The following is a 139,955-nucleotide window of genomic DNA, read 5'->3' on the forward strand; positions in this document are numbered from 1 at the left end:
AAGAAGAACCTGGAACTGGAACTGGAAGCAATTTTTATAACAGAAGCACATCTCTTAGCTGGAAAGGGAGTAGTTATTAACTGATTTGGAAAGCCAGATCGGCATGATTATTATCTGTTAGTAGCAGTTATCGCAGTAGATAGAGAGTAAAAACATGTGTATGCATCATTGTAAATCATCTTAGTTAAATGTGAAGAAAAAACCTCTCCGGTGAGACTCAGTTTCTCCAGCTAGAGCTTGGTTATCTCTGAATTCTGTGTTCTCTTTTGTGTTCATAGCGGTGTGCATAACATGAGCCTTCATAGAGATTCTTTGATCTCTATCATCATAATTCATAATGCAAAGCCTTTGTCTCCTCAAGTTTGCTTAGCAGTGATCCCACCAATCTTGGGCCTCTCTGTACGATAATTTTAACGGCCAATGTTGGAAGCTGTACATGAGACTGCCACTTGCATTCACCGATTTCGCAACCTTGACTTGTTTGAGTAAGGTTAAGAGTATGGTATCTCTGGAGTTTTTGTTCAATTTGTTAGTGTGTTTCAAGTTTTTGTTGGCTACACCCTTTTTAATGTCCATGTGTTCCTTTTTCTATTCTCTCATTCAATTAGATGGTATGAGATCAAGGTCACAATGATGAAGATTGTGGTTCTGTGGTTACTCCAGCAAGAGTTATTCAATATGAAGGTCAAACTGCAAGAAACTTATTCAGTTAGCCGAGTGATTTTGTCTCTGCCAACTTATCTTTTGCTGCAATGCATCGAACTTCCCTCCATCTCTTGTGCCTTTTTTGTTTCTCCTCTGTCATTATTCGTGTACACTGAATGAGAAACTTGTCTGTCCATAGTTTGGATGGAAATCAACATGCCATATATTTGGAGTTGAACTTCAATTTTGCAACTTTCCAAAGCTGAGTTACTGTGCAACTTCTCACTTTTTTTTGATAGAGTTGTTTTGAGATCGGTATCTTAAAACTTCTTCTCATTGGGGAAGTAGAATATTCAAAATGCAAGAGAAAGGAAAGGCTGAAGGATATTCATTGATATGCCATTTCATTGTTCTTGATCTCATGTTTCATGTTGGATAGTCTTTCACGAGCGTTGAGTGTTCATGCGCTGCGACATCACCTTCGACCTTCCAGCGCTGTGACACAACAATAGGCCATGCTGCTCATATCGAGTTCCTGGATTCGGACATCTTTGCCAAGTTTATAACGTGGTTCTTCCCAGACTGTTTGTTTGTTGTTGTTCATCTTTATCCTTATATGTCTACTTTTCCATCCAATTTTTGAATGGAAGAGTAGTTAAATACCAAAATTTTGTACTTGGTTGTAATAATTTACTAGTCTATTGTACATGTATCAAATAATTATGAATGTATTTGTTGCTCATTCATTGTGATATTCAACAAATCTTTACAGAAGTTCATCCCTATCAAACGGAACGTCTCTATTTCCAGTAAATTCGCACAAATTTGCTTACTCCGCCCATAATTGTTCGTGTTGGTTTAGCAGTAGAATTTGTCCCATCATTTAGATAATTACCATATACTATTACTCATCATTTCATTATTGGGGATAATATGGCATACATCAAATTTTATGACAATCGAAATATTGACATGAATTATCCAAAATTATGCATTAATGGACATGTAATTTTGGTTATCACATCACTATTTCGGTTGTCATTTTTTTTGCACAACATTTTATTCTGAAAGATAAAACGATAGAGTGGAATAAAAGTTACTCCATCTGTCCCACAAAAACACTCTTTCCTTTTTAGTTTGTCTCCAAGAGGATAAGAATATATATTTTCTAATTTTAAAATTTTTTTTCTCTTTATTTAGTGAGACTCATCTTCCATTAACAATATTTCAATTATTTTTTTTTTCATATCTTTCTTATTTACTAATTGTATATTAAAAATTATGTTAATTAAAAGTGTATACTCTCGTGGGTAGTAGGTAACAATGAAACATTTTCTAATATAATACAATGACACATTTTCGAATAAAAGTCCAAATGACTTTGCAAAATAATTTTAATTTAAATCTAATAGTAAGATTTGTGAAAGGTGAAGTTTTAAAATGTATTGCTAGTATAAATCTAAAATAAAAATAAAAATTTGAAATAGTCGTAGGTAACTATAGTTTAGAAAGTTAGTTAATAGAGTTAGAGACACAATTAGCAGATTTAGGCATTTGTATATATAATTAATAAGTTGTTTATCTTGAATGTAAAAGCAAGCTACGTGTCCTTCATCTTCTTTCTCTACCCAAACCCAAACCGAAACCGCTAAAACCCCCCCAAAAATCCACACACCCCTTCTCCGACCTCGCTCCAAATGACGAAATTAGCCCTCTCCTTCCACCAAATCCTCCCCCCTATCCTCACCCCCTCCTCCCCCTCCCCCTCCCACCTCCACTTCCCCGTCAAATTCCGCCGCCGCCACATCCCTTCCCCCCGCCGCGCCCTCGCCGTCGTCGCCAAAGCCAAGACCCGAGAGCTCATCCTCGGCAACCCCAGCGTCACCGTCGAGAAAGGCAAGTACAGCTACGACGTCGAAACCCTAATCAACAAGCTCTCCAGCCTCCCGCCGCGCGGCAGCATCGCCCGCTGCCTCGACACCTTCAAAAACAAGCTCTCCCTCTCCGACTTCTCCCTCGTCTTCAAGGAATTCGCCCAGCGCGGCGATTGGCAGCGCTCTCTCCGTCTATTCAAGTATATGCAGCGCCAGATTTGGTGCAAGCCGAATGAGCACATTTACTCTATAATGATCGGAATTCTAGGTCGCGAGGGGCTTTTGGATAAATCCGCCGATGTTTTCGATGAAATGGTGGCGCATTCGGTTCCTAGAACTGTCCTCTCCTACACCGCAATTATCAACGCTTATGGTCGAAATGGACAGTATGAGGTTGCTCTGGAATTGCTGGATAGGATGAAGAAGGATAGGATTGTGCCGAATATTCTGACCTATAATACCGTGATAAATTCGTGTGCACGAGGAGGGTACTCGTGGGAGGGTTTGTTGAGCTTGTTTGGGGAAATGCGGCATGAGGGGATTCAGCCGGATTTGGTTACTTACAACACGTTGTTGAGTGCGTGTTCGAGTAGGGGATTAGGGGATGAGGCGGAGATGGTGTTTAGGACTATGAACGAGAGTGGGGTTTTACCTGACATCACGACGTATAGTTATCTAGTTGAGACGTTTGGCAAGCTGGGGAAGTTGGAGAAGGTCTCTGAGCTGCTGCAAGAGATGGAGGCTGGGGGGAATTTGCCAGAGATAATGAGTTATAACGTGTTGTTGGAAGCTTATGCCGAAGCAGGGAAGATAAAGGAGGCTATGGGTGTTTTTAGGCAAATGCAGGCTGCAGGGAGCATGCCCAATGCTGGAACCTATAGCATCTTGTTGAATTTGTTTGGGAAGCATGGGATGTACGATGAGGTGAGGGAGCTCTTTCTTGAAATGAAGATAAGTAATACTGAGCCGGATGCAGACACGTATAATATACTTATAGACGTCTTTGGTGAAGGGGGATATTTCAAGGAGGTGGTGACACTATCTCATGATATGATTGAAGAGAATGTTGAGCCGAATATGGAGACTTATGAAGGGTTGATTTACGCTTGTGGTAAGGGCGGGCTTCATGAAGATGCAAAGAGAATTTTACATCATATGAGTGAGAAAGGATTGGTACCAAGTGCCAAAGCATATACTGGGGTGATTGAAGCATATGGTCAGGCAGCTCTATATGAAGAGGCTCTTGTAGCCTTTAATACGATGAATGAGGTAGGGAGCACACCGACTATTGACACCTATAATGCTCTGATTCATAGCTTCGCAAAGGGGGGACTCTACAAGGAAACTGAAGCTATTTTGTCAAGAATGGGTGAGTTGGGTATTCCCCGAAACAGAGATTCATTGAATGGTGTGATTGAAGCATATAGGCAGGGAGGCCAATTTGAAGATGCCATAAAGGCTTATGTTGACATGGAAAAGGTTAGATGTGATCCTGATGAATACACTCTTGAAGCAGTCTTGAGTGTCTATTGCTTTGCGGGCCTTGTCGATGAAAGTGAGGAACAGTTTCAGCAAATTAAGGAGTTGGGTATACAGCCAAGCGTGATGTGCTACTGTATGATGCTGGCAGTTTATGCCAAAACTGAGAGGTAACTTCAACCCTGGCGTTTATCTGATTCAAGAATGCATTTTTTGCTGGTACAGATGCCTTTAAGACCGTAGGAATACTATGGAAAAAAAATTGCGAGTTCCAAGTTAACTACAGAAATTTTGTTTGTGGAAGAAAACAAGTACTTAGATTTTTTCGGTATGAGTACTATATCGTTGTTTCAAATCAAGTTCATGGCTTATAGTTGATAAGATAATTGTGCAAACCCACCCTTTAGTTGTGTGCTTCTCTGTGTTATGGTTTGTTTTATTGATGCCTGTTAAGTCACTGAGAAAACTCTGTCTTGCATGTTAACTATAGAAAAACGTGACAAGGTGGCAATTAATTATGACGGGACTTCAGGGTTTAGGCAAACTCCCTAGGACATTGGTTGGTAATCTGGAAATTTAGGATGTAAGCTGTTAGAAAATGCACAATAAGCAACGCTCACTCTTGGTGACAAGGTCCCTGCAACACAAAATAAAGTACTAGGCTAACTATATAATGGTCAATGGATATTGAGTTCACATCACCCTGTTTTGTATCATTCTATAAGACCTCTATGTGTACGTTTTTTACGATAATGAGTTAATGACTACTACTATTCCTTTTGTGTATATTTCACACAGGGTTCTATATTTTTCTCAGATTAATTTAGAGAAAACACTAACATTCCCGGATTCGATGCCATAAATCAGCGCTTTGAAATGACTCTTTTTATACTGTATGTGTGAAACTTCACACTTCTCATTCAGGAACTCTGGAATTGTAATGTCTGGGTAGAGTTTCATTTTTATTTTTTTGGATTGAGCAGATGATTACAGGATTCTGAGTATTGTACAGCCTTAATGCGTAGGCTGTTCCATGAACTACTCTTATATAACATCACGAAGTTGTTATTTTCAGGTGGGAAAAGGCTGATGAATTGCTAAATGAGATGCACACAAATAGGTTCTCTAATATTCACCAGGTCATTGGACAAATGATCAAAGGAGATTTGGATGACTCAAGTAATTGGCAAATGGTAGAATATGCATTCGACAAACTGAATTCTGAGGGGTGTGGTTTTGGGATCAGGTTTTATAACACAATTCTAGAAGCACTTTGGTGTTTGGGGCAAAAGGAAAGGGCTGCAAGAGTGCTTGGTGAAGCAACAAATAGGGGCCTATATCCAGAACTATTCCGTAAAAACAAACTTATTTGGTCTGTGGATGTTCACAGGTATCACTAGCTTCTCTCTTTTGCTTTCCTTTATCCATGTTATGAGATTTAATTACATCATTGTACTGTTTCTCGTATCTTACTTTGGATCATTCAGAATGTGGCCTGGTGGCGCGTGCACTGCAATATCAGTCTGGTTGAACAATATGCAAGAGCTGCTATCTAATGGGGAGGAACTTCCTCAACTGGCAACCACAGTTGTTGTGTAAGTGTCAGCATTGGTTATTTTGAAATCTCTCCTTATTTTTTCACCGTTGCTTTATAGATGTTCAAATGATGCTCAACTCTACTTCCACTCATTGAACATGGACTCAACTATTTAGATGTCATGTTACTTAGCGACACCTCACTTTACCTGCTTAGTTTTACAGAATATAGATATTCCTAATTCTACGTTCTAGATTATAAGAACAAGTAATGAGGGTTTTTTCTTTTTGGGATCGTTATCTATAACTAGTTCCCTGTTTATGCAGGCGAGGGCAAATGGAAAGGAGCTCAATAACACGGGATTTCCCTGTCGCAAAGGCTGCTTATTCTTTGCTGAAAGATGTATCATCATCCTTCTGTTTCCCCGGGTGGAACAAGGGACGAATAGTCTGCCAAAAGACTCAGCTCAAGCGCGTCTTTTCTCAAGACTCTGATAGTGAGAGCATAGTTAACTTATCAAACTCTCCTTTCCCTCTCTCTGGAAACCTAAAGCAACAGAAGAGCTCTGATGCCAATGGTGTCAGTTTCAGGACAGACACAAAACTCATGGCAAGTGGCGTATGAGCGTAGAGTAACAGGTTAATCGCTGTCCTTGGATCCCTTCTTTGCCCCAAGAGGGGCCAAGAAACACACGAACCAGCAGCAGCGACAGTGACAGTTTACATGGTGCCTCAAGCAACGAGTAAGAGTGCAATGCTGCCTAACAGAGGCGATTTGACACGAGATTAGTGCTTTTCAATGTGAAGGACTCAATGGGTCCAGTCCACTTATGTTGTGTCGGGAAACCTTAAAAAAGACATGAAAATTCTGTTGGTCCATGCGGCCACATGGAGGCGAATATATATATTTATCATGTGTATTTCAACTCATGTTTCGCATAAGTTGATCGACCACACAATCGAGTGAAAGATCATTATTGGATCCATTGTCTGTCTCTCTCTCTCTGCACTGTGGTGTGTTTTAGGTACATGATCTGATGCAATTGTGCCAAAAGAGATATGGTACAATATTGGTTAGGAAATTGACAGATTGATTCATCTCATTGGGTGGATTGTGGAATTGCAATAGCAATGGATGGAGGGACAATAATTGGGCACACATAATGTCAAATAATGAAGGAATAATTTTTTTTATCAAGATTGATGAATGATGATAACCTAACAACCATGTGATTTTGACAGCTAATGTATATTTTGATTTGAAAATCCATTCACCTCTTTCTAGTAAAACAACCATCTTCTCATCTCCCCATCTACTTTATTTTTGTATTATATGAAGTAAAACAAAGATACACCCGATCGCCATTATTTTCCCTTAGGGTCGGCCGAAAACACCCCCTCCAACTACAGTTTTTTTTATGAGGAACATTTGTTTTTTATATTATTCCTTAGGGTCGGCCGAAAATAGAAGACCCTTCTCCCTTCTAATTCATTCACTTGAGGTTGTAAAACTATTTCTACCCAATGAATCCGACCCCAAAACTATGTTCTGGATCCATCACTCATCACTGTTCAATGCAACTATTGACGTGACAACATCTGCAATCCAAAAACTGCATCAAGAAAGTGCAAACCATTTACTATTGTAATACTAATATACTAGTAGTTCATAGCAAAATGTAGCATGTTATGGAGGAGATATGATTCATTTTAGGTCACTTTTATAGTTTAGTGCAAGTTGAATATCTGAAAAGCATGTAGATGTGTAATGGTTTTTCCAGTGGTTGAGATTGGATTTGAAAGGGAATATATAGATGATGGTCAAAAAGATATGAAGCAAATGCATGGTTGCACCAATACTATGGTGGCAGACAAAATGGTTTGTGGTAGAATCTGGGGATTCCATCTTTCTATATAAAACTTACACTTATCTTTTTATCTTCTACACATAACTTTATAATATTACTCAACCCAATCTCTACTTTTTTTTTAATCAAAACTTACTGATTTCTGAATCAAAGAGTCAAAAAGGGTTCAAAGTTGTGAAGATAGGCATTTGGTGGGCCTTTTTTTGATCTTATGATTTATCAATTGTATGGTTTTACCAAGTGTTTTTTGAGAAAGTAAGTTTTTCGACAATTATATCCCATGTTAATAATGTAATAGAGACTAAAAATCTCAAGTTTGAATTTCACTGACGAGGAAGCGTGTATTTTATCAGTTACTTGAGAGTTTAATTCATTTAATTTGAGTAAGTGTGAATGCGTTGTTTTAAAAAAGGTTCGGATTCGACTAACACTTTACAGGCCGAATGTGTCACTTCTTGTTTCTGGGTGCAATTTACCTCTTTTAAACAGATAGTGGTTGTGGGATACTTTCATTTACAAAAATCTCAAGTTTGAATTTCACTGATGAGGAGGCTTATTTTTTCAGTTACTCAAGACTTTAATTCATTTAATGTGTGTTAGTATGGGTGTGTCGCATTATAAACGGTTTGGATTCGACTCACACTTTACAGGTCGAATTTGTCACTTCTCGTTTTCTAGGTGACATTTACGTCTTTTAAACAGATAGTGGTTGGAGGATTCCTTTATTCACAAAAATCTCGAGTTTGAATTTCATTGATGAGGAGGCTTATCTTTTCAGTTACTCAAGATTTTAATTTAATTAATGTGTATAAGTATGGGTGTGTCGCTTTATAGGTAGAATTTGTCGCTTCTCATTTTCTATGTGCCATTACCTCTTTTAAACAAATAGTGGTTGTGGGATTCCTTTATTTACAAAAATCTCGAGGAATTTCACTAATGAGTAGACATATCTTATCAGTTACTCGAGAGTTTAATTCATTTAATTACTTGAGTTTAATTCATTTAATTTTGTTTGAGAGTTTAATTCATTTAATTACTTGAGTTTAATTCATTTAATTTTGTGTGAGTATGATGTATCTTAAAAAAGGTTCAAATCCAACTCACACTGAATATGTCGAATTTGTAGATTCTCGTTTTCTATGTGCTATTTACTTTATTTAAACTGATAGTGGTTATGGATTCTCTTTATTTACAAAAAATAATGTGTATGAATTATGATTAGTATGGGTGCGCCTCTATTAAAAAGAGTTCAAATTCAATTAACTCTTTACAGGTCGAATTTGTCCCTTCTAAATTTCTTAGTGCTATTTACCTCTTTTGGACGGATAGTATTTATTCTAAGGTTGGATTATTAATGAACTTTTATTTAATCTACGAGTTTTATTAATTAAAATTTAAGTTGTATTTCATTGTCGTATTACACATTTTAATTAAAATTTAAGTTGGGTTTCAATGTCGCATTTGTTCTAAAGTTGACAATTTACTAAATTACAAGACACATTCTAAATTTGAGTCATATCCCAAACTAATCACAGCTATCACAAATAAATTAGTCAAACTCCATTTATATATGCCACACCAAATTACTCAAGTTTTTAAATATTATTATACGTAATAAACAAAATCTTACTTCAAACATAATGCTTGAGTTAAAAACATTCATGTTTAATTATGTTTAAATTACTCATAAAATTAGGAGCACACAAATTGAAAGCTTCTAGGGAGACTTTTAAAGTTTACTTTCACCATTTGAATAAAGGGTTTGGGACAATTATTCTAAGATATCTAATGCAGTAATTTATTACTGTAATTGTTGTGACAATAGTTATAACATCAAGAAGAGATCAATATGATCGAATAATACACTAATATAACACAGGGCTACATACACTTAATATCATTTTTAGTGATGAAATAGAAAATTCGAAAAAAAAAAGAAAATAGTTCAAATAAAAAAAATCTTATTTTAATTGACAGTTTTCAAAATAAATTTGTCATTTGTTGAAATCAGAAATAAATGATAAATTTAATGTTTAGTAAACGTAATTCACATCTCAAGTCACCAACTTGTGAATCATTAATTAATAGTGCACTTTAATTGAAACCAATAAAATCACCCCATGTCAAAGTCAAGTAAAAAATTATTGAAGCCTTAAATTACTTTTTTCACCCTTATGGTTCCTGAATTATTAGTACTATTTCATTTTATTTTATATACTGACACACCTAACAATGAAAATTATTCATTTACCACCTTTTCCCTAGTATTTTAAATGCCGTGTGTTAATTTCGGTTGGGTGGTAACTATTGATTTTAGTTGATGCTGATTAAACATCAATCAAATAATTGTTGTACATATATATTATATACCCTAGCTACCATAGCATAAATCAAGATTCATTCTTTTATAGTAGTAGTATTTTCTAAATTTAGTTCTTAACATCCTTACCTATCAGATCTAACTCCAATACTAATAATAAAATAATCAAGATTAATTGGAGGCGTATTATAGTATTTGAGTAATTAATAAAGTACTTACTAAAAAACATCTAAATCTCAAAACAAACTAAATTTGATATGTAGTACTCCAATACGAGATGGGATCCCTGCTGTGCAAAATGCCACAACATCTGCTGTGTAGATCAAAACCATCCAATGGTGAAATAAAAAAAAATAATAGTACTAAGTATTGAAAATTAATATTCCCTCCGTCCCACATTTGTAGTAACATTTAGTTATGGCACGAGTTTTAAGGAATTTGTGGAGTGTGTAATTAATGAAGTGAGAGGTAGAGTGTGTTATAAAGGAAGTGAGTTGGTGGAGTGAGATGATGGAGTGTGTAATAAATGAAAGGGAAATTGATCTCTAAAACCATGAACTTTGCCTAAAATTTGGTATTTTCCATGAACTTTGAAATTGGTATATAATATCACAAACTTTGCATTTTGTTTGGTATTTCCCACGGCATGTTTATTACTATATTTGACTAACTTACGAGGCTTTTATCATACTTGACACAATTAAATCAACGTGGTTTTCAACGTGGCTTTTTATGCTATATGTTATGAACTTAAAAAGTGGTTTCAAATATTATAAAACATATCACGGTTGCATATGTTAAATAAGATTTTGATGAAAATATCTTATTTGAGTGAGTTCGGGAAATACCAAACAAAATGCAAAGTTCGTGATATTATATACCAATTTCAAAGTTCATGGGAAATACCAAATTTTAGGCAAAGTTCATGGTTTTAGACACCAATTTCCCTAAATGAAATGAGATGATGGAGTGTGTAATAAATTAAGTGAGTTGGTGGGTCCCTTTTGGACTTTTTGGTTTGTTATTTTTGTTTTGATTTATTTTAATGTAGATAATGGCATTTAGGTGTAATTTTAGTGAATAATGAGGTAAAATTTTATGTCCAAATATGATAAATTCTAAATGTTACTCCAAATGTGGGACGGACTTTTATGGCAAAATATTACTACAAATCTGGGACGGAGGGAGTATATGGTGTGCTGTGGCATTTTGCACAGCATGGGATCCCAATCCCTCCAATACTAATAATAAAATAATGTGTCACTATTTGTCGATATTACTAAAATTTTACACGTGTACCAGCATCGGATTTGTTTGGAAAAATCATCTTGAGATAATTAAGAATTTTTTAAACTCCATGATTTAGTATATAAATTTTGAAATGTGTAAGACACAAAAAATTGATAAACCTTTGTGATTTTATAGGTAATTATATTTATATAATCCTCTTAAAATCGACTGTTTTCAATTATAGTAGTAATTTATTTTCGAAACATTTTCTTCAACACTAAGCAAGGCCTTGTATAATTTATGTGACCATCTCATTTTCATTATTCCTAACAAAGAAGTAAAGTAGCCAACATAGCTGGCATGCTAAACTTGTGCAAATTAAATAATGTTAAAGTCAACTTAGCTGCATGAGTCCCACTTTCATTGGTACCAATAGGTTAGAGATTTAAATTAGAAATATTATAGAATCTAGATAAAATATTATAGATTCAAAAGAAGCAGCTGTTTAATTTAGGAATGAAATTTAATTACATTATGGTCTGTCAAATTAGATTAGAAAATGAAATATTAGATCACGAAATTACAATTTCTTGTCAATTGTATGATGAAATTTCAACGAAATAGTAGACGGTGTGACAGTGTGACCAACTAGTGGAATATGCGTGTATTAAGCAATGTCATTTTAAGAATTACTCATAAAAAAATGGTTTTATATAGTTATATAGCAAGCTTGCTTTTATGTCAGTGGTTTTTCATTTTTGATTATAAACAAAATATTACTACTATTGGGACCAATAAATATTAGTAGTATAGTATGGAAAATGATTTTATACCTTATCTTAATCTTATCTGATTATCTGATTGTACCACAGGGACCCCATTCCCCCACTGACCACTCAGCACTCACCATCATTCAATCCAAATGTCACCATAAAATTAAATAAAATAAAGTTTCAATTTGGGTAGAGTAAAAACAAGCTATACACTCTTTAATGTAAAAATAATAGAAAGAGGGAAAAATGTTTTTACTAGCATAGTAGCATTAGTTAAAGATAGATAAATGGGAATCAGAGATTCAGAAAAATAGAAAAAAGAGTAGAAGTTAGAGTGGAAAGAAGATTTATATTAGTATCAAAATAATTTAATTTTTGTGGACAAATTAAAATGAAGAAATATCGATTTTAAATTAATAAATTAATTTAAAAAGTAAGTGAGATGGATATGGAAAGACTGAGAGTATCTGATGAAATTAATCATTCACATCAAAATATACCCTTCTTTTTTCCTTTTTAGCCTCAGATATTTTCCACCTTTTTCACAATTAATAGAAAATTCATTAAAAAGCAAAGTTCACAAATTTCACGATCAAAATTTCGACGTACATTTGATAAAAGAAATTTCCGAAAAAAGAAAAGCATCTTAGCAAACTTCATTGGTCAAAATTGTCTAGGTATGGTCAGAACATAACAAAATTTTCATAATTTTCTCATTTCCACATTTATAAATAATAAAAATGGTATGGATGCATTCTTTTGAAAAACCCAAGTAGCATTTATAGTTATATTAAAGCCTCATTTTATTTTCCTCAAATAGAAAAATTATTAGATGCATGTAATTAATTTGTGTTTTATCCAACTCACACCTGATTTGATTGCTAACTAAACTATCATTCATTATTGCTTAATTTAATTAATTCTTCTCTCTTACGCAGAAGCCTATTTAAAAAATAAAATTCTTCGTAGAAGTTTTGTTTCTCCCAACATTTAATTATTTATTTTTCAAACATACAAATCATGCTTAGTTTCTTTAATATTTTTTCACATCCCAATTTTTGTTACGCAAACCGAAGCGTTGCTTAGTCAAAATCGTTAGGTGAAAAAATAAATATCAATCTCTTAATAAAATTAAAAAGGTTTTCATTTACTAATAAACTAATTAAGGACTAGTTATTACTAATATTTTTATTAATGTGCAGTCATTTCATACTTTCCGGTCCCAAAAATAAATACTACTCCTTCCGTCCCACAAAAGATGTCACACTTTTCTTTTTAGTTTGCTCCACAAAAAAGTCACATTTCCCTTTTTAGAAAAAATTCTCTCTCACATAAATATAATATAAAAAATTATATTTTCTCTCTCCATTTAACACACAAAACAAAATCTCCTAAAATCTCGTGCCGTCCCACAAGTGTGACATCTTTTCTGGGACGGAGGGAGTAATATGATGCGAATTTCAATAAAATATATGAGAATTATGAGTAATAACGAAAGCCATCATAAAAATATTTTAAATTAGTATACTATGAGGGTGTTCGGTTTACAAGATTTTATTCCGGTATTAAATTTATAGTGTGTTTGGTTCATGAGATTCAATCTCACGACTTAATCCTAGATGAATATTTACGGCATGTTTAGTCATAGCTAACCTGTTATGACTAAAATAATCTCACAACTCAATCCTAGATTATATCTTCGTATTATTTTATCTTGGAAATCGAACATCACCTATGAGTAAATAAAGTGACGAGAGAATGAACGTCATTGTAAATCTAGCTACTAGTAAATAGTTTTGGACATGCCAAAATAACAAAAAAATTAACTATTTTTATGAATGAATAAAATATATACTAGCATTTCATCATATTATTTATAGTTTTAAAGATAAAATTGAATAAGCAATAATAGAATATTAGTAGTATAATTTTTCGAAATAAAATGATTTCATCCCCCATAAGTGATGGAGAAAGTGACCAACCCTAATCATGTTCTAAAGTATGAAGATATATTAGTAGTACTACTTAATTAAATTATCTTTGGACGAATCATAACGACTATACGCTGTCTTAAACAGACAAGATTGTCAGTTAATTATTCATTAATCCATTTGCTTTACAAGTGATAATCTTAATTTTCTAAAATCAAATCCCAACTTGCGCTTAATTAATCAAAGTAGAAGTGTTATAATAGGATATCATCGTACCGTATTGGCGGCAGTGCCGTGGAATCAAAATATATAGTCATGTTATTAAGCTCCCACTAATCTTATTTTAACCATTGATTAACTATTTAATTATGATTATATGTACGCTAATCTTGTTCGAATAATCTCATTACGTAACTTCCCTCCGACCTATCGGAAAATACCAAAATACCCTCCAAGTGAAAGAGGATTTATATTGATGCCCTTGAATAATAATAATCCCTTCGTCGTGTATAAAGCGAATCATTTCATTTTTACCATGATGGTTGATGTAGTGTTCTTTTATAAGATGAGTATAGAGAGAATAAATTATGATGAGAAATGATTCGGGTAAATATTGGTCTTAACTCTTATCTGTTCGATAGAGAAGATAAGTCCAGATTAGAATAAATGTTCGGTAACTTGAAAGTCAAAAAGAAGTTCGTGATAAATTACCATGGCTCATCTTGGTTTGTCCGCAATTAATGTACAATCATGTTTCAGCCATCTTATGTACCGTTGTAAAAATAAATGTAAAATATTACTCCATCCGTTAGAAGCATTTTTTTTTCAAGCACGGAGTTTAAGAATAATGTGTTAAGTGGAGGGTGAATAAAGTAAGATAGATGATTAATTTTTGTCAAAAATAGAAATAACTTAATTATGTGGATATTTCCTAAAATAAAAAAAAATAACTCTATTAATATGGAACGAGGGAATATAACTTTTAGCAACGATTTTTAAATTATGGAACAAACTTGTCTAGCCATTTGCCTGTTGATATTCAAGTGAAAAAAGTTGAAATTCACCAAAATTATATTCAGAAATTTTCTAGCCATTTGCCTGCTGATATTCAAGTGAAAATGATATAGGATATTCTCAAATGTAATTTTCCATTCATGGCTCAACACGTTTCCAATATCACGTCCATACAAATTAACATAAATATCCAATTCTAATTAGTACTATAAAATAATTTTATAGCAGAAAATGACATAATACTAATAAAATTTCTCCACATCATCATTAAATCTTCGGTGCATCACCATATATTGGTACTAGCTTAAGTCTCTATTTATTTGTATTGTAATCCTTTTTTTTTCAATTTTGATAATGAAAGCTTATTTAAATATGTTACTTACATTTTCTCATTTGACAAGAAAATCAAGCAATTAATCTTGCTAAAGCCATTTTAAGTATAATTTGGCCAACCAAATGACTGCCCAAATATATAATTATGGAGTATTATCTTAAGAAAATTAATTTGACCAATTTTATTGGCTAATCAAATATAATGAACATTTCCCTATAATATTGTTTGTGATCTTAAATTATTTTTATCCGTAAATTTTAAGAGTGAGAAAATTTTAATAATACCATTAACAATAAATGCGGCACATCAATTTTCCATCCTATCATATGTCAATTTTGTATAGATTTTTCTATTTTCTAAAATCTTTAACTCTATCAAATGATATTTCAATTCACCTAACAAAAATAAACATTTAGTTAGAATAAGTGGTTGAGATACTATGATTTGAAATGGATCACAAATGGTCAAATTGATATAAATAAAAATGAATATGCATCAACACTATTTTATAACAAGATTAAATTACACTACAAAAAATAATTTTTAAGCAATCACAAGAGATCTGAAATTATTGTCCACATTTTTAGTGAATTTAGTTGTTTGTAAGATTTGGCAAGCCTACCAACAAGGACAAAAAGATAAATATAACTTAAATAAAATTACAAAAGTATATAGAGTTTGAATTATTTCACAGAAAACTTTTTAAAATGGAAACACGTGGACCTATTTGAGTGTAGTAAAACATGTCCTATTTCCTTCATTATAACATGCTATATAAGAAGTACTGTAATGAGTAAGACCGCCACCAAATAAACCATCCTAATATAATATCCTATGAAATCCAAGAATTAAATTTGCTTATCACGAAACTAATTAGAACTAATCCGCCTACCCAAACAGCTCCTTATCCTCAAATTTAATTTACTAATTAAATAAAATTCCAGCGCTACATTGTACGGCCATCACGTTTCACAAAGCCTTTTTTCCTCGTTGCATATAAAAAGCGCTAATTCTACCACCATTTCACACAATCCAAATCCATTTCCATTTCCATTTTAGAGAGAGAGAGAGAGAGAGAGAGAGAGAGAAATGTCGCAGAGCAGCTTGTCGCCGTCGTCCGCCGCCGAGATCATGCTGTTTGGAGTTAGAGTGAGAGTTGATCCGATGAGGAAGAGCGTCAGTATGAATAATCTGTCTGAGTACGAGCCGGTTGTGAGCGAGGCGCCCAAGGATGTGGCGGATGCCGCCTCCGGCTACGCCTCCGCCGATGACGCCGTGCCGCAGCGTGCCGGCAGGAATCGCGATCGTAAGCGAGGTTAGATCTCTGATCATCGCGTGATTTTGAATTTATTGAGTGTTTTTGTTGACTCTGAGATTGATTGCTTCTGATCATTGAAAATGATTATGGATTCAATTGATGTTGTTAATCGAGGTAAATGAGAATCGATAGGAAATGGAGATGGTAGAACATGATTTTTGTGCTACGGAGAGAGAAATGTGTTTTTGCTTGTATAATTGTGAGGTTTTCATTGGTTTTGCTCGATTTGGACTTGTTTTCAGGAATTCCGTGGACGGAGGATGAACACAAGCTATTCCTCCTTGGATTGGCCAAGGTTGGAAGGGGAGACTGGAGAGGAATCTCGCGAAACTACGTCAAGAGCCGCACTCCAACTCAAGTTGCGAGTCACGCTCAGAAATACTTCCTCCGCCGGAGCAACAGCAATCGCCGCCGCCGCCGCTCTAGCCTCTTCGACATCACCACCGACTCGGTAATTACTTTTATCTGTGCATTTACTGATAGTAATTATTAGAGGATTGGTTGGTGCGATGCGGCTTCTTGTTGGTGTGTGAATGAATTCAATTTGTGTGCTCAAGTAAAATTTCCTCTGCTTTGATTTAATAAATCGGTTGCCAGCTCGCATCTCTTTGTTATCAAGTAGAAACAGTCACTCTTTTTGCGGTAAAAAGCAAAAGCTAACTTTATGAGTGCTATTGCAATTCCTTCATTTGAAATATTCAATCAACTTAGTTAATTGAGTAGCTAAGAAATTAACACTAGTGTTTCTTGTTTGTTTTATTAGGTTTCTCAAATGCCAATTCAAGAGGCCAAGAACCACCACCACGGCCTAGCGAGCCAGTTTCCTGCCAAGGGCGGCAATGGATTCCCAGTCATGCCGTTCCCTGTGACAGTTGCTGCCCCCGTCGTGTACCCGGGGAGCGCAGCCATTGCTCAAACTGCGCGGGCCAGAATCTCATCACCTGCAATGCTGGCGCCTTGGTCCTCGGCGATGCTGGATCTCAGTTTGAGGCAGCGTGCCTCGTTCGAGCCACAGCCTCTGTCTCTGCGGTTGTCTCTCTCCTCGGGCCAGGATCAGCGATCTGCCTCCGCCTTCCAGATGAGGCAGAGCATCAAGATGGAGATAGCAGCATAAGTAAGGTTGCTTGGGTTTTTTTCTCATACATTGGGAAAAATAAAACATGCTGAAAAACAGCATCAGTAAATGGGAGTAGGGAAAAAAGGTTAAATCAAGAAAGTATTAGAGAGGAATAGGCAAAATTAGATGGCTTAGAAATTGTTCTTGTTTGCATTTGTACGGACCAGTTAACATTATGCCATGCTTTGTTGTACTCTTAATGTTTTTTTGATGCTTTTGCTTCTTGTTTTTATCACCTTTTGAAAATAAATAGCTTACATTGTTAAGTGCTTGTGGTGTTTTAATGCTGTGTTATAGTAGTAGTACCTTCAAATATTTTTTCCAAGTAAATTAATCATTTTCTTAATGTTTGAGGAGAAACGAGATTATGATATTCTTGAATGGTGGGGTAGGACAAATCTTGAGGAAATCTTGTGTTGTATAATTGTGATGAAAAATTAGGTATCAATGTGATTGATGGGATTGGTAGGACCTTAATCTCTTTGAGCGGTATTCAATTATTCATTAATATCTTGCGTTATCCAAGGATGAAGTATGTGGTTAGATATTAAAAGGCATGGGGCATTTCTTTACTATGCTGTGTTGCATTACTTAGGAAAGCCAATCGGGCCAATCCCCTCAAGTTCCGTCTGTTAATTTTTCGGGTTATAAGTTTTCAATCCATATTGAGCTTTAGAGTCTTGGAATTATACTTTGAAAGGCCAATTGGGCCAACCCACTTAAGATAAAGAAAATTATACTTAGAGATGCCAATTGGGCATAGGGTTAGGCTACTTGAATTATTAGTATAATTTTTTAAGGTTATAAGTTTTGAACCCAACATTGAACTTTTAAGTTTCAGACTAATAATTAAGGAGATTTACATGTGTTAATGATTTCCAATCAGTATAATTTAGAGATCTTTAACATTCAATAGATTTATCAAATTCACCTTTATGGATCATGAATTTGATCAATCTGGAGATCTCGTGTTAATGATTTCCAACGTAAAATTGAAGACTGACTTACCCTCATTCTCAAATGTCTATAAGGGTGACTCCTAGATGATTGAGATACATAAATATTAAAAAGAAGAAAACTACTTCAAAGTCTAACACAAGATAAATTAGCTAGCTTGGCTATGGAGAAACAAGAATCAGTTACAAAGTTTGAGGCAACCTATCGAAGCCTCCATCAGCTTGAGTTGTTTCCTCATTCAGACGATAACCAAGGGTTAGGGGCTACGTAAGTGTACCCATGGAAATGCTCTCCGTCAGTTGGAGTAGGCGCGGGGGAGTCATCCAGAGGCATTGCTGTCCAACATTTGTCGAAGTTTTCTGTGCAGTCTTGGCCGCTCACGTCTGGCTTGAACTTCGGCTTGATTTCTCTCTCCTCGATCTTCTTCCAGTTGATGGTACTGAACCACTTGTTAGATTTGATCTCTTCCGCGCCTCTAGTCCCGCTGCCTAACCGATTCAGTGGATCTTTTTGGAGCAGCTACAGATACAAAATAGATTAGCATTTCAAGAAAGATTCGTAGAAATTTAAGGATAAGAACGAAAAGGAGCATGTTTCTTACTCCTCTGAGCAAAGAATGGGCTTCGCTTGTCAAACGTGGTGGAAGCTTCAATTTTTCGTTGATGATCTTCTCCTGGAGCTTCTTTCTGTTGGCATGCACGAATGGCGGCTGAAATATACAACACTAACACTTCAATCATCGAAGAAAATAAAAATCTTCTATCCAAGCACGAATACCACAAGTTCAACAATCAACATTATTGGTCGGTTTTTTCAACTTCGCGCGACCAAGTGAGAAAAATAAGTACGGAAAGCCTTCTAATTTTCGAATAGTGGCATAAATTGAGTTATTTTTTCAAGATGTTACCTTGCCAGTTAGCATTTCATACAAAAGGATTCCAACGCTCCACCAATCAGCATTCTTGTTATGACCTTTAGATTGCAAGATCTCGGGAGCCATATATTCAGTTGTCCCACATAGCGAGTTTGATCGGCTCGATTCATCAATCTCCTTCGCCAGTCCAAAATCAGTGAGCATGACCTGCAACAGTAAGTAACACAGATTTCTCAAAATATGAAGCATATGCATTCGTGCTTATAAAATTTATCAGGTTAAATCCTAGCCATACATGCCCATCAGAATCCATGAGAATGTTTTCGGGTTTTAGATCTCGATGCACAATCCCGTTCTTGTGAAGATGTGAAACAGCAGATACAATCTCAGCAGTATATACCCTTGCCTGGTCCTCACTGCCCAAAACATAGCCAAAAACAGGAATTAAGAAGATGAAACGAAGATTTTTTTTTCCCTTGTTAACACAAAGTGTGAAAATAGTACCTGAAAATCCCTTGCCTGTAGAGATGATAAAATAGATGGCCTCCATTTATAAAGTCGAGGATCAAATACAACTTTGACTTGGTCTGTGAATCACAAAAAGTTAAAATGTAACGCGGCACGAAATAATAAGACGTCTCCATAATGTGGTCTCAAAAGCAATTTCGCCACTTTTCAACCCCATATACATTTTACGCAACTCTGCCCTTTTCTTTTCTCCAAAAAAAGGGCTTCTTTTTTTTATACAGACAAGTAGCATGCTAACTAAGATAAATGGATGCAAAATCACTGCCCTCGTTTATCAAGTGAAACAATTCAAGACTCACGGCATATTGAAACATAAAAAGACATATCTCTATTAAAACTGTAAGCTCTTTCACAATGCAAAACATTCCTCTCCACAGCATGATATTTGATCTTCGTGGACAATAATAGTTTGTAAAACTCCACAAAGATAAATACTCTCTCCGTCTAACTTCACATGGCTTAAAATACAGCCATTTGAAGCGGGACAAACCGACAAAGGGAGTAGTAATCAATTATCCATACAGTTTCTTATAATATGAGGAACTACCACAATCCTCCTAGAGGATTAATTAGGATCATCATCTATACTCAACCAACCATCCTTCGTTGATTCCTTCTTACATAGACATTATTCAGGGTGAAACATACAAGTTTGTTCTCAACCCGACTACATACGAGGTAAAGATCATAAGTTCCCTCATATCCACCAGTTGTAAACTGCTTTCTGCAACCTAGATACCGATAAGGATGCTAATTCGACAGAGATAGAGAAGATTTGCATCTCCATATTTTCCCAGACATACTAAAACAAAAGTGCAAACTTCCTGGTTTCTTCTCACCACATTAGCAACTATCTCAATCTTTCCTCAACCAGAAACAATTCACTAAACATCATATACTATATGCATCTAAGTATGTGACCCTAAAAAGGTAACAGAATATTACAAATCAATGCTCATCAGATCTCATTCAAACAAAGCAGATGACAAAAAAGGAGAAGAAGATAACCTGAAACGAATACTGCAGCTGCACAATAAAAGGGTGCACAACTTTGGTGAGAATATCCCTCTCAGCCCTCATATAATCAACATGGTTGTTCTTGATAATCGTATCCTTCCTCATCACTTTCATAGCGAAAATCCCATCTCCACCGCCGCTTTTCCCCTTCATCCTCACCTGAAAAACCTTCCCAAACGCGCCCTTCCCAATTACCCTCATAATTTCAAAATCCCCCGGCCCTAATTTCTGCGCCGCCACGCCGCCGTTGCAGACGGCAACTTCCTCCAGCTCATCGGAGGAGGAGGAATCGTCTCGATCGAAGGCGGGGAGCGATTTGGAGAGGGTGAAGCGGGGGGAGGGGCCCACGAACGAGTGGGAGCGGTGGTGTATGATTTGCGGGAGCGCGGAGGCGGAGGAAGGAGAGGGAGGCGCGGCGCTGGGGCCGAAGAAGTCGGAGAATTCGAAATCTAGTGAGGGGTCTTCCGCGGCGGGGGAGGGGATGTGGAGCTGCGTCAGCCGCGAAGCTAGCAGCGTGTGCATAGCCTTTTTGTTGCTGGCGCTCATGGTGAGTTGGAAATTGCACTCGGTCTGTTTGTGTATATGTGTGAAAGAATTCTTGAGTTTGATTGATTGATCCGAAGAAGCCAGCCAACAAGATGGGCGGGCTTAGATCTCACAAAGATTACATCTTTTCAGAGAGAGAGAGAGAGAGAGAGATTTGCAGAAGCACGCTTCAGAGATTGTTTAGATATGAAGAAGTGGTTGAGGAAATTTAGGAGAATTAGTTATTGAGTAAATTTGGCATCGATCATTTATGAATTATAATTTGAATGCCATTATTATTATTATTACCATAAAAGAGATTGGTAATGGTGTCACCATTTTAATATAGAAAAAAAAGAGGTATCTTTATCGGCAGACCGTTAATTCAGGTAAATGCTGCCAATCCAAACATCCTTATTTTTGGCAAACCATTTAGTTAACCATCCTCACGCAGTTGACAGGCAGAGAGAACAAAGAGAGACAAGAGAGAGAAGAAAAAGGGAGGGAGGGATCAAGATTTGGGGTGTTCTTACATCCAAAAAACGTTTCTTGATTCTCTCCTCTTCGAAACCTTTCCATCTTCATTCAATTTGACCCTTTTTAATTTGTTCTTGAAAAGATCTTTCCTTTGTCAATCAACATGCTTCCCGCAGGGGCAGCATTGAGGATCTCCATCGAGGAAAAGTTCGGAACTCTCTCCTATTTATTCATCTACGCCATCCTCGAATGGCTGGTGATCGTCTTGCTCTTTTTCGACGGCCTCCTCGCCTTCCTCTGCAACGAAATCACCCAATGGTTCGAGCTCAAAACTCCATGCTTGCTCTGCACCAGGCTTGATCATCTCCTTGTGCAGAGGAGCTCCAGTTTCTACTACAATGAATCCTTTTGTGAGGATCACAAGATGAATATCTCCGCCCTCGCCTACTGCCACGTGCACAAGCGCCTTTCTGACATCCGCAGCATGTGCCAGGGATGCCTTCTCTCATCCGAGAAGGAATCTGGCTGCGATAGGCGCAGGCCCCTTGTTGTGGATGAGGGGAATGTGCAGCTGAGACAGTTGAGGAAATATGAGAAGGATATTGTGGCTAATGAGAGGATTGCGATTTTGAGGTGCTCTTGCTGTGGGGACCCTATAAAGTTGAAGTCCTCATTGAGATACAAGTCGTGTTTGTCCGTGGCTGCCCCTTCGTCCCCTCGTGCAGCTTGGTTCTCAGGCGGGAATGGTGATGGTGGCAGCGTTGATGCGTACACAGAGCTTAAATTGATAGCAGATTCAAGATCAGAGCTCCATGGAAATGAATATGGTGAATTTGTTATGAGAGATTATATCTGTGTGTGTTCATTCTTCAATAGGCTAATTCTATTCTTGTGTATGGATGCAGGTAGAGAGGGCATAAATACTATGTTTGGTGATGAACCAAAAACTCCACATTTCGCAGATAGAAACAGATTCTTTGGAGTCGCATTATCAGATGGTGCAGCCCCAGCGACTCCTAGGACTCCTAGGACTCCTAGGAGAATAGAGTTTGCCATGGAACCGATCAAAGAGGGCGAGACCGAGGCCGAGCTTTTGGCCCGTCTCAAGAGACAGGTGACTCTCGACCGGAGGTCCATGATGGCCCTGTACATGGAGTTGGACGAGGAGAGAAGTGCCTCCGCTGTGGCAGCCAACAACGCGATGGCAATGATCACACGCCTGCAGGAGGAGAAGGCAGCGGTGCAGATGGAGGCGTTGCAGTACAAGAGGATGATGGAGGGGCAGGCGGAGTACGACCAGGAGGCGATGCAGAGGATGAAGGACATGTTGATGAAGAGGGAGGAGGAGATTAAGGTCATGGTGGGGTACGAGCTCGAGGAGCAAGTGGAGAGGTACAGTGTGGTTGAGGCCGAAGGGAGTGGCGATCTGTCTGAGGTGCTTCTTGATGAGGATCGTCAAGACATTGTGAACTCGTGTGGCAAAATGAGCAATGATCCGCGTATGGTGTGTCTTGATGAGGATCATCAAGACGACATTGTGAACTCGCGCGACGAAGGGAAAGATGATGCGCCTGAGGTGGGTCATCAAGACGACATTGTGAACTCGCGGGACGAACATGAGGATCATCATGACGACATTGTGAACTCGGTGAGCGAAGACAATGGTGAGGCAAGTCATGTTGAGAGTCATCAAGACATCGTGGAGCCGCAGGGCAAAAGGAGTGATGTTCCATGTAAGGTGGATCGTATGAACTCGCAAGTCATGTCACCGCGGGCCGAGGATGAACGTAAGATCCAAGACGAGCTAGCTGCATTGAACTACGAGGGGGAGATGTGTCGTATCCTTTGTCAGCTGGCGGAGTTGGAGGAGAAGATGTACTCCGCGGATGATTCCGAGCTGGACGTCCTTGCGAGAGAAGTAAGATTGGTGAAGGGAAGGCTAAGAGCAGTGGAAGCAGAGAGTATATTGTTGAAGAATGTTGCCATGAGTGTGCAGAAAAGGGGAGTTTTGAGTGAGATAGCTCAACATCTAAGACAACTTAGGCAATAAACATGCATGATGCGTGTTAGGTTTATGTAGATTCTTTCAAGTGAGATGAAGAATCACATGAAGTAGAAATTGGGTTAGAAAGTTTTAGAGTGTGTGATGGATACTATAATGTTGTATGATTTTGTATTTCATCTTTGAACTCATGAGACAATGTGAAGTTTGTCTCTTTCTTGGTTTTTCAATCCAAGGAATGGTTTGTTGCCTTTTTACAATCTCTCACTCTCTCTATTTAATTTACAATAATGATAATTAGCAACTATTGTCTCAATATCAGATTTTGATCATTTTGGTAGCCGTTTGTCACTTTGTCTAAAACAAAAGAATGATAGTAATTGATTTTGTACGACATTTTTAGCATAGATTTTGCAATATCAGATTTTGATCAATATGAGTGAGAGCAGAGGCACACTTGTGATCACACCCGACCTAATGCGTTTATTAACATAATAGTGTAGTAACTTTTATATACAAGAAATAATTAAATTTATTAATAATAGCACTCATTTACACATATTACTTTTAAGTTTTGTCTTTAATAAGTGTTGCTTTTACAAAATACTAAGTCATAGGTTCGGTGCGATGGAATGAGTTTGGCTGATTTCGGTTAATCTAGATCGGGTTCGGATAGGGACATAATCGAGTGTGGATCGGACCATTCCGAACCACACGCATCAAATGTTTTTCAAAGTAGTAAAATTGAACAAAATACATGACACGCCGCAGGGCAAAATAGCCCTGGAATGTGATTTCATAAAACTTGAATTGTTACTTAAGTTTGAAGGAACGGAATTGAGTAGGGCTTGGGTGGCATGATAATTATTTCATTATAGTAATGATCTCATTGTCACTTTACAAAAAATCGCTCATGACATAAAAAATCGACAAAAAATGGATGAATTGAATGAGCTTTGCCAAATTTTAATGAGTTTGTGTGTTTATCGAGTTGATTCCCTAAAAATTCAATCATTTGGGTTTTGTTAGGTTCAGATAACTTACTAAAAATATATACAAGTACTATTATATACTATTCCATTAGTTCCTTGTTAATAAATGCATTTCTTTTCGTCACAAAATTTAAAAATAATGCATTAAATGATTGGTGAAAAATATAAAAGAGAATAACATAAAAGAGATAAAGAGATAATAAAGTAAGAGGGACAATTACTTTTTGCTAAAAATAGAAATGACTCAATTAACTTGGAACTTCCTAAAATAAAAAAATGACTCTATTAACATGGAACGGATAGAGTACTACTTTTATTTTAACTAGGTTTGCATTATCATGTTTACATCATGTAAATAAAGTTTTATAGGATAAATCATCTTTAATTGTGTAATATCAGATTCAGATCGGCATCGTGTTGTTATTATGTCGTGTTAATATATCATGTTATTAATGAGTTCATGTCATATGCGCAATGCTCAAATAGGCCCGAAGACATACATGACCTATTTTAGTTTGAATCTGTTTCGATATACTTCTTCCGTTCCACTATAGTTGAGTCGTTTTTTCCATTTAGGAAAGTTCCTTCATAGTTTAATCATTTTCTCATATGGTACTCTCTCCGTTCCAATGAAGATCATTTCCCTATATGGAGTAATAATTAACTCAATTTTGTCTTTTCTACTTAATACTCATAGAACTATATTTTTCTATTTTATTCTCTCAGCATTTTCATCTCTCTTACTTTTCTCTCATTCCTTTTAACACAATAAACACTTTTTTCTTAAACTCCGTGTATGAAAATGTCAAGATATTGGAAATAAAATATACTCACTTTGTCACTTTCCTCCGTCCCACTAGAAATGAAACATTTATTTTTCGGCACAAGATTTTATATAGTGTTATTTTTTGAGTTAATGAGGAGAGAATAAAGTAAGAGGGATGAAAAAATAGAGATGATGTTGTTTCTATTTTAGGAAATACTATTTTATTTGTAATGGAACAAATAGAAAAAAAATTCACCAACTTTCAATATTATAATTATTTATCAACAAAATAATAAATATATTTACAAACCACAAGTGCTAAAATTGTAGAAATGCGAAAAAACAAAATTAAAAATGCAACTCATGTCAGACTTAGCCATTTAGGCAGTACTATAAAGATAAGATAAAATTTAATGATTCTTGAGCATCGTAGAATGCCCTTTTGTGTAAGGGTCACCAATGAGGATGTGATTGCACCACTAAATAACAATTTGACTTATTTTTCCATAGGAAATTTCTAGACCCCCAAATAAAATCAAATTAATCCTATTTCACAATCCGATCTATGGAGTTACAAAAATTCAGAGTCCAATTTCTAATTATTATGGATAGACTAAATTAATCCTCAAAATCATCATGCATTTATACAATACTGATAAAATTGCGACAATCGAATCCGGCCACGTGACTATCAGATTCCCTTCATTTCTGTACCCAAATACGAATTCCCCATGCTACCCTCGTCACAAACTCAACACTCACATTCCTCGGAGGTTAGTATGGTAATTACAAGCGCACAGGCGCGTCTCCTTCATTCACCGTTGATGGAGATTCAAACTCCCGCTTTATTTGCATGGCGGATTTTCAAACTTTCAAAATCCCTCTCAAATTCACAAACCCTTATCCCCCGCCATCCCCAACAAACCCCTTCTTAACGCTACCTCTTCACTGGGTTCATCTGTAGCGTACAATTGCCTATCTCTGTAGCTGAAGAAGGAAATGGATTTAGTTCCCAAACACGCCGGAGCAGCGACGGAATCTGGATCTAAAGATATACCTTACTGCCGTAAACAGAAATCCCTCGGCCTCCTGTGCTCCAAGTATGTGTGTGATTCGTGATTTATGTGTTTGTGTGGAAAATTCCTTTTTCCCCAATTCTGAATCCAGCAGTGTTTCTGTGTTTTTGATTTTGATTTTGATTGTGCAGTTTTTTGAGCTTGTACGATCACGATGGGGTGGAGTCAATTGGGCTGGACGATGCCGCATCGAAATTAGGTTTTTAATTTTGTTTTCGGCGGCGCAATCCTTTCCCCCCCTTTCGAAATTCGATTGCTTGAAGCTGATTTTGGATGATTTTTTGCTTGTAGGAGTGGAGAGGAGGCGGATCTATGATATAGTGAATGTTTTGGAGAGCGTTGGCGTAAGAGCTTCTAATTCTGGGGAATCTTTCATCTTTTGAATAATTGGGGATCGGACTGCGCTGGATTTCCATTTTTGAGCTGATTCGAGTTTTGTGGTTCATAGATTCTTACGAGGAAGGCGAAAAATCGATATACCTGGAAAGGATTTGGAGCGATCCCGAAGGCTTTGGAAAACCTAAAGGTGTTAATTTTCTGTTGTTTCTGAATTTTTGTGATTCGATTTCGTTTTCATTGTCACTAACTGTTTTCGATCTTCAATTTTGATTACAGAGAGAAGGTCTAAGAGATATTGGGCCTGCAGCTGATACGAGTTGCTCTGAGAAAGTATGTCTTTACTGATTTTCATGTTTTTCCTAATTCCATTTCTATTCCTTGTTGAAAATTCAATTGAATGGTAATCTGATTTAACCTTTGAATTAAATGAGTCGTCTTCTAATTTTTTATCTTGTCATATGTTTTTCCCTCAGATTTCAGACGATGAAGAAGATGAAATGTGCTCAGATATGAACAGCTTAAGTCAGAATGATAGATCGGATTCGAGTTCTCTTTTGAAACGTGAGTGCCATTCCGATTTGGTTTTATTTTCTTCCAATTCCATTTTATTTTATGAATTGAAGCATTTTATCTTTGAAATGTCTATTATTGGAGATTGACCTTTTGTCTTTTTTTCATGTTTAGGGGATAGTAGGAAGGAAAAGTCCCTCGGGCTTCTCACACAGAATTTTGTTAAGCTGTTCCTCTGCACTGATGTGAGTGTACCTCAGTTTGTGGCCTTTTCTCGTCGTTTATATTAGCATCTAGATTTTGTGAGATTGATCTGTTTTCATCCTTTTCAGATGGATATGATTTCTCTTGATGATGCTGCAAAGCTTTTGCTTGGTGATGGAAAGCACACTTCAATGACTACTAGAAGTAATTTACATGCGCCCTTTGTTTTGCTTACCTTACCTGCCTATACGCAATTTACTAGAACACGTTTGTTAACGCTGTTTGTGCAACTATGCAGCGAAAGTCAGAAGACTGTATGACATTGCCAATGTTCTGTCTTCTATGAAATTTATTGAGAAGGTATATTTTCTTATGGACTGCTATTCTGAATTAAGTATTATTGTTTTGTAATTCCGATTATGTGGAATGAATGATAATTCCTGTCATGGATGATATGCAGACTCATCACCCGGAGACAAGGAAGCCTGCTTTCAGATGGCTGGGGTTGACTGGAAAGCCAGATAACAGCACTGCTGATTCCTTGATTCCAAGTGATTCTAAGAAGAGGATATTTGGAACTGATCTCACTAATGCTACAACTACAAAGAGGCTCAGGATGGATGAAGATAGATTCAAAATCCTAAAGGCGCATAATCAAGTACAAGTCAAACATGAGAATGAAAACGAGGATGAGCCGATAACTGCTGGAAAGAGTTACCAGTTTGGCCCTTTTGCACCTGCAAATGTGCCCAAGGTTGGAGATTCTCACGATGGAGAAGGGAAAGAGGCTGTTGATTGGGAAAGTCTATCCACTTCTTACAGACCTCAGTATCACAACCAAGGTACTTACTCCGAAGGTCAATTGTTATGAAATATAACTGCTCATTTGAAAAATATAACATGATTTGGTGACTTAGTCATTCTCTGAATATGGCCTATTAGTAATCTATAGGTGGAGTATTTCATTATACCACATAATTTTTTTAGCCTTACTGATTAAGAAAACATATACTAGTAATCTATTCAACTTGTTTGCATTCTTCCAAAACTCATCAGTTCTTATGAAATTTTCCATCAAACTGTTGGAATGCTATTGAGGATTTGAGGGTGTCAGACTGTCAGTGCATGTTTAGTGCTTGTTCACATTTATGCTGGCTTTTAACTGTTATGACTTATGAAGACTGTTTATAACTATGGATTGTAGTGCATGCTTTCACAACATATGTAACTGGCCATCTAGCTTCAAATGGAAAATTATTACTACTAGTATTTACAAATGAATGCTTTGTACTGATATTCTGGTTTACTCACTAACTGAAAACTTGCTCTTGATTTTCTCAGCTCTAAAAGATCTTTTCTCCCACTTTGTGGAAGCATGGCAATCATGGTATTCAGAGGTTGCTGGGAAAGGCCCTATGAAACTCATGTCCTAAAACTATTTGGTTTGGTCCGCGTCTCAGAATTTGAAGTTGATAGTAGAAACGTCAGGTATGACGTTGATAGTAGAAATGTTGAGGTACACTTGTAGACTAGGAGCAGATAGCTTGATGGTGAATGCACACTCCCAGTGCACTAAGTTATACCATAACTCACAGGAATCCATCAGTTGTAACGTTTGATCAAAGCTTTTTTTTTTTCATTGGCTTCAAATAAGCCTAATCTCTCAGATTAGACTAGGATGCACATTGGCATTAGTGATCTGTTTTTCGCATTTTAGATCGATGAAAGAAGGATGTTTACTGAAGTTTCTTGCTTGTGTTTGTACAATTTGTTATCAATATATAGATTCAGATTTATAAAGCCAACTTTTAGTATCATGATCTTGAACTCGTAATTATTTTGACTTTTAACATTGAAGGCTTAAATAACTGGGTTGTGTTGTTAAACACAGAAGCCAGTTTTATTCATCAAAATCTCACTATCAGTCTCGATGACTGAAAGTAAAGCAGTGAACAGGCTACTCGACATATCTCCACTCCCTTTTCCCATCGATGTCTTGCACAAAATATCGAAGCTTGGTAATCAAGAAACAAGAATATTTATCAGTGTCAGTGACTATATAAAAAACAGTGCAATTGCATTCTTGAATATTAACAACATAAGGAATACACAATTAGAAGCATCTGGTTTCATCTTGATCAATGTCTTCTGACTCGTCCAAATCAAGCATCTCATTGTTGTTTGTCTTCATCATCTCCGCCTCCCGTTTCAAGAACTCGATCCTTGACCGAACGGCCTGGGCCTTGGCGCGCAACGCGGCGTTCAATTCCCGCAACTGATGACTTTCTCCGGGTGGGGTATTTTCTCTCCGCATTCGTCTTCCGCAGATTGACGACTTTCTCCTCGGCATTCTTCTGCCGCTTGCTGATGAAATCGGACACCCCATACGCCCTAACGGCACTGGGATCGGCCTTGTAGGAGTCGATTAGGCCGCGGACTTGGGAAGAATCCTCCGGCCAGATGGAGGTTGAGTTGGTGGCAGGGTCGTGGATGATCAGGCAGGCGGGGACGTCACAAAGAGTTGTGAGTTGGTAGAGTTCCTGCTTTACCTCTTCCTCTCTCTTCTTCAGAGTTAGGAGCCTTAAATTCTCATCCTCGATTAACTCCATCTTCGTAGTTTCTTGTTTTGGTTCTTCCGTATCACTAGCTTCATCCTTCAGTGAAGCGCTTTCAACTGTATATTGCTTTTGATGTTTATCTTTCTCAATTTCTGGTGTAATACATTCCTGAAGCTCTTCTTTGATCAGTGTTTTTTCAGGTGTTTGATCCTCCGATTTGCTTGCTTGTTTCTTTGAGAACAACTGAGAGATTGTCTTGGTCTCCTCCAGTTTTACCTGTGTAAAGAGAGCTTAGTCTCAGTCACAGGATTCAACATGCAAGAATGTAACATATATCATTATCTAGTTTTTTTCCAGAATGATGACATTTAAGTAAACTTATTTGACTAAAAAGCTGCATGTCATCCTAATGATGGTCGAAACCAACTTTAAAATCAAGTCTTGATCTAAAGAATTAATGCGTGTGTGCTTAATAGAAAAAGATTACCTCCTTAATGCACTCGGGTCCATCAAAAGAAATTTCATCAATAGCAGGAGTGACAGGATACCAGGCCTGTAAGGAAAAGCCAATTTCTCTGAAATCCCAGATTCCCAGTTCACATCTCCACCAACATATCACCAAGGAACAAAAAACCAGAGATTTTGGGTTCTTACCAAATCTGTTTCTTCATATGGTTTGAGTATTTTGTCAAGATTGGACAAAGAAGAATCATTCAGCCACCAATCAGTTGATTCTTTGCTGCCCAAGATTACAGGCATCCTATCTGCAATGGGGTAACAAATAACCAAATGATTGCTGTGAATACGAATGCAGACAGTCATGGGTTTGAATTTAAATTGATCTCCAAAAACAGTGGCCATGAAAGTGATGTTGTACTTGAATGAATAAACCACATTATTATCTGTTCAAAGCAGAGGTGTATCTCATCACTGCAAGGGGGGAAGGAACAAACCATGAAGCCATTCCAGAGATGACGAGGATGAAGTTGTGATAATGGTGAAGGTGTAAAGCGTTTCTCCTGCATAATGAAAGGGAAAACAGTACAAAAATGGCTCAGTAAAAGCACTGACACTGGTTATAGTCTTATAGAGCAAGTTCCTAATGTGTATTTCACCTTCTGATTTTTTCCAAGAATCGAATAGAGCAGCAAAAACCAATGGACGACCGTCCTTAAAGTGTATGTAGTAAGGTTGCTTCGTACACCCATCCTTCTTCCATTCATAAAATCTGAAAACATCATTTTATCAGGTAAAAACTGGAACTAATTCAGTTGTACTATATCAAAAAAGCAAACATCACATTTTTTCAGAGCTTTCACAATAAAATTCAGAAATTATAAAAACCAAATGACGATGGATTAGGTTCACAAAACAGGGTATCCAAAAATGACACTCTGGTTCATTTCTATAAGACTTCAGCTCTCTCTCTCTCTCTCTCACACACACACACACACACACATCATACACCATATATCACTTTAAAATTGGCGACTATTTTACATTCCAGCAACAACGTGATACTCACATTTTGAAAACAATGTATATGTAATTAATGGCAACTCTAAAAGCATGATATGAAGGTGTAGATCAGTCTATATATGAAAAAGTCCAGCAACACTGCAACAGCCAACAAAAATATATGCATAGAGTTGCAGACATACATACATACCCTTCAAACGATACCAAACACCTGTTCTTTGGAAGAAGTCGACGAAAGGATGGCTCCTCTCATATCGATTCACACCTCGCATTGAACTGTAAAATCACAACACAGGTAAGATAGCTCCGAAACAAAAACAACCTTCATGCTTCATCAGTCATCTCTCTCTCTCTCTCTCTCTCATCAAATGCACACATGCACAAATGTAGTAAGTCAAAATTAGAAGTTACAGCATTAATCAAGTCTCTCTCAAATGCGCACACCTGCTGAAAATTAGAGACTACATCACTAGAGAAAATACATTAGTATTACCATCTTAAAGTGATCGATTTCATCAGTTTCCTTAGGAACCAGTCCCCATTTCATGCAGTGCGAAACGAAGCCGTCGCCGTCGCCGTCGCCTAGTCGAACTACCGGCACGTTGAACCCCGGCGCGACGTTGTACGACGGCCGATACCTAATTCGTGAACCAATTTCACTCAAAATCAACAGTTCTTCTTCATTCGAGTTGGAAGCAAGTGTAAATCAAAGTTAAATCGGCGAAAATGCGAAAATCAAAGGGCGATCTGCGAGAACATACCGATCGATGTCGACATGGCGGATGGGGCGAGAGTTGAAATGGCAGGCCTGAGCAATGGCATCCGGTCGCAGAGTACACCTTCCTCTTCCACACATAGCTTGCTTTTATTTCTCCTCTTTCGCCAGCTTTGTTTTCAGGTTTCTGAGAGTGAAGATCAACCGTTGAATTCGTGTATATATACATATATTTTTTAATTTTTAGTGAGGGTAATTTGCACTATACTTATAAACTACAGTAAAAACTTTAAAAATAAAATAAAATGAATTTGATTAAATGGAACAATTGAAATTTTTTAAAATTTCATAATTTAAGTATCATTTACATTTTCAAATATTCGAAACAGATTTGGTCAATTTCATAGTTTTAACAAGAATTAACCCTATACAAAATGATACTCTTTTTAATGTTGAATATACTTATAGTATAAGCAAATAATACTCTCGATATCTTTACTTCATTGCATTATATTTCTCGGAGGAGTTGGGGTCGGACGCTGCTTCAGTGACATAGTCTATTGTCGTCATAAGATTTAACTCTTTCATTTAAGTAAAAAAAAATTACTACATTGCAATTTAATTGTTGTTTGGAATAAAATAATTTAGAAAATATGTAATATTTCCGTTAAAACAGGAGATGATGCAAATTTAGTTCTCGGTTTCGGGTATACCCGATCCCAACTCAATACCCGGCTGGTTTTGGGTACCCGAAACCCGAAATTATGGATTGGGGTATGGGTTTTGGTAGTTAATGTTAGAATTTTTCGGGTTTAGGGTACCCGAAACCCATATTAGGGTACCCGACTAATATCCGATGAAACTCGATTAGTTATGTATTTGTGATATAAGTATATTTTTATTTAGTATAGAGCCTACGGCCTGTAGGGTGAATTTATTTAATCACATTTAAATTTAGGGTCGTAGAATCATATTCTAGAGAAAGCTAAAGCATTAAAACTGAAGCTTAAACTTTTAATAATAGTCAATAAATAGTATTGTGTTATTTTTAATAATTTCTATTCTCATCCCAATATAATTTATATAAATAAATTTGCAATTTAATATTTTTGGGTTTATGGGTACCCGATTAGTTGGGTTCGGGTACCCGCATCGGGTATTAGAATACCCGAATTCACGTATCGGTCGGGTTTTGGGTATGATATTTTTTAAATTCCAGGTTCGGGTACCCGAATTTTTGGGTTTGGGTACCCGTACCCGAATTTGCAGGCCTAGAGATGGGACAACGATTTGCAAAGTGAGAATCCAATTCCATTTACATCTTTAAGCACGAGATAGGATAATGATTTAGCCCTCCTTTTTTATTCTTTAAAGATGGAAGAAAATCTTATTCTTCAAGGCTTATATAAGCAAAATAAATCTGATTTTGTTTTTCATAAACAAATTTGACTGAATCGAGACTCATTTCATGTGCACGGACCAAAAAGGAAAAATGTGACATTTGAATGACTAGGTTGTGTTGTCAAACTAGAAGCCAGTTTTATTCATCAAAATCTCACTATTATCTATCAGTATTCAACATTACAAGGATGCGCAACAAGTGCTAATGAGTACTGAACTTACAATTTATATTAGTCTCTACGACTGAAAGTAAAGCAGTGAACAGGCTACTCGACATGTCTCCACACCCTTTTCCCATTGATGTCTTGCACAAAATATCGAAGCCTGTTAATCAAGAAACAAGAATATTTATCAGTGTCAGTGAAATTGCAGACTTACACATTTTGAATTATGCTCGATCAAATGTAGCGGTTGCAACAAATTGTTAAGTGATGTGATATCCATTTCTCTGCTCACATCACATAGAAGTAGAGTTTATGTGATTTTGTGGTGAGAATTTGCTCCTAGGGAATCCTTATAAGTGGATAAACTTTACATATCAACTTTTGCAATATTCTTGCTTCACCAACCCTGAAATTTACCTGGGGTGTACGGATGATTCATCTCCTTGCCAGAACTCGAATCTCTCTGGAACGAGTCTGTATCCTCCCCAGTTTTGAGGTCTGGGAATCGTAGTACTGAGCATAACACAGTGGGAGATTTTTAGGGTCTATTAGCAAGTTGGAGTGGACAAAGTTTGATGAATAATATTTATATTATCACAAACTAAAGATAATTGATTGACAAGAAAAGTATCCAGCAGTGAGTTTCTGAATTCAGCACCGGTTGTACGGTTTTTTTTTCTTTCGTTTCTTCCAACCAGGTGGTGTCAAGCGAATTTGAATGAGAAACCTCAGAGTGTGTGTGCATGTGTGGGGTAGAGAGAGAGAGAGAGAGAGAGATTACTGACCCCTCAGGGTACTTTTCCTCCATCTCTTTATATTGTTGATAGACAACTTCTCTTCCAGGAATCACAATGCTCTGAAAAAATAAATAAGGAAATAGTTAAATATTTCAATCTGAATTTTTTTTCCAAAATAAGCTGAGCTTTACTGGATAAAGAGCAAACAAAGAACCTGAATGCCAAGAGTTGGAGTAATCTGAATGTCTCGTGAACGACTGTGGAAGTACTCCTCAGACTCCTCGTTAGTTACTTTCTGCACAAATCCCTCAACACGTACCTGAACAGTAGTTAAACATCTGAGTATGGTCTAAGCTACCCTGTATGCATCATTTCATCAATCTATGAGGGCGTTTGGCTGAGCTGTTTGTCTCCATCATCAAGCATCAAATAGAAGTCAACGCATACCAGTATTTAGGACTAGTGTATAAAAGACCAGCTCATCAGAAGACCTTAGGCCTTAGCCTATGGCAAAAGTTACCTGCCGATTTAAGGCACTCCAATAGAAAAGAAGTGCAGCGTGGGGATTTTCTGATAACTCACTCCCTTTTCGACTACTATAGTTACTGCACCTGAAGTTTTGTAACAGAAGAACATGATGTACCATATAGATAGTCAAATGTTTACATTCATTTTGTTTGCATTGATGAGGGGATAAGGGATTTTTTAAACTGTTTCAACAGGAAAGGGTTAAGAAAAGACTAAATAACTAACCAGACAAATCCTCCTTGGTCGACCTTCTTTAATTGGACCATACGCAAAGAACTGTAGGAATAGGAGTAGGAAACATTAGATGTAACAAAATGGAGGAGGTACGTAAGGTCCTGTAGTTCGTCCTCATCAAGATTAAATAACCAGTAGAAAATTTAAACAGCAGGTTGAATATCTCCTTGTGATTATAGAAAGCTAAATGGAAGAAACATACGGTTTACCATCCTTTGTGGCAGTTGATAGGGCCATAGCATTCGGATCCTTCAAACCTGCTTCGCTTGCAACGTCCAACCATTTTTGGAACTGCAACTCAAACCGTTTTCTTAGTGTACTATGATAGCAACTGAATCAAAAATCACTCTATGCAGAAAAGATGTATTTGCAGCAAACTTTAACCATGCCCATAAAAAGTTAAGTCTGCTACCTGCACAAAAGGGTCAGCCTCCACGCTCTTGTCGACACAGTTAGGTTCTTCTATACGTACACACATGGAAGTTCCTGGATATGGTGGAAGTTTTAGCTCATATTTTCTCACAATAGATGGGGGTACAAATCTTCCACCCAAAAAGTGGTGAGGACCATCGAATCTTTTAACACAAAGCTTTGGAGCTATTAAAGAAACCTACACACAACGTAATAAAGTCTTTATCATGCTTATGAAGCAGTTGAGTTATCAGAAAATTATCAAAACAAAACTCACCAGCATGTCGGGTTTGATGCCTTTACCACTTATATCTCCATCTTCTACATGCCAACCAGAAGGAACATCCACAGAAACGATTTTGGGAGATTTCTGATGCTCGCTACAGTTCTCTCTCAGAGATGCCAACCTACGGATAAGGCCATCAAAAGGTGGCCTGGGATTTCCTGTCCGGGAGGCACAAAGTTAGACACAACAAAAATTATTAAGCAGAACAATTTCAGATCCACTGGAACGAAACAATTGATACCCTGGAAAGAGAAGCCAAATATTGCATCCACAAATATATCATAGTCCAGTAACTCCTCACGTAGGCTTTCCAGGGGAAGGAAAGGAGCTGACAATGAATCAAGCTACATAGTAAACCATAAATGAGCACTTTTGGTAACACAAGTCAATTTATAAACCTCCCTTCGCTAAATACCTGAGCGACGAGACCCTCAGAAAGGGGTTCGGGAGACGTTTCAGGATAAAAAACGCACACATTATATCTAAAATGATGCAAATGACGAGCAGCAACAAGGCCATAATCCCCGTTATTTCCAGGACCACATATTACAAGTACTCGCTTATATTCGCTTTGCCTGTACACCTGTCATAGACTGGAAAAATTAGCATGACAGAACACCAAAATTTGCAGCTTCAAACTACCTACCGATTGTTTTTTCCTTCCAAAGCGTAATTAACTAGTCATCTACTTGATAACACCTGTCAACTGTCATAGATCAAACTAAATCAACTATGCCAAAATGTCCCACGTTTAATTGGGTGATAATCACACAGCATTTCCAATAAAAAAGTATTAGCACCCTTTATTTCATAGGTATCCTTCACTGGAAGTTTTCAGATTCAAATTCCAAAGACTTATCACAAACTTGGTTCAAATTTATAGTCAAATACAAATTCAGGATGGTAAAGAGGCTCCTCCAATATTTCTAGAAACATATTCTACAAAAGGAAATAGCAAAATCTAAAGCTACAGAGAAGACCACAACCACCACAACAAAAAACAACTCTAATTTCGAAAATTTATGGTTGATCGAATCCATTCAATGAAATGATTCTAGTAAAAATACAAAAATTGAAAAAGCACAAACTCACCTCCGCAATTGCAGCTGCAACACTTAAACCAGACAGTTCCTGCAGTTCAAATCCCGTCAGAGCTCAAATCAATTCATCATGAAGCACAAAAGGAAGTAGTATAAAAAATAATTTGAAAAATAGAAATCTAATTCAATACATGTGCATTAGACAAACCTCGAGCTGATCGATGGTATAACCGCTTTGGCTCATTAGCAACTGATCAATCTCAGCAGCCTGCTGCTGCGTCAAATAAGTGATAGGTTCCGGATTCTCCATCTCTTCTTCCTCAATTAGCAGCTGCCAATTTGATTTTCCAGGTCAAAATAGGATCACCAGCAGATTTTTTCGTGTAAAGCCACAAGACCAAATAAGGAGACACAGAAAAGTTGGTTACTTCTTTCTTTTTTCTTTCTTGTTTCATACTATTTTTTAGAATAATCTTTTTCTTAAATGGTATTGTGTTGAGATAAAACAAAATTTAAATAAATAAATGATGAATAACTACATACCATGATACGCACTGTACTGTCAATAGTATTGAAACATTTTTTTTTTAATTTGCAGTTTTTATTTTCCTAAATATGTTAAATATAAAAATTAATTTTTTGTTAGAATTGTTTAAAACGTGATGATAATTTCAAAGTTGAGTTTTTAAGGGACACGTTATTTTGATACTATAACAATATTGACCTTTAGATTTTGAAGGTTAAACAAATGAAATTACAAAATGAGTACATACCAGTTTTTTTTATATTTCTGGATTTCATTGTCTTTGATATGGATTAGAGTCGGTTTAACCAAAAATAACCAACTTAAATCACAATCAACTATTCAAAAGTCATGACCAACATAAATCACATTTAATTATTCACTGGACTATTGCCAATAAGCATAGTTCATATAAAAATACATATAAATTGTAGTAATAAAAGCTATGTTTCCTTCATAAGAAGCAGAAAAGAATAATTCAATTGTATACAGAAGTATGATTTCACAACGAGGATGTAAATACTAGTCATGGTGACAATCTCTCAATTTTCCAAGCCCCCTTTCCACCCGGGGTGTAGCGCAACCTGTCAAACAGGGTGACACAAAAACGACATCGTGTTGATATTCACGGTTGTGACAAAAGAAGATACCAGAACTGTTAATTGCATAATACCCATATATGGAATTTTTGGAATGGAAAAAAATTAGCCAACAATATTTGCTGCTAGCTCCAGGCACAAAAGATTAGATTAGATCAAGTCTTAGCATTTTGAATGAGTAGATAAGTCCGGTCAGATTGCAGCAAGTTATATCTGGCCATTTGAATCTACATCGTTTTAGGGGACGTTTATTTTGAGTAATAACTTGGATGCATAAACAAGAAAATAGGTTAATTTGTCCCATACTATGATAGATTGTTATTCAACAACTTCAGCTTGTTATAGCATGTTCCTACATATTGTGGATCTAAGATATTTGTCTTTGATGCAGCCAACCCAAGAGTTCACTATTGCCACGGGTGTTGTCTTTGATAATTTTTCATTCATGCAACACAAATAAGTACGTAGATAGTTTTTGGAGAGAAAGTTGTGAAATATTACCTATCATGCAGACGGGATGGTTGTCCTTGCCAGAACTCGAAAACCTCTGGTTTGAGTCTATATCCTCCCCAATATTTTGGTTTTGGAATCAGGCTTCTGCACAAGACAAGGACTTGTGCAGTTAGGCGACTAATAAAATTTAAAAAGAAAAAGCCTGAATTATCTTATCCAGCTGCAAAACCAATTCTAGGATACAGGCTATGAACATCACCACTTGCAAGTTTCAACGGATACAGACTATAAATGTAGCAGGTCATAATGAAGCCAGGCATTACGAAATCGGTATTATAATGAATTTCCAATAAATTTGTACTCTGTATGATGTATCAGTATATTTTAAAATGTAACTAAATATTTGAGAATCTAATGAAAATGGTTAACTATCTTTACATTCAGCAATGCGAACTCGGTTACATGCTTAAATCATATGAATAAAAGACTGCAAAATTAATCACAAGTAGACACGCTATGTAAGTTCGCTATTTCAGTAGTTGAGTGTGAGTAACTAACCCGTCAGAATACTTGGACTCCAGCTCAGCCTGTTGTTGGTAAAGAAACTGCCTTCCAGGGATTACAGTGCTCTAGGAAACAAGAAACAGATCTAGGTAATTATTCGCAAGAAAGGAACTCACAGAGTGGAACCCCCCATCCTCCACGCCAACAAAGAATAACAAACAAAAGTGAGAGAAGAAGACAAACTTGTTTGCTGACAATTGCTCCGATCTGGCTTCCCCTAGGACGGCTGTGGAAATACTGCTCAGATTCTTCATCAGAAACCTTTTGCACTGGCCCTTCAATCCTTACCTAGAGCCAATGGAGATGGTTAAATTTGGCTTGGGAAGCTTGAAAAGAGGTTCCACATGGATCTATGGCTTCATGACTTGTGAACAGAATTTGATGAAGAATAAGAGGTACCTGGCGATTCAAGGGGCCCCAATAAAAAAGGAGAGCAGCTTGAGGGTTTTCTGATATTTGATGAGCTTTTTGACTTCCATAGTTTGTGTACCTATCAGATGATGATGATGTTTAAGACTTCTGTAATGGCCAATAGAATTCTGATCAGGCTTTATGCATCTGCTGCAACAATGTAGAATAGCATAACTTACCAGACGAAACCATCTTTGTCAAATCCTTTCAGCAATACCATTCTTGACGAACTGCAGCAAAAGCAATAGGGAAATAATGTCACAATTGAGCTCATAATATGCATATTAAAGTCTTAGCAGTCATTGTCTCATGTAATCTATTTAAAATATGATCCTCCTACTTGTTTGGTCTAGCAGAGATGCCTCAAGCATTTAAAGAATGCTTGCCTCTGTAAATTTGACAACCATGATTCAGAGGCATGGAGAACAGTGGCCACAATAACATATTCCAAGATTAAAAAGAACTAGCATCTCATAGAGAAACCCAAACAACAATTTTTTGAAATGGTCACACTGTAGCATAAAAGAACCACTGCAAAACTTCCATTCTTTAAGAGGTGATATACAAAGTACTTTAACATGGTCCAGATTTTATTCAAGGTCTTATTTTTTGGCAAACCTCTTGCTAGCAGCTATCTAGTTAAATAATACTGTAATTTACTCGGAAATCTGAATATATTTACATTTCGAAACAAAGTGGCAGCAAAAAAAAAAAGAAAAAAAGTAGAATGCTAGAGTAGCTATTCAGAATAATAAACTATAGCCACCCAGGTTATAGCCAGAGCAGCATTACTGAACAATTAGATCAGGTTAAAGACATTAATCTTACGGTTTCCCGTCCTTTCCTGCCGTGCAAATGGCCATAGCATTTGGTTCTTTCAAGGCAGCTGCCATGGCATCATCAAACCATTTCTGGAACTACAATATCATACAATGACATAGAAATCGTTCTTACATGAAATTTCAGACGGAATCATAAAAGTACACACAACTCAACATAAAAACCTAGCTAGATGACTAGAATTGTGTAGGAATTAGTAAATAATTTCAGAGTTTTAGAGCTGATTATATAAACACTAGCAGCTAAATATGAAGACCTTATGTTAGAGGTGACGAAATACCTGAGTAAATGGATCAGCTTCAACTTGGTCCTCACATAACTCAGGAGAAATGTAGTTCTCTCTTAAAGCTGATATATTAACTCGTGGAGGCTTACCAATCCGGACACACATGGAAGTTCCAGGGTATTCTGGAAGGTTTAGTTTGTACTTTTCAGCAATGGCAGGGGGAACAAATCTGCCTCCAAGAAAATGGTGAGGGCCAGTAAATTTTTTGGCACATAACTTAGGAGCAGTCAAGGAAACCTATACACATTTGCAGCATTTAACCTCCTGTCAAGAGCAAGAAGAGAAGAGAACATGTTCGCAGTGTCTGCAGAGTGCAGATGAAAGGTAATTTCTGAATGATAGATATATACCAGCAAGTCTGGTCTAATGCCTTTGCCACTCAGATCACCTTCTTCAACATGCCACCCAGATGGAATATCAACCGAGACTATGACAGGTGGTTTCTGAGTCCTCTCATTTGGGCTTCCCAAAGCTACCAACCTTTGAATAATATCATCAAAAGGAGGCCTAGGGCTGCCTAGAGAGTTGACAAGAAATAAAAAATAATGAGTATCAAACTAAATAAATAATAATAATAATAATAGTAATATTATTACTATTATATTTTTTTGTTGTTATTATAATCATCTCTAAGTGTGTCTTATTGTAAATTAATGGCCTTGTTAAAGCTAGTTACCCTCAAAAGTGCACTTGGTAAAATAAGAGAGAAATATATGTGATAAAGAGTCATTCTGCAGAGAATAATATATTAAGCACATTCAAGTGGGTTTATACAATAACATGCAAACATAACTTGGACTCATAGTCTCATTTTTTCTTTTTGCTTTGGTATGGTTAACAAGTCATGAACATAGATAAATGCAACTAAACTATTCTGCAGGGAATTGATTCATCATCTTAGGCAATAAAGGGTACGATATTATTTTGGTGAAACAAAATAGTACTACTAGTGTTTATGCAGAAAATTTGAATTCAAACTATATCTTTCGTCTCAACGGTGATGACAAACCACTTGACACCGATATATACAAAAAAGTCAGAAACGCATTTATCTCAAGCTTGACTGAAAAAATGGAAGGAAGTAAGTGTACCCTGGAATGAAAACCCAAATACTGCATCCAGTACAATGTCAAAGCTCGTTGACAAGTCCACCGGTAGGTCTTCAACTGGAAGGAAAGGAATGGACAGTGACTCCAACTACGAAAACTCAAGCATCAGCATTGCTGCAAGAATCCTGTTATTTAATTTCTGTTCTAGTACTTTGAGTTATGCCTTATACCTGTGTAACCAGACCATTGTAAAGAGCCTTAGCAGTACGCTTTGGATAACAAACAAATGGTTTATATCCAAAGTGATGCAAATGACGAGCAGCCACAAGACCATCACCGCCATTATTCCCCGGGCCACATATAGCAAGAACACGGTTATGTTCGGCTGGTTTATATACCTGCATCAGAAAAGTAGTAACTTAGCATTACTAGATCACAAGGCAAACTAGAATTCGCAAAGAATACCAATATCATGCATATTGATTACATATGAATGGACATAGACACAATAATAGCATCACCTGTGCTACTGGCTAATTCGGCACTTAAAACAACTTAAATTTTAATTAATCGGCACATAAACAACTCACCTCAGCTATCGACGCGGCCACGCTCAAACCAGCCAATTCCTGCATTCAGAAATGTACAGAATTCTCAACTAGTCCAATCCAACCTAAAAAAACAAAGCTGGAAAAAGTAAAAAAAATGACCATCAGCTGATCAACGCTGAAGCCAAGCGACCCCATGAGAATCTCATCAATTTCCGCAGCCTCACGCTGATTCAAGTAGGATACGGATTCCACGTCGCTCGCAATCTTCGCCGAAGCCATGGATTTAACTCCAGTAACCGACCTCGAACAATATTCCCGCCAATTAATCCTCGAATTCGAACTCCAGGGGCCCTAAATCCAGAACCAAAAACACAAGCAAACGCCAATCAGCTCACGCTGTCCTATGCCAGCTCAAAATTACAGTAACTGCAGTAACCATACACATAATATGCATGCGATTGCGTGAAAAATGAACGTCAAATTATACCTTTGATGCAGGAAACGCTGTACCTGGATTAGAGATGGGGGAGAAAGAAAATTAGAACTGAGAATTTGATTAGGGCAACTGAAATTGGGGAAAATTGAGATATTCAGGTGGCATGATTGAGTGATGACACATCTCGTAATGTTGAACACCTTCAGTACAAATCTCTTCAGCATTTTTATTTTTGGTAAAATTAAATAAAGCCAAAAATATATGGAAATCAGTGAATTTATAACTTTTTCTCATTATAAATAATGTAAGTTCGATTTATTTTTCCACAACTTATTAACTAGAAATTCACAATTAAATAATTACTGTTTTGTAAATCGAATGAGGATTGGTATGTTTGTAATCGATCATTTCAATGATGCTACATGATTAGTCCCTTTTTCTTTATCGAATAATTAGTTTGTTTAAACATCATATCGACGTCGTAGTTGTATCAACGAAAAATCAGCGATCAATTTTATGATTTAATAGTCACAATATATTATATAAAATTCATGTTTGAATCAAATTATACTGTACAAACTCAAAACTTTTCAACAAAGCTTCAACACTGATTCAATACAATATCAAATACAGTGTAAAATTTCAAGATTTTAATGTCAACACAGTATCAACACAATATCAATTATTGACTACCGTTGATCAATTATTGACTACCGTAGAAATTTTGTTGACATTTTTCTATTGATACTTTTTGGTGATCTGTTGACATTTTTCAATGATTTAGATCATAATTTTGAGTCCGTACGATATTTAATATTTAATAATAGTATAATATAACCCATAACTAATTTAAATATTCAAAAAATTGATAGAAGTGTAGCTATAACTCCAATGGCTTCGGCCAAAATCGCAGTATCATCATTCCCCTGCTTCAACCCACCATCCTTCGCCACGGCCGCCGCACAGCCTCTAGCGCCTCCGCCAACAACTCCGGCCGCGGCTACGAGCTTCCCGTAATTGCGCTTCTGCAGATACTGCGGCGCGATGTAGAGCTCATCCAAACCCTTAGCATACAGATTCTGGCAGTTTCCATAAATGCTCTTCAAATTCGGATTCCTCGCCGATAAGAAGAGATTATGAGCCTTGATTTTCACTCCTCCGGCGGAATCCGTCGCGGCGACGATGGCGATCTGCGCCAGAACCGCCAGATTCGCCGTCGCGCTGCGTGTATCCGTGGATTTCAATAGATTTACGCAGCGAGGCGGTTGCCTGGTTTTGGCGCAGACGCTATCGATTGCGGCGACGGCGGCGTCTCCGCGGCGGTGAGGGAAAGGATGAGGATGGGAGATAGTGAGAAGAAGGTGGCCATGATGTTATGGTTTCTTTATTATATTTGGTTGCTTATTTCGGTTTCGATATTTATAGTTGAAGATTAATTTGATTTATGGAGTTTCATAATTTGATTATGTAGTCAAATGATCCAACAAATCTTTTAATAGGATTCGACTTTTCAAATACTTGCTCTTGCTCTGTTCCATAATAATTGTTACACTTATTGTGAACACGAATTTTAAAAAATATAAAGAAAAATTAGTTGAAAAAGTTAATGGAACGTGAGATCCACTTTTTTTATATTGATTTTAAAATAAAATGTGAGTGGAGTGAGTTAGTGGAATGTAAGACTTACTTACCATTTATTATAAAAATGGAGTGTGACAATTATTATAATGAAGTGTGACAATTATTATTGGACGGACTGAAATGAAAAAGAATGAAAATTATTGTGAAACAGAGAGAGTATTAATTAAATCATTTAATACATCACTAATGATTAATGAAATATTAATTCAAACATAGTATTCACAGATTGTGACCCATTAAATGATTTAAATCATAATAGACGAATATATCGGCAGAGGAATACATTAACTTATAATTAAGTATTTCAAATAAATTAAATTGCTTAAAGGGTGATTATATAAAGAGATAATGCCTCTGTTATAATAGGAATAAATTTATTTTTTTTAATTTGTAATATTTTATGTATAAACATTTTTGTTCACTATATAAAGATTACAGTGAAAATTTGATTTTAAAATTTTAAAAATTTAGAATGTGAATCTAATTTGTTGCGCAACAAATCACAGCAGTCCATATTTTCGTTTTGCCCGTTCTTGGATCAACAAATAACCAGTAAATACTTTGTTTCATATAGTTTAAATTCATTCAAAATAAAAGAAAAAAAATACTTATCGGCCATGTTTTGTTGGCGGAAAAGTAAAGTTGGCAAGGAAAATGATTCCTGGGAAAATGAATTTCGGGAATATGATTCCTAGTAACTTTACTTTCTTGTGTTCGGAGAATATCAAGATTTTAAATATATACTTAATTTAAACACCAAACTAAAAATATACTTATTATTATTTTATTTATAAAAAAGAATAATATTGTAAATTTTTTAATAAATTATTAGTTATAAATATTAACAATTATATTATTATATTTATCATTACGATGGATAGTTTAAATATGGAATATCCATCATAATATAATAATATAATTATAATTATAGTTACATGGAGTATTATACTCATTTATTATAATAATAAATAAAATAATTATTATATTATAATTATAATATTTACAGATATTATAATTGAATAAATTTTATAAATTAAAATTGCACTATGACTTTATTGATTAATTATTAATTTATAAAATATAATAATTATTAATCATTATACAATTTATATTATATAATTATATTTTAATTATTAATAATATTAAGTAATATGATGAATTATCATAAAATATAGTTATAATTATGATAATTTTAATTATAGTTATTTATTATAGTGAAATTAAGTATAATTTATGATTTTAAATTATTTTTAAAAATAGTAATTAATAATAATAAATAAATAATAATAATAATAATAATAATAATAATAATAATAATAATAATAATAATAATAATAAAACTATACTATATTGCTTAAATATGTAAGAATCCTAAAACTGGGAAAAAGAATACCTAAGAAAAGTTAGGATTCAGAATCCTAGAAAGTTGTACTAACTTTCCTTGTTCTCGGATTCTGATTACTTTCCCAGTTTGATTAAAAACCGAAACAAACACATGAATTTAAAATTTAAGGAATCAGATTACTTTTCCGGACAGAATCCTGGCAACCAAACATGGCCATCATGATATAAAGAACGTTAATCAAATTAGAATCTATGTTACAAAATAATCACAATATTTTTATATAATTAAAAGCCAAACCTTATTTTAAACATTTATTTTTTCCAAGTTTATAGTAATTTTTAATGTTTTCGACATAATCTTCATAAAAAATCAATTACAGTAGAATACTTACATCTTACTCAAAAATAATCAAAAGCTACAAGAATTCTTTGATCCACTTTACAAACATCCTTTGCCAAAATTCTCTTCTCAAAACAAACTTGACTCTTACCAAATTCAACCTTTGTCATTTTGTTCTTTAACTGGAGTAATTCGTAATTTGCCTTTGTCATTCTCTTTTTATTTCTTTTACATTTTCTAGTTTAATTTTTCTTATTTATTTCCCTTCCGAGCCGAAATGCCGTGGGGTCGGAATTGAAGCGGCCAGAAGCCGCCGAGTGCCGAACAAATATATAGAATTTTCCGGTGTCACATGGACCTCTGGTGGAGTCAACCGACCTCACCTGACCCAACCTGGATGGTAGCAAATCAAAATATAATAATTCATTAGTATATGTTTTGAATTTTCAAATATCAATAAAATGGATTATATGATATACCCATATAATAGTGGCATTTAAATTTCAAACTAAATTATACTCCTCTGATAATCGATAGTCTTACGGGCAAAATATAAATACTGATATATAGGAGCATGATTTGTTGCGCAATAAATTAGAGAGATTTACATTTTAAAATTTGAAAACCATATCATATTTTAAACTTACTATAGAGAGAACAATAATGTCTATATTTAAAATATTACTTACATAAAACACATTACAGAAAAGTTTGATAGTAATACGGTTTGCTTTTACCAATTTAATAGGAGTATAATCAATCGAATCTGTCACTAGAAAAGTTTGATAGTAATACGATTTTACCCATTTAAAAAACTCTATAAATAACGAAACCGACTCCAAAGAAAAAATCAACCAAAAATAATTTTAAAAAAACAACAACAACATCATGGCCACCTTCTTCACCTCACTCTCTCTCATCCTCATCCTCTCTCTCACCGCCGGCGATCTCCTCCGCCGCGGAGACGCCGCCGCCGCGATCGACAGCGTCTGCGCCAAAACCAGGCAACCGTCTCGCTGCGTAAATCTATTGCAATCCACGGATACACGCAGCGGGACGGCGAATCTGGCGGTCCTGGCGCAGATCGCGATCGAAGCGGCGATGGACTCCGCCGGAGGAGTGAAAATCAAGGCTCATAATCTCTTCTTATCGGCGAGGAATCCGAATTTGAAGAGCATTTTCGGAAACTGTGAGAATTTGTATGCTAACGGTTTGGATCAGCTCCTCATCGCGCCGCAGTATCTGCAGAAGCGCAATTACGGGAAGCTCGTAGCCGCGGCCGGAGTCGTTGGCCGAGGCGCTAGAGGCTGTGCGACGGCCGTGGCGAAGGATGCTACTTTGAAGCAGGGGAATGATGATACTGCGGTTTTGGCCCAAGCCATTGCTGTTATAGCTACACTTCTCTGAATAGTAGTAGTATTTTGAACTAATTATTGGTTAAATGAAATTATTTGTTTTGGTATAATACAATAACGCCGTTTTGGTTTACGTCCGATAGTGATACATAAGTAAGTTATCAGCTATGTCACTGTTGAAATCTTGATTAAGATTAATTATGAAATCTGAACAAATTTTACATACAGATTTTAAGGAATGTGAACAAATGCAAACTCTAAATATTGTACAAACTGTTGGACCGTTACAAAATATCACATGATAAAAAAATAGCAACAAAAAATGTAACACATTGTCAACGGTTGATGTTGTATTGAAATAGTATTGACACCAAAATCTTGAAATTTACACTGTGTTGACATTGTATTGAAGTTGTGTTGATACTATATTAAATAGTTTGGAGTTTTCTACAATATATGAATTTGCATTTTATCACTATCCAATATTTTAATGTTCTACATTTTAAATCATAATTTGAAGAGAGTTTAGGAATTTATAGATAAATATCAATTAATTATGATATGCCAAGCTTTGGTGTGCCGTCTGTGTCAAATAAACGTTTAGTGATTAATAAGAGTTTAGGAATTTATAGATAAATGTCCATTGACTATAATATGCCAAGCTTTGGTGTGTCGTCTCTGTCAAATAAACGTTTTCAACATTTATTACTTCCAGTTAATGACTACGATGCTTCAATTATTAGGCATACATAATCAATCTAGGTTTCCCAAGTAATATTCCATTTGAAAAATAGTTATAAACAAGCGATAAATGAAATATTTAAATACTTCCTTCTTCTTCAAAAGTAGTCCACTTTAACCAAGTCCCAAAAATTAGTCTTATTTTTCTTAATAACTTTTTCTAATGGAATGGGTGCTATATTTCCGTTAATAATAGTATAATCACATCTATTTTACTTTATCAATTTCATATTAAAATATTACTCTCCTCAAATTCTATATTTTATAAGATGGAGATTATATATTGCATAGTATAAAAGAACAATAATATATACTCCCTCCCTCCCTCCCATTTTGGAGGAAGTATCTCATTTATTTCTAGTAAAAATATAAGCATTGTCCTCTAGATTTCTATATATAGTAGTAGTAGCTATTTTAGACTCCATGATTCGGAAAACATAAGTCGTGTGGTTGTAATATACAACCAAGATGCAATATTCCCTATAATTAATACTCCCTCTGTCCACGAATAAGAGTCTCATTTTTCCATTTTTGTTCGTCCACGAATAAGAGTCCCGGTTCATAATTACCATAAATGGTAAAGAGAGCCCACATTCCACTAACTCATTCCACTCACATATCATTTAAAATTAATATATACAAGTGGGACCCCTATTCCACTAACTTTCTTCCATCCACTTTTCTTGACATTTCTTAAAACCCGTGTCATTTAGAAATTGGACTTTTAATCGTGGACGGAGGGAGTAGCTCATTATACCTCCTCCCTCGTCACGCAACTCATCAAATGACAACCTAAAAATCTTACAATCCATTTCATTCCAAATCACAACCTTCAAAATTGACATTTTCCAACCAATTCAAAAGTATTTCTCTCTCGAAAGTGTATCGTCTTTGCAAAACGGCAAATTCGAGAAAAAAAATGAAAACTTCGAAAAAAGAGAAACGCCTACAAGAATTAGACTAAAACAGTCCAAACATATAGCGCAGTTTATAACTACTAGTCTATGACAAATTATACACAAATATCGCAATGCAAACTGAAAATCAAGAAGACAAATTTGAGCCATATATGATTCAGTGAAAGCTATGTGTCAATCGAATTATAAATTTCTGAATTTGTTAACCTATAAAAAAATTTGCACTATTTATGTCCCTACATATATTATAAAAACTTAAATCAATAGATTTACAAGCTCGTTGTTGAAATATTGCTACCCAATCCAAAATAAATATTAATAAAAACAGGAGTGAAGTCGGAACTATCGTAGCTGTTGGAGTTGGAGCTAATGGCCTGATATGGATTCGAACTGATAAATGGAGTTTTTCGACAACACACATGGGTCCATGATGAGGTCAAGTGACCTCGCCCGAGCCCACCTTCATGCGACATTGTATTACATGACACATCATTTTCTTAGCTTATAATACTAATTTTTAATTATTAATAACACTAGTTTTAATATGAGACTTATTTTTCACACAGTATTCAAACCATTTCTTTATAAGAGAGGTGAAGGAGTAATTAATATCCTAAATTTAATAAATATAAATCTTACAAATTAAACCTTGATAATTTTTATTACAACTTTGAAGATAATTTGTTGTTGGACCAAAACCAGTACTATAATAGTAGTCTTCTAATGCATTTGAAATCTCGCACCATACTACCAAAGAGAGCCCATTCTGCAGCTGTATACATAATAGACATAGTAAACTGTCAGGGTCTGATGCAGATGCACGTGAATGTGCACGAGTTTCCAGAATGTTGGGTAGCATAGATTGTATCCATTGGGAATGGAAGAACTGCCCCATCGCCTGGAAAGAGATGTACATGACCGGCTTCAAAGACAAGAATCCCACGATGATCCTCGAAGTCGTAGCTGACTACCGGCTGTGGATTTTGCATGCATATTTTTGGGTAGTCGGGTCGAACAACGACACCAACGTCCTCCAGTCGTCGCCCATTTTCAATGAGCAGTGCATGGACGTTGGTTCGGCCATCAGTTTTGTCGCCAACGACAACCAGCACGATATGGACAACTATTTGGCGGATGAGATATTCCCTAGGTGGTGTTGGTTTTGCAGCAGAAATATATTTAATTTGATCGAAAGATTTACATCTAAACATACTTTTATCCGATTGTAAACTAGAAACATGTTCATAAGCATATAATCACAGATCATATTGAATATATGCAATTAATAAAAACATACTGTAAGAATTCAAGAGTTGAATTCTATCACCTTCTTCAATTGATCTCAAACACGGATCTTCTGATCTGTTCCCTTTAACTCAAAATTGACCTTTATGTGGACAAAGCTTGTCAAATCCTCAAAAGCTGGAGAAGAATTGAATACAGAAAAGAGAACCCTAATAAAATCGATATTTTTCTCTCCACAGATTGCAGAGATCGAATTTTTATCGGTGGAATTATTATTATGTCTTCTCTTCTTCTCCCTTTTATATTAAGTTAATTATTTTGGGCCAAGACCAGGGATCTATGGAGGATTGGATTGAGCCACAGTTCAGGCTTTCACTAATTAAATCAAAAGTAATTTAATTCAAGCCAAAACTTAAATATTATTATCATCCACTATAGATATAATATTGACTGCCCGTTCAAACCGAAATTACGAGTATTCTGGGACTTCCTCTTTAATTAAATCATTTCTTGTGTTTAAGATCTAAATATCCATTAATTAATATCACGTTTGCTATCTAACTTTTATTAATTAATTTCTTTTTCCAAGAGTGGTCTAGTTTAGAAACATTATTTATTATTCATGGAATAAATTCCAACTGACCAGTTTTCTGAATAATAAAACCTTTTTCTTAAACACCTCTTGAGGATATTATCAGACTGGCCTCTCCCACGATTCATTGCAATAACAATATTAGCACCACTTAGACATTAATGATTACTACCCAATCTATCAGGATTCTTGGGCAACGAAATACCCTCACCATTTGATAAGTCAAAGTAATTTTCAATTAATATTATATGCTCAACTTTATGTCAACAATGATTAAGAAATGACAATTACCTAAACCTCGTCTTTCATTAAATAGCCAAGAAAGACTTATCTCACTGTTTGATCCTTTCAGTGCTATACCACACCGACGTCGTTCATTTCCTTAGGTAAGGAAACTTTTCTTTTTCGGACTGACGTCGCAACCTTTCATGATAGGTAGTCAAAGCCTATCTAGGTTGTGAAACAGTTTTCCTTCTACAAGAACTGACAAGTTACCTACTGTGAACGCCGGCGCTCACAACTCGTCTACTATGCATAAGACTTAGACTCATTTTACTTAAGCTATGTATTTAAATGGACAACACATTTCAACATCTCATAAATACATAAGCAACACATAAGCAAAACACATTGTAACAAAATATTCTTTCTCATTAAATGGTAAAAATGGATAGAAGAGTTATTACATATACAAGCATTCGAAAGATGCTTTCAGTATACTAAACTCTAACAATTATGTATTTAAATGGAATATTTTTTTTTTGGATTGTATCAATAAAACAAAACAGTTCTTAAAATGAGTTTAGAGTTCTCTTCCTTACTATATTCTATGATCAGTTAACTTACAAAATAACATTATATAAAATCACGTGTTGAAAAATAAATATTTCATATTAGTGGGATGGAAGGAGTATGTATCTCTCAATATATCAATTTATTTTGTATGTACTTTATATTTATATATATCATGATCTGGAAAATATAATTCGTGTGATTATAATTTTCTCTACTCTTTATACAATCAAGACACAATATTCTAATTATACCTCCTTCCCATCTCATCAAACGACAATCTGAAAATATTATAATCCATTTCATTCCGAATCACAACATTTAACGCTGATATTTTTCCAATCAATGCAAAAATGTTTCTCGAAAGTATATCGTCTTTGCAAAACGACAAATTTGAGAAAATAAAATAAAAAAACTTCGAAAAAAACCCCTAAAATTTTTTTTGACTAAAATACTCCACACAGAAACAAATGATAATTATGACAATTAAATACAAAAAACTGAAATGCAAATTGAAAATAAAGAAAATGTGAACCATATGAGTATGATTCAGTGAAAGCTCTGTGCCAATTGAATTATTTGTAATATGACAAAAGACATGCATTATCTCAATAAGTTATAATAATAATTTTTATATGATTTAATGGGTCACGATCTGTTAATGAAAATAATTACTACATAATAATCAAAATACTTGATTTGTTGGATCATTTGTCTTCATAATCAAAATAAGAAACTCAATAAATCAAATTAATCTTCAATTAATTACACAATCATAAAACTCTATAAATAACGAAACCGACTCCAAAGAAAAAATCAACCAAAAATAATATAAAAAAACAACAACATCATGGCCACCTTCTTCACCTCACTCTCTCTCATCCTCATCCTTTCCTTCACCGCCGGCGACCTCCTCCGCCGCGGAGACCAGGCAACCGTCTCGCTGCGTAAATCTATTGAAATCCACGGATACACGCAGCGGGACGGCGAATCTGGCGGTCCTGGCGCAGGTCGCGATCGAAGCGGCGATGGACTCCGCCGGAGGAGTGAAAATCAAGGCTCATAATCTCTTCTTATCGGCGAGGAATCCGAATTTGAAGAGCATTTTCGGAAACTGCGAGAATTTGTGTGCTAACGGTTTGGATCAGCTCCTCATCGCGCCGCAGTATCTGCAGAAGCGCAATTACGGGAAGCTCGTAGCGGCGGCCGGAGTTGTTGGCGCTGGTGTTAGAGGCTGTGCGGCGGCCGTGGCGAAGGAGGCTACGTTGAAGCAGGGGAATGATGATACTGCGGTTTTGGCCCAAGCCATTGCTGTTATAGCTAGACTCCTATGAATATTTTGAATTATGACTAGAGTAATTAATTTGAAATTATTTAATTTAATAGTATACGTTTATTATGGGTAATATGAAATTATTTAATTTAATACTATAATACTACTACTTTGTTTCGTTGTGTTAATGTGTATAATGTGGCATTGTTTTGATTTACGTTTGATACTGTCACCTAACTAAGTAATCAAACCATATTAGTAATGACTATCGGACTTTTTCCACCATGTTCAAGCGTAACTGGCTGCAGTAACCAAGATTTCAAGTTAAATACCTCCGTCCCAGATAATTTGGGACACTTTGACCCGACACGGGTTTTAAGAAATCTAATGGAAAGTGAGTTGAAAAAGTTGGTGGGATGTGGGTCCTACTTTTAAAGTATTAATTTTATAATAAAATGCGAGTAGGAATGAGTTAGTGGAATATGGGTCCACTACCAAAAATGGTAAAAGTGAAGTGGGACAAGTTATGTAGGACGGTATGAAATGGAATACTGGATTGAATTATCTGGGGCGGAGGGAGTAGTTGCAAACATGAGGTGATTTAATCAGGTATTATGACTTATTACAAGTGATGTAGCAGCAGTCATGATTTAGCTTCCTGTAGCACTACTCCCTGTAAACGCTGCCTGTTGATATACAACGGATTGCAATGCAAAACATCCAACGAAAAAGAAAAAAACAAAGAAATTGAAAAGCAGAATGAAACCTTGTCAACATCAGGATGTGAAACCAAATGAGGACCAGCTTCTGGACCAACCCACGTCTCGACACACTTCAGCCAACTCCCAACATGTGGTGAAGTTACCGAGTACGGGGAAACAAACATCATACAAATATTAAATAGGTGTTGAAGTCATGAATGCTGAAAAAAACTTAAATGGATGCTAATTCTGATGGTTTGAGTATCGCTGTACAGCCAGCTGTCAGAGCCGGGCGACTTTCCACATTGCCATTAACATAGAGTAATTCCTATAAATGACAAGAAACAAAGTTCCTTGTCATTTTAGCTTTTTCAAGATTAATATTTAACTCAACAAACCAAGCAGCAGCACGCACGAACCATGGCGTAATCAGCCCAACCAACCCAAGGGGTTCTTTCAAAACGTAACGCATGAATGTATCCAAAACAAGTGTCTTTTTCTTCGAATCGAATGTGTTAGCCATATCAGCAAAATATTTGAAACATCCAGCAACATGTTCCTGGATGAGACAGAATCAATTATGAAGTAAGTGTGCTGTATGAGACAGAATATGTAAAGGTTTCCGAAGCTGCTTCTTCCACTATCAATCGCTTCAAGTTTTTCCAGATATGCTTTCTTCTCTGTTATCTATATGGAATCCGGAAAGTATAAGTAACCGAACATTTTACATCTTTACAAAAATTGTAGTATTTCCCAACAGAAGCATCTCGGCATGTATTTCTTAACGAACCAAAAGCAAAACAAGTAGTACTATATATGTTCCCAAAGGGCATACTGACTATGTAGTTAAACGGATGTGTATGTGCGAGCTACGAGCCAAGATCAATCCTAGCACTACTCAGCAGCTTGCAAGAAGTTATAGTAATTAATATTGAAACAAGCAGAGTAGATAACAAGATCTCAGCATAATTCAGCAGTAGCTGCTGGAATTTTCCATGAAACACACAAATTTGTAAAAACTACAATCAAATTACACAAGTAAGAAATAATGGAGAGAAAGAGAGAGATAGCACGATCCTCATTTGCACTGATTCAATCCTGTTCACCATCAATTAGTAGTACTACAATAAATCCTCACCCAGCCCTGATTCAATCATTTTCACCATATGTTACCTAATAACTAAAACAAGTTGATCACTATGAAATTCCCCCAAAATGAACCGATATCATGAAAAAAAAAAACGAGTAATTCCGAGATTCAGCAGCTGACCAATAAACTCTTCATTAACAGTTGACGACTTGGTATAGTGATTGCCATTATCACTCTGCTGTATGTAGATTGTAGTGTGGACTTTCGTTTTATAGCTTTTTTGAGGTTTGATTATTAAGCAGTTTAAACTTTATAGTGATGATTCAGCTGATTGTCGATTGGTGGACAATGATTCAGCTACTTCTTTTTTTAAATATATATGATCCATCAATTTCAGTGAAATCGAAACTGATAATCACAGACGGACAATATGTTCAATGATATAAACAATATCGTCTTACCAGATATATTTTGTATCTCTTTAACTTAATCCGCTTCTCATTCAACATCTAGTGGTCTCTAACTCGACACAAACAATGGCACGCACGATTCAACAACAAATTAACACCTCCAATTTGTAACTTGTATTCAATTTCATTTTAAAATTTTGATTCCACGTTCTTAATTTATATTTCGATTTTTGTGTAGATTTGATATCAATATCGTGCAGGGACATGAATTAATAATTTTAAAATAAATAAACAAATTATACATAAATATAGAGTCATAGCTGTGTAATCAAGTTTGACTATATAAAGTTATAAACTGATTCAAACGAGATACAAATTAAATTATTTTTTAAAAAAGTACTTTTGAAAATGGAGTTTAACAAGAAAACTTCAACATTCCTAAATCGGCCGCACAAATATTCCACCAACCAAGTCAACACCAACACCTTAACAAAAAATAATAAAATAAATAATCAACAATATCACAAATTCAATGAAGAAGAAAAGTTACAAGAACAAATGTAAATGAACCAATTCACATAATCAGTGAATTTTATTCCAGATTTAAAGTGATAGTATATATAATCAACATAGCATGCTCATGATCATGTAGTAAAAATAAAACAAAACAAAAATCAATCAACGTTTAGTAGTTTTCTGATACTTCTCTTTGATCCACTGAAGCCCCACAGATGTCCCTTCCTTCACCTTCTTGACGCCGGTGGTGGCCGCCGATTTGGTCTTCTCTCCCACCTTCTTCCCATACGCGGCCGCGCCGCTGCTCTTCTTCTTCTCCTCCGGCGTCGGATCCGCCGCCGTGTCCCACTGATCAGCCCATGATCCACCGTCCATTTCTTTCTGAATTTCTTGGCTAAGAGATAGAGATATATAGATTAGAGAGAGAATGTGGAGTTGTTGATATCAAGGAAAAGAATGAGCCAAATATGGCAAATTAAGATATTGTGGAGATTATGTGGTATTAATATTGTTGTAATTTGTAAGCATTATGTGTATATTCAACATTCAACGCTGTTTGCATTTGACTAAACTAACCCTCTTATTTAATGGAATTATGTTGATATGGATCGTATCATGCCAATTATTTTTTTTTTTGGCAAATAATTACAATGGAAAAAAGAATCTTCTAGAAGATTATTTATATATGATAAAATATATCGTGGTTGTCGTATGAGTAAATAAAGTTTGCACATGATAAAATTGCGTGCATTTGCAAATTTGAAAAATTAAGTACTCCGTATCTAATTAACAAAATATAACACGTGCGTTTCATCATCATCATCATTATTATTATTACTCTTTTTATTTTAGAGAAATATGACATATATACTAAATAGCCGATAATGAAGCCAGAATTTTAATATTGAGTCTAAATTATTGCCGATAAAGAAGCCAGAATTTTAATATTGAGTCTAAACTATTGTTAACAGTTAAGGTAATTTCATTATCATCGTCATTATAAGTAGTTGTGATATAAGCATTAGGAGTTGCGGAAGATTAATAATGAAAAAAATGGAAAAGTGAACTATATTTTATTTCATAGACATTTTTACCTTTATAGCTTCATTAGATTCATCTTTAGTGATTATCTTTCTTTTTCTTCTGCATTCACTTTTATTTTTCTTATTCATATTTCTCTTTAATTACAACTATAGCAACAAATCATTAATTACGAGAAGGATAATTAACAAGAAAAATGAATGAATAAGAAAGGAGGAAACTAAAATTACAAAAAAAAATACGTACACGTTTAAATATCATGTTAATATAGTTATTAATGAACAAAAAGTATATAAATAAAATAAAAAAGATCTCAAAGATTTTACCTATATGTTTCTAAGGTCATATTCTAATGCTTATAGCACCCTAATCCAAAATCAAGACCAAATCTCCACCCTTAGATTTTAAAATGAGTGAATGAGATTAAATCTTACGAATCTCAATAAATAGTAGACAAAATATCAACAGAAGGGTAATATCGTCATTATGTTATCATATAATAATTTTTGTGAATGTTTTTTTATATCAACATAGTGTATTACAAATATCAACAATATGACATAAAAATATCAACACATATTTATTGAGATTTTTACATGATTTTATTGAGATTTTTTGATGTATTTGTTGATAAAAATCTGGCTATCAACATTTACGAAAACTAAAATACAAAATATCAAATTTCATCATCCGAACGTCGTCCGAACATATGCAATTGATATCTCGTTGGAATCCTAATAAAATTATCTTTAATTTGATATAATTTTTGTGAAAAAATAATTTAAATCGAGAGAGTTACGTAAATTTAAAGTTTTAAGATGATTTTAATGAGATGGATTGACATTAATACCCTCTAATTTTATTTATTAATTTTCTTAATTAAAAATATAATGCATGTGATATTATTTCAACCACTAGATCTTTTAATCTAATGGTTAAGATTTAATTTTATTTTGGGATTGCTAATTAGTTAATAATTCATCACTTGCCCTATGTTTCTATGCCTGTTTAATTATGCTAATAAAATTTATTGACCGCTTATCATGCACCATTCCGTAGTGAATTGAGAGAAACTATTTATTTAAAAAATCATAAAAGCTGATAATAATGATATTATTTTCATAATCATTTTTTAAACAAAATAATCTTTAATTATAATAATTTTAGAAAATATCTTTCCAATATATTTGAGATATTTAACCATAAATTGATTTATGACATTTGTATCTAAGATACTGAAAAATAAGGTTACTTTTTTTTTTATTTTAGGTAAATATCTTTAGAAAAAAAAAAGATATTCCGTTTTCTTTACCAAAAAAAAAATCTTCCGTTTAGTGTATAAAATGAAGCCACTGGTGCAGCATAACATTGGGAAAAATATAGAAATTGATACAAGTCTCTCACACAAACCCGACCATCGTCGAGTATCAAAACATTCCTACAAAATCGATCATGTGGATGGGGATGTTATTAGGACTCAACTACATGATAAGAGAAGTACTAGTATGGAGAGAAGCTAGCTTGTCCTATAGCCGAATTCTGCTTATGTGCACATGCAGATTTTTTTTGATAAAATTGTGAACCGCCCGACTTAATTTTGGATTTGAATCTATTTCATAATTTTATCAAGACAAATATGCATGTGCAGTATGTAAGCAGAATTAGGCTGCAAGACAAGTTATGGTCTATGTGTTTCATTCTTTTATCAAGTAGCTGTGTTCCGCTAACGTCCACATGGAGAATAAAGAACAAGCATGAAAATAGCAAGAGCAAACAATTGGAAGTGAGACTCTGAGAGTAAGCTTGTTTTGGGAGTTATGGATCACACTGAGTATTTAATGCTGATCATATGATTTTTGAATTTTCTGATGTTTCTATTGCACCTCTTACCAGTTTATTCTTGTTTTGGACTTTATGCCAACTGCATTTTAGAATTCTTATAAGATAAGATGATTTTGCATAGTGGTATATATTAAAATAGGTATTGCAAAGACTCAACATATAAAGAATTTGGAATAATTTATAGAGCAGTTTAAGTGTGTTTTGATTAGAATTTATATGCATAATTCGTGAAGTTTAACTAATATTGCTTCTGCTCTGGTTACAAACAAAAGTAACTGGAATAGTGACTAGAGAGTGAAAATTGCATCTACCGCAGCATATTAGTTATTAACAAATAAAGGCAAACCAAAAATTGCATCTTGATGTAAGATTAAGAAATTTGTTTGTAGATTAATGAAGTTTGGTAATTATATATTTAGTATAATGGTAACTATGGATTCTGGAAATCATAACTATCTTTAGAATAAGATAAATATTAGCTACTACTATTAGACCACCTTTATAGGTCGGGTGCTATGTGTGTATTTTCATATTAAAATAAAATAAAAAATAAAAAATAAAATCAAGGTCTCTCACTTTTTTGTGATAATTAAATCAATTGAATATCAACAGACATACAGACATGTTACATGTACAAATTGGAGACATGCCATCAAAGCTAAACAACTATCAAGCACAAAGACACTTGCGCTGGCCCGAAAACAAAAAACCATAAAAACAAAAGAAAAAGAAAAGAAAATGATGAAAATGTTCACCAAAGTGAGTCCACCATCTAAACCCAATATGGGAGGGCCTCATTAAAACTATGAGAGCATCCGCAACGCGGGCTCGATGCGGGCTCAGTCTCGTCTCGACGAGACGAGCTAGCATCGAGACAGCGTTGCGAGGCTCGTCTCGTCTCGACGGGACGAGACATCTCGTCTCGCTACGCGACCCGGCGAGGCCGGCCTCGAGCTGGCGAGACGACGCGCGCGCTCACGTGGCGCGCGCTGGAGCATTGCGTGACGCCCACTCGCCGGCCCGCGAGTGGGCGTCGTAATTATGACGTAATAATTTATTTTTTTTTATAAATTCGAATTTAATAAAAAAAAAAAATTTCAAACGGTCAAATGACCGTTGGGAACAAGACGGTCGAATTTTTAAATTTTTTTTTCTTTTATTCTTCTATAAATATACTTCATACTCCATTCACCATTTTACACACAAACACTACTCTCATTCCTCATTCCTCTTTCATTTTACACACAAACAATACTCTCAAATTGTTGAAAAAATGTCCGGCGATGGAAACTCCAGCGGCGGCGGCTCAAGGGCGGCGCTCCGGCGGGTTCGACTTGAACTGGTTCGACGATTGGGCGAGCATGTACAACTGTTTGGGTACTCCCGGTTCGTCGCCGGGCACCCAAGGCTCGACCACCCCGCCGGCGCACCAAACACCACATTTTGATGTGGATGCATACTATCGTCCCTCCCCCCCAGGTACGGGCAATCGCCGGGATTATCCCAAATTCGGGAGAATTTTTGGCGCCCGAACGCAGTTTTCCCGGCCCGGCCAATTGGTGGAGGCTCCTGCTTCCGGCACGGGCGCCGGCGGGATCAACCTCAGGCTTGGCGTCAATGCCGAGGAGGAAGATGAAGAAGAGGAGGAAGCGGAGGCAGAGGCATGGGAGACGGCACCCGTCATCCATACAGCCAAGCCGAGACGTTGGCTCTGTATGACGCTTGGATCGGCGTCTCGTACGATCATGTCGTCGGGAATCAACAAACCCACAAGTGTTTTTGGCTAAAAGTCACCGAAGTTTACAACGCACGAAGGCCGACGAATACCGTTCCCCGCAACATGAAGATGCTCCGCGAGTCATTGGGACCGATGCGACAGAGATGTCAAAATTTTTGCGCGATATACGGGGAGAAGAGGTGAATTATCAGAGCGGAGCCGGTGGAGCCGACATTCGAGAGCGGCGTTGCGGGTCTTCAAAGACGACGTTGGCAAAGATTTCAAGCTTGTCGATGTTTGGTCGCAAGTCTACCACCTTGAAAGGTGGGCTGGCGGTGTCGAGTCGGGCTCGAAACGCACGAAGCGCACGACGCGTGGCCACTACTCGTCTAGTGATGGCGGCGAAGGCAACACCTCACGTGAGGGCACGCCAACCGATGATGCAGGGGGGTCTTCTTCCGGTGCACGACGTCGGCCGCAAGGGACCAAGGCGCGAAGGCGGCTAGAGCGAGGAGGAGAGTGAGAGGAGGGAGAGGGAGGGGCCGCGGCGAATCAAGCCAGGCGGGCTCGGGCTCCGGCACGGGCACGGGCACGGGCTCGCACACCCTAATGTCCATGTACCTAGTCGCCACGATGGCGGACCTTTCAAAAATGAATCCTGGCCAAGTTGCAGCCCATATGGCCGGAATTGAGTATATGAGAGCTCATCTTGGTATAGGTGCACCGCCGACTTCGGGGGATGATGATTCGCCGGCGGAGTAGTTTTTATAGTTTCATTTAGAGTATTTTAATTATGTATTTTTTTTTATTTTTTAGGATTTTAAATTATGTATTTTTTTTTATTTTTTAGGATTTTAAATTATGTATTTTTTTTTTAATTTTTAGGCTTTTAAATTGTAATATTTATTTTATTTTAATGAAGTTGTTTTTATTAAAAATGAATTTGTTGGAATTAAAAATAAAAAATGAAATAAAATGAATAGTTAAGAGATGGTTAAGAGATAGAGGGATGCAGGTGTTGTCTTTTAGTTAAGAGATGAGCTGAAAAGTACAGTGAGGCCCATGAATAGTGAAGAGATGAGACGGTTAAGAGACGGATAAGAGACAGCGTTGCGGATGACCTGATGCTCAATGCTCGACTATCAAGCATTGAGGAATAGTTGAAATTGAACCATTGCTTGCTTGACAGTTGACACACAATGCACAATGCCGAATGCATAATTGAAAGCGTTGAGCAATTGATTCAACTGAGGGCGGTGGTGATCGATTTGTGAAGTGCGACAGTCGATGTCGGATAAATGAGGCAATAACTCATTCTTTTCATGAGTATAATTTATTGGGAAATATAATTTTAATAATACAAAATGCTAAAACATAATCTAATTTTGAATTGATAAAAAGGGTGAAATATCTCTTCTGTTCAGTAATACTCCATTCGTCCGCAAAATGTTGTCCATGATTGACTTAACATGAGTTTTAATAAATGTGAAAAAAAATAAATGGAAAAAGTTAGTAGTACGTGGGTCCCACATTTATAAATTAGTTTTATAATAGAAAAAAAACAAAAAAAAAAAACAAAATAGACAATATTTTACGGAAGGATCGAAATAGCAAAACTGGTCAACATTTCACGAAGGGAGGGAGTACACGTTTATAAACAAGCGGGAAAATACTGAATTTGAAATTGAAATTGAAATTGAAATAGGCCCAAATTCATCACAAACCCTAGTTTCTCTTGAAAAAAGATGGGTAATGAGCCTATCAAGCCGGTGGAGCCCCAATCGGAATCCAGCGAAGATGATGAAGAAGGATTTCCCGATGAAGTTTCCGACTCCGAATCCGAAGCCGAACAGACACAGTTCCGGATCACGACGCAAAAGAAATCAAATCCTCAGATCTCCGCCACATCCTCGCCGCAGCGGCCGGCCCCTTCCGCCGCCGAGACGGAGCCCTGGGAGAAAAAATCCGATCTCCTCCAGAGACTCTGGAGCCAGGAGGATGAGATCGTCATCTTGAAGGGGATGATCGATTACACTTCTAAGCACGAATCCGATCCGATTTCCTATTTGAACGCCTTTCACGATTTCACCAAGAAAAATGCCAGCAGGAGTCAGCAGCTGCAGGACAAGATTGAGAGAATGAAGAAGGAATACGAAAACAGCACGAGAACGATCGCTTACGATTTGTCGAAAAAAAGACAGGGGAATGAAGATAAGGGGCGCGCGATAGTGATGAGAGCAAAATGTAGCTTGGCGACAATGGAGGGGAGGATGATGATGTATGGTGAAGAGACGTTTGAGTCGGGGCAACGGGCCGAGTGGGAGAAGGAGTGGAACGAGCTGAGAACCGAGGAGCTTCGGCTTCACCTCAAACAGATGGAGATTAGAGTAGCTCAGACCAAGCTTGTTTTAGGAGCTTTGGATCACTGATTTTAGACTTTTAATATTCTTGTAAGTTAGGATGATTTTAATGTATTAAGACTTGTGGGAATAAAGTATGCTATGTGCATAAATTGTTAGTCTATCGTTTCGTCCCAACTATCTTGAGACGTTTGTTTTGGCTGCGGGATTCAACGAAGGCTTGATGAGTGATTATGGAGTGCCTGAGATAAGCATCAAATTTAGGCCTAGTTTTCTCAAGTAACCACAAGATTCTTTAGCTGAGTTAGGAGAATAACACAATCCAACCTTTCCTGCAAACACACCGCGAAAAATCAAGAACAACACCATCCAAACTCACCACATGACTGAAATCTCTATTCCCATCACAAAGCAGCAGCAGTAACACTAGAGTTCATTTAATTTGGCTCGATAAAAGTGTTGATCAAGCTGTTTGGTGAAACTCGTGATATGAACATGTCATATTTGACCCAAGTCCTAAGACAATGCTCGATTAACTAGCTCGTGAACAAGTTCGTTGAATATATCCCAATCTAGTAACAAGCTCTTCTAGTACCCTTTGATCAATCTGCAATATTTTTTGAAAAATTGCTTCATTGTATTATTGTTACTTCTTTGATTGGAAAAATCCAAACAAAAATGACTGGAAGAGTGAATAGGCATATCCCAAAATGCACATCTAACCCCACCATTTTCACAAATTACACAAAAAGGCAAACCAGAAAATGCACATGTTGATGTGAGATAAAGAAATTTGTTAATAGATTAATGAAGTTTGGTAATTATGGATAATGGAAACTAGGGATTCTTGAAATCATACCTATCTTTAGAAAGATGAAACATTAGGCCTTGAGGTCTACTTTCGGTGAGGATTGTATTACTAGGTCAATCCGAATATTAAAAGCCATTCTATAACCTAGCTACAATGCCTTTAATTTTTCACCTAAACCAACACCTCCTTTTTAGCAAAGTTTCAAATAATTGTGTCTAAATTCAGGATCAATGTATTGTTTAACGACTATGAATTCGACCCAGAGCAATGTAGTTCAATCAAATTGAAATATAATGACTTAGACATGTACCAACTTTATGGTCGAATTAAAATATTTACAAGAATTTTACCCTTCAATTATTGGTTGATGTTGTGATAATATATATAATTGTTAGAGTAGATATGTATGGTTCCTTCTGCAAACTACAGGGACTAAGAGCATCCGCAATGGTTAATAGGCCAGCCATTCTCTCCTCTGTCACGTCAACAACACTAAAAAAACCACCTGCCACGTCAGATTTAGGTCAGCCATAGGCCAGCCGCAATAAAAACAATTCAAAATATACTACATTTACGGAATTAAAATTGCGATATACGAAATTAAATTTACGACACATATACGGGAAAAATAATCCATTCCATTAAAAAAAAAAGTACAAAGATTTAAAAAAAAAAAGTACATGATTTTTTTTTTTAAAAAAAAGGGCTTCAACACCCGAGCCCCGCCACTCTCTACTCCTAATCGCCGTCGCCGTCGCCCTCCTCGTCGCCGCCGCCGCCGCCGCTGCCGCCACCCGTGGTATTTGAGCCCACGTCGGAACCCCCCGGCCGTGACCTCGCGATCTCTAAATCAGCACGCATGCTCTCGGGTGCAAATGAAAATGAAACGAAAATCGCGTTTATATATGATTTAAAAAAAAAAAAATCGAAAATCGGCGCTGGCCGATCGGGCCTCCACAATGGCGGCTAGCGTTTCGGCCAGCGACGAGCGATCGGCGAGCCCACGCCGATCCGCTCGCCGATTTTGCGCTGGCCGATTGCAATGGTTCGGCTAGCCGATCGGCCAGCGCGACGAATCGGCTAGCCGGTCGCTAGCCGACCATTGCGGATGCTCTAGACGAGGGTAATGACTCAGCACTTATATGTGATGGAGACAATAGGATATGCAACATATAGATACTCAATTGTCAAAATCTAGTCAAAATATTTATGAACATTAATGAAGACTAATATAATATGCATGTCATGGATTGGACAGAGCATATATAATTTAACTGTAGTAGCATTCTCTTTTTTCCTATTGGGAATGGTATTTTAGTTAAATTTGAAGCTTAAGTCCTAATCCATAGCATGATTTTTCAAGAGCCCTACAAGTAGAATCTAGATTACAGTTTATAGTATGAATTAGTAGATTGGTACAATCTTAATTCAACATTATTATTTTACATAGTGTGTAACAGTATTAGGATTATAAAACACAAGTGGTATGCATAAAACATAAATTGCACCTGAAATAGTGGGGGAGACAGTGAAATATAATAGCAGGATACAGCCAGAGAAGTGGGAAAGGCTTTGTCCTCCACAATCGAATATCAAACATTATTTAAAATACTACTCCTACTTGCTAAAACCTCTATATTTTGTCTACAAAAATTAGCATTATTTATCTTTTAAGTGCGTGCATAGTCTGTGACTGTCTACGTTGTACAAACAGCAGTCATTTCTAAATTTTAGAACTCACAATCGTAGTGATTTTTTGGATCCCATCATTTTTACAAATGATCTTATTGTTCACTAAAGTGAGTTGGCATAGCTAATGCATAGAGTCATTATTCATGCAGTTCAAGCAACATATAAAATAAACTTATATTTGTAGTAATGACTATAATATTTAGACATACTACCAACTAAAATAAGTGATCCTTTGTGCTGACTAGTTATATACTAGTACTTCTCATTATGACACTACATATAAAGTGCATGAACCCAACCATACTTTCAAAACCAAAAAAAGAGCACAATTATGCCCACTATATATCTATATGACGTACACACGGTGCCCACAGTTCCGGAACCGGCAGTTTCGGTTTTAAAAATTGATGAACCGGAACCAAACCGCGAGAGTGTTTCGCGGTTACGGTTCCGGTTCCAAAACCGCCTGTTTCGGTTTCGGTTTCGAACCAGCGGTTTTCCGACATTTTTTTTACGATTTTCATGGTTCAGCTCGGTTTCACAGTTTTCCTGCGGTTTTTCGGTTCTGATTTGGAACCGGCGGTTCCGACACGGTTTGAGTTCGAAAATTTTCAAACCTGAATCGAACCACGGTTCTAAAATCGATGGTTTCGATTTGGGTAAATTCTCGCGGTTCTGGTTATGAACATTAACCGTCGGTTACGGTTCCACGGTTAACTTCCGAAACGGTAAACCTTGGGAATCTCTACACGTAATACTAAATATATATACATCCATAACAATAAAACACAATACTAGAAAACAAGTTCGGCCATTCTAAATTTACACCTCCAAAACAGCTCACTCACTCTCTCAATGTAATTAAATCACAATGTGGCCAAGTGATCACCAAACTTGCACCTCAAGCATCGATGGCCCTTCACCACTCTCGCCGCCGCTCCGCCACCACTGCGTAGCAACGCTCAAGGGCCACGACACCTCCTACACATCAGCCCTCGCCGTCGCAGGGGGGCACTTATTCACCGGCTCCTCCTCCGGCCAAATCCACCGCGCCACCCTTATAAACTCCCTCCCGCACCACCAAACCCTGGCCGCCGCGGGAGACGGGGCCGTGAAGGCCCTCGTGGCAGCCTCCTCCGACAAGCTCATCACCGCCCACCAAGACCACAAAATCCGAGTGTGGAGAGTCGACCACCGCCACCAGAGAATCACGCAGCTCGCCACGCTCCCGACCCTGAGCGACCGAGCGATCACGCTCCTCCTCCCCCGGAACCACGTCCAGGTGAGAAGGCACAAGACATCGACGTGGGTCCACCACGTCGACGCTGTGTCAGCGCTGGCCCTCTCGAGAGACGAGAAGCTTCTCTACTCGGTCTCGTGGGACCGGAGTCTCAAGATATGGAGGACCGCGGACTTCAAATGCCTCGAGTCCGTGGCGGACGCGCACGACGACGCGGTCAACGCCGTCGCTGTTAACGACGGCGCCGTCTACACGGGATCCTCCGACGGGAAGATCAAGGTGTGGAGGAGGAGGCAGGGGGAGAAGGGTAATTATTCACTGGATGCTACATTGACGAAGCATAAAGCCGGGCTCAATGCCTTGGCGATGAGTCCGGACGGGGCGGTTTTGTACTCCGGTGGCTCGGGCGCGTTGATATGGGCGTGGAGGAGCGGCGGCGGCGGTGGCGGGGCTGAGGGGGCATGAGAAGGCCGTGCTGTGCTTGGCTGTGGCTGCGGCGGCGGATGAGACGGTGAGGGTTTGGAGAGGGAATGGGAAATGGTCATATGAGTGTTTAGCGATTCTTCAAGGGCATCGAGGGCCTATTAGATGCATCACTAGTTCTCATACATCATCAAACGCCTGCCTTCTCTACACTGCTTCTCTTGATTGTGATATTAAAGTCTGGAAATCAATGATGTCTATATAAGATACTACTATTAATTTCATAACAATCAATGATGTCAATCCCCTTTTAATAAAATCAATAAATAAAGCTATAAATTTTTAATTAATATAATATAAATTCAATAATCACTACAAAAAAAGCTCCCATTTGTGAGCACAATAGTGCTAGCAAACCTGTATTAAAGTGCTCGCAAACGTGCGAGCACCGACGTGTGCTCGCAAAATAGTGGTCGCAAACAAGCACTTTTTTTTAGTGAATCCTGATCATAATTCTAACTTAACATAGTGAAGAAAAAAAAGAGTACTAACATGAAGTTACATAATGAGGCTTAGTTTAGGTTTCGGAAGCTTGAATATTTTCATGTTGAGAAGATACATATTTGACTAGTCATCTAGAAGAAGGTGCATATTTGTTACTCCCTCCGTCCGCTATTAGGAGTCCCATTCATTGACGGCACGAGTTTTAAGAAATGTTAAGAAAAATGAGTAGAAAAAAGTTAGTGAAATAGAGGTCCCCTTTTGTATATATTAGTTTTAAATGAAATGTGAGTGGAATGAGTTAGTGGAAGATGAGATCCTATTACCATTTATGGTATAAGTAAACCGGGACTCCTATTCGCAGACGGACTAAAATGGAAAAACGGGACTCCTATTCCCGAACGGAGGGAGTATCACATTTCAATTCGGACTCAAATATGGTAAAGCAAGGTGGCCAACCACCGGGGCATTTCACCAAACTGGGGTTAAACATAAATAATAGGTATATGACTCCACTAATCATAAAATATCACTCAGAACTCTTAAAGTTCATATATTCTAGTTTGTCTAAGGCCTTTTGACTATCTTTACCAGATCAAGTAGAATCCCTTTTACAATGGTAATAAGTCAGTCATAGGTCAGCCACTCTCTCTCCCTACCACGTCAGCAGCACTAAAAATTCACCTATCACATCAGCATAAGCCAGCCGCAATAAAAATAATTCAAAAACAACTACATTTTATGGAATAAAATTTACGATTAAATTACAGAATTAAATTTACGAGACATATACGGGAAAATTCATTCATTTTCATTAAAAAAAAGGTACATAGATTTAAAAAAAATACATGATTTTTTTCAAAAAAAAAAAAAGGACTTCCACACACGAGCCCTGTCACTCTCTACTCCTCATCGTCGCCGCTGCCACCCGGGTATCTGAGCCCGCGTCTGAACACCCCACCAGTGCCCTCGAGGCATCCAAATCCACCCGCATTGTAACATCCTAAAAATAGACTTAGATGAAACTCGAAAATCCGATAAAAAATGGATGCTTTAGGATTTCTCAATGATCAATTCAATTTTATAAATGATAATAATTAGATAGAGAGAGTATTACTAGATGTTAAAATGAATTAGTATATGACCCGTGGCACAAAGAATGCTAAGAGATTTAAATTAGAATAAGAAAATCATCGGTTTAGCATTTCTTTTTGACGATTTATTAGAAATGACCAAGGATATCTATTCATTAAAGTCATGCCATTTGTACACTTAATATACCATAAAATAAATAATTAAAGCCTATCCTAAACACCCCATTGTCGGTGCACATAGAGGAGAAGCCTCTCTAGTTTTCATGTTTTCTCTAGAATCTTCACCCCCAAATACATATCAAGTCACTGTCAAATTACAGAGAGGAGAGAGGAAGACATTTTTGAATGAAAATAATATAAGGAGGAGGAATATTGCAATTTATCTTCCCCTGTGAACCGTCGTCGCCTCTTCCCGTTGGTGCCGCAGTGACGCATCACTGTTGCCGTTTGTCGCCTCAGCTCCAATCTCAACAACATCACATTCTCTTGTTCTTCCACTTCTTGATACTCACCTTCAGTTTTACAATTAAATGTAAGCATTTTATCATTCTGTAATTAATAGTTTCATATGTTGAAAGTGAATAATTAAGTAGGAAACAAATGGAATTCTTGATGGGTGGGTAGGAAAGTGCCGATTATTCTCTTTATTGGACTTAGTGCTTTGGTTTTAATTCTTGTTTGGTAATGAGATTCATTTCTCATGATTTAACTAAGCATGTGTTAATGTGTTATAAAATAAAATGAAATTTGACGGTGGATGGAGGCGAAGGACAGTAGGTAGTAAGATTAATTAATATTTTGATAAATTTGTAGAAAAGGTTGTCCTTAACCATAGGATACTATAAATTTTGATATATTATTCAAGTTCTGCAATTGATATTTTGGCATAGTTTTGGTCTAAACGACCTGAGAAAATGTTTTTAACTGGTTGCGGTTTAACATATCTAAATTATGATATTAGTATTATTTTTCGGTTGGAATATATGGGGTGTTACACGCATGTTCTCGAGCATCGAGTAGAGGAACATCATCTCCGTGGGGTCGGTTGCGGCCTTCCACTCTAGGAAGACCTCGAACATACGTTCCTCCGTCTTCGCACGCGAGAATAACGTGTATGCGCGTGGGGGTGGGGGGGGGGGGCTGAGATGACCTCATGGGGCGATAGGGGGAATCCTCCCCTCGCTGCCCGTTGCGCCCGCTTTTGGCCAACCGGACGAGGGCGACGAGGGCGACGAGGAGCGGATGGAGGGGACGGAAACTCCTCAGCATCCGAGGGGAGGTCGTGGGGTCCGTCGTTGCTGCCGCTGTAGTCTCCGGAATAGTTCAGTCTCTGCTTCTTCGGCCACCCAGCGTCGCACCCCGCCCGGAACTTCTCGGAGTCCTTCGGCCAACACATAGCATTCCCATCCCGAGATGCATACCGTGCTGCATCCCTCCCCGCCACATCATCCCCATCATCTCGCTGCATCATCTGCCGCTGCATCCGGTACATACCTCCCCACCCCGGCGCTGACTGCCCGCCGCTCCCCTGCCCCCGCCCGGCATCCCCCACGGCATACTCCCCCTGTCCCCCCTCATCCCCACTGGCGCTCCAGCCATCATCCCCATCAACCGGCCCCAAGGGACGTTAAGCCCTCCCATCTCGCCCGCCCATCCGGCCCCATCCAGATCCCACGGGTACCGTGGGCGTATGAGAGCCGCTCGTCGCCGGACTGGACTCGTTGTTGTTGTCCATCGCTCGATGATGCTCTTTTATAGAAAGTTAGAGAGAGGGAAAACTCGTTAAAACAAGTGGTGCAAATGAAAATGAAACTAAAATCGCGAATATATAGGTTTTCAAAAAATAAAAAATAAAAAAATCGGAAATAGGCGCTAGCCGATCGCTAGCCGATCGGCACGCCACAATGGCGGCCAGCGTCTCTGAATCGGCTAGCCCATGCCGATTCTCTGGCCAATTTGCTGCTGGTCGATTGTAATGGTTCGGCTAAGCCCAAAAAAGGTATGATTTGGCATGCCCAAAAAAGTATAAAGCAACAATAAGAGAGGGCATGCATATGCAGAACCAAGTTGTAGCTTTAGTGAATGATAAAATTTTAGAATTAATTTTATTTTCAGATGAGAGACATAATGAGGTTGATGCATATTATATATGGTCAATTACTTTGGTCATGCCATTGCCGTTCAAACTTTAGCATGTCAGAGGCAGAGGCATACATATAGTGCTGCTCATGTGCCCAAATCTGAGCTGTATGCTAAAAATAATGGAATGGATTTACTGTGAGTGAATATCATGAGGTGTCTTGTAATTTCACAAAGTTTTGGGTCATGTAAATTAAGTTTTGATGCATTTCATTAAAATGTCTTGTATTATGTACTTCAATCATCAATACTACTATTTAATACTAACTGATCTAAATAATGATCAAAGATTAAATAAAGATCCAGTTGCAGATATAGGTATAGTTTCGGGTAGGCTTCAGTCTGCCTCTAACATTATAACCCATCATCTCACACCGTGATAAAACTGAGGAGCATTCCTCCTCAGTTAGGGAACCTTACCAACCTACGCTTACTTGACCTTAGTCAGAATGATTTTGGAGGCATTCCGATCCCAAAATTCGTTGGTACCATGAAACAGTTACAACATCTATATCTTTGGGATTGTAACTTTTCTGGGAGTATTCCTCCTCAATTGGGGAATCTTACCAACCTACGCTTACTTGATCTTTCAATCAACTCTTTGTGTTGTATATCTCTTTCTCAACTTGGTCTTGTATTTGAATCACTCAAAATACTGGACTTGTCCAATAATCATCTCATCGGATCAATGCCGGACCTAAGAGCATTTCCTTCATTGACAAAATTGGCCCTTTCGAACAATAACTTTACCGGTTCCATACCCGTAACTATTGGCCATCTCTCCAAGCTTCAAGATCTAGACCTGTCATCAAAATTCTTTCAAAGGTTCAGTTCCTCTGAACATTGGCCAACTCTCCAAGCTTCAATATCTATATCTTTCTCATAATTCTTTGGAAGGTTTAGTCTCTGAATCCCACTTCTCCAAGCTTGATAACTTAAAGTCACTAGATCTATCCTTCAATTCATTCATCTCGGATATTCCCTCTAATTGGAGTCCTCCTTTTCAGTTGGATAATTTGAATTTAGCCTGGTGCAAAGTGGGCCCATATTTCCCAAAATGGCTCCAAACTCAGAGGAATTTGACGTACCTTAATCTCAATGGCACCAATATAACAGATGAAGTCCCTTGGTGGTTGTGGAGTACGTCTCCTTCGTTACAATACTTATTTCTCTCCTACAATCAAATAAGTGGCACAATTCCGAATCTCTTATCCACCTTAGGTATATAGATCTTAGCTACAATCAATTCCGAGGTCCTACACCATTATTTCCTGTCAATGCTTCGCATATTCTGTTCAATGGAAATATGTTCTCGGGTTCAATTTCATCTCTTTGCAAAGCTCCCCATGATTATCTCGAATACTTTGACCTATCAAATAATCAGTTGACAGGAGAGGTTCCCAACTGTAGGGACAAAATTCCAAGCTTGAGATACCTCAATTTAGCTAACAATGGTTTTTTGAGTGAAATTCCTTCCTCTTTCGGCAACTTAAAAGAATTACTTGGACTCTTGTTGCATAGTAATGGCTTTTCTGGTTTGTTTCCTTACAATTTGAGACAATGCCAAGAATTGAGAATCATTGATATTGGAAGAAACAAGCTAACAGGAGAGATACCATCTTGGATTGGCAAGGTGTATCAGATGCAATTTCTAAACTTTCGTGGAAATAAATTGCATGGCAGTATTCCTCCCGAGATATGCAATCTTACTAATATTCAAGTTCTGGATTTATCAATAAATAATCTGTCTTCGATAATATCTGATTGCTTCGACAATTTCACTCTCTTGGCAAGTGAGAGTATCAGTGACACATATGCTTATGTAGTTACTATTGGTACACGGTTTGGAGGCTACGAAACATGGGAGTATGCATATTCATCATTTCAATGGAAAGGTAAGGAATCAGAATACAGGAAATCTCGGGCTTCTCAAACTCATTGATTTTTCAAGCAATAGATTGACGGGGAATATTCCCAAGTCATTTTCCAGTATGAGCAATTTAAATTCCTTGAATCTTTCAAGAAATAGTTTGACGGGTCATATTATTTCGGACATTGGGAAAATGGGGATTCTAGATTCTCTTGATCTATCTCATCACCATTTCTCTGGCAAGATACCTACAAGCTTAGCTGAAATACACACTCTTGGTGTTCTTGATTTGTCGAACAATAATTTGTGTGGAAAAATTTCAACGAGTACTCAACTTCAAAGCTTCAATGCTTCGTCTTATGCCGGGAATGATGGACTCTGTGGCAATCCTCTACCGATGTGCATTGAACATAGCTTGAGGCCATCCACCACTAATCCGGTGGATAACACGAATGAGAAAGACGGCAACAACTTCTCATTTATGCAAGAAGTTGGCATATCAATGGGCTTTGGTTTTATCTTTGGATTTTGGGGAGTTATTGGCTCATTCATACTGAAGAAATCATGGAGAGTTGCATTTTCTAAGGTGATGTTTGGTTTCCTAGATAAAATAATACCAAGATATAATTTAGGATTAAGTTGTGAGATTATTTTAGTCATAGGGGGTTAGCTATAACTAATAATCCCAAGATTATCCATCTAGGATTGAGTTGAAGGACTAAATCTCATGAACCAAACACACTACTAATATAGTCCGAGATACAATATTGCAAACCGAACACACCCTAACTTGTTAGATGCTGTTGGAGATTGGTTTTATGTCAAGATTGTTGTGGTTGTATCCAAATGGAGACGAAGCTGAAATGCAGGTATATATTTTTTACTCTTTGATACAGTTCTAGGATAATTTTCGCAAATAACATACTCCCTCCGTCCCTGGAAGTTTATCCTATTTTTCCGTTTCCGTTCGTCCCATAAAATTTGTCTTATTTTACTTTGTACAATTTTTGGTAGTGGAGGTCATATTCTACTAACTCATTCCTACTCACATTTTATTATAAAATTAATGTATTAAAGTAGAACTCACATTACACTAACTTTTTCAACTCCCTTTTCATTACGTTTCTTAAAATCCGCGCCGGGTTAAAGTGGGACAATATTTGGGGGACGGAGAGAGTAAAATTTACGCACAACTTTTTATCTTCGCCTTATTTTAACGTATTACCATCAAAATTTGATTTTTTGATTTATAACATCCTCATTTTTTTCAGCGGTGAAGGCACTTTAACATGGCTTGTGATCTTTCCAAGTTACTATAATTTGGATTGATTGTTATCAATCTCTTTTTCATGAATTACAGCAATGTACTTTCACTTTGTTTCAATTTCTTGCTTTAACTTGTAAACTCTATGTTTCGTGTGTATTTGTTTCTTCTAGAATTGAATGTTTGTGTTTTTATACTTGGATTCTTGCCCTTTAAATCCGTATCCACACTTTTGCAAATGTCAGCTTTGAGTTTTTTTCAATGATAGTAGGAAAAATGCTATGTATATGCACTGTATTCTATGTACGTAAAGAGTAGTATACTCATATTGTGTAATACTCCATCCGTCCCCGATTAGGAGTCACACTTTGACCGGGCATGGATTTTAAGAAATGTAAAGAAAAGTTGATTGAAAAAGTTAGTTGAATGTGAGACCCATTTTTTTATATTGGTTTTATAATAAAATGTGAGTGAATTGAGCTAGTGAAATGGGAGACCTAGTTACTATTTATGGTAAAAATTAAGTGTGACTCTTAATTGGGGACAGACCGAAATGGAAAAGTGTGACTCTTAATCGGGAACGGAGGGAGTATTGTCTAATACACAGAATTTTTAATATTTTCTAAATAAATAAACAAAAAATATTTAAAATATTCATGTCAATCCATATGCCACAACTCCTATATTCAGTTAATATTGTCTCCTCACTTAACACACAAAGATCTCTTTTTAAATTTCCATGTCGAAGAGAAATCAATCTTATGCTTTTACCTAGCATCAAATAAATGATAGGATCAAAGACACAAAAACACAATAAAGAACTATAACCTTGTTCACAAAAAAAGCAAAGCGCAACTTCAAAGAAAGTGAGATATTCTATTAACTTTATTGCTTGTTCCACTTTTGAATAGGTAAATATAAAGAATTTTCATCTCTGAGGCAAAACTTCCAAATTGTGAATCTATGTCAAACAAATAAAATTAATACTTCCTCTGTCTGTCATTTATAGTCTCATTTTGACTCGGCACAGGTTTTAAAAAATTGTTTAACTTTGTGAAGAAAAGTAGAGAAATGATCTACTGGAATGTGAGCTCCACTTTTATATAAAGAGTAAATCAGACTTTAAATTGCAGACACTCCGAAATGATAAAACTGAGATATTTTTTCACGGACGGAGATAGTACTTGTTTTTTTCTTCTAAATATTTCCCAAAATGATACTCGTAAAACAAAGGCCTTCAGTGGTACAAACAAACCGAGGCTGGTAAAATCCAGCTAAACTAAAGATGGGCCGAATATTGGGCCTGAGAAGTATATTTGGGGGCTTTCAACATATAAATGTGCCAATTACCATAAATTAGTTTAGCCACTTTTAATTTGCTCTATTTTTAAATCCTTTTATTTCTTAAATTTAATTCCTTAGGTGTAAGTATAACTTTATGATAATTAATTTGAGTTTACTAATCCAATCAAGAATTACTATATGATTCACACACACGCACCACACTACTCCACACATTTGGAGGAGGAACTTCTAGGAATTGAATTGTGCTATGTCATCATTTAACATAGATCGTTATACTTAATTAATCCAAAATTAGAGTACACAATTTTTCAATTTCAAAAAATTAGCGCTGTGCTATTTCAGTCAAACTCAACAATGACTTTTTGGTCAATTGAATTTATTGAAGAATATCTCTCATCAATTAGTACTTAAGTAGTGAAATCATTTATAGGAAACCATAACATTATGTAGTGGGTTTGGCAACGTTCCAAATAATTGAGATATATTGGAAAAATGACTTTTAATTCTTAAAACTTGACTAAGTAGTCTTTAATTTGTCTTTCACCTCATTTTTCTATACGCAAGGAACCAAAATATGCACTAAAATTGTTTGCGGAGAAAATACACGCTATTCTTGCGTTAAGTTAGTCTTTCTTTGGAGCATTATTTCAACCCAATTTCTACGTTCTCATATCATGAATTAGTCTTTTTTTTTTTTTTTGGAGAAAGCGGTGATAATTATCAAAGATTATAAATTGATACTTTTGCCGGAATCAAGAACTATATATTCTTTTTTCTCATGCTGGATTACATATATAATGGGACCAAACTAAGTTATATATTCTCTCGATATGTCTACATTCTTGAGTGGTACGAAATTTTAAGAGAAATTGTTAGATGGAGTAAAGCAAGAGAAAAATGTAGTTGAATATTTTAATAAGAAAGGAGAGATGAATTTATTTTCATATATAAAAAGTGGACACCTTGAGTGTGATAAATTACTAGAAAGGAAAAGGGGACATCTTGAATGGAATGGAAAGAGTATTTTCATTTTTTGTAAGTTTTTATTTTCAACGTTACTAATAGTACTTCAATTACTTTTTCTTTTCGCATCTTTCCTACTTTGTCAATTTTAAACTAAAATTTGGATAGTTCCAAGTTACCTATTTTATGGAACGAATGGTGTATTTAAGAATGACTTTAATTAATGAAAGTTGACTGAAGTCTTTGGCGATCACTTTTTCAAATTGCTATAATTCATGTATACATTTCATGATTATACAACATAGTAATTTCCACAAATCATTGATGAGAAAATAGTGTACAACGTCATGCATGTGTAATTCAATTCGTCATTAAATTTATGGGAAATATCTTGTATAATTAATCTATTTTTTCGTTAGTTTGATATATAATACTCCTTCGATCCGTGATTGGTATTCTTTTGTTGGTTTTTCCATTAATTACAAGTAATAGATTTCCACTTATAGTAAAAAATAATACAGTATATTTATTTTTTCTTATTTTATATTTCTCTTACTTGATTTTCTTTATTTAACTCAATAAATATTATTTTCTTAAATCTTGGCGAAAAGCCACCACCATAACCGCAATGTTTGAGAAAATATGGTGGTTTCACATGTGGTGGACCATCTCAACATTATGTTTACCTCTACATAAACCGTTGAGTTGATACAATGGAGTATCCATCAAAAACATATCATATCCATACATCATGACTAAAGAAATAATAGCAATCAAAATTGTTCTTGTTATTCTTTCATGTGTGTTTGTTTTAGGAGATGCAAAAGTGAGATGCATAGAGAGCGAGCGAGAAGCTCTTCTTAGCTTCAAGAAGGATATCATTGATGAGAATGAAATTCTCTCGTCGTGGCAAAGCAACGAATGCTGCGAATGGCATGGTGTTGAGTGCAGCGACACCGGTCATGTCACCGCCCTCCGAATCTGCAATATGGCATTTGGAGGTAAGATTGGCTCGTCATTACTTGCGTTGCAGCAGCTAAATACCCTTTCCCTTGGTGGCAATGATTTCGGTGGATTTCCAATCCCGGAATTCATTGGTTCCATGAAACAATTACAACACTTGCAGCTTAGCTCGTCTAACTTTCGTGGGATCATTCCTCCTCAATTAGGGAACCTTACCAACCTACGCTCACTTGATCTCTCGTTTAAATCTCTGTCTTCTATATCTCTTTTTCCGAATGGTTCTGTGTGGGAATCACTCGAATCACTGGACTTGTCTTATAATAATCTCACGGGATCAATCCCGGACCTGAGAGCATTTCCTTCATTGACAGAACTGGTCCTTTCCGGTAATAACTTTACCAGCTCTATTCCTATAAGTATTGGCCAACTCTCCCACATTCGATATCTCGATCTTTCTTCTAATTCGTTGGAAGGTTTAGTCTCCGAATCCCACTTCTCCAAGCTTCATAAATTAGAGTCACTAGATTTATCCTTCAATCCATTATTGATCTTGGATATTGCTCCTGATTGGAGTCCTCCTTTTCAGTTGAGTGCTATAAAATTAGCCGGGTGCAATGTGGGCCCGTATTTTCCAAATTGGATTCGAACTCAGATAAATTTGTCTATTCTTGATCACAGTGGTGCCAATATAACAGATGAAGCCCCGAAGTGGTTGTGGAGTGTTTCTCCTTCGTTAAAGTCCTTGTATCTCTCTTACAATCAAATAAGTGGTACAGTTCCGAAGCTCTCATCCACTTCCATCAAGTATATAGATCTTAGTTACAATCAACTTTCAGGTCCTATAACGTTATTTACTAACAACGTTTCCGAGAATCGGTTGAGTGGAAACATGTTCTCCATGTCAATTTCATCTATTTGCAAAACTCTCCACGATGAGGTTAAACACATTGACCTATCCAACAATCAACTGGCCGGAGAGGTTCCCCGCTGCTGGGAGAAAATGGCGGGCCTTTTGTCCCTCAGTTTGGCTAGCAACAGTTTTTCGGGTGAAATTCCTCTCTCCTTGGGAGTATTACATAACCTCGGTGCACTACAAATGCATGGTAATAATTTATCGGGTGAGTTGCCTTACGATTTGAGACATTGTCAAGAATTGAAAATCATTGATGTTGGGGAGAACAAGTTAACAGGAGAGATCCCTTCTTGGATTGGCCAGCTGGATCAAATGCAAATTATAAACCTTCATGAGAATAAATTGCATGGCAGTATTCCTCAGGAGATATGCGATCTTATTAGTATTCAAATTCTAGATCTGTCGTTAAACAATCTATCTGGGATAATACCCGATTGCTTCGACAATTTTAATATCTTGTCTAGTAAGTATGCCTTGATTCCATCCATTTATGGAAATTTTTTTGGTCAAATTGATGCTAAGATCGATGGCTATACAGTATTAAATGGTGAATGTTTTGGTATTGGAGATCGTGTTACTATCAACGCAATAAGTGCTATGGATATTCATTGTTTCAATGGAAAGGTAAGGAATCTGAATATTGGGAAAATCTCCGTCTTCTCAAACTCGTTGATGTTTCAAGCAATAGATTGATTGGGAACATTCCCAAATCATTTTCCACTATGAAGGGATTAAGATCCTTGAATCTATCTAGAAATAGTTTGAATGGATATATAATTCCAGATATTGGTAAAATGGAGATGCTAGAGTCTCTTGATCTGTCTCACAACAAACTTTTTGGCAAGATACCTACAAGTTTGGCACAAATAAACACTCTTGGCGTTCTTGATTTGTCCAACAACAATTTGTCTGGAAAAATTCATCGGCTTATGCAGAGAATTATGGACTATGTGGTGACCCTATGCCAAAGTGCCCGGAAGATAGATTGAGGCCACCAACCACTAATCCAAGGGAAAACTTAAATGAAAAAAATGGCAGCATCTTTTCATTTATGCAAGAAGTTGCCATATCAATGGGTTTTGGTTTTATCTTTGGATTTTGGGAAGTTATTGGCTCATTTGTACTGAAGAAATCATGGAGAATCGCATTCTTCAGTTTGTTGGATGCTATTGGAGATTGGATCTATATCAGGATTATTGTGTTTGTACCCAAAATGCAAACAAGGCTGAAATACTTATGTCAGGTAATATTACCTAAATTCTATGCACTTAAATACATATTTAGTTTAATTGCTACAAATAACATAACATTTACTCGAATTAGTTATATTCACATTACATACATTGCAATCAAGATTTTATTTCATGGATTTATAACATTCCTATTTTTTCAGCGGTGAAACTACGCGCTTTAGCATTCAATCAAGGTCAAACTTATGGTAGGGGATCTTTCCAATTTCCTGTAACTTGGATATTTTTCATCTTTCTTCTTTTGAATTGAGTCAATGTACTTTCACATTGTTTCAGTTTCTTGCTTTCATTTATAAACTTTATGTTTGGTGTGTATTTGTTTCTTCTTTGACATAAATGTGTTTTTAATTTTTATGCCGAGTTTCACTTTGTTTTCATGGTTGGAAAATGCAATGCATATGCACTATTTCATCTGTAAATAATATAATCGTAGGTTCAATATAGAATTTGTCAACATTTAAAATATGCATGCCAATTCATATGCCACAGCTCCTATTTACTCAATTAATCTTCATATGCTCCTATTTACTCAATTAATCTTCGTATCGAAATAAATTGTCTTTATTACGGTAAAATACTTATATTTGAATAATTATACTCCATTCATCCACGAAAAATAAAACACATTGTGAATGACACGAATTTTAATGTGGAATTGATAAAGTAAGAGAAAAAGCAAAAAAGTAAAAGAGAAGTAGTGATAGTGAAAGTGGAGTCCATATTATTAGTAAGAGAAAAGAGAAAAAAGTAAGAGAGAAACTGTTGAATACTTTCCTTTTTTTAAATGTGCTCTTTTTTCGTGGACAACTAAAAATGACAAATGTGCTATATTTTTCGTGTATGGAGGGAGTATTATATTTTCCTTTCTAACTTTCAAATACTCCCCCCCCCCCTCCGTGAAATGTTGTCCAGTTTTGTCATTTCGGTCCGTCCTGAAATGTTGCCCATTTTGCTTCTTTTTTTTCCATTTTTGGTAAATGGACCCTACTTTGCATCAACTCATCACATTTTATTATAAAACTAATATATAAATGTGAGGCCTATATTTCATTAACTTTTTTTCACTCATTTTTCTTTACATTTTTTAAAATCCACGCCGAGTCAAACATGGACAATATTTTGCGGACGGAGGGAGTATTATGTAATTCTACTTTATGCCAATCACTTTACCTCATTGAAATTCCACATGGAGGACTTTTCAACTAGAATTTTTATCATAATCGTAGTAGGTTGGTGATTGTCTTAAATGTCTCTACCTGAACATGGAAGATAAGGTGATTCTGCTTTATTATTATCCGAGCATGTTCGGAATGAGGGCGAGTGGCAAAATAGCAAAATAAATGCTTTCCTAAATGATTTATGTATGAATAGCAAAATTAATATACTAATTGATAAAAAAAAATTAAATAGTCATCTAATAGGCCTATAGTAATATTCTAAAAAGAGGCGTTTAATGATAATAGAAACGAAAGCTCAAAATATTTATCTGGGCTTACAAATGGACCTAGTATTGGGCCTCAATATTAGAAATGGACTTTCCAAAAAAAAAAAAACATGTCACGTACCATAATTCTATTTAGACTATCATCAACGTGCCACTTTCAAATTTTCATATCTTTTGATCATTTTAGTTTTCGAATTTTTTTAGTTATTAAATTTTTATTGATTGAAAACAATGTCGTTTCAATTAAGTTGGGGACTAATTTAATAGTGGTTGTTGTATATATATTCTAACTTCGCTTTCTAGCTAGCCATTTTTCTTTAATTTTGAGCTTAATTAGTTCTTAGGCCAACTTATCCTGAATCAATCAAACGCATCATGACTATTTGTAATTATATATGACTTGGCCACATATTTTTTCTTGGATTTTGTAATTATTGAGATTTGTCCCTTTGATTAGCAATGCAGTAATTTCGAGGAAACCATGAAATAATATTTTATAGTACTCCTATAACTTGGTTGGTTTATGTTGAATAATTATATTTCCCTCTTTGACTTAATGAGTCCCACTAAAGTAATACTGATTTTATAGAACTATAAATAAATTAGACCAATTTGAATTTATTAGATCCTTAAATAAACAGTTAAAATCTACGATATCATCATACATATGGCTCGTTATTATCATAAGATTTTAATCGTCAACTATATAAATTAAAATGTGGCTGAGATTTGGAAGCGTGATTTAATCGATAACATAATATGCTAATTTCATCAACCACAACAAAATAAATCGAAATTTCTTAAATTAAGAATAGATAAAATTACATATTAAGATGGACATTTACTTAGATACCCTTTAAATTAAAATTAAATAAAGATTGTCCTGTCATAATAAAAGTCGTTAGATTCTGAAATCATATGGTGAATTTGTTTTAGTTTTTACTTTTAAAAATTACTTTTAATTCATAAAACTTTACTCTAGTCTTTGGTGCTACTTTTTAATTAAAAAGAAGAACTTTGCAGTATTATTATATATGCAGTCAAGTTTTCAAAGTGCGACAATTCCACGCGTTTTTTCACTACTTAATTAAAGTGAAAATCAATATATATGAAGTAACATAAATGTGTTGGATGATTTCTTCAGCATTCCTCAAATATACATACCATCAATTAAGAAAGGATGATTTTAGATAAAAGACTAGCAATCAAATTTGTTCTTCTTGTTGTTCTTATCTGTGTGTTTGTTTCAGGAGATGCAAACGCGATATGCATAGAGTGGGAGAGAGAAGATCTTCTAAGCTTCAAAAACGGCCTCATCGATGAGGATGGTATTCTCTCGTCGTGGCAAAGCAACGAATGCTGCGAATGGCACGGTGTCGAGTGCAGCAACACCACTGGCCATGTAATCACCCTTGACCTCCAATGCAATCTATGTACATTGCAAGGCGAGGTTCGTTCTTCGTTGCTTGAGTTGCATCATTTAAATCATCTTGACCTCAGTCGGAATGACTTTGGAGGCATTCCTATCCCAGAATTCATTTATTCCATGAAACAATTACAACACTTGCATCTTAGTTTTTCCAACTTTTCTACTACCATTCCTCCTCAGTTAGGAAACCTTACCAACCTACGCTCACTCGACCTTAGTGGGAACGGTATTAGGAACATCCCTCCTCAGTTGTGGAACCTTACCAACCTACGCTCACTTAATCTCGGGTATAACTCTTTGGATTCCGAGTCTCTTTCTCTTTCTATAAGTTCAGGTTTTGTATTGGAATCACTCGAAATACTAAACTTGGCTGAGAATCAACTCAATGGATTGATGTTTGACCTTAGAGCATTTCCTTCATTGACAAACCTATACCTTATGGGAAATAACTTTATTGGATCCATTCATGTAAGCATTGGTCAACTATCCAATCTTCAAGATCTATTTCTTCAATCCAATTCTTTGGAAGGTTTAGTGTCAGAATATCACTTCACCAAGCTTAATAAGTTAAAGAGACTAGACTTATCCTTCAATTCATTGATCATGGATATTGCTCCTGATTGGAATCCTCCTTTTCAATTGAGTTCTCTATCTTTAGCCGGATGCAATGTGGGCCCATATTTTCCAAACTGGTTCCGAACTCAGAGGAATTTGGCATATCTTGATCTTCGCTGTGCAAATATACAAGAAGAAGTCCCAAAGTGGTTGTGGAGTACATCTTCAATAAACTACTTATATCTCTCGGATAATCAAATAAGTGGTATGATTCCAAATCTCTCATCCGCCTCCATCTTGTCTATGGATCTTAGTAACAATCAATTATCAGGTCCTATACCATTATTTCCTAGCAAGGCTTCGCGCATTTTATTGAGTGGAAATATGTTATCTGGTTCAATTTCATCCATTTGCAATACGAGAACTAAATCCAATTGAATTGAGTGAATAAATTAGCATTTATAAAATTATGAGAAGCTATGCTTTTATGGTAAAAGGAAAATAGAAAAGGCTATATCAGTGTCATCAATAATAATAGGGCAAACTGGAACTTCCAACAATACCACCTACCAAAAAAAATACTCCCTCCGTCCTATAGTAATAGAGTCATTTTGCCATTTTTGTATGTTCTATAGTAATAGAGTCATTTCCCTTTTTAGTAAAAGTCAACACATTTTTCACATCTACTTTACTCTCTCTTACATTTTTCTCTCTTCATCTCTCTACTTTTTTTCATTTTCCACTTTATTCTCCCTTTACTTAACTCACCTAACACAATTTTTCTTAATCTTCGTGCCGAAAAGTTTTGCCTCATTACTATGGAATGGAGGGAGTAGAATTTATAGTAATAAATTCAGAACAAAAATATAGTAATAAATATTTGAGAGTATATATCATAGTCAAAATATAAGAAAAATATTTGAGAGTATACATAAATAATTCCATATTTAATTAAATAAAATGGACAGATAATACATATTATTAACCGAAAACACGTTTAAAGCAAAAAAAGAAATTGTTTTAAATAAAATAACACACCCCCAATACACCACACCGACTCCTTCTCCAACGCACAACTCCTTCGTCACCGTCAATCCCTTCCCCTGCATCTATAGAAATTAAAATTGAGGAAACACCTTAGTAGACTAAAAAAGGGCTAAACCATTACAGCCTCGTTCTCGACATATTATCTTGAAATCTCAGCGCAACCTCATCACCATTGCAATCCATTTTCGACACCTTAGATATGTAGGGCTGAATGGAATTCTCCAAAAGAATACTTACATTTGAGAAAGTTCATAAACCAAAATGAATAGAACAAATGTTTCACTCCCTCCTCGCCTACTTGCCTCTCTCATTTTGTAGAGAGAAAATTGATCAACATCTTCTTCTTCTCCGGCAAGGTAAGGGAAAATCAGTCGGGGAGAATGTCTTCCGCACAACAACTACCCTCCATCGCCTTCCTTGTTTCCCCATCAGTCGACTGCCCAAGTCGGTGCCCTGAATCTGTCACTGATTTCATGCCACCATTCGCTATCGTGTCGCCGTCCAGTTCACATATATCTTTCACATATTCACTCTCTAGTATTTATAGAAGAATTTTAAGATGGACTACTTGATACTCTAAAGGACACATCTAGACTGATGAATCTGCCATTTACAATTCTCTAGAATACTTTTGTTGCATTGCTCTTGTTGCAGGGATAGACTAATAGCTATTATTCCTCTAGAATGTCTCTCGCATTGCTCAAGAGAGATAGCTACTGTTCGATTGTAAGGTTTAATGCTAGTTTCCCGTCAAAACGGTGCCACGGTGGCATTGAAAAACTGCCTCTTTATATATTGATAGATTTTGTTATTGAACATGACTTAAGAGTCTTGGATACATATATTTTATCTTTGAGCATCTCCAATGGCGGACATCGCAGAAGTCCGACCGAACATCCGCCGTAGTGAGGAAAATGGTAGGACACGGATGTCCCGTGCGCCCGTTGGATGGGCTCGGATATTCGACCAATGAGCGGGCGGACGTCCGCCACTGTGGCGTGGGGTCGGACGTCGAGGTCAGACGTCCGACAAAAAATTAATTTTTTTTTAAAACTCTATAAATAGGGCTTGTTGAACTTCATTTAATTCCGTAAATTGAATAATTGTGAATTTAATTTTATTGCGAGAAGTCCTAGTGCATGGGAAGTCCTAGTGATGTGGCAGTGGAATGGGAAGTCCTAGTGATGACGTGACAGAAAGTTTTTGTGGGAAGTCCTAGTGGGTAGGACGTCACCGGAGGCGTCCTTCCCACTAGGACTTGCATCTCCGGTGGCGTCCTTCCCACTAGGACTTCCCACAAAACCCTCCTGCCACGTCACTAGGACTTCCCATCCCACTGCACAATGTAGGACTTCCACTAGGACTTCCCGCAATAAAATAAATTCACAATTACTCAATTTACGGAATTAAAATATCGACACGGAATACGGGAAAATTCGAATACTGCATTTTAAAAAAATTACATAATACTTAAAAAAAATACATAATTAAAAAAAAATTACATAATACTTTAAAAAAACATAATTAAGTTAAAAATTACATAATCATAAAAAGTCGAGAAATACAACCCTCGGCTCTCACTCCTCGTCCTCGTCCCCGTCGCCCGTGCCGCTGCCGCCTCCGACGTTCCCGCCCCCAATCGTGACAAAAATCTTGAACCGGAACCGTGATAATTTGAACCGCGGGCCGGTTCCGGTTCCAAATTTAATGAACCGAAACCGTCACCGAACCGCCGGTTCCGGACGGTTCCGAACCGCCGGTTAACCGGCGGTTTCACGGTTCCGGCGACGTTTTCGAGGCGGCCAGCTATCGGTAGGATGGTCGGCTTTTTCAGGCGGTTTTGCAGGCGGTTTTTTACCAAAACCGCCGGTTAACCGTGAAAACCGGCGGTTAACCGCCAAACCGGCGGTTTTCGGTTTTGGCGCGGAACACAAGGCTGACACGTTGCAGCTTCGATGGGATGTTTGAGTGCAGGTGGTCAGACGGTTTGTTGACCAAACCGGCGGTTTCGGGTGTAAAACCGGCGGTTAACCGGCGGTTCCGGCGGTTAACCGGCGGTTCCGGCGGTTTTTGACCGTTTTAATTTTTTTTTTTTTTTTTTTTTTTTTTTTTTTTTTTTTTTTTTTTTTTTTTTATTCGAATTTTGAATTCAATTTCAGATTTCCCCCCAAATTTTTATCTATAAATACCCCCCTCTATCCTCACTTACATTTACCCCACTCTTGTGTTAATAAGAGTTTCTCTCTTCAATCTCCCAATTCTCTCTCTTTGTCTCCCATTTCTCATTGTGCTATTTGTGCTTTCATTTGAATTATTCAAGTGCTACTCTTATATTACGCATTGTTATACTTGATCTATAGTTCTATAAGTTGTCTTTCTCAATTGCTAAAACAAAAAAAAAATTATAAGTCCATATTTCTACTATAATTCCATAAACTATCAAGATGTCTTCATCCCGAGAAGGTCGTATTGATAAGGGAAAAGGAAAGTCCAAGAGGCCAAGTCGAAAATCCGTTATTGATGAGATTTCTCAAAGGAACATGGATATGTGGCAGGTTAATATTTATTATCTACTAATATTATTAATTATGAATTACATTACATTATTGTTCATAATGTTATTTGATACTTTCGCTACAAATATTATTTTGTAGAATCGAGAAGAGCAAGATATGGCCAATGCTATTGCTCTCTCCCGCTCTCAATCCCAAGGCGGACGTGGATATGGAGGCGATGCTTATGTTGGTAGTGGTAGTGGTGCTCCCGGTCCCGGTGCCTATTCTCAACAAATTCCAACCCCGGTGAATCTTGATGACGACGATGATGACGAGGAGGAAGAGGAAGAGGAGGAGGCGGAAGAGGAACAACAACAAGAAATGCCACCCCCACCCCCACCACCAAGGAGTCGTCGTGGTCGTGGTCGTGGTCGTGGACATCCTCCTCAACCTCCTAAACCAGTTGAAAGGACTTTAACCTCAGATATCATGGTCAAACATTTCAAGAAGGTACGAGATAGTACCGATCCGAACACTTTTAATGTGTATTGCAACTATTGTGAAAACGTATACACATTACGAAAGAGTGGAGGATATGGTACATTTACCCGTCACATGGAGAAAGCGCATCCGGTCGAGTTTGGTATCGCTCCAACCCAAACTCAACTCAACTTTCAACATGGAGGCGGGACCGGGAGTGGGACGGGTTCATCCCAAACATCAGGTATGTGTAGCAATACTCTTTTAAAATATGATCATAAAAATGCTCTTAATGTGATGTCTAGATTTGCTGTGATGAAACATTTTCCATTCAATGCTTTTGATAACGATGCTTTTGAGTCGAGTATGCGACAAGTTTATAATGCCGCTGCAAGAAAATTGAGTCGAACTTCTATGACTCGAGCTGTTGTTAGACAATGCATGGAAAAGAAGGTGCAATTAGGTACGTTTATTGTTAACTTGGGTCATAAAGTTTCGATTTGCTCTGATGTGTGGACTGATTGTTTTTGCAAAAATTCATATATGGGCATTACTGTGCATTTCGTTGATCATAGTTGGACTTTGAACAAACGTTTGATTGCATTTCGGGAATTTCCCGCACCACACACTGCACAAGCAATTGCTCAATTGATCATTCAAGTTTTGAATGAATTTCAATTGATCAATAAAATTTTTTCTGTTGGTTTTGATAATGCAAGTGCTAACACTGCTAGTATAGATGATCTCATCAGTGCATGTTCTCCTGTTATTGATGGCAAATATTTTCATGTGCGATGTATTGCTCATATTTTGAATTTGTGTGTTCAAGATGCGATCGATTTGTGGCAAAAGTATGTTGATCCTATTAGAACTGCTGTTAAATTGATTCATAACAAAGCTCCTATTGGTAGAGCTTGGAAGAAATATTGTCATAGCAAGCAGTGCAGGTACACCAATTTTCGTTTGGATGTTTCAACTCGTTGGAACTCGACGTACGATATGTTGGAGTCGACTTTGAACCACATTGAGTATTTATGTGATTTTTTTAGAACTTGCCCGCATGTTCCTTCTGATTTGCTTTTGATACCCTCTTGTTGGGACCACAGCATGGATTTGTTTCGATTATTCCAAGCTTTCAAAAATGCCACTGTTGAGTTATCCGGTGTTTATTATCCTACTTCTGTGCGTGTTTTGGAGCATTGCATGTATGTGGCAATTGGTTTTAAGACATGTGTGAAAAATACTCAATTCATTGAGTTGAAGGCTATTTTGTTTTATATGGTTGAAAAATGGTTGAAATATTTTGCGCGTATTCCAAATGTGTTCTTGATTGCAAAATGCTTGGATCCAAAGTGGAAGTTGCATGGTGTGCATAAAATTTTAGACATGTATTATGGTTGTTTGCACGATTTGGATTTTTCTCAACTTCGCGAAATGGGCTTGACAAGAGGAGAAAGCTTCGAACTAAATCTTCCGAATGTTGAAGAAATCAAACTAAGGTTAGATAGTGCGCTTCGTGCTCTCTTCGGGGAATATGAAATGCGATATAACACCATTCACCAGGTACGTGCTCCTCCTAGTCCTTCGACATTTGATTTTGGTGGCGGGAATTATAGCAATGTCATGATTGATCCCGATGTAGTATCACAATTGCAAGATCTATACGGTGCTACAACCAATAGGACTAGAGCTACTAGTGAGTTAGATATATATTTGGAATCGCGCTCTATTTTTCAAAATCCAGGTCCCCCTACTCAACAAATTGACGTCCTTGATTGGTGGGGAACACATGACAAAGAGTTTCCGATACTTTCGATAATGGCTAAGGAGATTTTCGCCGTTCCCGCTTCCACCGTCGCCGTGGAGCAAGCTTTTAGTGTCGGCGGTTGTGTCCTAGACGACAAAAGGAGCAATCTCTCCGCCAAAAACATGGAAGCCACTATGTTACTTGATGATTGGGCAAAGGCGGACATGAGAGCACAAGAGCCGGATTTCGACTTTCGTGTAGAGAGTGATGGTGAAGAGTTTTCCACCGATGACGAGGTCGGAAGCGAAGGCGCTCAACAATATCAATGACGGGGGGGCGGTGAACGGCGAGCACGGCCGGCCAAAAAGGTAAGCAAGGTAAGAGAACTACGTGGGCTTTGATTCCTCAATAAAATTGTGGATACGTAGGCAACTCAACTTAAATTTGAAAAGTTTAACTTTGAAAGTTTAAGTTGAGTTCAAGCCCTTTTCAATTTTTTCCTTTTTCCCCCCATTTCATGGTTTTTTTTATTTATGTTCCGACGACACTTGTAAATTATATCACATTGTTGTATTATTGTAATGTATTGACAATTGTATTATTGTAATGTATTGACAATTGTATTATTGTAATGTATTGTTGTTCGTTACAAGTTACAACTCAAATTCAATAAAATTGATATGATTTTCACCTTATTCGTCTTATTTCAATTTAAATTATCCATTGCCTTGTTCCAATTTATTGTATAAATCCAAAATTCCAAATTATATAAGCAAAAAAAAAAAAAAAAAAAAATGCTGCATCGTCCCACTCATCCCCGCCATATTTGGCGTCATACTCCCCATCCCCGAGGCCCCGGGCATCATCCCACCCACCCCCGCCATATTTGGTGTCATACCTCCCATGCCCGCTGCCCCGGGCATCTTCCCACCCATCTAACTCATCCAATTGTACATATTGTAGAACATTTGGGGAGTAATCCCCGCCGTCCCTACCATTTGGGGATTCATCCCTGCCATTTGGGGATTCATACCCGCATTAAAGTTTCTCTCTGTTCCGGCGGAAAACGTGGGTGTGTTTGATCCGCTCGTGGTGGGGGAGTTCCTATTGTACTCCATTATAGTAGAAATGAAACTTGTAGATTAGAGAGAGAAACTTGTCAACACAAGTGGTGTAAATGAAATGAAGTTCAACGAGCCGTATTTATAGAGTTTTTTTTTTTTAAAAAGATTAATTTTAAGTCGGACGTCCGACCGTGACTCTCCTTTTTCAATTTTAGTTCATCCCATAAATTTAGACCATTTCTATTTTTAGTAATTTTTCCCCTCTTATGAGATGAATCTCTTTTTACCTGTCTAGTATTACTTTATAAAATTTCACTTTTAAAAACATATCTTCCTCAAAATCCATATTTTTATAGGACGGAGAGTATTTTGCGATTATTTAAAAGTTTCTCTGGTTATTCACTAATAAAGTAATTTCCAGGAAACCATGAATTTTAACTTTACATCTGCCACAAAAAGAACCATAGAAACACACCACCAACATGAACCATAGAGAATGCAATATTCAGCTTCACGCCATCAAAAAGAAAACACTTAAGACACCAATAGATGGTCCCAACAATAGTAATAAAGAAAATAAGTTGCCAATATATACTCATTTCTTCAACAGCTCTAGCAACTGCAATGTCAAAGTTCTCTCTCTAGTCAAGGTTTTGTCCTACAATCTGTCCTATACAGAGATCAGATTATGTATCGAGTCAAACATAAAAAACGTATCGATTTTACTACTGCATTAACACTGGTACTAACTAGTAAGCAATACCACAGAACAGCTAGAATAGTAGACTTCATTAACCAAACACAATCCACTTTGACGTAAAATTCAATCTACTGATACTAAAAACTCACACTAAGAAACAACTGAAACGAAGCTAGAGGTTTTATTAATACTCAATGTTGACATCGAAGTTCATGCCTCAGCTCGATCGCGTATAATGTGAACATTCTGCAGGCCGATGAGGCCAACGACACCAAGGAGACTCGACGCCTATTCAAGGAGTTTATTGACAACCTAAGCAATACAAAATCAGGCGTAAGAAGGAATATATAGAACAAATCATTTTCCCTGAGAATCAATACAAATCATGAACTGTACTAGGGCATGCCATGGCCAGAATCACTCCAGGAAGCCCTACTCCACTTCCAACGTCAACAACACTCAAATTCGTCCTCTATCACCGCCGTCAAATTAAATTTCGGCCGATCAGAAAATGGCCACATTCCAAAATCAACATCATGTAAAAACTAACAATGGGGGAATCAACACCTGGTTCCGTAACATTCGAGGAGGGAGTCAATGTAGAGACGAACTTGCTGCTTTTAGTCCGAGGTCAATTCCTCAAAATTGGGGTGCCAGCTGCCACGGCGGAAGCGCGTGAGAAGCCACCGGCTTTCCCTGCCGGAAAATGACGAAGTTTTAGCGTTGATTGTTTAATTGTAGGGATGTGTTCGAAGAAAGTCCTATGAGAAAGCAGAGAAGGAGAATAGGCGCCAATTGATATTAACATGTTTGGCGCGAATTTCTATTTTATTAAAATGGTTTTCATTTTTTCTGAACTTTCAATTTTGTAGTACTACTTAGTTATAAAAAATGTTTTACTACTCCACTAACTACTCCACATTGCACGTTGTTGTCAAAATTGAAATAAGTTTTTTAATTAGTATAATTTTAGTAATCTATTTGTCCATAAAAAATACAATATAGTTCAATCTTTTTTCTTTTCTTTTTTTCGTTTGTCCACCAAAAATTAGTTTCATGCTAAAAATAGCTAGTAGTTAAATTTGTCCCTTTGTGCATCATATTTTATTCACTTTATCTCATTCTCTATCGTACTTTACTAAATTTATATTAAAACTTTGTGTCGTCTACCAATGAGACTATTTTTATGAGTATGAAGTAATAGCAATACTATTTTTGCGAGTAAATTTATGTTATGTAGTAAAAAAATTAATTCTGTAAATATATCTATGTGATTAGTAATGTTCAAATTAAATCGTGTGCATGCGACTTATTATTAAGAGATACTACCTCCGTCCCCAAAATTTGCTACACTTTGACCCGACACGAGTTTTAAGAAATATAATGGAAAGTGAGTTGAAAAAGTTGATGGGATGTGGGTCCTACTTTTAAAGTATTTTAGTAGGAATGTGTTAGTGAAATATGGGGTCCACTACCAAAAATGATAAAAGTGAAGTGTATCAAATTTTCAAGGACGGAGGTAGTAGTATTTTTTTGGTTCGCGACCTTTGCCAAGTTATCAGTTTTAATTCGTAGCATTTGAAAATATCATCTGAAGTCTATTAACTTCGATATATGGAATACTTTTTTACTATTTTAAAATTCTTTTAACGAAAATACCCTAAAGCACGTAAAATACATTTCAGTCTATTTACTCTCTTCTTTATTGTAAATGATCTCTTTTTAATTCTTCTTTCCCTCTCTTCCTTGTTTATTCTATCTCTTCTTCCCCATATTTCAATTAATTACACTACGATAGAGACACAAAACATACACACAATAATTAATTCGGTCCAGATAAAAACTCACGGCACTCATCCTCGCCATACAATAATTTATGTGTGCATATATGAGAGAGGGTAAAAATGCTGATTATATGCTTTTATTGGTTTTAGTTACACACAGCCACATAAATAGTTTAAACATAGATAGAATATAATCGCACATTCTTGAAAAGTGAAAATTTACAATATAAATTGTCCATCTCATGAATATAACCCAAGAAAAATCGTTTTTCCAAAGTTGATTGTTCCTTGAAAATCATAGAAAATAAAAGGAATGATGGTGTTGGTCAATTAAAATATAGTAGTAGTAACATTTTTTTTGAGACAGCTAAAATGAAAAATGTAACATCCTAAGACGAAGAGAGTATTTTCTTTTCGTCCTTTTCGCCCCAACATTCCATAAAAGTGCAATTAAGATGGCAGAAAATACCGTAATTTCGTATACTCCATTATTTATAAATTAAAGAATGATTAGACATGAATCGGCCATCCATAACTTTAATCAGTTTTACAATGTATTGGAATGAGATGGTGATACAATTAATGAAATTAAGGATAGAACGTAAACAATTAAACAGTGTGGAATGGTGACAAAATGCGAGAAACAAGATGAGAGCAAATAGTTAATGATAATAGTCCATGAAAACAAGAAAAATGAGTTAATGAAGATGAAATGAAAATCCATAGACAGGGAAAAGTAGGAGGGAGTCGGAAATGGTTATCCAAATTTGTGAATAGTTATTGAGCATTTGTTGAAATAGTTAGACAAAATGTTCCCAAACGCGAAGCTCCAAGGCCATCAAGAAAGGAAGAAGAACAGCATGGCACGCATACTCAACCTGCTCATATGTGAGTTCTTGAGCCTCCCAGTCGCTGCACGCCACCGCTTCATCCATCCGCATCCCCGGAATCCCCAAGATCTCCTCCGCCAGCTGCTCCATCGTCGCTCCCCGGCGGGACCCCCTGAGCCGCCCCATCCAGAGAGCGTGCGGCGAGCTCCATAGCATCCCCGCGATCGCGTTGTCCCACAGCGCGACGAGGATGACGTTGGGGTCCACGAGGAAACTGCGCAGGGCGTCGGGGCAGTGGTCGGCGTGGTGCAGCTGGAAGATGAGGCAGCTCGACCTCACGCACAGCTGGAGCGTGGCGGCGTGCCTGGACACCCACTGGACGCCCACTCCCACCACCAGACGCCCGAGCCGGTAGGAGAGGTGGCGGTTGCGCTGGAGGATCTCGTGGACCCATCTATCCGCGGCGGCTGGATCCGAAGTCACGTTGGCGCGGATCCAGTGGGAGCCGCAACGGATGCTGTGGATCGTCATCATTTCTTCATCTTCATCTTGATATTTCCAAGTGCACACGCTTGGATTAATATCGTGGTAACCGCCTATTTATTCACCGGAGATCATATCCCCTTTCACCTCTGCCTTGACACGTGGCACCCTGATCATGCAATATCTATTTTCCGTTTATTAAAATGGTTCTTGCTTGTGAGGATTTCCTAGTTCATGTGTGGGAGCAAGATGGGCTTTATGATTAAGCACTAGTGCCAATTAGAATGAATCCAATATGGGATTTACTACCAACTTGTCTAGCTACATCATAATTGAAGATTAAATCAGCTGAGATCGAGGCTATAATATGTTTGGCTAAATCAATAACAACACGTTGTCATAGCTACAGAGCGTTTCACCTCATAAAGCTCCTGAGCCAACTCTCTTTGTAAGCTCTCCGAGTGGTTCCTCAAATTCCTCTCTTGCTCAAGTTCGTCTCGTGTGGACTGAACTTTAGCCTTGTTCGTTTTAAGTAGTGTACCTCCAGAAAGACGTTCCATTGGTTCACGCTGCTGCTCTCTCGACAACTCCTTTGCTTGAAAACGAGCACGATCCAACTCTTCTGGGAACACCGCTGCTGCTTTAGTAAGTCAGCGACACGCCTCCTTAAATTACTTGAACTCTCTGGCTGGATGTTAAGAAAGAATCAGTTACCATGCATACTGTTTGATATGAAGTCATAGGTTCCTAATGAATTTGAGTAATCCTAATTACCTTCTTGCATCTATTATAAGCCATCTTACGCCGTCCCGCCCAAGTCTTTGCCATGCCTAAACTAGATGTGACCAGATAACACAATTTAAAAGCAAGTAAGCAATAACCTCATTATGTTGCAGGCATTGATGCAGAGAGATAAAGAAAGAGTTCACAGAACAATCTTGGAAAGCTCTATCCTACATTATCAATAAAAAGTGAAAGTGAAAGTGAATATAAGAGATGCATAAACACCAAAACAAGTTGGCTAGATAGAAGCACCCATCAAATGGCTATAGCTCTTTCAGCTTTTGCAACTTCCCTCCTGCAAGGAGAACTAACTAAATTGAATGATCTCATAATTTGAATTAGCATACCCATGGATCATGACCCTAGCTGCCACAAACAAACCACCAACATTGACTAGAGGAAGGCAATATTCAGCTTCACGCCATCAAAAAGAAAACACTTAGACACTTATAGATGGCCCAAACCATAGTGATGAAGAAAATAAGTTACCAATGTATACTCATTTCTTCAACAGCTCTAGCAACTGCAATGTCAAAGTTCTCTCTGTAGTCAAGGTTTTTGTCCTACAAATGGTCCTATACAGAGATCAGAGTATGTATCGAGTGAAACATCAAAAACGTATCGATTTTACTACTGCATTAACACTGGTACTAACTAGTAAGCAATACCACAGAACAGCTAGAATAGTAGACCTCATTAACCAAACACACTCCACTTTGACATAAATTCAATCTACCAATTCCAAAAACTTACACTAAGAACAACAGAAACAAAGCTAGATCAGTTGTTATTAATCCTCAATGTTGGCATCAAAATTCATACCTCAGCTCGATCGCGTACAATTTGAACATTCTGCTTCCAACCTAAGCAACACAAAATCAGCCATAAGAAGAAAAATATAGAACAAATCATTTTCCCTGAGAATCAATGCAAATCATGAACTGTACTAGGGCATGCCATGGCCAGAATCACTCCAGGAAGCCCTACTCCACTTCCAACGTCAACAACATTCAAATCGCCCTCTATCACCTCATTTTCCTCTTTCACCGCCGTCAAATTCATTTTCTGCCGATCAAAAAACGATCGCATTCCAATCATCACCATGTAAAAGCTAACAATGAGGGAATAAAAAATAGACGGTGAAATCTATAATGTTCAACACCTGGTTCCATACCATTCGAGGAGGGAGTCAATGTAGAGACGAACTTGCTGCTTTTAGTGCGAGGTCAATGCCTCAAAATTGGAGGTGCCAGCTGCTGCGGCGGAGGCGCGTGAGAAGCCACCGGCTTTCGCTGCCGGAAAATAACGAAGTTTTAGCGTTGATTGTTTAATTGTAGGGATGTGTTTGAAGAAAGTCCTCAGGGAAAGCAGAGAAGGATATTAGGCGCTAATTGATATTAACATGTTTGGCGCGAAAATTTCAATATTTTACACGGAATTTAAGATTAGGATTTAACTTTTCTATTTTATTAAAATTGTTTTCATTTTTTCTTTATGTGAATTTTCAATTTATTAGTTATAAAAAATGTTATACTACCCCACTAACTACTCCACATTGCACGTTGTTATCAAAATTATTTTTAAAAAAAAAATATTTTATACTCCATTTGTATATAAAAAAAAATACAGTATAGTTCAATCTTTTTATTTTTGTTTGCCCGCCAAAATTAGTTTCATGCTAAAAATAGCTAATAGTTAAATTTGTCCATTTGTTTATCCTACTTTATTCACTTTATCTCATACTCATACTTTGCTAAATTTGCATTAAAATGTTGTGTCGTCTACCACTGAGCCTATTTTTTATGACCGTATAGAGTATGAAGTAACAGCAATACTATTTTTTAATTCTATAAATATATCTATGTGATTAGTAATATTCAAATTAAATCGTGTGCATGCAACTTATTATCAAGAGAGAACATTTTTTGATCCGCGAAACTTTGTCAAGGTATCAATTTTAGTCCGTAACATTTGAAAATATCATCTGTAGTCTATTAACTTCGATGTACTTAATATTGTTTGAGCTACTTTTTACTATTTCAAGCTTTTTTTTAGCGAAAAAACCCTCAAACACATAAAAAGACATTACAGTCTATTTACTCTCCCTTTTTCGTTAAAGGGTCTCTTTTTAATTCTTCTTTCCCTTTCTTCCTAGTTTATTCTATCTCTTCTTCCCCATCTTTTAATTACACTACGATGGAGTCACAAATCATACATACAATAATTAATTCGGTCCACATGAAAACTCACGGCACTCATCCTCGCCATGCAATCATTTATGCTGATTATATGCTTTTATTGGTTTTAGTTAGACACAACCACATAAATAGTTTAAAACACGATGGAATTGGAATCACACTCTTGAAAATTGAAAATTTACAATATAAAATGTTACTACTGTTTATACTAAAAAAAACAAAGCAAGCCAAGAAAAATCGTTTCCCAAAGTTGATTGTTCCTCGACAATCATATCAAGTATCAACAACCATATTTCATGAAATACTTTCAAAATACTTAAAAGGAAAGGAATGATGGTGTTGGTATGGTAGCTATTCCGGGAAAAAGCGAAGCTCCAAGGCAATCAAGTAAGCAAGAAGAACATCATGGCAAGCATACTGAACCTGGTCCCACGTGAGCTCCTCATCCTCCCAGTCGCTGCACCCCACCGCCTCATCCTTGGTCATCCCTGAATCCCCAAGATCTCCTCCGCCAGCTGCCCCATCGTGGCCCCGCTGGTGCGCCGCCATCCGCGCGTCCACGAGCCAGCCCACCTGGAGGGCGTGGCGCGAGTCGAGGATGAAGCCGCGGAGGACGTCGGGGCAGTGGTCGGCGTGGTGGAGCTGGAAGATCAGGCACCGGGACCCCACGCAGAGCTGGAGCCCGGACACCCACTGGACGCCCAGCCCCGCCACGGAGGTCACGGTGGTGCGGACCACGCGGGAGTCGCAGGGGATGTGGAAGATCGTCGTCATGATTTCTCTCTTACTATGATCTTGATTCTTGATCTTCACTGCGGTAACCGCCTATTTATTCATATCCGCTACACGTGGCACCCTCATTATGGAGTATCTCATTTATACGTCTATTTTCCGTTTTTTAAAGCGATCATTATTTTAGTAACTGTATTTTCGGTGCAATCTTCCCATTCTTTTTCTTTCTTGCCTTCTATAGGATTTAGCCTTAGATTTAGCTCCCATGTTGAGAGTTTTTTTATACTCCCTTGGTTGTCCATTAAGGGTCTACATCTGACTCCACAAGAACTTTTCAAAATATGTGATTAAAAAATTAGGTGGTGAAAAAAGTTAATAGAATTTTCCAGTTTTGTATGTTTCTTAAAATTTGTCATATTTTATTTTTGTCATTTTTGGTAGTGGATCTCACGTTCCACCAACTCATACTTACTCATATTTTATTATAAAATCAATATATAAATTTAGGATCCACGTGGCACCAACTTTTTCAACCCACTTTCTATTACTCCCTCTGTTCCATAGTAGTAAAGTCATTTTGTCATTTTAGTACGTTTCATAGTAGTAGAGTCATTTCCTTTTTTTATAAAAGTCAACACATTTCTTCCCACCTACTTCACTCTCTCTTACTTTATTCTCTCTACATCTCTCTACCTTTTCATTTCCTACTTTATTCTTCATTTACTTAACTCATCTAACACAACTTTTTCTTAATCTTCGTGCCGAAAAGAAATGTTTCCACTAATATGGAATGGAGGGAGTACATTTCTTAAAAATCATGCCAGGTCAAATGGTGACATATTATAAGGGACGGAGGGAGTAATAAAATGTGAGTGATATGAGTTAGTGGAACGTGAGATCTACTTACTCTACTATTCAAGGTAAAAAAAAAGTGAAAGTTGACTCTTAATAGGGGACGGACAAAAATGACAAAACTAGACACTAGATGTCGTTGACGCTGAAAACGTGCCAAAAATGTTATGTGTCAGAATGATTTGGAATTTGCACGCTTACGAATAGATTTTGGACATCTAACATCGTCGCAATGATGAAAAATGGATTTTGACCATCTGACATTGTCAAGAGGGCAAAATAATTTTCTGTTTTTTGGTTTTTTTTTTAAAAAAAAATTATTTTATTTTTCTTTTGAATTTCTAAGATTTTTAAACAATTATAATTTGTAGATATATTTGTTTAGACTACACTTTTTATTTTATAATATAATTTTCATTTCAAAGAATTAGACAGCTTTTTTTTATAATCCCACAATTCAGTCATTTTTCTAGTTTTTTAATCTGAGAGTATACATTTTGCCGAGCTGCAAGCCATTCGCCCAATCCCGTTGACGGCTAGTTTTCTATTCTATACTATATTCATTTTATTTTATTCATCTTATTCGTCAAACCCAAAACTCACAAAATAACTAATAATAATGATAACTATCCTCAATAATAATAGTGTGCGCACCAATGAAAATATGTGCAATAATAACGTAATACTTCATCTTGTCTTATAATAAATGATATATGTAATAATAATACATGATTTAAAGAGGTGTTGTTTTATGCGTTAATGTTAACCAGAATTCTTTCCAAAAAAATTAAATATAGTATTAACATTTTTTTTAGAACAACTAAATAGAAAAGTGCAACATCTATTATAGGATGAAGTATTTTTTTTTTCACCCTTTTCACCCATACATTCCATAAAAGTGCAATTAAGATGGCAGAAAATAAAGTAATTTTGCATACTCCATTACTTACAAATTAAAAAATGATTAGACACAAATCGATCATCCATTATTTTTTTAATAATGTATAGAATCCTCTTTAGACTGAGATGGAAAATGTGGCCATTCACTATACATAAACACTGTGGAATGATGACAAAATGTGGCCAAAATGCGAGAAACAGATGAAGCTTAGGTCAGATGAGAGCAAATAGTTCATCCATCACGAAATGTTACTGAAAACAATAGACAAATCAATGATACCTGCGATCTGATTAATGAAATCACAAAGAAAAGTAGCACGCACAAAATTCAGAGATGGCTATCCAAGTTTGTGAATAGTTTTTGATGAAATAAGTAGTTAGAGAAAATATTCCCAAAGGCGAAGCTCCGAGGCCATCAAGAAAGGAAGAACAACAACACGGCACGCATACTGAACCTGCTGATATGTGAGTTCTTGATTCTCCCAGTCGCTGTACGCCACCGCTTCATCCATCCGCATCCCCGGAATTCCCAAGATCTCCTGCGCCAGCTCCCCCATCGTCGCTCCCCGGCCGCACCTCATGAGCGCGTACGCCGCCCTGCGCACATCCCCCACCCGCCCCACCTGGAGAGCGTGCGGCGAGCTCCATAGCATCGCTGCGATCGCATTGTCCCACAGCGCGACGCGGATGACGTTGGGGTCCACGAGGAAGCAGCGAAGGAAGTTGGGGCAGTGGTGGGCGTGGTGGAGCTGGAAGATGAGGCAGCTCGACCCCACGCACAGCTGGAGCGTGGCGGCGTGCCTGGACACCCACTGGACGCCCAGCCCCACCAGGAGGCTGCGTTGGCGGTAGGCATGGTTGCTGCGGTGGAATTTGAGGATCTCGCAGACCCATCCATACGCGGCGGCTGGATCCGAAGTCACGGTGGCGAGGATCACGTGGGAGCCGCAACGGATGTTGTACACCGTCATGATTTCTTGATCTTGATATTTCCAAGTGCACACGCTTGGATTAATATCTTGGTAACCGCCTATTTATTCACCGGAGATCATATCCCCTTTCACTTCTGCCTTGACACGTGGCACCCTGATTATAGAGTATCTCATTTATGATTAAGCACTAGTGCCAATTGAGGTGATTTTTAATATAAACTCAAGAAACCAATTGTTTTTTATCCCCTATAAAGCTCCCAACTTTGTAATTAGGAGGAAAGGCTCTAGAGTAGAGTAACAATACTAGTATTAGAATGAATCCAAAGATTAAAATCAGCTGAGTTCGAGGCTATAATATGTTTGGCTAAATCAATAACAACACGTTGTCATCCAGTTGCCTCTAACATAATATGAAGTCATAGGTTCTTGATGAATTTGAGTAAATCCTAATTACATTCTGGCATGCATTATAATCCATCTCACGCGTCCCACCCAAGTCTTTGCCAAGCCTAAACTAGATGTGAGCAGATAACACAATTTTAAAAAAAATTGGGTTCAACCTGAAGCAAGTAAGCAACAGTCTCATCAAAGAGATAACCTCATGATGTTGCAGGCATTGATGCAGAAAGGGATGTAAAGTGAACTGTTAAAGATGCTTGTGGGAGAATACCTGGTGCCCGAGGATATTTTTTGGGGCCGACCATCGTTCAGGCATTAATGGCCGTTCTCTGTCCAAATCTGCTATGAGGTTCCACTGAATTGACACCAGATTTTGTTAGCATTTGATGGCTCATATTGACATGGATTTGTATTAGGATTCTAATCAAATGAAAGGTATTAGAAGAACAATTATAGTGATTAGTGAAGATACTTTAAAAAGGAGATGAAGTCGAGAATGGTCAAGGACCCAAGAGGGACTAATAAAAAATACTTTAGGAACATATATGGAAAGATAAAGAGTACACACAACAATCTTTGAAAGCTCTATCCTACATTATCAGTAAAAAGTGAAAGTGAATATAAGAGATGCAAAACACCAAAACATGTTGGCTAGATAGAAGCACCCATCAAATGAATAGCTCTTTCAGTTTTTGCAACTTCCACCTGCAAGGAGACCAAACTAAATGGAATGATCTCATAATTTTGTACTAAATGATTGTACTACTCTACTAGGTAATTAAAGAAAATGACTTAAACCCTCCATTTGAATTAGCATACCCATGGATCATGACCCTTTGCTGCGACAAACAAACCACCAACACGGACCAGAGGAAGGCAATATTCAGCTTCACGCCATAAAAAGAAACACTTAGACACCGATAGATGGCCCCGACCACAGTAATAAAGAAAATAAGTTGCCAAAATATACTCATTTCTTCAACAGCTCTAACAAATGCAATGTCAAAGTTCTCTCTGTAGTCCTACAATCTATCCTATACAGAGATGAGAGATCAGATTATGTATTGAGTGAAACATCAAAAAACGTACTGATTTTCTGGTACTAACTAGTAGGCAATACCACAGAACAGCTAGAATAGTAGACTTCATTAACCAAACACACTCCACTCTGACATAAAATTCAATCTACTGATTCTAAAAACTCACACTAAGATACAACAGAAACAAAGCTAGAGGTGTTATTAATCCCCAATGTTGACATCAAAGTTCATACCTCAGCTCGATCGTGCAAAATTTGCACATTCTGCAACGACATGCTCCAATTAAGAAGACGCGGCACTTATTCAAGGACTCTAACGAAGTCACCTTCCAACCTAAGCAACACAAAATCAGCCGTAAGCAGAAAAAAATATAGAGCAAATCATTTTCCCTGAGAATCAATTCAAATCATGATCAGTACTAGGGCATGCCATGGCCAGAATCACTCCAGCAAGTCCTACTCCACTTCCAACGTCAACAACACTCAAATTCGTCCTCTATCACCTCATTTTCCTCTTTCACCGCCGTCAATTTCATATTCTAGCCGATCAAAAAACGATCGCATTCAAATAAAGAAACACGATGAAAACTACCTGGTTCCATTCGAGGAGGATGTCGATGCAGAGACGAACTTGATGCTTTTGGCGCGAAGTCAATGCCTCAAAATTGGGGGTAACAGCTGCAGCGGCGGAGGCGTGTGAAAAGCCACCGGCTTTCGCTGCCGGAAAATGAGCGAAGGTTTAGTGTCGATTGTTTAATTGTAGGAATGTGTTTGAAGAAAGTCATCAGAGAGAATGCAGAGAATAAAAAGATTGGGCGCTAGTAGAATTCAACATGTTTGGCGCGAAAATTCAATATCTTCTACGGAATTTAATAATTACTTAATTTTTCAAATTTTTAAAAACATCATACATTAACTTTCGATTTATTAGTCATAAAAATGTTATACTACTTACTAACTACTCCTTCCGTCAGCGAAATAGTGTCCATATTTGACATTTTGATATGTCCACAAAATAATGTTCATATTTAATTTTTCCATTTTAGGTAAATGGACTGCATATTACACTTAACCCATTACATTTTTATTTTATTATAAAACCAATATATAAAGTGGGACCTACATTTCCACTAACTTTTTCAACCTATTGACCTTCACATTTCTTAAAACATGCACTGAGTCGAGACTTTAAACCGTGGACAGGGAGGGGAGTACATTGCACGATGTTATCAAAATTAAAATCAAGCTTTATAAATTTTAGTATTACCTTCGTTCGCTATTAATCATCTCAATTTGCCATTTTTGTCTGTCCATGAATAATTGTCCCATTTAATTTTTAATACTACTAGTACTACTTTAGTAATGAATCACACATTCCACTAACTTTATTTCATTCACATTTTATTATAAAACATTAATACTAATACTCCCTTCTTGTCAATGTAGTTGAATTGTATTTCTTTTCGAGTTGTCTCAAGGTACATAGTTCAGTTATTTTATTTTCTACAAACACTTTATTATAATTAATTCATACTTTACTCTTTCTTTCTCTCTCATATTTTATTCTTTCTACTTTAGTCTTTAATAATAGTAATAATGTAATATAGATTTATTAAATCTCGTGTCCAAAAAAAATGTTTAAACTATCTCACCAACAAGGAAAGTATATAAATACAAGATCCACAGTTCATACTTTGTAGTTTTTACACTCACTTTTAATAACTTTTTCTTAAAATATCTGTCCAGTCAAACTACGCCTATTAATTTCCTATTTTGTGTTACACGCTTATGAATTTATTTTTATGATTATTATGTTCAATTTAATCGTATTAGTATGCATGCAACTTAAAATTAGTATTTATGAAAAGCACAAGCACATTTCAATAGAAGTGTGACCTCCAAAATTACAAACTAAAATTAGTGTTACAAACTCCTGATTGCAAGAAAACCGGCTACGTACTAAAATAGATTAAAGTTACTAAATTGACTTTTAGTTTTTAATAGTTACTTTAAAATTAGAATAATAATTGAAAATATTGAAAATGTGAAGGTTCACTTTCCATCATCTCATGATCTGAGTGTTTGGCCATAAAAAATATTCACTCAAAGTTGAGAAGAAAGTGGAATGAAGATGGTATAGCATGGATAACTTTATCAGGGTCAAACATTAACTCAGACCACCTACAACTTATTTATTCTGCCAAAAGCAACTTTTATTTAAAAACCCCTTTTCATTTTACCAGTAAAAGTGTTTATTTGATCCCTTTAAATTTATTTTTTATAGTTTTGGGAATAATGTATTTTATTCTCTGAACCTTTTGCGTATACTTTTCTAATTGGGTTCTTGAATTCGGATTTAACTAAATTTGGTCATCAATTAGGAATTTAGGATAGCTATTACTATTATTATATTTATTGAAAGGCATTTTGAGGATATATAAAAATTAAACTATTATATAGCATCATAGTAATCATAAGCAATATTTATTCAAAAAAAATTTGAAATTTGAAATTATATACCCTACTTTAATTTTGGATATATCAACCCTCCCAATCAATTACTCCCTTTAGACTTCTCAACCACACCAAGAATGTCAAATATTTACAACTTATAATGAAGTACCTTTAAATGTGTATATATGTAATAATTACTAAATTTGTTATGAACTTTAGTAGTATATATCGCCTTTATTCTATATATGATATGAATAATAACCATTAATCATGAAAATTTTGACAAAATAATTCCACTTCATATATAATTCGAATACGCTTTTAAACTTAAAACCAAAAGATTTATATACTTGGATTTAGTTTCTGTATGACATTTTAGCTTGCTCGTGTGTAACGCTAATGCAAAACTTATAAATTAAACAACAATATAAGAGAGAGAGAGAGAGAGGGAGAGAGAGAGAGAGAGAGAGATAACAAATGTATGAACAAGTTGATTATTCATAGAAAGATCCATATGTAAAAATATAGATCTAAACAAACCAACACAGAAAAAAATAATTCAAACAAGCTTCACCTTATTTATAACAAAAGTCACAAGAAAATTTGAGAAATCCCACATCATAGAAATCAAATGAAAGAAAGCACAAAACACAAACCCTATTAACTCTAGTAAATTAAAAAGATGAATTCGGACCGAACGGCTTGATTCCCTGAGAGATCGATCAAAGATACCAAAAGAGTAGATCTAAAACCTTCTAAGAAGAATCTAGAAGTCTCCTTGAGCTAGCCTCCATCTTCTCTGATCAGGCCAAGTTTATGAGTAGGGTTTCTTTCTGTTCAAGAGAGAGAGAAGCTATCTCTTTTTTCTCTTGATCTGAGCTCATAGCTTGCTAGATATGTGGGTGATGATGGTGGGGTGTTGTGGTGGATGCAATGATGGTAGTGGTGGTGGTGGAGGTGGTGATTAATGGGGAAAGGTGAGGGCATGATGATTGATGTTGAGAGAGAATGAAGAAAATTCCAAGGTTTTTGTGTCTAATATTCCTTGCAAGATTGAAGCTTTATCTCTCTCTGTGTAGTATATATATCAATGATGTCTCCTTTGCCCTTTCAACCCTAGTTGGACCCTAAATGTCACATTTTTGTCCTTAAATTATTAAACAAAAGTTATAAAATTTAAACAAGATTCTGTGCTGATATGACTCCTATAATAAAGTAAAAGTAATATTATTATCTATAAGTTTTTGAGTTAATTCTTGATGATTTATATGTTAATAGTATGCACTAAGGGGGCAGTTCTAGTGAAAACTTTTAAAAAATGAGAACTTTGAGAAGTGAAAATCTTATCAGATTCTTGATATTTAGTCAGGAATTGAAAATTAGGGTATCTGGAATTAATATTCACAAAGTGATATAATTGTGTGTTTTGACATTAAAAAAAGTTATGAAATGAATCTCCTATGTACTAATGTAGTACATAATTATCTAAATATGATGCAAGTTGGTTTTGCTTTTGGCAACAGTAAAGGCTGTTTATGTCTGTATATGAGAGAAAATGAATATGCTGATTATATGCTTTATTGGGTTTAGTTAAAGTTAGACTTACACACTACCACATAAATAGTTTAAAACACAGCGGAATCAAACATTCTTGAAAAATGAAAATTTACAATATATTGAGCCCAGAGAATAATATAGCGCCAGAGAAAGCAGAGCTGATTACGTATATTTTTTTTGTTTGAACACACACCCACCTTTCGGAATTCGACTAATCCTGCTTGGCCGGACTTGTGAATTTAGGCCGAAAGTCTCTCCGCGGATGACGGGGTTTGAACCCGTGACATCAAGATCACCACAGCTCTGCGCTGCCAACTGCGCTACGACCCGTTGATAGAATTGATTATACAAAAATATATACTAAGAAATAAAAATATTGTATTTCCTGGAAAGCGTGACACATCAAATTGCGAGCTACTCTATTTAAGTTTCTGTTTCTACTGAAAAGGAACAAATAATTGAACCCATTTATCAGCTTTTTCATATTTTGTTTGTCATTTTAGAAAAAAGGAAAAAAACAAAATGCAGCAAAGCAGTCCTTTTATTCCTTGAAAATGTCTTCACCTTTTGTTTGTTCCTCTTTCTCGTTTTGTATTATTGGCTTTATACTTACTTCTTCATAGCTTTCATTCATGCGTAGACAATTCTATCTATATATGTGTGTAAGTAAAGTTAATCATGCACTTTGCTCGGGAATGATGATATTGTCGAGTTCTAGGATAAGTAAAATTTGGAATGCTAGACCGTTTTGAGTTTAAGGTGGTTTTATAGAATTTGGAATTAATACTAATGTCACAAATCAAAGTATAATAAGAATCGGAACCTTTACACGCATACTATGTGACACACAGGAGAAGAGTAATTTGAAAATCTTTTTGATACCGCAATAGTACGATGATATCAGAGTCGGTCGCCGATCGATAGTGATAACTGGTCTAATATTATATCTTGACCGAAATAGAGAAAATGAGTGACCCCTACGGTACTATACCTAGACTTCAAATTTGATTTAATTTGAGATCCATTGCTATCAGTGGCGTATCTTTTTTTTTTCAAATTATTTTGGTATATCAGTGGCGAATTTAAAATGAGTGACCCCTACGGTCCATTTTGGTTTAATCTTTTTTTATTAGTACTTCGTATTATTTTGGTGAATACGCAAGGGTGGATAAGCTGATAAGGGAATGCATAAGCTAATTATAATTTCTTAAGTTTTGTTTTAAATTCATATTGAGTTGTTTATAGAAAAATTATACAAATATTTAAAATGATTTGTAGTAAAATTATAAAATTATGAGGCAGTCTAATTTACGTATAGAATAATTAATTAATTAATATGATTTTATGTATAATATACAAAATTTAATTTTATCATTCTTTAAATTTTACATTTTACATTTTACATATAATACGTACTTCGTTGTATCCCAATTACATTTTATGTTGGTGCATATTATATGCTGCATTGTTACGTAAATCAAATATTAAGTCAAGAAACTATAATAGAGAATAAAGTAGAAATAACAAAATTCGTATTTTAGGAATATGTCAATAGATCAGTGAGACATCTCAAAATACAATATACTAAAATATTTTTAATCCAACACAAAACTCTTGGATATAATCATAAAATATGAGCTGCTATTTTTATTTAGTGTGGGACAAGTCCCGAGTGGAAAGAACTCTTAACTTTTCAACAATTTAAATTTTGTTACATAAGTATCGTTGTATTCTCCATGCGAAATCGCAACACAAACCTTTTTTTTTCCCCACGAAGAAAAATCTAAGAGTTGACGTGCATCGATAAAAAAAATCAACATACAAAAGGCTACTTGAAAAATTAGGATTATACTTAATACCTTGTGTAATGTTCGGAGCAAAAGTAACAAGTAATATTCGATACTCGATATATACATAGGCGCAAACCATAAGCAGTTCCTAAAGAGTGAATGTCAGTCCATAGGCATGAACAACAAGCGACACCTAAATACTTCATCCATCCACAAAAAATAGGGCAATTGGTGTATGACACGGGTTTTAATTTAGAGTTGGTAAAGTAAGAGAGAAGAAGAAAAAGTAAGTGAGAAGTAGTGTTAGTGGAATGGTGTGTAGAGTTATTATTTGTTGAAAACTTTCCATAAATGAATATGCTCTATATTTTGTGTACGACCAAAAATGGTAAATGTGTCATATTTTTTGTGGACGGAGGGAGTACAAAAAATAGAGGGATTATAAGAGTATGTACGTAGGGACATATTCTAAGAGTATGCAGGGAATGCTAAAATATGTTTAATAGTATGTGCTATTCTTGCAGCTACATCTTTTTTTTCGCGTTCATTTTGAAAATTTGCATGGTTAAGCCTGCTTAGTATGGGACGATTCTAAGTTGGGTTACTCCATGGCCCATGGGAGTCGAGTCCTATAGGTATCAGAGTCGTTACTTGTGGTATCAGACCGAACCATGCGGAGGCTGGTGGTCATGTAACCCCTAGAGGCTAGTAAACTTGTATACTAAAACTATCTAGATATTAATTTATACAAAAATTATCTAGATTTCTATAGTCGAAATAACTAGATACTTAAACAATTAAACATTAATTGTAGATAAATAGAATATAAATGAAACGAGTAGAGAGTTCTAGAACATCGATGCAGTCAATATATACAATGACGGACCCAGAAAATATAGCTCGTGGGGTCGGATCGAAAATTTAATAATATATAATATTTAAATAATAATTATATAATATATATTAAATAATTATTTTATCATTTTTGTTGTTCTTATTATGTTTTTGTTTACAAAATTTATAAAACTTGAAATAAATCAATTAACTATAAACATTTTTTTAATATTTAACATATTTATATGATCTACCAAAGCTAAATTAGTTACACAAAATAAACAAGCAAATAGTATTAAATATACTATTAATTACTAGTTTGTATCTTAAAATTAAAATATAATGAAATAAAAGTCATAAATAAAAAAAATATTCCTAGATTTGCTAAATCACCGCCCTATCTTCTTCCAATTATTATGCAACTTACGACTAGTTTACAGCTTTTTTCAAACTCAAAATTCATCAATGGAGCTTTCTCTTCACTAAAATTTTATAGTATCCTTAAATTTATTCTTCTCTAAATTTCCTTCTTATTATAATCCAAAACAAATGGTTTCTCTATATTTCTCTACTCTCTTCTCATGTATTCTCTTGTTTCCCGTAGAGGCGGAGTTGTCGTATGTGGGATCGGAAGGCGGAGCTGCCGTGGGTCGGAGGGCGGATTATAGAGCTTCCCAAGCAGTTGTCACGGACCGGCGGTGGGGTCGGCCGACCCCGCCCGATCCCACCTGGGTCCGTCGTTGAATATATACATGTGTGTGTTTTCTAGCCTATTAAAAGAGTTGTCGTTGGTGAAAGAGCTCAACAAAATTATTTTATCTTGCTAATCCTCTTTCTGTTAGGATTTGTTAGTAACTATATAAAATAATCAGCTACATGTAATCCGTTGGGTGGTGTTGTCTAGCAGGATCCTTATCTTTGGACAAGCATCCACATTGATAATCCGTTGAGTTTTAAGATAACTAATGAGGATCTTATGTAATTGATGTTGATACTGGATAAACTTTGCAACTTGGCCTTATCGAATGTTGTAATATCAATAATAATGGCCTCAGGTAGGTGCTTGAGAGAAATCTGGAGTTGACTAAGCTAGTCGTGGCTGGATCGATCAAACTCAATAGTGAAGACCTCTTTAACACGATGAAGGTATTGAACTCCGTAGCACTGACCGACATCAAGCATCTAAGGATTGACAATCCTAATGGTTAACAAGTGAGCATTTCATATGCCAACAAGTTAGACAGGTTTTCAACTGCGTGAATGATAATTATGAAGCAAAGATACACTCCACCAGGACGTGCAGAGTGTGCATTAGCATCAATGCTCGTTGCGTACGATGTAGGTGCTGCTTGGACAACAAAACATACGAAGAGATATTGTACTGTGACTTCCTTTTGATTGCTTGGAGGAGCTCTTGTTCGAGGACTAGATCACCCTCCCAGTGGGGCAGGGCAGACCTGCATTGAGTGGAGGGTGAACTACCACTTTTTTTCAATAGCTAAGCAACCCGTCTTGGCTTCAACCACCGAGACACGACAAAGCTAGTGAAGAAACGACAACGTCCTAACAATTGAGTGAAATTCTTGCACATGTATTCTGCGAGGAAAGAAAATAAATAGATAGTTCTAGAAGAGAACGTCTTGGGATTACTCCCTAATACTGAGCAGGGGCGGAAGCAAAGGGAGAGAGGTGAAAATTTAATCTTGCATGAAAAGGACAGTCTTTGTCAGTATTAGTAGTATACTTCTTCCAATTAAATAAACAAATCTTCGGGATCGCTTCTCGCAAGAAGATTTTGTGCGTTTATTTTAGCTGCGTCAACAACCATAATAACAATGAGTGACCATATAGTGATGTTTATTTAAATTAATAATTAATACTCCTTCCTTCCGCGACTCTTACTTTTTCCTTTCTCTATTACTTTACCAATTATACATTAAAATTCGTGCCATTCATAATTTAGTCTATTTTTCGTGAACGAAGGAAGTAATTATTTTATTTTTAGTAAATACTCCTAGATGATAAATCATACTCCATCCCTCCCATTATTTTGACTATTTTTCCCTTTTCATACATCCCATACAAATAGTCTATATCTATTTATAGCAACCTCTTTCTCCTTCTCTTTTACTGTATTATTTGTGGGCTCCACTATCCACTACACAATTTCAACTATTTTTTCTTTTTTTCTTCTACTTTGTCAATTATATATTAAAACTCGTGTCTATACCAAATGATATATTTCTATGGAACGGATGGAGTAGTACTGTAATTATTAGTCATTCGATCACTAATAATATATTTCATATCATAAGTGTTGTGTATTTTAATAAGGGATAATATACTATAGTTGTTAAGGTGCATGTGGATAATCTTAAAGTAAGAGCATCTCCAATGCTGGTTAGCCAATCGGCCAGCGATCGGCCAGCGCCGATTTTTGATTTTTTTTAAAACCTATATAAACGCGATTTTAGTTTCATTTTCATTTGCACCACTTGTTTTAACGAGTTTTCTCTCTCTCTAACTTTCTGTACAAGAGCATCATCGAGCGATGGATCACAACAACGAGTCCAGTCCCAACGACGAGTGGATCTCAGACTCCCCGGTACCCGTGGGATCTGGATGGGGCAAATGGGCGGGCAGATGGGCCCAGGGTTTAACGTCCCTTGGAATCAGCTGATGGGATGATGGCCGGAGCGCCGGGGGTGGGAACATGCCGTGGGGTATGCCGGGCGGCGGACAGGCCAACGACGGGCAGGGGTGGGGAGGTATGCCCCCGATGCAGCCAACAGATGATGGGTATGCATCCCGGATGCAGGGGTCACCGGGGAGACACGGTCTATCGTCCCTCTCTGGATTTTTTTACGGCTTCGTCTCACACGTCGACCCCAAAGGAGACGCAGTTCACTGGCGATGACCTTTTGTCATTGCATGACATGGGGATAGATCTCGGCGATCCGGACACTCCCGTTCCAGCGGGGTGGGCCGCGCGAAGAAGAAGAAGAAGACGAGGGGGAAGGCCAAGGCGGTCGGCGAGTCGTCGCAGCCCGTTGTTGACGACACCCCCGGCCGGAGGAAGTGGACGGAGGATGAGTACGCCGGGGTAGCCAGGGGGTGGTTGGAGGTGTGCGACGATCCGCTGGTTGCGAACAACCAGCGGGTCGTCAACATGTGGGCGAATATTAGAGTTGCCTACAGGAGGCACTGCCCGCACGGGAAGGACTTCGTGGGGAGGAGGTCCGGAAGGGGTGGGAGCGCATCAAGGCCGCGGTCGGCCGTTTTTCGGCGTTGTACGCCAACGCCCTTCGTCGCAGCTCACTAGTGGGCATAATGAGGAGGACGCCCGGAGGATAACCGAGAGTCGGTTCCCCTTGGCGGGGAAGTACAAGGATTTCCACTTCTGGGAATGCTTTGAGTTGTTGAAGGACTCCGAGAAGTTCCGTGCGGGGTGCGACGCTGGGTGGCCGAAGAAGCAGGGCGAGCTATGCCGGCGACTACAGTGGCAGCAGCGGCGGATCCCACGACCTCCCCCCGGATGCCGAGGAGTTTCCATCCCCCCTTCATTTGCCGGTCGCCCTCGCCCGGTTGGACAGAAGCGGGCGCAACGGGCTACGAGGGAAAGATCCCCCCTATCGCCCCATGAGGTCCAGTCCGCCGCCCTCCCACCCGCCCCACTCGAGTACACTCTCTATTCCCGTAACAAAACGCGGGAGCAGATGTACAAGGTCTTCCAAGAGTGGAAGAACGCCACTGACCCCACGGGGAAGATGTTTCTTCACTCGATGCTCGAGAGCATGCGGGTTGTTTGGATACCGCGAGGGCACAGATGGGGGGTTCCGACGTGGGGTCAGATACCCCGGGTGGCGGCAGCGGCGGTGGCGACAGCGCGACGACGACGACGACAAGGAGTAGAGAGTGGCGGGACTCGTGTGTGGAAGCCTTTTTTTTAAAAAAAAATCATGTATTTTTTTTAAAAATCTTTGTACTTTTTTTGAATGAAATGAATTAATTTTCCCGTATCTGTGTCGTAAATTTAATCCATAATTTAATCGTAATTTTAATTAGTAAATATAGTATATTTTGAATTATTTTTATTGCGGGCTGGCCTATGGCTGGCCTAAATTCGACGGTGGCAGTGGATTTTAGCTGACGGCGACGTGGCGCAGGAGAGAGAGTGGCTGGCCTATTTGCATTGGAGATGCTCTAAGAGCATCCACAATAAGAATAGGCCAGACTCTCTCTCTACTGCCACGTCAGCAGCACTAAAAATCCACCCGCCACATCAGCATTTTACTCAAATAGGCCAGCCGCAATAAAAATAATTCAAAAACAACTATATTTACGGAATAAAATTTACGATTAAATTACGGAATTAAATTTATGAGACATATACGAGAAAATTCATTAATTGCATTAAAAAAAAGTACATTCAATTAAAAAAATAAATTACATAATAAAGAAAAAAAACTATCGACCGTGCAGTCTTCCGTGCCCACAACTCTTCAATTATATCCTTTTGGAGTTGAATATGAGCATCCACTTGGCGCATGTCGGCATGTGCCTGGAGGCGGCCGACTTCATCGCGAGGTACCCCACGTCGTACGCTAGGGGTGGCCGTTCCGTGGCTTGGACCGGCTTCATCGTCATTGGCCCAATTAGTCAGTTGTACGCCTTCGTCTTCGACGATCATGTTGTGCAAGATAATGTAGGCGTACATTATATCACCAATGCATTTGACATCCCAAAAACGCGTTGGACCCTTGATTGCTGCCCATCGAGACTGGAGCACACCAAATGTGCGCTCCACGTCCTTGCGCGCCGACTCCTGCCGTTCCGCAAAGTAGGCCTTCTTGTCATCACTTGCGTGCCTGATCGTCTTCACAAAGACGGGCCACCTAGGGTATATACCATCCGCCAAGTAGTAGCCCATATCATGCCGGTTGCCGTTGGCCACAAATGAGACGGCCGGACCGATGCCCTGACACTGCTCGTTGAAGAGGGGCGACGAGTTGAGGACGTTGAGGTCGTTGTTCGACTCGGCTACCCCAAAATACGCATGCCAGATCCACAGCCGGTAATCAGCTACGGCCTCGAGGATCATCATGGGATTCTTTCCCTTGTAGCCGGTCGTGTAGGCCCCCTTCCAGGCAGTCGGACAGTTCTTCCACTCCCAATGCATACAATATATGCCGCCTAACATCTCAGGGAATTCATGCTGCTCCCCGTGCATCTGCATCAGATCATGACAATCTTGGGGGTAGGGCTTCGAAGGTACTAATCACGGAAAATTACAATCACGCCCTGACAGAAATACTTCAGACATTCCAGGGCTGTCGACTCACCGATGTTGAGGTACTCATCCCACATGTCTGCGCGCCTCCGTAGGCCAACTGTCCGATTGCCGCCGTGCACTTTTGAATAGGGGTGTGGCCGGGTCTGCCAGACACATCGTGCCTAAAGCGGAAATAAAGATATCGACGCTCCAAAGCGTCAACGACACGCATAAACAACTCTCTCCGCATTCTAAAACGCCGCTTGAACATGTTGGCGGAAAACCGCGGGTTCTCTGAGAAGTAGTCGTCAAATAGCCGCTGATGTGCAGCTACGTGATCTCGATCAATCACTGCTCGGCGGTGGACAACGGGAGGAGGGCGAGGTACCGCCTGCTGTTCGACCATTCGCATGTACCGCTCTAGCTCGCGGTTCATGTAGGCCTCCATAGCCTCGTTCATCTGTCGTTCGTACTCCTCAGTATCCCCACCACTACCACCACCGCTACCACTCGCGTTACTCATCGCTCGATGTTGCTCTTGTACAGAAATTTAGAGAGAGAGAAAACTCGTTAAAACAAGTGGTGCATATGAAAATGAAACTAAAATCGCGTATATATAAGTTTTCAAAAAAAAAATTTTAAAAAATGAAAATTGGGGACTGGCCGATCGGCACGCCACAATGGCGGCCAACGCACTCAAATCGGCTAGCCCACGCCGATTTATTCGCCGATTCGCGGCTGGCCGTTTCCAATAGTTCGGCTAGCCGCTATTGGAGATACTCCAAGCAGAACTCGGATTTTGAAGCTTGAAATCGATAGTTATTTATCACACCTCAAATAAAATATTCTAGAATTTTGAGCTAACCGCTTCAGGTATTCAATAAAAAAAAAATTAGATGAAACATCAGATGCACGAATTCACCCTTTTTCGGAGTACCCAATTTGACATACCAACTTTTCAAACCTATTTTTGGATACGGGAATCCAATTTTTTAAGTTGGATATCAAAACAATTCCAAATTCCAAATTTTCAAGCTAAAAATCATTTGCATACAGAAAAGGGCGTTCTCATTTAACACATGTAAAATGTATTCTCATTCAATACATTGACATTCCACATATTATGATATTTTGACGAATTAACGATGAAATTCCGATGGTTGACTCTCTTATACTTATATCAAAATCGAAGGGAAATAAACCTAAATGCTTATTTTTTTTATTACCAACAACAAAAGGAAAATAAAACTAAATTCACATATTTTATGCCAAAACATATTTAGATTTAGATATTTTTACTCGAATTGAAATATGAGGTATTACATATCTTAATCTTATCTATTCAATTAATAATGGATTAAACGATTTGCTATACGCATTACTCATTCAATTTATGTGGTTTATCGTTTTCCGGATTTGTTATACTACTATTATGTGTTTCTAACTTTTTCATAAGAAAATGCAAATAATATTTAAAATAACCATCTGTAATTTGACGCAATTTTTTATAAGATGGCGATTTTTTACGAACAAAATCAATTATTTGTTTCTTAATATATTTCTGTAAAAAAAAAAAGAAAAAAAAAACACCTTGAATAGTTTTTAAAGCGAAAAAAAGTTTTTTTTCTGAAAAAGAGAGATGAACTCAAAACCAAACAAAAAAAATCTAAAAAGCCCTACCGCAACACCTTGAATCCCCCAAATTCATATTAATCGTAACTTCCAATTGCAATTTGGAAGTCCCTTTTGCTCAAATACTATTCTGGGCTTCCGATTTATGCGCAAACGGATAATCTATGTTGCTTGGAAAGAGATGGGCATCGTTTCTCATATTTATGCTGATTTTTTCCACATTTTACTCCCAAATCGCTTCCTCAAAGTCTGACCCTTATGCTGCTAAGAAGAAGCGGATGAGCCAAAAAGTCCGCCAGATGTAATTTTCTATCTCTTCTAAATTCTATCTTTCAATTGGGATTACAAATACTAGAACCGAGCAATTCATCCAGCTGATTGTTAGTTAAACTGATTCATGTCTTGTTTGGGGAGTTTTTTAGTTTTTAATTTGTTTTGCTGTTTTTGATATGTGATGTGTGTTTGCCTTGCTTCCGGATTTGATCACTTGCTATATGCTGCATTGAGTAATTGATTAATTGGGCGTTGATTTGCTCAGTTTTAGATAGGGCATTTGGAGGTAATAGATTTTCAGTTTGATTTGAGTGTTTGAGAAAGGGGAAATGATGATGTTGTTGTCATGAATTTGTTAGATTCACAACTTTTATATGTTGAGAGCAGTGAGCACCGGTGGACTAGAAATGTGTGCTAGAGCTACACCACTCCCGTGTGATTGTATGTTTATGAAAGGCACTCATAGAGATGGACCTGCACCTTCACGATTTTCATAACGACCAAATTATCCCATATAGTTCGATATCCATATTCTCAATTTAGTACTCCTACTAAGTATTTAGAATAGAATTGCACCTTTAGTTTTCCGATGCATGACAGGTTATGTAAGGTGTATTTCGGGTCTTGTTTACTTCTATGCATGTATAGTTTAGTGGATATGTGGTAGGATATACTAATAAAAAAGATACATTCCTTGGTTACTTTGACGTTTTGAGAAGAAAGAGAAGGACAGTTACAAACCATATCCCACATAGATATTTTTCATTTAGTCTTCCATTTAAAATGAAGGAAAGTAAACAATGGATGGGGTTGGATTTTAGTAATCAACGCTAATCCACTAAGGTAAACAAGGCTTTATGATATTGGAACATGCTTAAGGAACAAAGTAAGTTTACTGAACCTGAAATTAGTTTGAGAAAAGATAAGTAACCAAGGCATGTATTGTGTAGTGTATACTCACTCATCTCATCTCCATAACAGGTTTTACCATGCCTATGACAACTATATGACGTATGCTTTCCCGGTTAGTCTTTGATTATATGATAATTACAGATTCTGTGAGATTACTCTACTATTCAGCATGGCTCAAAAATTTAATTCAGATGACTTGTGTTTCAGCATGATGAATTGAAGCCTCTGACAAAATCATTCACGAATTCTCTAAGTGAGCTTGGAAATCTGAAGGTAAGTATTATTCTTGGAGAAGTATATATTAATATAAAGTCCTATTAAAATAACACTGAATTCTTTCTGAGTTTTAGCTTGAACGTCTGCCACAAGAATATAATGGTTCAGCACTCACTCTCATTGAATCTCTGTCCAGGTTCGATGTGCACCTTTAACTTAATCTGGCTTTAAAGTTTAAACCAATTCTGGTTATCTCGTCCTGGTATCATTTTAGTGGTGACATCATATTGTCTTGGAAATGGTTGATGGTTCTGATGTCCTCTTTTACTTTCAGCCTTGTAATTCTGGGAAACAATACCGAGTTTGAGAAGGGAGTTCTTTGGTTATCTGAGAATCTTACATTTGATGTTGATGCCAGGATAAACCTCTTTGAGGTAATGAATTAATTTTTCGGTTTTGTGTATTTGAATATAATCTTGGTCTTACTGCTTAAAACCTTATCTGTTGAGGCTTTTTCTTGTTGTACAACCATTATTATTGAATTTTAGTGGCTATATCTAATATGACCATAGCACACTGTAGAAATAACATTTCCATCATTGATTGTGCTTTTGGGCGTTTTAATCATATTCTTTGCCTTTTGCTTGATATCATGTAGTGCAACATAAGAGTACTTGGAGGACTTGTGTCTGCTCATATTCTTGCAACTGATTCTACAAACAGGTTAACTAAAGGAACTTATTGTAATCAACTTCTTGTCCTCGCTGAGGAGCTAGGAAGACGTTTTTTACCTGCATTTGATACCCCCACTGGACTGCCTTACGCATGGATCAACTTGAAGGTAACTGATTGAATTGTGCATTAAATAGCTGAATACTAACTTTAGTTTATGTAATGAAATTGTGAACCTTAACCTCAAGACAGTAACTTTGATTGTAGAAGTGCATGAACCATGAATATGTAAATGGTTGAAATTACGTTTGTTTTTTGAACATAAGAAGGTTCTTCTCTAGTGTAGTTTTGATATTACTTATAGCATGATTACCGATTAGTGTGTATATATTACACACTTGCACTTATATTGTTTCTCATATTGTATATGAACAAAATTGTGTGTGCAGCACGGTGTGATGGAGAACGAGATAACAGAAACAAGCACATCTGGTTGTGGTATGAACTCCCTCGGAGAAACCCTTTCAAATTTGGTGCTTATACGATATCGTGTTAGATGCTAATTTCCTTTGTTTGGTACTAGGTTCTCTAATTCTTGAAATGGGAGCACTGTCACGTTTAACCGGTGACCCAAGATTTGAGTCTGCTGCTTTACGTGCTCTGCGCAAGTTATGGAGCATGAGGAGCTCTTTAAATCTCATGGGAACAACACTTGATGTAGAAACTGGGGAATGGATAGAGTTTTCTTCTGGAATTGGAGCTGGTATGGTTCTTTGCAGCCCATATTCGGACTACCTCGGAACACACATTACCTTTTTTCAGAAGCTATTGCTTAAAATCAAGTAATCAAAGCATCATTTCTTTACGCAATTCTAAACCACTTTCTTGTCCTTCAAGGTGTTGATTCGTTCTACGAGTATCTAGTTAAAGCTCACATTTTATTCGGAAGGGATGAATTCTGGAGGATGTTTCAGCCTGCTTACACTGCTGTGCAAAAATACTTTCGACATGGTCCTTGGTAAACCCTTCAGTCCAAAAGTGTTTATTCCGTACATATCTGCTTCACATTTCTTCATTGTTTGAGGTTTGAAATTTCCCCTTCCCCTAATCTGCAATCATCTGAATGAATAAAAGAAAGTCTGAAAGGGTTCTCTTCCTACTTATTCTTTTACCTTTTTTGGGATGCTATTTTTCTCTTTATTCTTCAGTATTTCACCCTTGTACGTTTTGTACCCCCACCAACTTTAAATGTTGGTATGGCGGTTATCTTGCTATCATTTCTGTCCCATTATTGTTTATTAGGCAGAGATATTTTACTGTATTATGCTTTGAAGAAGTTTTACTAAGTATTTACCTGTCACTAGGTACCATGAAGCTGATATGAGGACAGGAAGAGCAACGTACTGGCAACTTACGAGCCTACAAGCATTTTGGCCTGGCCTTCAGGTATATATTAGCAAATCGTAGATTCGTAGGATTTCCTCACCAATTTTAATGTGGAAGTTCATTCTTGATTTTTGTTGTGGTAGCTAGGTTCTTGTTGGGGATATCACTGCCGCTAACTCGTCACATCGCGAATTTTTCTATGTATGGCAGAAGTTTGGAGTAATACCAGAGAGGTATTGCTTTTTGTTCTACTTCTATACTATTTGTTGTTCTTTTCTTCCTGCATATTTGTACTTATTTTTTTGAGGTTTTCTGCTATTCAGATATCTCCTGGATCATCAAATGCTGCATCCTACTGAGAAATACTATCCCTTACGCCCAGAGTTGGCAGAATCGACATTTTACCTGTATCAAGCAACCAAAGGTAAACTATTGCAGTGGTATTTACATTCAAAGTTTATATTTTACAAAGCATTACTTATAGAGCTAAATTGATCTTAAATGAGCTTGACAAGTTATATATTGTTAAATTATGTTATTTGTTGTTAAACAAGATCAACACTAGTGTTCGAGTCAAACTGATCTTAAACAAGCTTTGATAGTTATATTAGACAAGGTAAATTTGATATTCTAAAAAACGTACAGTATATCTAAGCAAAGCAACGAGTTTTGTTCTAAAAAATAAATTTAATATGTTATATAATTGGCATAGGTAAAAGTACCTGCACCATATTCGTCATCAAGCTAATATAAAGCCACCTGCACCATATTTGTCAGATCCGTGGTATCTACAAGTGGGGGAGTCAATAGTGGATTCTATCAATTTGCACACACGAGTCGAAGGTGGCTTTGCCAGCATTAGAGATGTAACAACCATGGAGCTGGAAGATCATCAGCACAGCTTTTTCCTCGCTGAGACGTGAGTACTCTAATCATCGATGGATACTGCCAGTTTGTTATAACCTTTTCTTTCTAGCATTTTATATAGTCACAGAATTTTTACAAATATTTTCATTAGTAACTCCAGCATTTGTGAATACTCTGAGATGCATCTGATCTTTTGTCGTTGTGTAGGTGCAAATACCTCTATCTTCTGTTTGACGATTCATTTTTGGTCAACCGAAATTATGTATTTACAACTGAAGGCCACCCACTGCCTATTTTAAGCTCTTGGCATGAGAGACTTCCGGAGGCATATATTCCCAGTAATTGGACATCAGTTAAGGTATTGCTTACTTTCTGTGCCTTTGGATTACTTGATAATTTTCTTCCATTTTTCATATTTGCTCATACCAAATAGTAATATTTTGATATCTAGTTGTTAGTCCTTGAGAGTTGGAGATGTTCATCTTTATCTTTCATTGGACTTATATATGTAAATATGGCCCAGAAGGAAAGCCACACACTGTGAGCAGAATTTTGTGTAAAATGATCGGACATGCCATTTGTGACAGGCTTGAATCCCCAGATTTGACACGTGTGATGGATGTTCTGCCATCAGATTATCTTACAGAAGTCTTTTGTATTTGGTTATTAAGTTTGGTTGAATGCAGTGAGTTAACCATTGGCTGCAGATGTGTAAAACCAACACTGTCCACTAATCACAAGATCTGAAACGGTTCTCAACTTATTTGCAGAGCGAGGAGTGCCGAAAACGAGCCAGTGCAATGTCACAACGGATATGTCCAGCATCGCCAAACTGCAGGCACGACCACGAGCAGCTCGAAAGTGTTTGTCACATCCCAGACACTCGTGCTGATTACAGATGTCTCACTGATGACGACTGTGGTGTCGATTCTATGTCGTGCAGGCGAAGATCGTGCAGCGTGGCTGGTTACTGCGGTCTGTGGCTCTCGTGAGAGCGCCCCGCAACAAATTCTTTTGTTTGTGACAGGAAATAACAGACGCCCGTTTCTGGGAACCACAGGCTTAAACTCACTCACACAAACATTAGTAGGGAAAAGGAAAAAAGCAAGACTAAACACATGTATCTCAATTCTCACACATATTGTAGCATATAACTGTATCATATTTATTTGTAGATGATTGTGCTTCAAAAAAGTTATTGATTACCATACACTGAGGCATTGATTCTTACAGATGAAGTTTGTATTTGTTGAAATTATAGTCCCTTTGTCTATGAAGGATAGTCTTGTAGTAGATTTTTATTATTATCTATTTATAATAAATTTTCTTTCTAATAAGGTGTATTTTATTTTTCACTACCAACATACCAACCACTTTTCTTTGTCTCTTTTTTATTTTATTAATTTTGCATTAAAGCATGTCTTCCATAACTAAGATTATTTTTTTAAACGGGAGTAATATTATACTTTTCGTTCCATATCCCACAAAATAGTCCATTTTTATTTGTTCTTTATTAATAATATTCTAATCAAATTTTTTTGGTCTCTTTCCTATTTTATCAACTATGAATTTGATCAACAAAAGTGTATTTTTATAGGACTACCACACTTATCTAATTTTGGGATTTCTAGGACAATCATCAGTTACTAATAAAATAGAATGTAGTAATTGACAGAACAAAAATACTACAAGATATAAATAGGGGATGCAATGGCGTGTTGCTTATAAATTGACGTTACTAGATTTAGGAGTATAGAAATAAGATTAATCGAGCATGGGCAATTGCTTCAAAGATTTGCTACCAATATAATGGAAGTAGCAATTAATTACTCGTGTGGGGGATTTGTAATGCTTGGGAGTTTAAAGGTCGATGAAGCATCATCGTCCCTATTAATAAGGTTGTAACAGCCTCTCTTTCTTTTTCTGGTTTTAATGCAAACCAAAAAAAACACCACAGAAAGAGACAACAATTACGTTTCACCACTCCCATCTCCACCACCACGGCCACCACCACCTCCTCCGTCGTGAATGGTGTGAAGAGAATAATCGTGACCGAATCGGGAGGTGAGTGATCATGGCGGACATAGTGAAGCAGATCCTCACAAAGCCGATCCAATACGCAGATGAGGTGATCAAGCTCGCGGATCAGGCTAATTTCATGAAAAGCGACTGCAGCGAGATCAAGGTGAGCATCGACAGATCCTCCCATTCTTCGCCTTTATATATTGAGCGATTTCAGAAAAACAGATTACATTCGCTGACCTTTCGTAATTTGGGATTAAAATCGCTGTTTATTACAAATTTTCAGATATATATGGTATAAAATTATACCAAATGCGCCTTCTCAAATATATAAAATTTTTGTTTATATAATGAAATCCTAGCTACGTCCTTGAAGGTGAGAACGGAGAAGCTTGCGGTCCTCCTCCGCCAGGCCGCTCGCGCGAGCGGGGACCTCTACGAGCGCCCCACGCGCCGCATCATCGAGGACACAGAGCAGGTCCTCGACAAGGCCCTCACCCTCGTCTTCAAGTGCCGCTCCAACGGCCTCCGCCGCATCTTCATCATCACCCCTGCCGCTGCCTTCAAGAAGGTCCACCAGCAGCTCGACAACTCCATCGGCGACGTCTCCTGGCTCCTCCGCGTCTCAGCCCCTGCAGACGACCGCGACGACGAGTACCTCGGCCTCCCCCCCATCGCCGCCAACGAGCCCATTTTATGCCTCATTTGGGAGCAGATCGCCATCCTCTGCTCCGGCAGTTTGGATGACCGCGCTGACGCCGCTGCCTCTCTAGTCTCCCTCGCCCGCGACAACGACCGCTACGGCAGCCTGATTATCGAGGAGAGCGGCGTGGTGCCGCTGCTGAAGCTGCTCAAGGAAGGCCGGATGGAGGGGCAGGAACACGCGGCCCGGGCTATCGGGTTGCTCGGGAGGGATCCGGAGAGTGTGGAGATCATCGTCAACGCCGGCGTGTGTGGGGTAGTGGCGAAGATTTTAAAAGAAGGCCACATGAAGGTGCAGATTGTGGTGGCGTGGGCGCTGTCGGAGCTCGCCGCGAACCACCGGAAATGCCAGGATCCTTTCGCACAGCACAACGTCATCCGCCTCCTCGTCAGCCACCTCGCCTTCGAAACCATCCCCGAGCACAGCAAATACGCCATCGCCACCAACAAACAATCGATCCACTCGCTTGTAATGGCGAATTCAAACCCTAACCCTAACCATAAAAGCAACGAAACAGAGGAAAAGCACCACGGCGTCGCCGATCACCCCATGGACAATCAAATGCCTAGCCAAATGCACAATATCGTCACCAACACCTTGGCTATGAAATCAACAATGTTGCCGGTGCCGCACAAATCCGCCGCATCTCCATCTCCGATCAGCCACTCCGACATCGGCGAAAAAAGCGGAAAAACGAATAAACAACAGAGTCACCAGTTCATCAAACAAAACAAAGGCAATGGATTACCAGGATCCAGCATCAAACGCAGAGAATTCGAAGATCCGGCTACAAAAGCAGAGATGAAAGCGATGGCAGCCAGAGCCCTACGCTACCTCTGCGCAGGAAACGTATCCGTATGCAAAAGCATAACAGAGTCACGCGCTCTGCTCTGCCTCGCCGTACTCCTAGAAAAGGGGGAAACCGAAGTGAAGTACAATTCCGCCATGGCGTTGATGGAAATCACCGCCGTGGCCGAGCAGGACTCAGATCTGAGGCGATCGGCGTTCAAACCAACCGCTCCGGTGGCGAGAGCGGTGGTGGATCAGTTCCTCCGAATCGTGGAAAAGGCAGATTGCGAGCTCCTGATCCCTAGCATAATGTCAATTGGAAACCTAGCGAGAACGTTCAGAGCAACGGAGACGAGATTCATACCGGCATTGGTGAATCTGCTGGACGACAGGGAGCCGGAGGTGAGCTGCGAGGCGGCGGCGGCGCTGAACAAGTTCGTGTGCTCGGAGAATTTCCTGCACGAGACGCACAGCAAGGCGATCATCAATAGCGGAGGGCACAGGCATCTGATCCCGCTGATCTACTTCGGGGAGCAGATGGTGCAGATTCCGTCGTTCATACTGCTGTGCTATCTGGCGATGCACGTGCCGGATAGCGAGACGCTGGCGCAGGAAGACGTGTTGATAGCGCTGGAGTGGTCGACGAAGCAGCAGCATCTGATGCAGGATGAGGGCATTGTTACGCTCGTTTATGAAGCTAAGAAGAGATTCGAGCTCTATCAATCTAGAGTCTCCAAACAGTACCACTGATTTTAAGTTTGTGTGTAAATATATATGGGCGTTTGGTTTGATGGATTAGATTACATTATTCTAATGATATGTTGTTTATCAACACGGATTTGGCCCGAGACTCTATCTAACGTGACAAAATTAATTTCGGGTGATACCGGATAAATTTAATTCCATCATACACTCTCGGATTAATTTAATCTCAAATAAACCACTGCTAAATTAAGAATCAAAATAGTGTTTTGGCCTACTGGTAGAGTTACTACTTACTAGTATGACGTTAATATTGCCCACCATTTTTTGTATTTAAACAGTACGTGGGATCCAAAATAGTTACTCACTTTTTAACTACAACAAAGTTATTAATTATACATGTGATACAAACATTCATATTAAGTTGATTAGATTGCAACTTAGCAAGTCCTAATCCAACTAGAAGTCAATACGGAAATGGATCCCCTTGAAATCAACAGAACCTCATGCGGTGCATGAAACGCAAACATCTATTCATCAACCGATAAGTAAGAGCATCCACATCCGTGCTCTTAGCTAAGAGCACGGAAGTGGGTCCGGATCCACTTTTACAGTTTGTCCTTAGCTAAGAGCACAACACCCACATCCGTGTTCTTAGCTAAGGACAAGCTCAAGAGTCCCACCATTCTATTATTCAATTTAAATAAAAACATTTCCACAATATTATAATGCATTAAAAATACTCGAAATACTATTACAAATTACAAAATAATTAAAAATTACATAATTAAAATCCTAAAAATTAAAAATTACATAATTAAAATCCTAAAAATTAAAAATTACATAATTAAAATCTGAAAAATTAAAAATTACACTACTCGTTGCCGAATTTCGCCCAAATGTGATTGATTAGATCTTTTTGTAGCTCAGTGTGGGCTCTTGTATCGCGCATTGTGTGTCTTCTTTCCATCCTCTCGTTCACCGTCGTATGCACACCTCGGCGTGGGGGAGACCTCGCGGTTGAGCTTCCGGCTTCATCCTCGTCGTAAAAGTTAGCCGTCATCGGTCCTTCGTCAGCTATAATCATGTTGTGCAAGATAATACACGTGTACATGATGTCGGCGATATTCTTAACGTACCAAAGCCGAGAAGGGGACTTCACAATGTTGAATCGGCCTTGAAGGACACCAAAAGCTCTTTCGACGTCTTTCCGAGCAGACTCTTGACGCTGCGCAAAAAGAATCCGTCTTTGCTCTTGTGGATTGCTGAACGACTTCACAAAAGTCGACCACCTTGGGTAGATACCATCGGCGAGATAGTAACCCATGTGGTATGCATTTCCGTTGACGGTGAAGTCGATCGCCGGTGCTACACCATTCAAAACATCATCGAAGAGTGGTGAAGAATATAACACGTTCAAGTCGTTGTTGGATCCGGCAACACCGAAATATGTATGCCAAATCCATAGGCGGTAGTCGGCGACCGCTTCAAGGATAAGCGTTGGGCCGCCACCTTTGTGGCCGCTTAAGTGTTGCCCCCTCCAAGCAGTCGGGCAATTCTTCCACTTCCAATACATGCAGTCAATGCTGCCTAGCATACCGGAAAAACCGTGGACTGTTTCGTGAAGACGAAGCAACCGTTGACAATCATCGGTGGTGGGTGCTCGAAGGAATTCTTCACCGAAAGCAGAACGAACGCCGTCGCAAAAATTCTTGAGGCATAGGATTCCAGTTGACTCACCGACATGCAAATACTCGTCGAAGAGGTCAGCCGTTTGCCCAGTAGCAAGTTGTCGGATGGCACAAGTACACTTTTGCAACGCCGTGAGACTTTGCCGACCGGTTGCGTCTGCACCTTCTTGAAAATATTCAACGCGGGTGGACAATGTGTTGACAATACGCATAAACAATCGTTTTGACATGCGAAAACGGCGCCGAAAGTAATCTTCTGGATACCGCGGCTGGTCGGAAAAATAGTCGGCAAAGAGCCTTTCATGGGCTCCCTGTCGATCACGAGGGATGTAGCGACGTTTTGCTCTAGTTGGTTGAGGAGGAGGGGCGTTGACATAGGCTTCATAGGCGGCACGATATTGTTCATAATATTCTTGTTCTTCGCGCTCCGCTTCCGCAATGAGATTGGTGAAATCCATTTTTGAATTTTTTAGAGAGAGTTTGGGTGAGAGAGGAAGATGTAGATGATTTAGTATGAAAAAGTATGAATGAGAGATAATTTGATGTGAAAAGTGGATGATGAATGTGTGTATTTATAGATGATTTTGGGATAAAAAAAATTCACAAAAATCCAAAAAAAACGTCTATAAACGGCTCTATTTTTTTGGGAATCCAAAAATATTTTTTTTATTTTTTGGTATTATTTTAAATTATTTATGAATTTTAAAAAAAATAAAAATAAAAATCGAATTTGCCAACGGCTATGCCGTTGGCCAATAAGAAGACGCCACGTATGGCTGCTCAGCGGCACGGACGTGCTCTTAGCTAAGAGCAGCGCCGTGCCGCTGGCACGGACGGACAGCTCGCAGCGACAGACGGATGAGCTCGTGCTCAGCGGCACGGACGGACGGACAGCAAAACTCCACCGCTGCGGATGCTCTAATTAGTTGGCACAATTGCATTTAACTTGGTTAGATTTTATATTTGATTTTAACATTGTTAATTAATATTTCTCTATGTTTATTTTGTCATGATTAAGGAGTACACCATTTAGTGATACTAGTATATACTACCTCCGTTTTTTAAAAATAGCAATTATTTCTTTTTTAGTCCGTTCTTTAAAAATAACAATTTTCAAACTTTCTATTTTAGGAAATCTATACACTCCTATACATCAATTTATTTACCACTTATACCACTACAAGTAACAACTTAAAGTGGATCTCATGATCCATTGACATTAATTTCATTACTTTTTTCTCTCCCTCTCTCTTACTATACCAATTTTTCTCTCATTCTTTCTTACTTTACCAATTTTTCTCTTCATCTTTCTTCTTTACCAAATTATGTATTAAAACCCGTGCCGTTTCAAACCTCCCTATTTTTAAAAAACGAAGAGAGTATTTAATTTTTAATATCTATTTTATTAATAATCAATTTTAAGTCATTTATAATTGAATTGATAGTATTAATACTAAATAACAATACAAGTGTAGTAAATTAAATACAATTGTGCCAACTAATTATCTATCATTTGATGAGTAGATGTTTGCGTTTCATGCACCGCGTGAGGTGCTGTGGATTTCCCCACTGCAGGGGATCCATTCCCAGGCCAATACACATGTGATTATGATATGTTGTTGGATCTGATAAACTAGGAGCTTCTTGGTATGATGAAATAGAATGAGAACGGAATGGAATGGAGATGAGAATGGAATGAGGATGGAAATGGAATGGGGCATTCTTGTGCTTGGTGAATGTAAGGTTTATAGATGGATTGGAATTGTTAATCCTTGGTTGATTTCATTCCTAAGCTTGGTAACTACAAATAATATAAGAATGGAATGAAATGAAATATGAATAATTAATATGTTAATTTTATAAAAAAATATTTATTTTTAATTATTATTGTCAAATATTTGGATCATATTAATTTGAACCATACACGTAAATGAGCGTGTGCATATATAGTGTATGTGGTGTTGACGAGTGTGTATGTATGTGCTGGTGTGTCTGTGTGTACACATATATGCGCATGTGTTGCCATAGGTATGTGTGTGTGTGCACATATATGTGCATGTGTTGCCATAGGTATGTGTTGCTATGTGCGTGAGTTTGTGCTGCTGTGTGTGCGCGTATGTGTTTCTGTGTGTGTGGATTTCTTTTTCAATTATTAAAAATTTTAAAATTTAATTTTATCATAACATTGAGATGATATTAAATTCAAATATAATATAAAATCATATTTATATAATTTTGTTAAAATTTAAAATAAGAATAAAAGAAAAATAAAATGGAATGGAATAATGTCCATTCCTTAGCTAAATGAAAGGAATGGATATTTCCATGTAGAATGGAATGGTGATTTCTGGGAAAGAAAATATCAAGCAAAGGAATGAAATGGAGATATAAATGTTATTTTTATTTCCTCATTCCATTCCACCATACCAAGTAGCCCCTAAAGTCTACAACCCAATAATTTGAAAATGTTTGCAGAAAGAAACTAAGAAAAAGTGAAAATCATCAAAGCATCTGTAACTATCGGCAAACTATGCTATACGAGAAATAGTTTTGAGTCTTGTTGATAATATTGTTTGAGATGATTTTTTTTTCTTATTTCATGGGTGAATTTGGAATTAGAGTTTCATCACGAATTTGTATTGAAATCAATATGCGACTTTTATAGCAGTAGTACTTTTTCAGGGACATAAAATTTGAAACGCAATTACTATGTTTGAAAATTTTAAAAATAATACTCCCTCCGTCCCTGATTAGGAGTCACAGTTTGACCGAACACAGATTTTAAGAAATGTAAAGAAAAATTGGTTGAATAAGTTAGTGGAACCTGAGACCCATCTTTTTATATTGGTTTTATAATAAAATGTGCTGTGAAGTGAAGTTAGTGGAATGTGGGACCTACTTACCATTTATGGTAAAAATGAAGTGTGACTCTTAATTGAGGACGGACCGAAATGAAAAAATGTGACTCTTAATGGGGTACGGAGGGAGTAATAATTAAGAACGCAAATTAAGAAAGTGCTCTTAAATTAGTGATAAATTAACTTAAATTTTTTGTCTTTTTAGGACGCTTTTATTTGCGTCCTTTAATTTTAGTTGGGACACCAATAAAGATATTTTTTTAAGCGTTGGTGGTATATTTAGAAATACGAACTAACATCCTTAAATGCTTTAAAAAACGTTCTTAAATGAGTTTTTTTTGTTGTAGTGTATGCTAATTAATAGTAGTATTCCTTAGATTGTTCAGTTATTTAATTTTTTTGTAGCTATATGAATTTTTTGTTCAGTTATGCGTAGTGAATTTAATTACTTGCTTTATGTTTCCAAGATTAAAATGTTAGCTCCATGATAATATTGTTCATTGGGAAGAAGATTGATGCTCAAAGATTTGGTATTAGAATTTCTCAATAAAAGAACTTGTATCTGGATGGGGGGCAAAAAAATTTCTCGACCATTTCTCGATTTATAAAATGGAACCATATTGTGTCGCAGAGGTACCATGCCAATAACACAACTAAAATGTCTTTATTTCGAGTAGAAATTATCTTCATGCTTTCAACTTTTAAAGATACAATATATAACTTTTAAATGATACAATAACATATCCGTTAGTACATTTTGTAATTTATTTTCTTAAAAGTTTTGTACATTCATTTAATTAAAATCTAATCGTGCAAGTTAAAATAATAATAATAAAAATAATAACAAATCATATATAGATAATATAGAGGAGATTAAAATTCTACCAAAACTAACATAATTTCGACAATTGAAGCATAAAATCATAATAGTGGAGTAGAAGTTTAAAATAGTCAGATGCTACCAAAAATGATACTAGTAACATATAGGAACTTGAATCTTAATTGGTCGTAGGCTATAAATGAACCTAGTATCATTTCTAATTGTCTATTTACAATTGATTATTAGATTCCATTTATTATTAATTATACAAGACAATTGTTCATTCGAATAACATATACATCGATATAGCTAGCCTAATTACGTTCATTTCATAAAGAATTAGATTTCTTGTATTTATGTTATTATTAGGAGCCGTAGTGCAGCTTCCTCGTGATTTCATTGGAATTTCAGTCTTTGACTTTAACAACCATCATCCTTCCAGTGACGGCCCTACATATTGGGAGGGTGTTGGAACCCCCAATAATTTTGATTATCCCAAATTTATGTTTCACAGTATTAGCATAACTGATAATTTTGATTATCCCAAATTTATGTTTCATAGTATTAGCATAACGTCTTGAAATATGTCGTAAAATGATAAAACATGACTATTGTTATGAGATAAATGGAGTATTATACATATATATTATATATATATTATAATTATTCATTGTTTCGATCCCACGAGTAGTAAAAAATAAGAGTGAATAGTTTGAGGCCAATGATGTAATTTGAGTTAGTTATCATGGTTATATTTTCAATGTAAATTAATTAACTGAAATTTACTAGGTTATTTTTGAAGTACTTATTTTATTTACTAACATTTTACCAAATTACCAACCACTAATGTCAATCTATTCATATAAATTAAATAACTTATCTTATTTATTAACTAAAATAGTACTACTAATTCTGCTTGGGATCTAAATATCTTGAGCTGAAGTATAGCGTCTCCTCCTCCTTATAGGAGATAGATTTGTGGATAATGTTGTATGTTGAAGAATATTGCTGGGGACAAATATTTTGTGCCAACTCTTTCTCGGATGGGGGCAGCAAAAATAATTTGGACCAATCTCTGGTTTGCTCCTTATTTAAAAATTAAGTAAGTATATTGTGTCCTAGGAGGGATGTGATTTCTCTCCTTCGTCCACCATTTAAATAATTCTTTTGACTTGGCACATATTTTAAGAAATTAATTACTTTTATAAAGAAAAATATAGGAAGAAATTGTGTGGAATGTGGACATTAGAATGTATAGAAGTAATTAAAAGTATTAAGATTCTCAGTAATAGTTAGAGAATGAAGCATTATATTCTGATGCTCAGAAGAAACAGAATAGCTAGAGAATGAAGCATTAGAATGTATATAAGTAATTAAAAGTATTAAGATTCTATAATTGATGTACATAAAGAAAGAAAAAGAATAACTTGAAAAATTCTATTTGTAGGCAATACATACACATTTTTTATTTAGTCTATTTCCAATTGATTGTTGTTGCCCTTATTATTTATAGAACTCACAATAGACGTGACATATGTTTAATTCGGAATAAGTCAGCGATTTACTTAGTTGAATGCATCCACTATACAATATTTGCAGTTCTCCTGACATTACTAAAATCATGTTGTGTGGTCAAAAGTGGTGCAGCGATATCAAATCAATAGTGATACGCTTTTGCAGTTTTGGGGTAGTCGATTGTGAGAGACGGCCTAGATTGGGAGGTATGGACACACACTAGATAATTTTGTGGTAGGTTTTACACTTTTTAGTATATTCCTCTCATTATTAATATGGTGGAAATGCAGCACAAACCATGGTTTCATTGGCCGATTGTGGGATACGAGGTTGATGCTAGGGTACCATTTAAAAATCTAATCGGGCAAGTAAAAATAAAACAAATTATTGGTACATAATACAGAAAAGATTACAGTTCTACATTCAAATCTAGCATAGAAGTTAAATTATTGAGATGTTCAATAGTTTTATGTAACAAGAAAGATAAAAAGAAATTACGAAAACCAATTTTGAAAGTTTCTATTTTAGAGCAACCACCTCTAGCATTGTGATTTTAATATTACAATTGTCATCACTAGATCTCACATTTGCTTTTGGAAAATGTTGTACCCTTGTCGGTAGTATGAAGTCAGTTTGAGGATGTTGATGATAAATTGTCACTTCCTCATTAATTGTCATCCAACTTTAATTGCCATCCCATCCATCTTTTTAAACTTATGAGAAGTCCTTTCTTCGATTCCAATTAAGTTAGAGTTTATCTTTTCTAAAAATATTCCAACTAAATTAAATCATTTTATTTTTTATTATAAAACAAAATATTTAATTATCTTATAGTATTAGTTTAGCATTTACTTTACTCTCTTTTATCCCTAATACTATATTTATTTCTCGTATTTTATTCTATTTTTATTTAATTCAATCAACACATTGTCTTAATTTTCGTGCCCACGGAAGGAGTACTCAATAAGAAAGTGAGTGTAAAAGTTAGTAAATTATGATTAAATGGAATGAGTTAATGGAATATATATATATGATTTGTTATTAAAATTAGTAAAAATAAGTGTGACAAATATTAATGGATAAATTGAAAAAGAAATTAATGATAAATACGAGCATCTCCAATGCAAATAGGTCAGCCATATGTCAGCCACTCTCCCTCCCTGCCACGTCAGCAGCACTAAAAATTCACCTGCCACATCAAATTTAGGCCAACCGCAATAAAAATAATTCAAAAAATACTACATTTATGGAATTAAAATAACGATTAAATTACGGAATTAAATTTACGACACATATACGGGAAAATTAATTCATTTCATTAAAAAAAGTACAAAGATTAAAAAAAAATACATGATTTTTTTTTAAAAAAAAAGGGCTTCCACACACGAGCCCTCTCTACTCCTCGTCGCCGTCGCCGCCGCCGCCCGGGGTATCTGAGCCCACGTCGGAACCCCCCATATGTGCCCTCGCGGCATCCAAATCAACTCGCATGCTCTCGAGCATCGAGTGAAGAAACATCTTCTCCGTGGGGTCGGTGGCGTTCCTCCAATCTGCAACCGGCCACCCGGCGTCGCCCCGCCGGAACTTCTCGAGTCCTTCAGCAACTCATAGCATTCCCGAGAAGTGGAAATCGGCCCATGCTTCCTCCAAGGGTGACTCACGGCTATCCTCCGAACTCTGCTCCTCATTCGCCATGGTGGTGACGGAGGCGTTAGCGCCCTGCGCCGAAAAATGGCCGACCGCGGCCCCTGATGCGCTCCCACCCCTTCCGGACCTCCTCCCCGCCGAAGTCCTTCCCACCCGTCTCAGTTCCTCCTGTAGGCAGCTCTCGATCTTCGCCACATGTTGACGACGGCGCTAGTCGTTCGCAACCGAGGAGAGACCGTCGCACACCTCCAACCACCCCTTCGCCACCCCGGCGTACCCATCCTCCGTCCACTTCCTCCGGACGGGGAGGTGTCGTCAACAACCGAGCTGCGACGACTCACCTACCGCCTTGACCTTCCCCTTTCGTCTTCTTCTTCTTCGCCGCGGCCCGCCCCGCTAGAACGGGAGTGTCCGGATCCCCGAGATCGATCCCCATGTCATGCAATGACAAAAGGTCATCGCCAATGAATCGTCTCCACCTGATCGACGTGTGAGACTAAGCCGATCAAAAAATCCGAGAGAGGGACGATGGGACCGTGTCCCTCCCCCCCCCCCCCCCCCCTTTCGACCCCTGCACCCGGATGCATACCCATCATCTGTGCCGCATCATCACACTTCGATCCGGGCATACCTCTCACCCCCCGCCCTCGGCTGGCCTCATCTCCGCCACCCGGCATACCCCACGGCATCCCTCCCTAGTTCCCGCCCCCCTGCGCTCCGGCCATCATCCCCATCAGCCTGATTCCAAGGGACGTTAAACCCTGGGCCCATCTGGCCCCATCCAGATCCCACGGGTACCGTGGGAGTTTGAGATCCACTCGTCGCCGGACTGGACTCGTTGTTGTGATCCATCGCTCGATGATGCTCTTGTACGAAATTTAGAGAGAGAGAAAACTCGTTAAAACAAGTGGTGCAAATAAAAATGAAACTAAAATCGCGTTTATATAGGTTTTCAAAAAAAAAAAAATCGAAATACGGCGCTGGCCGATCGGCACGCCACAATGGCGGCCAGCGCCACGCAATCGGCCAGCCTACGCCGCTTTTTTCGCCGATTTGGCGCTGGCCTGCTCCAATGGTTCGGCTAGCCGACCGGCTAGCCACGTGAATCCGGCTAGCCGGCATTGGAGATGCTCTAATAGCAGAAGGAGGAGTACATTACATACGAAATTTATTGACTAAATAATTAATCTTAACGATGCAATGACACAACGTTTTTGGATCTGAATGCATGTACACTAAAATAAAATGTAGTAACACATTAATAGAAAGAGAAAATTAGAAGCACTGAAAATCTCCAAACTAATGACTAAATAATTGAGATCTTAGTGTTGAGATAAAAATCTACAGATTCGACCACGCACTATACGTTGATGAGTTATCATACCATATTAAACGAAACATTATCTTTAACACAGGACCTAATGTCGTATCCCTCTGTATCACATCAGCTCTTTGTTCCTAAACCCTAAACCCTAATACTTACACAAGCTCTAGATACTTACACAAGATACTTACACATACTTACACAAGCTCTAGTTTCGTGTGGCATGACCCTATTCTTGGACCACAAACTTTGGCTCTGTATATAGAAATAGCAAAGGTTTACAGGAGTGTTGAAGCGTAGTTGGAATCGATGGATGATCAACATATGCAAATTGTAAGTACTTATCTGAACAATCTTAGTATGCACTTATCTATTTTAAACAATCTGAATTGTTTCATTTAATACATATCTCATGAATCTGCTGCTCAGGTGAAAGAGGAATGGGAGTTAGTGAAGCAGAGCATTTTAGCTATGGCCACAAAGTTTATTGAATCGACAGAACGAAGGATATATGCTACAATGAAGATGTGGGAGGAAATAAATTTTGTTTCTTGATCAAGACTAGATTCCATTACTGAATTAGTGTGCTTTGTTTGAAATGATCAGATATTCGAAAGATGGGAGCATGATGACTCTGCAGCTGAGGCACGGCATTGCTCCAACGATCTTGACCGGAGAGGAGATCAAAGGAGAAGGAGGTGTTCCTATTGAGGTTGCTCTTGTTGATGATGTGACAGGAGATGTTGTAGTTGATGAACCTGAGGCCTCTGCAAAAGTCGAGTTCTATCTTATCAATGTTTCTGGAGCTGAAGAATCGATAGTCCCTCAAGAGGAAGGTAAACTCCCTATTCTTTAAGGAAATGTACCTCTGCAGCTACACAGAGGCGTTGCTAAAGTCAATAACCTCAAGATCAGAAACTGGGCCACCATGATTAAGCCACAGGTGTTCAAGCTAGGCGCGAGGGCTGTTGGTGCTTATCGACATCGTATCAAGGAAGCCATGACAGAGGCCTTCGCCCTCAAAGATTATCGCACCAAATATAACTCTCCTTCATTCTGATTCTATGCTTAATCACCAATGACACGTTTTTTACTACTTTTTCCACTCCATCTTCAGACTTCAAGAAATCTGAGAATCCATTGCTATCTGATCAAGTATCGCGATTGGTTTGTGTTGTCAAAGGTGGTGTTATCCACAAACGTCTTCAAGAAAACAACATCTTTACAGTGGAGGATTTTCTAATTCGACTTCTCATAGATCCTCAAGGCCTCAAGAGTGTAACTTCTTTTTTTTTCTTGATTTGTATTATACTATTCCTCTCTGATTCATATTAAGTAGGAGTGAGTATTAAACTAGTTGATTTAAAGTGTGTGTGATTTAGCCAAGAGGTAATGCATGAATATATATTGAGTAATCTCCAAATTTATCCTGCCTCACCAGATGCCAATCGATCTCCTCATCGAACTAAGAATGTTCTCTTAATATTTGAAGGTTTGCAATAAAGCTTTTGTAATCCTACCGTTGATTGAAAAAGTTTATTAGCATCCAGTCTTGACAAAATTATTTGAAGATTTTGGGCTGAAATTGAGTTTAAAATGTGTATATTTAAGTTAGTCATGGTTGGCTTATTATATAGATTGTGAACACCCAAGCAAAGATGTGGAAGGCCATTGTCGACAATGCTAAAGCATGCCAAGACGGCGACAGGGTGTTCTGTTACATAGAACCGAACCAGAAGATAGGAGTCGTCTTCAACATCCTAGGACGTGTGCTAGGATTATGTTCGGGAAGCCACTGCTCTCAGGTAAACACGCTGTCTGAAAAACACAAGGCATATTTCAGATGAACAGAGCTTCTCCTAGCTCCCTATTTTTAGGATATTGACTAGATTTGCTTACTAAATCAAGATGTAGATAAGAGGTTGATGCTGCTGAGGCACTATTGGCATCAGCTTACCGCAACTGGAAGGAGGTGAAGGACTTTGATGATCTGATTTCTCTCCATCAGCATTTATATTCTATGAAGGGGGCGGCAATGGCATATCCCGACGACCTTAAGAGAAAACCAGATCCTCCTTATAGCTCCTCTGACTGCATTGATGGCAGAGTCATTCCAAACAACCGCAACCGCCCCCTCCTACCTAGATCCACCACCACCGACTGCATTGGTGGCAGAAACATTCCAAACAGCATCTTCCTTCCCCCACCTAGAACAACCGATGAGTGCATTGGTGGCACAATCATTTCAAACAATGGCAACGTCCATGGGTGGGAGAACCATTCCAAACAACAAACTCGTTTTGGGAAAATTTTTGTTGGGATCCACCGCAGCCTCAAAATGTGGCAGAATCATTCCAAACAACGAACTCGTTATGGGAACATTTTAATAAATTCACGGATGATGGAATAACCACTATATATGATGCTACCGTGAATAGGATGACTAACTCAAATGACGATCAGTGATGGACACGCCTCAGCGCATCAAATCTTTTATGAGTTTTTAGATTTCATTCTGTCTTATGAGTTTTCTTTCCAAATAGTATAACGTTTGTAGATTCGAGGGGAAGAATTTTAAAAATAAAAAAGACTCATATTGTGGAACCCACACTCTTTTGGTTTAGTGATAAATAACATACTAGAAGTTAAAGTATTCAGATGCAATGTAACGATGAAAGACAAAAAATTACAAAAAGGAACTTGATAGTTTCTAGTTTGTAGGCTATACATGAACCTATATTTAATTTAGTCTATTCACAATTGACAGTTAGATTGCTTTTATCATTATACAACACGACTAACTAACGTGTGTTCAATCACTAGATCACATGGGAGAAAATGGCAGGGAACTAGATTTTCCCCAACCTTCTTCATCACTTTGCAACCTATCTCAAACCATCACAACTTCATAGAGCAATCGGCAGAATCTCCTCTCCACCTTGGAAATCTTAGCCGGTGGCTCTCGCGGTCGGGATTAGGCCAAATTTGGATTTGCAGGAGGGATGAAAGGAGAGGGCAGAGAATGCGCCCAGTTTCTGGAGTTTGAATAAGTTATATTTCCCACATCGACAGCTACACACACAAGAATACCAAAGTGCCACTATATAATAAGGGCAGCATTTTTACATTTAAAATCATGCAGTCGCGCGTTGAGCACATAGCGAACTATTCTTTCGCCTTTTACTAAAGAATACCGTGTGCTCGTCGCTTATAAGCGGCATACACCACTTTTTGGAGGGGTGTCTTCTTTCGAGGAGGCCCTCTACAATATTTATGTTTAAATTTTTTTTTATCAAATATTCCCACTGTCCTGTAAAATATGGATATTTGGGATATATATATTGCCAACATATGATACAAATCAAGTGCTAAATTATTTTTTATACAACCAACTTTTAAGTTTTGCAATTATATTTTCTTAACGTTCCCGAAAGCCCACAAATAGATTATCCAACTAGAGGCCCAATACGCATGTGGTTAGGAAAGAAATGTAGATAGAAACCAAAATCTACGTATATGCAGATAGAAACTAAGAAAAACTGAAAATTTATCTGTAAAAGATTTTTAATTATCTGCAAACCAGAATATAGGAAAAAATGTCTCTTATTGCTAATTTATTTCTCATTTCATTGGATATCACAGATTTGTATTGAAAATCAATATTTGACTTATGCTAATTGAAACTAGTATCTTTACACTGTTCATATATTTTAATTTTTTTGTAGCTATTTGAATTTTTGTTTAGTTATGTATAGTGAATTAACTTGCTTTATTTTTCCAAGATAAGATAACTGTAATTAATTACTAAAAATCATTAGCAAGGCATATTAGAAAAGAAATGTAGTCACAAGTACTCATTCATAAGGGATACCAATTCAAACGTTTGAGGAAGGAAAGAGTCACTACCGTGGACGATTTGAGAAAGTCAGGGCACTACTCTTACAACTGTAGACGTTTTGTTGGAGATCATCTGCATCTTCATGGGATGAGATTTTACAAGAAGGTATGAGAGACTCTGAATAAAGGAGCTTTTATCCGGATGGGGGAAGGAAAAAAAATTTGGACCATTTCTCGATTTGTGCGTGTCATCCTTGCGCAGGGGCCATGCTAATCTTCTCTGTATCGTTCCAATTTTATCGGATGTCCCCGAAGGGACAATTTATAATGCTTTGCTGCTTATTATAAATGGCAGTATATTGTGTTTCAGGGGCGATGTGGGATAGTTGAGCATGTACTAATTTGCCTTTTCGTTTTCAACTTTTTCTTCAATGTTCTAACGCTATGCCAATAACACAACACATTTTTGAAAATTTCTTTATTTCGTCTAGAAATTATTTCAGATTTTTAACTTTTAAATGCTTTAGATTGGAAAGAATTTTCTTACAGATGAATTGACAAAAGATGGAAAAAAAGCGAGTTTTAAAATGGACAATTGTTATCTATTGTATTTTTTAAATTGATTTTTCTAAAAGTTTTATCCTTTCTTAGTAAAAATAAAACAAATTATTAGTAGATAATACAGAACTTAAAAGATCACAGTTCTACTATAAAGTTAAAACATTCGTAACAACAGTGATATAAAGAAAGATAAAAAGAATTACAAAAAGTAGCTTGAAAGTGTTTAGTTTGTAGGCAACATGTGCAAATTTATCATTTTGAATTTAGTTTATTGACAATTAATTATAAGTTTTGCCTTTACTATTTTTATATAATACAAATAACGTGCATGTGTTTAATAATCACTAGATCACATAAGGAACTAGATTTTCTTGTAAATCTTGTAATTATATTTTTATATATGCTTGAGAATATTCGTCTCTTTCTTTTACTTATATTCATTAAATAAGGACAATATTAATTCAGGTTAATTGCTTTTGCTGCTTATTTTGATCACTTAGAATTAAGAAGCTGCTGCGAAGCTCCCTTGTCATTTCTGTTATAATCAAATTCCAATCTTTTAAACTATAAACACAATCGTAATCCTAACTAGATTTTGCATTTCTAATAATTTCATGATTTTGCCATAGTTGGCACATTTATGTTGTAGGAAATGAGACGGCTATTCCTAGGAAAGTGCAATCTATCTAGATTATTAATGATGAGATAAAACTAATTAACGACAAAAGAAAACAAACCAAGATTTGATTATGCCAAATGTGGGACGATGTCGGTGCTACACGTCGACAAGAAACAAAATAGTCAGACAATGATGTCGAAGTTGATGTTGTTGATAGTTCTAGTTGGTAGCCTCAATTATTTTAGTACTTATTTTATAAAACTCGTTTTGGTATATCTTTCTTTTTCTTCTTTTTTTTGGCTCAATAGTTTATGTAATAAAGAAAAAATTAAAAATTACAAAAAAGGGAACTTGAAAGTCTATAGTTTAATTGTAGGCTAATCATATTTAATTTAGTCTATTTGCAATGGATTATAAGATTGCATTTATTATTTATTCTATACAAATACAACTAGCATCTGTGTCAATCACTAGATCACATGGAAATAAATGGATTTTCTTGAATTTGTATCATTATGCTTGAGAATATTCATCTGTTTATGGAAGAAGTACTATTTTTGTTCACTTGAATGGTCAATATTCAGGTTGCTCTTGGCACATGCTAAACTGATTTTGACTTATTAATTAAGAAGCTGCTGCGAAGCTCTGCTCACTTGTCATTTCTTTTACAAGAAAAATTCCAAAATTTGACTTTAACACAACCGTCACCGATCACCGTAATCAGATTGCAGTAGTAAATAGTAATCATTTCTTGATTTTGCCATATTTTGGCACTTTTGTTTTTTGCAGGAAATTCTGGGAAAGTGGCCAAACGTGGTACGATTTCGGCGCTACCGCACACCACACGCTGTGGCTACTACCTATATTTATTTACAAAAGTTTCATGCTATAATTGCCATTGTTTCACGCTGTGGCTACTATTTACTGAAACAAAAATTATAGCTTTATTGATTCTAATTCTGATTATAATAAAATTGCTGTTGGTTTGATAGCTATATTTTGCTACAACATCCTAGGTCTAGCTGTTGTTTGGTATCTGTACTTAAAGTTAAATTATTTAATTTTTCGTGTTATTTCATCGGCTTGCCTTATTTTCTATATTTTGAGGTGTTAAATAAATTCACTAAATAAGTGATTTAATTAATTTACATTGAAAATATAACCATGATAACTGACTCAAATTACATCATTGGCCTCAAACCGTTCACTTTTATAAGTACTACTATGAGATTATTTTGAAGTAGTTATTTATTTATTTAACATACCAAATTACCAATCACTAATGTCAATCTATTCATATAAAATTAAATAACTTATCTTATTTATGAACTAAAATAGTACTACTAATTCTGCTTGAGAGCTAATTAATATGTTGAGCTGAAGCACAGCGTCTCCTCCTTCTTCATAGTCAATATTTCACACCAAAACACAATTGTGTTGCTTGTTCCAATCCACTATTAATCTTGGACCCACACGCTTTTGACTCGGATATACAGCTTTATATAATCCCCCCGCTTTATCATCTCATTTGAAATAACAAAAAAGGCTTGATTTTGAAATAACAAAAAAGGCTTGATTTTCAAGCCATGTTAAGACCAATGGAAGATGAATATATGAAAATTGTAAGTATATAAACAATCTGAATTGTGTGTTTAGATATCTATCATTTGTCTTAATCAGTGCTGCTCAGGTGGAAGAGGAATTGGAGCTGGCCAAAAGAAGGATAGATGCCAGAATGAAGAGTAGGTGAGAGGAAATGCTGTAAAAAAAATTTCTTTGATCAAGATTCATTA

At 37.1% G+C, this 139,955-nt stretch overlaps 19 protein-coding genes, 2 non-coding genes and 2 pseudogenes across 27 annotated transcripts in view; 12 read left to right on the forward strand and 11 right to left on the reverse strand.

Annotated features, from left to right (window-relative positions):
- The first annotated feature begins 2,327 nt into the window (after window positions 1-2,327).
- On the forward strand, window positions 2,328-6,520 carry LOC125213705 (pentatricopeptide repeat-containing protein At1g74850, chloroplastic). Its single transcript, XM_048114390.1, has 4 exons — window positions 2,328-4,168; window positions 5,074-5,388; window positions 5,486-5,593; window positions 5,862-6,520. Exons 1-4 carry the CDS (start codon window positions 2,343-2,345, stop codon window positions 6,157-6,159), a joined length of 2,547 nt encoding a protein of 848 aa, XP_047970347.1. The 5' UTR covers window positions 2,328-2,342; the 3' UTR covers window positions 6,160-6,520.
- A 9,505-nt stretch (window positions 6,521-16,025) lies between these two features.
- LOC125209604 (transcription factor MYB1R1-like) lies at window positions 16,026-17,705 on the forward strand. Its single transcript, XM_048109198.1, has 3 exons — window positions 16,026-16,319; window positions 16,565-16,773; window positions 17,086-17,705. Exons 1-3 carry the CDS (start codon window positions 16,094-16,096, stop codon window positions 17,434-17,436), a joined length of 786 nt encoding a protein of 261 aa, XP_047965155.1. The 5' UTR covers window positions 16,026-16,093; the 3' UTR covers window positions 17,437-17,705.
- A 681-nt stretch (window positions 17,706-18,386) lies between these two features.
- LOC125214591 (serine/threonine-protein kinase AtPK1/AtPK6-like) lies at window positions 18,387-21,581 on the reverse strand. The gene is made up of 6 exons (XM_048115681.1): window positions 20,807-21,581; window positions 19,775-19,857; window positions 19,566-19,686; window positions 19,304-19,477; window positions 18,998-19,105; window positions 18,387-18,915 (listed from the first exon to the last, which is right to left on the reverse strand). Exons 1-6 carry the CDS (start codon window positions 21,359-21,361, stop codon window positions 18,631-18,633), a joined length of 1,326 nt encoding a protein of 441 aa, XP_047971638.1. The 5' UTR covers window positions 21,362-21,581; the 3' UTR covers window positions 18,387-18,630.
- Window positions 21,582-21,806: 225 nt separating this feature from the next.
- On the forward strand, window positions 21,807-24,079 carry LOC125214590 (probable myosin-binding protein 5). Its single transcript, XM_048115680.1, has 2 exons — window positions 21,807-22,644; window positions 22,723-24,079. The coding sequence occupies exons 1-2, from the start codon at window positions 21,981-21,983 to the stop codon at window positions 23,865-23,867; spliced, it is 1,809 nt and encodes a 602-aa protein (XP_047971637.1). The 5' UTR covers window positions 21,807-21,980; the 3' UTR covers window positions 23,868-24,079.
- A 2,337-nt stretch (window positions 24,080-26,416) lies between these two features.
- On the forward strand, window positions 26,417-29,452 carry LOC125209690 (E2F transcription factor-like E2FE). Its single transcript, XM_048109275.1, has 11 exons — window positions 26,417-26,677; window positions 26,785-26,852; window positions 26,945-26,997; window positions 27,102-27,179; window positions 27,269-27,322; window positions 27,466-27,553; window positions 27,677-27,747; window positions 27,835-27,910; window positions 28,005-28,066; window positions 28,167-28,548; window positions 29,048-29,452. Exons 1-11 carry the CDS (start codon window positions 26,577-26,579, stop codon window positions 29,137-29,139), a joined length of 1,125 nt encoding a protein of 374 aa, XP_047965232.1. The 5' UTR covers window positions 26,417-26,576; the 3' UTR covers window positions 29,140-29,452.
- Window positions 29,453-29,702: 250 nt separating this feature from the next.
- LOC125209691 lies at window positions 29,703-32,639 on the reverse strand. 2 transcript variants are annotated; one of them, XM_048109276.1, is made up of 8 exons: window positions 32,505-32,639; window positions 32,237-32,381; window positions 31,934-32,019; window positions 31,380-31,492; window positions 31,218-31,283; window positions 30,919-31,028; window positions 30,752-30,817; window positions 29,703-30,540 (listed from the first exon to the last, which is right to left on the reverse strand). In XM_048109276.1, the coding sequence occupies exons 6-8, from the start codon at window positions 31,021-31,023 to the stop codon at window positions 29,878-29,880; spliced, it is 834 nt and encodes a 277-aa protein (XP_047965233.1). In that variant the 5' UTR covers window positions 31,024-31,028; window positions 31,218-31,283; window positions 31,380-31,492; window positions 31,934-32,019; window positions 32,237-32,381; window positions 32,505-32,639; the 3' UTR covers window positions 29,703-29,877. The 2 variants fall into 2 exon arrangements, with proteins under 2 accessions (XP_047965233.1, XP_047965234.1); XM_048109277.1 differs by having other exon boundaries at window positions 31,926-32,019.
- Window positions 31,192-32,599, reverse strand: LOC125209706 (abasic site processing protein HMCES-like). Its single transcript, XM_048109289.1, has 5 exons — window positions 32,505-32,599; window positions 32,237-32,381; window positions 32,120-32,187; window positions 31,934-32,019; window positions 31,192-31,283 (listed from the first exon to the last, which is right to left on the reverse strand). Exons 1-5 carry the CDS (start codon window positions 32,597-32,599, stop codon window positions 31,192-31,194), a joined length of 486 nt encoding a protein of 161 aa, XP_047965246.1.
- Window positions 32,640-33,977: 1,338 nt separating the features above from the next.
- LOC125209852 (pyridoxine/pyridoxamine 5'-phosphate oxidase 1, chloroplastic-like) lies at window positions 33,978-37,719 on the reverse strand. The gene is made up of 13 exons (XM_048109433.1): window positions 37,468-37,719; window positions 37,312-37,350; window positions 36,635-36,802; window positions 36,461-36,563; window positions 36,211-36,377; window positions 35,935-36,132; window positions 35,725-35,813; window positions 35,514-35,564; window positions 35,281-35,371; window positions 34,975-35,079; window positions 34,809-34,879; window positions 34,441-34,536; window positions 33,978-34,183 (listed from the first exon to the last, which is right to left on the reverse strand). Exons 1-13 carry the CDS (start codon window positions 37,567-37,569, stop codon window positions 34,126-34,128), a joined length of 1,338 nt encoding a protein of 445 aa, XP_047965390.1. The 5' UTR covers window positions 37,570-37,719; the 3' UTR covers window positions 33,978-34,125.
- A 415-nt stretch (window positions 37,720-38,134) lies between these two features.
- LOC125216535 (pyridoxine/pyridoxamine 5'-phosphate oxidase 1, chloroplastic-like) lies at window positions 38,135-43,187 on the reverse strand. 2 transcript variants are annotated; one of them, XM_048118274.1, is made up of 14 exons: window positions 43,046-43,187; window positions 42,695-42,886; window positions 42,575-42,613; window positions 42,215-42,382; window positions 42,027-42,132; window positions 41,286-41,452; window positions 40,930-41,172; window positions 40,638-40,726; window positions 39,989-40,039; window positions 39,798-39,888; window positions 39,582-39,686; window positions 39,393-39,463; window positions 38,883-38,978; window positions 38,135-38,366 (listed from the first exon to the last, which is right to left on the reverse strand). In XM_048118274.1, the coding sequence occupies exons 2-14, from the start codon at window positions 42,812-42,814 to the stop codon at window positions 38,309-38,311; spliced, it is 1,404 nt and encodes a 467-aa protein (XP_047974231.1). In that variant the 5' UTR covers window positions 42,815-42,886; window positions 43,046-43,187; the 3' UTR covers window positions 38,135-38,308. The 2 variants fall into 2 exon arrangements, with proteins under 2 accessions (XP_047974231.1, XP_047974230.1); XM_048118273.1 differs by having other exon boundaries at window positions 43,023-43,171.
- Window positions 43,188-62,234: 19,047 nt separating this feature from the next.
- On the forward strand, window positions 62,235-63,049 carry LOC125215938 (probable transcription factor At1g61730). Its single transcript, XM_048117523.1, has one exon. It carries the CDS (start codon window positions 62,274-62,276, stop codon window positions 62,955-62,957), a length of 684 nt encoding a protein of 227 aa, XP_047973480.1. The 5' UTR covers window positions 62,235-62,273; the 3' UTR covers window positions 62,958-63,049.
- A 3,075-nt stretch (window positions 63,050-66,124) lies between these two features.
- On the forward strand, window positions 66,125-67,350 carry LOC125216573 (annotated as a pseudogene).
- Window positions 67,351-71,476: 4,126 nt separating this feature from the next.
- On the forward strand, window positions 71,477-72,730 carry LOC125209709 (receptor-like protein EIX2). Its single transcript, XM_048109293.1, has 2 exons — window positions 71,477-71,613; window positions 72,010-72,730. The coding sequence occupies exons 1-2, from the start codon at window positions 71,477-71,479 to the stop codon at window positions 72,728-72,730; spliced, it is 858 nt and encodes a 285-aa protein (XP_047965250.1).
- Window positions 72,731-72,851: 121 nt separating this feature from the next.
- LOC125209710 (receptor-like protein EIX2) lies at window positions 72,852-83,182 on the forward strand. Its single transcript, XM_048109294.1, has 5 exons — window positions 72,852-73,254; window positions 77,006-78,690; window positions 78,795-79,035; window positions 79,196-79,309; window positions 82,011-83,182. The coding sequence occupies exons 1-5, from the start codon at window positions 72,852-72,854 to the stop codon at window positions 83,180-83,182; spliced, it is 3,615 nt and encodes a 1,204-aa protein (XP_047965251.1).
- Window positions 83,183-92,861: 9,679 nt separating this feature from the next.
- Window positions 92,862-93,934, reverse strand: LOC125209711. Its single transcript, XM_048109295.1, has 2 exons — window positions 93,766-93,934; window positions 92,862-93,439 (listed from the first exon to the last, which is right to left on the reverse strand). Exons 1-2 carry the CDS (start codon window positions 93,932-93,934, stop codon window positions 92,862-92,864), a joined length of 747 nt encoding a protein of 248 aa, XP_047965252.1.
- Window positions 93,935-94,412: 478 nt separating this feature from the next.
- On the reverse strand, window positions 94,413-95,429 carry LOC125209712 (ribosomal RNA small subunit methyltransferase G-like). Its single transcript, XM_048109296.1, has 7 exons — window positions 95,320-95,429; window positions 95,100-95,222; window positions 94,980-95,020; window positions 94,826-94,889; window positions 94,657-94,720; window positions 94,505-94,571; window positions 94,413-94,452 (listed from the first exon to the last, which is right to left on the reverse strand). The coding sequence occupies exons 1-7, from the start codon at window positions 95,332-95,334 to the stop codon at window positions 94,413-94,415; spliced, it is 414 nt and encodes a 137-aa protein (XP_047965253.1). The 5' UTR covers window positions 95,335-95,429.
- A 1,196-nt stretch (window positions 95,430-96,625) lies between these two features.
- Window positions 96,626-97,129, reverse strand: LOC125209713. Its single transcript, XM_048109297.1, has one exon. It carries the CDS (start codon window positions 97,127-97,129, stop codon window positions 96,707-96,709), a length of 423 nt encoding a protein of 140 aa, XP_047965254.1. The 3' UTR covers window positions 96,626-96,706.
- Window positions 97,130-99,103: 1,974 nt separating this feature from the next.
- On the reverse strand, window positions 99,104-99,915 carry LOC125210045. The gene has a single exon (XM_048109619.1). It carries the CDS (start codon window positions 99,808-99,810, stop codon window positions 99,217-99,219), a length of 594 nt encoding a protein of 197 aa, XP_047965576.1. The 5' UTR covers window positions 99,811-99,915; the 3' UTR covers window positions 99,104-99,216.
- A 906-nt stretch (window positions 99,916-100,821) lies between these two features.
- On the reverse strand, window positions 100,822-102,198 carry LOC125209715 (annotated as a pseudogene).
- A 12,556-nt stretch (window positions 102,199-114,754) lies between these two features.
- LOC125215541 (alpha-mannosidase I MNS5) lies at window positions 114,755-120,286 on the forward strand. 4 transcript variants are annotated; one of them, XM_048116981.1, is made up of 16 exons: window positions 114,755-115,049; window positions 116,003-116,045; window positions 116,141-116,206; window positions 116,284-116,345; window positions 116,484-116,583; window positions 116,808-116,990; window positions 117,271-117,319; window positions 117,405-117,584; window positions 117,719-117,839; window positions 118,186-118,267; window positions 118,355-118,440; window positions 118,531-118,631; window positions 118,985-119,126; window positions 119,282-119,432; window positions 119,845-119,937; window positions 120,018-120,286. In XM_048116981.1, the coding sequence occupies exons 1-16, from the start codon at window positions 114,913-114,915 to the stop codon at window positions 120,096-120,098; spliced, it is 1,677 nt and encodes a 558-aa protein (XP_047972938.1). In that variant the 5' UTR covers window positions 114,755-114,912; the 3' UTR covers window positions 120,099-120,286. The 4 variants fall into 4 exon arrangements, with proteins under 4 accessions (XP_047972938.1, XP_047972939.1, XP_047972937.1 ...); XM_048116982.1 differs by having other exon boundaries at window positions 119,845-119,912; XM_048116980.1 differs by having other exon boundaries at window positions 119,845-120,286.
- A 633-nt stretch (window positions 120,287-120,919) lies between these two features.
- On the forward strand, window positions 120,920-123,393 carry LOC125209036. Its single transcript, XM_048108620.1, has 2 exons — window positions 120,920-121,259; window positions 121,473-123,393. Exons 1-2 carry the CDS (start codon window positions 121,149-121,151, stop codon window positions 123,336-123,338), a joined length of 1,977 nt encoding a protein of 658 aa, XP_047964577.1. The 5' UTR covers window positions 120,920-121,148; the 3' UTR covers window positions 123,339-123,393.
- A 12,892-nt stretch (window positions 123,394-136,285) lies between these two features.
- On the forward strand, window positions 136,286-136,405 carry LOC125217297. Its single transcript, XR_007175709.1, has one exon. It is a non-coding gene; the product is annotated as a U5 spliceosomal RNA (small nuclear RNA).
- A 793-nt stretch (window positions 136,406-137,198) lies between these two features.
- LOC125217302 lies at window positions 137,199-137,301 on the reverse strand. The gene has a single exon (XR_007175715.1). It is a non-coding gene; the product is annotated as a U6 spliceosomal RNA (small nuclear RNA).
- Window positions 137,302-139,700: 2,399 nt separating this feature from the next.
- LOC125212175 (calmodulin-binding protein 60 C-like) overlaps window positions 139,701-139,955 on the forward strand; it is a 2,177-nt gene continuing 1,922 nt past the window's right edge. Inside the window, exons 1-2 of one of the 2 annotated variants that reach the window (XM_048112264.1) lie at window positions 139,701-139,784; window positions 139,853-139,908. In XM_048112264.1, the coding sequence (XP_047968221.1) occupies window positions 139,749-139,784; window positions 139,853-139,908 (92 nt within the window). In that variant the 5' untranslated portion in view covers window positions 139,701-139,748. The remainder of the gene's footprint in view (window positions 139,785-139,852; window positions 139,909-139,955) is intronic. The other variant, XM_048112266.1, reaches the window with a different exon arrangement.

This window comes from Salvia hispanica, chromosome 3, assembly GCF_023119035.1.
Source record: "Salvia hispanica cultivar TCC Black 2014 chromosome 3, UniMelb_Shisp_WGS_1.0, whole genome shotgun sequence".
In the NCBI taxonomy this organism is placed as follows: domain Eukaryota; kingdom Viridiplantae; phylum Streptophyta; class Magnoliopsida; order Lamiales; family Lamiaceae; genus Salvia; species Salvia hispanica.

Coding starts and splice junctions, on each gene's coding strand:
- LOC125213705 (XM_048114390.1), top strand. CDS start 2,343: ATGACGAAATTAGCCCTCTCCTTCCACCAAATCCTCCCCCCTATCCTC. Junction 5,389..5,485: donor TGGTCTGTGGATGTTCACAG/GTATCACTAGCT, acceptor TGGATCATTCAG/AATGTGGCCTGGTGGCGCGT. Junction 5,594..5,861: donor CTGGCAACCACAGTTGTTGT/GTAAGTGTCAGC, acceptor CTGTTTATGCAG/GCGAGGGCAAATGGAAAGGA.
- LOC125209604 (XM_048109198.1), top strand. CDS start 16,094: ATGTCGCAGAGCAGCTTGTCGCCGTCGTCCGCCGCCGAGATCATGCTG. Junction 16,320..16,564: donor GAATCGCGATCGTAAGCGAG/GTTAGATCTCTG, acceptor ACTTGTTTTCAG/GAATTCCGTGGACGGAGGAT. Junction 16,774..17,085: donor TCGACATCACCACCGACTCG/GTAATTACTTTT, acceptor TTGTTTTATTAG/GTTTCTCAAATGCCAATTCA.
- LOC125214591 (XM_048115681.1), bottom strand. CDS start 21,361: ATGAGCGCCAGCAACAAAAAGGCTATGCACACGCTGCTAGCTTCGCGG. Junction 19,858..20,806: donor AGCTGCAGTATTCGTTTCAG/GTTATCTTCTTC, acceptor TGTGATTCACAG/ACCAAGTCAAAGTTGTATTT. Junction 19,687..19,774: donor TACAGGCAAGGGATTTTCAG/GTACTATTTTCA, acceptor TGTTTTGGGCAG/TGAGGACCAGGCAAGGGTAT.
- LOC125214590 (XM_048115680.1), top strand. CDS start 21,981: ATGCTTCCCGCAGGGGCAGCATTGAGGATCTCCATCGAGGAAAAGTTC. Junction 22,645..22,722: donor GCTCCATGGAAATGAATATG/GTGAATTTGTTA, acceptor GTATGGATGCAG/GTAGAGAGGGCATAAATACT.
- LOC125209690 (XM_048109275.1), top strand. CDS start 26,577: ATGGATTTAGTTCCCAAACACGCCGGAGCAGCGACGGAATCTGGATCT. Junction 26,678..26,784: donor CTCGGCCTCCTGTGCTCCAA/GTATGTGTGTGA, acceptor TTGATTGTGCAG/TTTTTTGAGCTTGTACGATC. Junction 27,554..27,676: donor TTCGAGTTCTCTTTTGAAAC/GTGAGTGCCATT, acceptor TTTCATGTTTAG/GGGATAGTAGGAAGGAAAAG.
- LOC125209691 (XM_048109276.1), bottom strand. CDS start 31,023: ATGCCTGTAATCTTGGGCAGCAAAGAATCAACTGATTGGTGGCTGAAT. Junction 30,818..30,918: donor CATATGAAGAAACAGATTTG/GTAAGAACCCAA, acceptor TTTTCCTTACAG/GCCTGGTATCCTGTCACTCC. Junction 30,541..30,751: donor GACCCGAGTGCATTAAGGAG/GTAATCTTTTTC, acceptor CTCTTTACACAG/GTAAAACTGGAGGAGACCAA.
- LOC125209706 (XM_048109289.1), bottom strand. CDS start 32,599: ATGTGTGGAAGAGGAAGGTGTACTCTGCGACCGGATGCCATTGCTCAG. Junction 32,188..32,236: donor AAATCGATCACTTTAAGATG/GTAATACTAATG, acceptor AATTTTCAGCAG/GTGTGCGCATTTGAGAGAGA. Junction 32,020..32,119: donor GACTTACTACATTTGTGCAT/GTGTGCATTTGA, acceptor GTGATTTTACAG/TTCAATGCGAGGTGTGAATC.
- LOC125209852 (XM_048109433.1), bottom strand. CDS start 37,569: ATGGAGAATCCGGAACCTATCACTTATTTGACGCAGCAGCAGGCTGCT. Junction 36,564..36,634: donor CTGAGGGTCTCGTCGCTCAG/GTATTTAGCGAA, acceptor TTTACTATGTAG/CTTGATTCATTGTCAGCTCC. Junction 35,565..35,724: donor GCCACAAAGGATGGTAAACC/GTATGTTTCTTC, acceptor CTATTCCTACAG/TTCTTTGCGTATGGTCCAAT.
- LOC125216535 (XM_048118274.1), bottom strand. CDS start 42,814: ATGGCTTCGGCGAAGATTGCGAGCGACGTGGAATCCGTATCCTACTTG. Junction 42,133..42,214: donor ACAATGGTCTGGTTACACAG/GTATAAGGCATA, acceptor GAGTTTTCGTAG/TTGGAGTCACTGTCCATTCC. Junction 40,040..40,637: donor GCAGGAAAGGACGGGAAACC/GTAAGATTAATG, acceptor CTTTTGCTGCAG/TTCGTCAAGAATGGTATTGC.
- LOC125215938 (XM_048117523.1), top strand. CDS start 62,274: ATGGGTAATGAGCCTATCAAGCCGGTGGAGCCCCAATCGGAATCCAGC.
- LOC125209709 (XM_048109293.1), top strand. CDS start 71,477: ATGCCGGACCTAAGAGCATTTCCTTCATTGACAAAATTGGCCCTTTCG. Junction 71,614..72,009: donor TCATCAAAATTCTTTCAAAG/GTTCAGTTCCTC, acceptor TATCCACCTTAG/GTATATAGATCTTAGCTACA.
- LOC125209710 (XM_048109294.1), top strand. CDS start 72,852: ATGGGGATTCTAGATTCTCTTGATCTATCTCATCACCATTTCTCTGGC. Junction 78,691..78,794: donor TTCATTGTTTCAATGGAAAG/GTAAGGAATCTG, acceptor TCCACTATGAAG/GGATTAAGATCCTTGAATCT. Junction 79,310..82,010: donor GGCTGAAATACTTATGTCAG/GTAATATTACCT, acceptor TGTTTGTTTCAG/GAGATGCAAACGCGATATGC.
- LOC125209711 (XM_048109295.1), bottom strand. CDS start 93,934: ATGGAACGTCTTTCTGGAGGTACACTACTTAAAACGAACAAGGCTAAA. Junction 93,440..93,765: donor CTCTGTAGCTATGACAACGT/GTTGTTATTGAT, acceptor GGAAATATCAAG/ATGAAGATGAAGAAATGATG.
- LOC125209712 (XM_048109296.1), bottom strand. Junction 95,021..95,099: donor CCATGGCATGCCCTAGTACA/GTTCATGATTTG, acceptor TGTGTTGCTTAG/GTTGGAAGCAGAATGTTCAA. Junction 94,453..94,504: donor GCTAGGGTCATGATCCATGG/GTATGCTAATTC, acceptor TTCTCCTTGCAG/GAGGGAAGTTGCAAAAGCTG.
- LOC125209713 (XM_048109297.1), bottom strand. CDS start 97,129: ATGACGACGATCTTCCACATCCCCTGCGACTCCCGCGTGGTCCGCACC.
- LOC125210045 (XM_048109619.1), bottom strand. CDS start 99,810: ATGACGGTGTACAACATCCGTTGCGGCTCCCACGTGATCCTCGCCACC.
- LOC125215541 (XM_048116980.1), top strand. CDS start 114,913: ATGTTGCTTGGAAAGAGATGGGCATCGTTTCTCATATTTATGCTGATT. Junction 116,207..116,283: donor GTGAGCTTGGAAATCTGAAG/GTAAGTATTATT, acceptor TCTGAGTTTTAG/CTTGAACGTCTGCCACAAGA. Junction 117,585..117,718: donor TTCTTCTGGAATTGGAGCTG/GTATGGTTCTTT, acceptor TTGTCCTTCAAG/GTGTTGATTCGTTCTACGAG.
- LOC125209036 (XM_048108620.1), top strand. CDS start 121,149: ATGGCGGACATAGTGAAGCAGATCCTCACAAAGCCGATCCAATACGCA. Junction 121,260..121,472: donor GCGACTGCAGCGAGATCAAG/GTGAGCATCGAC, acceptor ACGTCCTTGAAG/GTGAGAACGGAGAAGCTTGC.